At 43.4% G+C, this 144,179-nt stretch overlaps 2 protein-coding genes across 2 annotated transcripts; both read left to right on the forward strand.

Annotated features, from left to right (window-relative positions):
* Positions 1 to 20,178: 20,178 nt before the first annotated feature.
* LOC118785794 (receptor tyrosine-protein kinase erbB-4-like) lies at positions 20,179 to 52,937 on the forward strand. Its single transcript, XM_036540731.1, has 13 exons — positions 20,179 to 20,188; positions 21,080 to 21,211; positions 25,091 to 25,156; positions 28,123 to 28,241; positions 29,281 to 29,422; positions 32,033 to 32,146; positions 32,576 to 32,702; positions 34,226 to 34,299; positions 36,297 to 36,387; positions 37,409 to 37,608; positions 44,714 to 44,846; positions 52,472 to 52,565; positions 52,887 to 52,937. The coding sequence occupies exons 1-13, from the start codon at positions 20,179 to 20,181 to the stop codon at positions 52,935 to 52,937; spliced, it is 1,353 nt and encodes a 450-aa protein (XP_036396624.1).
* Positions 52,938 to 54,972: 2,035 nt separating this feature from the next.
* LOC118786056 (receptor tyrosine-protein kinase erbB-4-like) lies at positions 54,973 to 112,272 on the forward strand. Its single transcript, XM_036541085.1, has 13 exons — positions 54,973 to 56,124; positions 59,206 to 59,250; positions 65,133 to 65,265; positions 69,731 to 69,853; positions 73,398 to 73,496; positions 75,240 to 75,425; positions 102,714 to 102,869; positions 106,448 to 106,523; positions 108,157 to 108,303; positions 108,783 to 108,880; positions 109,394 to 109,564; positions 109,745 to 110,012; positions 110,599 to 112,272. The coding sequence occupies exons 1-13, from the start codon at positions 55,877 to 55,879 to the stop codon at positions 111,501 to 111,503; spliced, it is 2,655 nt and encodes an 884-aa protein (XP_036396978.1). The 5' UTR covers positions 54,973 to 55,876; the 3' UTR covers positions 111,504 to 112,272.
* Positions 112,273 to 144,179: the final 31,907 nt, after the last annotated feature.

A 144,179-nucleotide genomic window follows, 5' to 3' on the forward strand; every position in this document is an offset into this window, starting at 1 on the left:
AGGTATCAAATCATTCCAAAATGAAGGGAAATACATTTCCTTACACAAAAAGACAGCTCAGAAGGTAGGAAGCTATGTATGCATTTTGTATAAAATGCATCCATGTTGAAAGAGATGGATGGCCAAATAAATAAATCAATGAAGGTGAAAAAAAGTATTTTGGGATTTGGGAATTGGGAAATTGGACTCATGAAAAGACTCATGGGAAGCTGTTTTGCTTTGTAGCAAATAGGATATTGCAGATACTTTCAAGAGTTAGTCTGTTGAGAACTTCACGAGGCTCAGACAATTAAGTACTGGAAAAATACTGGAAAAAAAAACTAAGCAGGCTGTGGTCATATGTACTAATGACTACCCTACTGGGATACTATGAGGACAACTTGTCAGGGCTCAGGCAAGGACTCAGGCCACGGGAGCTTCGGGTTCCAAGCGTCTTTAATGGAATCGTAAGGCAGATTGCAAATCAAAAACGGGCAGGGTCGAAAACCGGAAGGCAGTCCGTGGACAGAACGAGGATCGAGAAACCGGAGCAGGCAAGGTCGGGAACCGGACAGGCAGGCAATCAGGCGAACGAGGCAAGGAGGCAGGCAAAAATGAGGTCAGGGTACGAGCAGGGTCGAAAACGAGAAACACGCAGACAGAAGCAAAAAGCAAACGGGGGGGACGAAACAGGAGGAAAACACTGTGACGAACTAGCAACAGGACAGGGAAAAGCAGGGAAGATATAGGGCAGGGCTGACGAGGGAAGCAGGTGTGCAGGCAATCAGGCGGGCGGAGACCGGGCGGGGAGCGGGGCAGGACTAAAACACAAGGAAAACAAAAGCACAACAGCTAAGGAGGCGGAGCACTGACACAACTAGGATAGATAAACGTGAAAACCTTTAACAAAAGACGTTTTACAATTTAGAGAAATTTCTGTTGACTAAAAACAAGGTGGGCTACTGATAATACGTATGGAAGGGGACGGCATTGATTGAAAAAACTATAGGCCAGTAAAACTCGGTTGCATCTCATGTCAGATGTTAACCAGGGTGAACTTAGGAATTTTTCCTTGGAAAAAGTTTCATAACATTTCATAATGGTTTTCACAGACAAATCTGGACCATGTCACAGAAACTTCATGTGCACTCATTGAATAGAATGTGGGTGTTGTAAGAAGTGGAGACTACTGTGTGGGCAAAAAGTACAGAGAAGAACAACATGACTAGTTCTGGGTATTGAACATATAAATTATCAGGAGAGACTGACGACACTTACTCTCTTCAATCTCAACCAAAGGAGGCTGGGGATATTTTGACTGAAGATGTCTTAAATGTTAAAGTTTTCAAAAGCTATTTCAAAAATATATCCATCAGCAGAACTAAAAGACTTAGGTAGGAATAATTTTTTTCACTAGGACCTACTATAGATTTTAACTTGGATATTCATGCATGAAATATCTTACCAGCACTTGCAGTGGAAAGAGAAACCCTTGGAGTGTTCAGGTCTGGCTTGACACAGTGTTAGATACTCGAGACTCTCTGCAGAATGACATGACTGGATGAGCTGAAAGGCCTGTTGTCTTTATTAGACTTGATGTTCTTATCCTGAGGGGAAAAGGGAATGTTTATATTAAAATTGAATGGCAGGGTGTCCCTCAAAGCCTAGTTGAATGATGGATGCTGGAGCTTAATTTCTCTTCACTGGAATATTTCCCACACATGTAGATACAGGGTGCAGTTGGTGTCTGCCCCAATGGGGAGTGTACCCCGAGTTAATACCCGCTCATTTTGCCTTGACCTCAGAGAAGCGTCGAGTGACATTGAATGCCCTGAAATGGAATCCCTGGAATGGGCCACTAACGAGTTGGGGAAAGGAGGCAAAATTATGATTGTGCTGCATTCCTCAGAAAAGGTTAGAGAGTAGAATATTTCAGTGGTTATCACTCAGTGAGTGGCCTTTCAATAAGGCGTCAGTCTCCATGGAAACATATCAGGAATACCCAGGAGGTGCTCGCAAGGGCTTTTCTGGGTACGTGAAAGCTGGGTGGACAGAGGAGAGAGATACTCTGATATGCATGGTAAAATGTTTTCATAAAGCCAGGAATACTGACTTGATGAAACAAAGGAAGTACCACACATAAGAACTGTATATATTTCGTAGTACTAATAATATTCTTAGTAAAATGATCATTTATTTCTACATTTATTTAATAATTTACTATTATTTTTGTTTTATTATAATGAAAAAACATCTTGCATGTCTCCATTTTGTCAGTGTTTTTTTTTAATTAAGGAAAAAAACTTAGAGGAAAATGGAAACATGCTGTGTAAGAGAAGCTGGAGTGACAGCTGACACAGCAGCGATGACACAGTTTGGGTGTAATTCCCTCACATACATCTGCGGGGCTCCTCTCCCCTATGAAGTTGCACTGACGACAGCAGCCCTCCTCAGGCACCAGGCCTTGTTGTGGGCTCGGATCCCAATGTGTTTCAATCCTTCATTTATCCTGGAGGTGCTAATGAAACACTCAAAGCGGGCTGAGCCAATTGTTCCCACCCCACACCATCCCATTTTGGAAATGCAGGCAAGGAGAAGGGACAGCAGGTATCATGGAATAACTGGCTGTCTGAAGCAAAAGCAAGAACACAGGTTGAGGTTTGCCCAGTGTCTGACAAAAGGAAATGTTTCTTTTTTTATTTGATTATCTGTGTTTTTTCCCCCCTCCAATGACTATGTAGACTGTCCAAGTGAAGGATGTGATTTTTGTTCCTTTTTTATCACTGCAGTATGGGCTGTGTGTGTGTGTGTGTGTGTGTGTGTGTACGTTTGTGTGTGTGCATGTGTCGGCACCTGTGTGTGCATGCATGCCTGCATGTATACGTGCATTATCTTCCAGTTTACTGCAGGTGTTTCCATTAGAGACAGAGGTCTGATTGAATGTGTGTGTGTGTGTGTGTGTGTGTGTGTGTATACATTATGTGTGTCTGTCCACCTGTGTGTTTGCGTGCGTGTGTGCATGCAGGCATGCATGCGTTGTCCTCACAGACAGACCCCTCAGACAGACATGTGCGTAGAGAGAAGCTGGCATGCAGCAGGTGGTAGAGCTGTTGAGCGGCAAGTATTCACATTTGGAACATGCATGAGCTCACAGCGAACATCTGGATTTGAATATGTTTGCATATATTTTGATATTTAATGTGTAGAATAACTACAGGCAATAGGACTGCTTACACCTCTTTTCCTGAATGTCACCTATATATGATTGCGAATATATATGTGTAACTGAGAATGCCTTTAAAAGCTGGATTTTGGTGGTAAATGTGTGCACTGTTTTGTGCAATTGGTGTTGAGTGAAGGTGACTGATTGGTAAACTGGTACATGATGCAGTGTGTGGTTTACTGCCCTGGCCCTATCAATTTCTGCCTGAGCCTGTGACCTCATTGTAAGCAAACACAACAGGAACTGTGTTCTGGCCCCAGAGAATTACCTCCTCCTCCTCTTGCTTCTCTAATTAGCTCAGTGGCGACTGGTGAGCTGCCTACTGGGGGATGGAGAGAACTTACCTTCAAATATCCCAAACCTTTTTCATGATTAGTAAGCATGAAAATTTAAATAAGTATCATCCATTAACATTTTTGGTTATTTTCCCCTTGTTTTCTGTTGTTGCTCTGCGTTTGATCACAACACAGTCATTTTAGCTTTTTAATGAAAGGAAAAATGTGAAGTTAAAATCAGACACAGGGCCTTTATCAGGTTAATGGAAAGGTAAATTCATCACTGATTTACAGGATTGGAAATTAGAGATGGCTTTGTGGCTTGGCTTAGTCTGTCACATGATGGGTTTACAGGTGGAATAGTGGCAATGTCATCATGACATTTAATTAAAGAGATACAAGACTGTCAACCTGCATGTGCTGCTGGTTGGCATGCTTGCTCTGTCTTCTTGGCTTGATAGACTTCCCTCACAACAGCACAATTATAAACCCTGCACCATAACATGCATTGCATCATGGGAGATAACTGTTGAAATTGGTGTTACTCATTCAATACATGTATTTGCATCACAGAGAGCTCATGAGTAACTTTCCTCTGGCACCGTTGCAATTTTTACAGACATGTTACTGCAACTTTGCAGAGCTATGTTAGCTGGATTCTAATGAATTTACCCCTGTTGAATTCTCGGCAGCTAGATAGCAGCTGCGGCTGGAGTCAAAGACAAAGCGGGTGGCGTAACGTCGCCCAGACATCAATGCAACATCCACTTTCTGAAGACTTTCAGCACAATTCTGCCGAGCTCTTCACTGTGAGAAACTGGCACAGAGTGGTCCCCATCACACCAGCCTGCCTCCCTTCAAGGTTCAATAATTAATGTTTTTATTTTTGTGCCAGAGCCGCGGAAGAACTGGAGTGGAGCTAAATGGAGGCACAGGAAGGCAGGAGAGGGGAAAAAGGACACAGAGAGCCCAGAACCGGGACTGTCCTGCAGGTGGTGAGAGTAGTACTGCAGTCATTCCCTCCAAGCCATGGAATGTGACAAGACACACCTTTGTAATGCTCACAGTCTCCTTTCTGTATAGTGGCCGGGACAGGAGAACAAGGCCTCATGACCCCCTAAACAGTTGATGCTAGTGTGTGTTATGAGCCACTCACTGATCTAGATGAACCACAGCCTCTTGCTTTGGAGAGTGAAGCTTCATGGTTGGTCCATGCAAGTGACTTACAGAGCACAGTAGCTGGAAGTCCTGGGTGTGCATCACTCATGGTTTTTAAAAGTCATAATAAATGTGTGTAAATTGTAAATTGTGCATCCCCAGTGCGGTTAAATCATTCACACCATCACAACCTGCCATGTTCTGACAGAGCCCAAGTATAGAATTACGCATCTACTGGCCGACATGATTGACAGGCCAAGCAGAAATGTTACCTTGTTCCCTCTTTTTCACAGTATTATGAATATCCCCTTTAAAGACACCAGCTCATTCTTCTCATCCGCAACACTGTTTCTGTCAGTGCTCCGCCTCCTTAGCTGTCGTGCTTTTGTTTTCCTTGTGTTTTTCCTGCCCCGCTCCCCGCCCGGTCTCCGCCCGCCTGATTGCCTGCACACCTGCTTTCCATCCCCTCGTCAGCCTTGCCCTATATGTTCCCTGCTTTTCTCTGTCCTGTTGCTAGTTCGTCACAGTGTTTTTCGCCTGTTTCGTCCCCCCCGTTTGCGTTTTGCTTCTGTCTGCCGGTTTCTCGTTTTTTGACCCTGCTCTTTCCCAGACCTCGTTTTTGCCTGCCTCCTTGTCTCGTTCGCCTGATTGCCTGCCTGTCCGGTTCCCGACCTTGCCTGCTCCCGTTTCCCGATCCTCGCTCTGTCCACGGACTACCTTCCGGTTTTCGACCCTGCCTGTTTTCTGATTAGCGATTCTGCCTCACGATTCCATTAAAGACGCTTGGAACCCGAAGCTCCCGTGGTCCGCGCCTGAGTCCCTGCCTGAGCCCTGACAGTTTCTGCAACAACCCCCCCCCCCCCCCCCCACCCGTCTTATTGCCAAAAGGCACAAACTGGCTTTGGATAAAATAAAGAAAAATACATGACTTCCTCCCTTGGTCTGTGCCCTCCTTTTTCACTTAAACAGATGCTCTCTGTTTTTAGTGAATTCTCTATTCCTTTAATCTGGGCCATTTCTCATGAAGATTCATGGCGAACGATCGCATGGGAGATGGGGATATTGAATCAGCCGTCTTTAAATGTGATTATAGTTATTGGAGAGAAGGCACGCAGGAAGAGATGCCACAGTGCCACCTCCACACACTCCCAGTGCCCGCCAGCCCAGCCCGCGCCCGTAACAGGAAATGGCATCTTGCACAGGGAAGACAGCTAAGGCATCCCCGCACCACATCCTGCAATTTTCCTGTATTTCCAAAAGACAGAGTATTTTTAATCATTATTTTTGTCTGCAATAATTTATTACTGTGTATGTATATATTAGCTGTGAACATGTTATGCTGTTCTTGTGGTGATGTTGTGTTAATATTTTAGTTTGGAGACTTTGTCTTATGTGTTTCATTGCTGTTGAAATGGTTGGACAGTTAACAATAAAGGGGAGAAGACTCAGGGAAACAGGAAGTAGAAATATGTGCCATTGAAAAGGAGCAAAGGCAAAATAGGATAGACAGGAGTATCTGATTAAATGGTTGTAATATCAATGGATACATTTAGCCCCATTCAGTCCAGTTATAGGGCCATGATAGTTAATGTAGGTATGTAGATGTGATATTGTTATTAACATGGAGCAGTGTTGGATATGGTATCTCTTCCATTATATATAAAGAGGTGAGGGAGTTTCACATTTGTCTAAATTCCACCACTGTTATAAAGGGATGCTAGGGAGGAATCCTAACTTATTTCAATTTTATTTTAAGTTTGGTTACTGTCTCTACTTAGAGAAAGTGTCAGTACGGTGGTTCCGTAGCCGGCTTTGTTTTCGCTCTCCATGTGCTCATGTTTACTGTTTTCCCCTGTGTTCCAGCCCTGCCCTGTTCTCCGCCCTGGCTCTGCCCTGTCTCCACCTAATCACCTGCCTACCTGCACACCTGCATCTCGTCCCCTCATCAGACTCTCCCGATATATACCCTGTTTGGTTGTGTGATGGTTGCTAGTTCGTCGCAGTTTTCCTGTTTTGTTACCAAGCCATTCTTTGTTCAGTTTAGCCTGCCCGTTTTCCGACCCTGCCTGTTCTTGTTTCTTCGATTTTGTATTTTGCCTATCGGATTTGTTTGCCGTGATTCCTCTGGTTTTGGACTGTGCCTGTTCTGACTTTGTTTTTGGATTTCGACTTGGATACAGTAAACTCGTTGTTTCATTGTGCCTTCCTGTCTGCGCCTGAGTCCTTACTTGAGCCCCGTGACAGAAAGCAGAAGTTTAGTAGAGTAAGCTTTGGGGTCTGTGTTGGTTTTTATTAGACATTAGCAGGATACATAGATTTGGGTATTTTTGCTATAAATATGTCTTAAACTATCTTAGTTACAATGGGGTGTTGAAGGTGAATCATTTATAACAGAAGTCTTAGTGTTGGATACACAGAATAAAGCTTTTATACAGGATATTTCGGTATTAGTTAGTGAATTTGATTTACCTTAAATTTGGGAGTTGTAAGTTATTCAAGAAATTGTCAAATGAGATTCATTGTTTTTGATCATGCACTGACTCCTGTTTGGTCTTTGATGTCTGTTATGAGTGATCCTTCCTTACGTGTTTTAAGTTGGTTTGATTGAAGTTTCCAGTTTTGTTTGCAATTGCGAAGTCATTAATGTTTTGACTATTTATTTTTGTCAGTAAGCTCATACTTGACTTGTCTTAGTTTTGAGTGATTGTTTTATTAGTCAGTAAGTTTGAGTATATTGTCTTTACTTTTAAATTATTCTTTTTTTAACTTCCTTTTATCTGAAGACTAAGAAGTTATTTCCTATGTATGACTGCTGTTGTGGTTTTCCAGGGTTAAACGTCATCTAGAGTGACTGTACAAAAAGCAATTAATGTGGGAGAAAGATTTCTGAGAAATCCTTTGTTATGTTATTCATATTGCTATTTATATTGTTATTGTTCAAAGACTGTAGAAGACTGCATTACTTATTTTCTACTCTGTGAGTGATCTGTCTGATTTGTATGCTGTATAAAAGTCACTGCTGATTATTAATTCGGACTCATTTGTGCATTACACACATGCATTTGTGTAAGAAATATACTTTTGCTGCCATACCACTCTGAAGCATGCTGCTGCTAAATGGCTAGTCTTGGATGCTGCTTGAAGTGGTGCTGTTTGGCCAGTATATTACATTATTGTCATTTGGCAGACACTCTCATTCCAAAGCAACTTAAAAAAGTATGAAAATTACAAACAAAACATCACTAACCACATTGGGACAAGCACCAGTGCCAAACATACTGCCTAGAGGTGTGTGTATGCAAGAGGAACAAAAGATGAATATCTCGTCAGTAGGGGAGCAGAGGTGTAGTCTGAAGGTGGCCAGTGTATCCACTGTTCTGACCACAACAGGAAGCTCATTCCACCACATAGGGGCCAGGCAGTGCAGGTAACAAAATTGCAAGGTTGCAAGAGGGGATCAGCCAAGCATCCTGACAAAACTGAGTGAAGTGACCTAGACCGACGTGTAGGTTATGATGATCAATCGAAGATCAAGGGGAGTCACTCCACTACTGCTCATTACACTAACACCAGGATTTTGTAATGTGTGCAAGACATCATCACCCACAGACAGTGAAGGGGGCAGTCTTCTGGCTGGCTCAAGAAAACTGAGTGCAGCCATAGGGGCTCAGCTGTGGGAGATCCTGACTTTTAAATGGGATGTTAAACCAAAGTCCTGACTCACTGCAGTCATTGAAAATAGCTTTGTACTTATCACAACGAGTAGGGGGATGTATAGACTTACTGTATCTGTCCCTCTATCTGGCCATCGAATTATAATAAATATATAAAAGTAAAAATAAAAATAAATCGCACCCATCTTAGCTAATGTGTAGTGAGTGGTCAAAGTCAAAATGATTGCCATTCATCACCTGTGTGGATGGCATTCATTGTGATGTAGATGCAATCTGTTATTATGCATTATACAGAATCTATGATAATTATTCATTCTGACTATGCCTATGTACCTCTGAAATATATTTGTATGCTTACAACATTACACGTGCAGTGTTCACCTGTCAATTTTCGCCTTTCACCTTTTAAGGTGACAGTGTAGCATGGTGGTTAAGGGTGGCAGTGTAGCATAGTGGCTAAGGAGCAGGACTCATGACTGAAAGGTTGCTGGCTCGATTCCCCACTGGGGCACCGCTACTGTACCCTTAGGCAAGGTACTTAACACTGAATTGCCTCAGTAAAATATCCAGCTGTATAAATGGATAACATTGTAAGTCGCTCTGGATAAGAGCATCTGCTAAATGCCAATAATAATGTTTAAGGCATTATAGCTCATTTAATGTCACATCATACGAAAATCTGCCTTCCTTGCTTTGACGGTCATGTTTCGTTTCATTGTGTATTTCGCCTTTGTTGGGATTTATGATGCTTTAGTGTGTTTATTGTCAGAACTCAGGCAGGGACTCAAGCGCAGACAGAGGAGATGGATGCCAAAGACAGGTTTAATAATACAAACGGGTAATCCACAAAACGAAGTCAGGGCAGGCAGAGTCAAAAACCAGGCAGACACGGCGACCAAAACCACAGGGCAAGAATGAGGAACGAAGTCAGGAAAAACAGGCAAAGTCCAAAACCAGAAAAACACAGCAAACATTCCACAAATCAGATCCAGAAATCGTAGTCAAAAAATAAACAGGCAAAGCAAAGGAACCAACAGGCAAACCAGAACAGACGGTGAGTAGCGAAACAGCAAACTGAGACGAACTGGCAAACAAGACAGAGACAAGCAGGGAGATATAGGGCTAGGCTGATGAGGTGATGGGATGCAGGTGTGCAGGTAGGCAGGTCGAGACAATCAGGTGGGCGGAGACAGGGCGGAGAGTGGGGCAGGGCTAGAACACAAGGAAAACAAAAGCACATGGACAGGGAAAAGAAAACAACCGGCTAAGACGCCGCAGTCATGACAGTTTATGCTCTTTCACTTATTACCAGTGTTGTTTGTTTCTGAGAGTTGTTTTCAGTCAAGCTTTTTGTGCACTCCAGCTTTAAGCACACTGTAGAAGGACTGCTCTTGGGACATGTTGAGATGTTTCTTGATATAATTAAAATCTTATGAAATTGACAGTTGTTCAAGTATTTGGTCATTGTTTAAAATCTATCTTTTATTAGCTATATTCTACAGCCTCTATTCTTTGATTGGCTATATTCTAAAGCCTTTATTCTTTGATTGGCTATATTCTTGAGTCAGCGTCCATGCAGAGCGCTGCTCTCCCTGGTAGGGCAAATGAAGGCCATTTAAACTGTAGCAGCTTGAAATGGACCATGGATGTCTTTGAACAAGTAATAACGGAGCAATAGTGATAACAAATGCACAGATGTTTTACAATTTTACTGCAGCCTGTTATGAAAACACATTCTGATGAATTAAAAATGAAACAAGCAATGCTTTACCCAATGTGGAAACAGATACTTCTATGGAAACAGCCATAGCTTTAACACAATATGACTGTTGTGAAGTTTTTTTTTTTTTTTTATTCTTGTCCCTTGGCTCCATTCTGTGTCCATTTTCCATGTTCTGATTGGCTTTGCCCCCAGTTTTCCAGAGACAACAGTGTTTTACTGTGTGATCTCATGATGCTGCTCCTTCAATTCAATTCAATTCAATTCATTTTTATTTGTAAAAGTACACAAGTTGTCACAAAGCAGCTTTACATTGTTCCCAGGCCTGATACCCCCTGAGAGCAAGCCTAAGGCAACAGTGGCAAGGAAAAACTCCCTATCAGGAAGAAACCTTGAGCAGAACCCGGCTCAGAGGGGGAGCCCATCTGCTTCTGGCCAGCACTGGGCAGATAGAGTTAAAGACAAGTTATACAATGTACTTTAAGATATAAGATTGATAGACAGTAGTAATTAACAGCAGAGTGATTATAAAAATGTCTCCTAGGATGTCCGGTTCTTGGAACACAGTTGGCTTTGATGGGCAGGGCAGCGAGGTAGCAGGACTGGAAATCGGGATGAGACGCTTGGGCTACAGCTCCGGACAGGAGCCCGGAGCAGGGGTAGGAAGCAAACAGAAAACAGTGATTAGTGGATGATAAGAATGGCAGGGATGTAGAACAGAGAGGCAGGAGAGGAGGGGCAGTGGAAAAGGTGCCAGTGTGCAAAAAGGAAAAAACCCCGGCAGGCTAACATTATGGCAGCATACCTAGGGGACGGGAGGCAAGGGACCAGCATAGTCATGAGGGCGACCCTAAGGCAGTCAACACCAGATCATGGCACAGAGTCCATGGATAAAGTGACAGCAATGACCACTTAGTCCACCAGAGACTCTATGATCCACGCCAGCACCAGGCCATGACCCTCATTGCTATGCCCATGCCCCTCCTTCTTATCTGGTTCTCCCTGAGGTCTCCTCCTCGTAATGCCTCATTCTTCCTACTTCACCATTGTCCTGGCTCCCTCGTTACAGGTGACAGAGGGTTCATCCTTCGTCCCTCCATGCAGCTCCCTGTAGATAATGAGCTTTGCTGGGCAATGCCACTGTCAGGGCTCAGGCAGGGACTCAAGCGCAGACAGCGGAATGGGGTGCACAAAGCGATGTTTAATAAAGCCAAGACGGGGAATCCAGAAAACGTAGTCAGAAACAGGCGAAGTCAGAAAACCAGAGAAACACGGCTAACAATACCAAAAATCGGATCCAAAAACGTAGTCAAGAAAACGGGCAAGGGTTCAGATAAACAGCAAGCAGGCAGGCAGGCAGAACAGGAACAAACGGCTTGTAGCGACACAGACGAACTGAGACGAACTCGCGATGAGACAAGAAACAAACAAGGAATATATAGGGCAAGGCAGATGACAAGATGGGGTTCAGGTGTGCAGGTAGGCGGGTGGAGCCAGTCAGATGACCAGGTGGGCGGAGACAGGGCGGAGAGCAGGGCAGGGCTGGAACACAGGGAAAAACAAAAGCACATGGACAGGGAAAACAAAAACCAAAACAAACCCGGCTAGGGAGCCGCAGTCCTGACAGTACCCCCCCCCCCCCCCCCTACGGACGCCACCAGGCGTCCTAGCAGGCAGTCCAGGATGATGCCGACGGAAGTCCGCGATGAGGGAAGGGTCGAGGATGTCACGGGCCGGGACCCAGCACCGTTCCTCTGGGCCGTAACCCTCCCAGTCCACCAGGTATTGCAGTCCGCGGCCCCGACGCCGAACTCCCAGCAGGCGACGTACCGTGTACGCCTCGGATCCATCGATCAGGCGGGGAGGCGGAGGAGCCCGCGGAGCCGGGCAAAGAGGGCTGTGGACGACAGGCTTGACCCTGGAGACGTGGAAGGTTGGGTGGATGCGGCGGAGAGAGAGCGGCAGTTTGAGCTGGACTGCGGCAGGGCTGATGATCTTGGCGATGGGGAAGGGACCGATAAAACGCGGAGCCAGCTTGCGAGACTCCACTCGGAGAGGAAGGTCTCGTGTGGAAAGCCACACCCGCTGCCCCTGGACGTAGCGGGGAGCCTTGGACCGATGCCGATCAGCTGCCCGCTTGATTCGGGCAGTGGCATGCAGAAGCGCGGTCCGGGCACGCTTCCAGGTCCGCCGACATCGGCTAACGAATGCCTCCGCTGAAGGCACGCCAACCTCTTCCTCCTGAGCCGGGAACAGGGGGGGCTGATAGCCAAGGCAGCACTGGAAAGGGGACATGCCGGTGAAAGAAGACGGCAGGGAGTTGGAGTATTCCACCCAGGACAGCAGCCGACTCCAGGAGCTGGGGTCTTGCGAGGCCAGGCAACGCAACACCGTCTCCAATTGCTGGTTAGCCCGCTCGGTCTGGCCGTTGGTCTGTGGGTGGAAGCCTGAGGACAGACTCACAGATGCCCCTAACAGTTTACAGAACGCCCTCCAAAAGTGCGAAGTGAACTGGGACCCCCGGTCTGACACCACATCACTTGGCAGCCCGTGCAGCCTGAACACATGGGTGATCATGAGCTCGGCAGTCTCTTTGGCTGTGGGCAGCTTCGGCAATGCTACGAAGTGCACGGACTTAGAGAATCGGTCAACAACCGTGAGTATGACGGTGTTACCGTCTGATGGGGGCAGACCAGTGACGAAGTCCAAGGCGATGTGGGACCAGGGTCTCTTGGGCACCGGCAGCGGACGCAGCAATCCTGCAGGAGGGTGATTGGAGGGCTTGTTCTGGGCACAGACCGAGCAGGCGGAGACAAAGCTGCGTACATCCTCCTCCATAGACGGCCACCAGAAGCGTTGCTCGATAAGGGCAGCGGTGCGTCTGACCCCTGGGTGACAGGCCAGCCTGGAGGAGTGTCCCCACTGCAGAACCTGCAAATGAACAGACTCAGGAACAAACAGGAGGTTATCAGGACATGCACTGGGACCGGCCTCACCCCGCTGGGCTGAGCGCACCAGGGACTCGATTTCCCATGTTGCCGCGGCTAGCAAGCAACGAGCAGGCAATATGGTGCTGGGTTCAGGTGGCTCCTCAGGTGAAGAGGACTGGCGAGAGAGAGCATCAGGCTTGCCGTTCTTAGAACCTGGGCGGTAGGAAAGGACGAAGTCAAACCTGGCGAAGAACAGAGACCAGCGAGCCTGACGGGGGTTAAGACGCTTAGCAGTACGGAGATACTCCAGGTTCTTATGATCCATCCACACCAGAAACGGGGTACTAGCGCCCTCCAGCCAGTGCCTCCACTCCTCCAACGCCAGCTTGACCGCCAGCAGCTCTCGATCGCCGATGTCATAGTTGCGCTCAGACGCGGAGAGCCGACGGGAAAAGAAGGCGCAGGGATGAAGCTTGTTATCCTGCGCCGACACCTGAGAGAGTACAGCCCCCACTCCCAACTCAGAGGCGTCCACCTCCACCACGAATTGTCGGGCAGGATCAGGCTGGATGAGCACAGGCGCAGTGGTGAAACGCTTCTTGAGCTCCTGGAATGCTTCAGCAACATCCGGAGTCCAGGAGAAGCGTCTGGCGGGTGAAGTCAGGGAGGTGAGAGGAGCGGCGACGGAGCTGTAATTGCGAATGAACCGCCGATAAAAATTTGCAAACCCCAGGAACTTCTGGAGCTCACGACGGGAGGTCGGCGGTGGCCACTCCTCAACTGCCTGAACCTTGCGACGGTCCATCAGGACCCCTTCCTCAGAGACGACACACCCCAAGAAAGAAACGGAGTTCCGGTGAAACTCACACTTCTCGGCCTTAACGAACAGGTGGTTCTCCAATAGTCTCTGCAGGACTTGGCGGACATGGCGTGAGTGTTCGGCAGGCGACCGGGAGAAGATTAGAATGTCGTCCAAGTAGACAAACACAAACCGCCCAAGCATGTCCCAAAGAACATCGTTAACCAGGGTCTGAAAGACAGATGGGGCATTAGTTAGACCGAAGGGCATGACCAGATATTCGTAGTGCCCCGTCGGAGTGTTGAATGCGGTCTTCCATTCATCCCCCTCTCTGATGCGGACCAGGTGGTAGGTGTTGCGGAGGTCGAGCTTCGTGAAAATCCTCGCTCCCTGCAGGGAATCGAATGCAACGGACATCAGAGGAAGGGGGTAACGGTTCTTCACCGTGATGCTGTTTAGCCCTCGGTAGTCAATGCAGGGGCGGAGCGAGCCGTCCTTCTTTCCCACGAAGAAGAAACCCGCTCCCGCTGGAGAGGACGAAGGGCGAATAATGCCGGCAGCCAGGGACTCCCGGATATACTTATTCATGGCCTCCGTCTCTGGTGGCGACAGGGAATACAGGCGGCCCCGGGGTGGAGTGGTGCTGGGCAAGAGATCGATGGTGCAGTCATAGGGTCTGTGAGGAGGCAAGGAGGTGGCGCAGGATTTGCTAAACACCCCCTTCAGATCCAGGTACTCGGGGGGCACCCCAGACAGGTCAGGGAACTCCTCTGCAGTGAAGGGAACAGAAGAAACAGGAACCGGGGCATCTTTGAGGCAGTGAGATGCGCAGAAGGAGCTCCACTCCAGCACCTTATTCTCAACCCAGTTTATCCAGGGGTTGTGCTTGCAGAGCCAGGGGTGTCCCAGAACCAGTGGTGCTTGCGGCGTATCAATGATATGGAGTACGATGTCCTCACGGTGGTTGCCGGACAGCAGTAGACTCAGCGGGGAAGTGATGTGGGTGATCCTGCCAAGGGGCCTCCCGGTGATGGCAACGGCTTCAAGGGGAGTCTGGAGCGGGACCTGAGGCAACCCGAGCTGCTGCACAAGGTCAGCATCAATGAAGTTGCCGTCTGCTCCGGAGTCGATAAGAACTGCTACCACCTGAGGTTGACCGTTCACAAGGAGAGAGGCAGACAACAGTGGGCGAGTAACCGGGGAGTCAGACAGAGGGGTTACGCTCACCTGTATCTCCCCGACTGCGGGTGAGCGCTGGCTCTTAATCAGGCAGTTGGCGACGAAGTGCCCGGGGTTGCCACAGTATAGGCAGGATCGGGTCTGGATCCGTCTCTGGCGCTCAGCTGGAGATAGGTGCGTGCGGTCGATCGAAATCGGTTCTGTTGACAGACCTTAGGCAGCAGGGACTGAGGGTGTTGCTGCTGAGGGCGCAGGGGTTCTCCGGAACTCCTCCGCTGATCTCCGGGACTCTGCTCACTCCCTTCGACGTGCGGACAGGCGGTGGTCTACACGGATGGCGAGGTCAACTAAGGCATCGAAATCAGCAGGCAGCTCCCGGGTGACCAGCTCGTCTTTGATCTCCTCAGACAATCCATGGAGGAACGTGTCGTACAGAGCTTCCTGATTCCAGCTACAGGTCGCAGCGAGGGTCCGAAAGTCTATGGCGTAATCGGAGACCGAGTCCCCTCTCTGACGGCTCTGTAACATCTCCCGAGCAGCCTCACGACCGTGTTTGGAACGGTCGAACGCCCGCCTCATCTCCTCACAGAAGGTGGCGTAGGAGGAACACACAGGTGAGCGGGCATCCCAAATTGCTGTTCCCCACTCCCTGGCACGTCCGGTCAACAGGGTGATAATGTAGGCGATCCTTGCCCGATCAGTGGGGAAGGTCGACGGCTGGAGCTCGAACACCAACGAACACTGGGACAAATTTGGAGCGGCAGGTTCCAGGCTCACCGGCATACGGCTCAGGAGGCGGCAGACGGGGCTCCCGTCCAGGCAGGAGGGCAAGAGGCTGTGGAGGAGGTGCAGGGGAATCTGCTGGGGCGTCTTGTGCGAGCTGGAGCTGCTGCAGTTGAGCGGAGAGGTTGTGCAGGCTAACCGCAAAGCTCTCCAGGGTCTTGCCAACCGACTCGAGCTGGTTCTGATGTCGGCCGAGGAGAGCTCCCTGTCGTTCCAGCACCGATCGCAGCTGGTCACTGTCCGCTGAGTCCATACTGGCGAGTTCGTACTGTCAGGGCTCAGGCAGGGACTCAAGCGCAGACAGCGGAATGGGGTGCACAAAGCGATGTTTAATAAAGCCAAGACGGGGAATCCAGAAAACGTAGTCAAAAACAGGCGAAGTCAGAAAACCAGAGAAACACGGCTAACAATACCAAAAATCGGATCCAAAAACGTAGTCAAGAAAACGGGCAAGGGTTCAGATAAACAGCAAGCAGGCAGGCAGGCAGGCAGAACAGGAACAAACGGCTTGTAGCGACACAGACGAACTGAGACGAACTCGCGATGAGACAAGAAACAAACAAGGAATATATAGGGCAAGGCAGATGACAAGATGGGGTTCAGGTGTGCAGGTAGGCGGGTGGAGCCAGTCAGATGACCAGGTGGGCGGAGACAGGGCGGAGAGCAGGGCAGGGCTGGAACACAGGGAAAAACAAAAGCACATGGACAGGGAAAACAAAAACCAAAACAAACCCGGCTAGGGAGCCGCAGTCCTGACAGCCACTGTCCCTTGGCAGCATGAATGCTCCCCGAGGCTTAAATGTCAGCAGCATGTCGTTAAAGGCACATTTGCATGTCACCATATCTTTAAAGCTGCTTTTCCACCCTTTCGTGCTCCTCCCACTGTCTCTAATATGGTCACAGCACACATCTGAATAAGGAAGCCACTGTTTTTCTCCTCCAGTGAGGACAATCTAGACAATCTAGAAGAACAAATGCAGTTGTTATTTTGGGGTTACTAATTTAATGCATGAAATCACAATTATGTTTGAGTGTAGAATTGCGATATTTTATTTCCCAGGTGATGAGACATTATAAATGTCCCTGTTCCAATGTATTTATGCATAGTGCTGTTCATTCTGACCTTGTGTGTGTGGTGTGACCAGGGAAAGTGAGCCGAATATACCATCTTGGTGCCAAGGTGCTTGGTGCAATTTTAATTAGTCATCACATTTGGAGAGAAAATCCCCTAGCAAGTTTTTTAGTCTGATTAATAGTTGTAATACAAATGTATGTCGAGTGAGATCAATTGAAAGTAATTTTCAAAACTTAAGCTATGATTCATTTTGGTATTTAAATGAGCTGTTTGTTGGTCAGAGACCTGCAGTAATGATAAAATAAATACTTTAGATTGTTCAGTTTTGTACATCATGTCAAACCTTCATCACATATTTTTCAGCATTTGTTGCCATACCAATTCGTATCCTCCAACTGCCAAATGATTCAAGCCAATGGCCCAGTCCTCTACTCCCAGGAAAAATATTAAAGTGCAGAAGTGGAGAAGGGATTAATAATAACTGATCTCTTTGGAACAAAGTGGAACTTCAGTGTAGTGACGGGGATCCTGTGGTGCTGGGGGTGGCAGCTTTGCAAGGAGCTACTCACTGCTGTTTTGGTGCTCTTAAAGATAGAAAGCTGATTGCACTGGCTGTAATTCCCTGCCATGCTATCTTAGTTTGGCCCCTTCGTCTCATCCATCTGACTGGCTTCACAGTCCTGGCATCTCATTCCTCCAGTCTATCTCTCAACAGTAGTTTCTCTTAGTTAAATAATCGCTAAATTAATGCATTTAGCCATTAGCTGAGAACACTTGCAAGATGTGTGAATCCATTGGAAACTGTCTTGTTCAGGTTCAGGCTCATGGTACCAAAACTTTTACGTATGACTTATTTATATTCAATTAGTGCATAAGTAAGTCAATAAACCCAATTCCTCAGTTGAAGAGTCAGGTGGTGGCTTAAATGTGGCTGTGAATAGCTTTGCGTAGCTTCAGTGGGGCTGTATGTGGTATTGCAGTATGCCTGTTCTGATAAAATAATGTTTAAATCGGGCAAACTCAAATATTTTGTGTGAAATATGGAAAAATCAAAGCATAAGAACATATGTGCTAATTTTATGCTGATAGTGCCCGGGGTGTTGTGTTCCTGGGCATCGCACCAGCACTGCAAACAGCCTGGCTGTCTGACATGTACGTAGCAGGCACCAGACTTGCTCATCGGCTGCATGCATGCTTTTTCCCCATCCCCCGGGGGGGGGGGCGCTTAAATCATTGCCTAAATCAGAAGTAGTGATTGATTGGGTGTCGGGTATGAGGCTCATGGGACAGCCATCTCCTGGCCTAGCTCCGATTTGATGTAGGCTGCAGGGCCTGTGACACAGGCTATGGGCTGATGAACGATGGTGATGAATTGGCTCAGGGGATAATTATGTCACAGGGCCAGCACACTCCCCCCGTGTGCAATGGAGAGGGGGCGCGGCTGGCAAGAAGAGCACAGACAACCAACAGCTGAGGCTGGGCCAAAACACCAGGAAGTTAGGTTATTGTACCCAATCAATCATCAAGAACAACAGAGGGAGTGCAGCACGATTATTCATACAGTTATAGGGAGGCCCGTTTAACCTCATTGCAAAGTATTATAGTCCTAATTGAAAAATGTTCCCCATTTCTGTTTCTTTCTCCTCCATGACTGAATATTTCAAGCTTGCTTGAGCTGGTTTGAGAGAGAGACATGGTTTCCTTGGCAACACTCTCAGAAAATTCAGGATGCACTGTTACGAGGCATCATGCTGACCAGTGCTCGAGGAGGCTGGTGATCACCAACAGATGTAACTTTCCAGGCATGAACACTGCTCCTCATGCCCGCTGTCAGAGTGGAACCTGAGTATTTAACTGGCATAAAACATGGGTCATGGTAAACTGTAACTGTAAGCCATAACAATGCCCAGCTGTCAGCTGCTAGCAGCCAACTCAGAGAGTCTATTTTTGTTTCAACACGCTCCATTGTTGATGAACTGAAACTGAATCTCCTGCTGTAAAGCAGTATAGGGACACTGTAAATGTATCTGTTTGGCACAAGTCTGAAAGACTTGACAGATACATGGCAGTGCTTGCATTCTTGGATTTGTATATTATGATATAACCATTCTGCTGTGTTGTACATCACTTGTGCTCTTGGTAACTTCTTTCCTGCACTTATGTCTCTTCATTCTCTCCCATAATCCTGTACTCAACTGAAGCATGTCGCTACCCAACACATTGGCCTTATCGGTGGTTCATTGAAATTCCTCATGTGAATCTCATCTTGCTTGGAGGGCAAGACTCCCCCAGCTCATTTAGCTAAGTGTATTAAACTTCACATTCCAAGTGTGTTGGATCTTTGTTATTGTTTGGTCTCCCACTGCCTAATTAATATTTTGGAAGGTATGGCCTTCTGGGCATTCTTAAATATGACTGCATAGAGCCTGACTGTTAATTACCACTTTAAGCTAGCTCTGGATGATAAAGTCTTGCTCTAATTACCAAATCATTCTCGGAAGTCCCCAAGAAGTTAGACTTCATTGACCGTTTGTGTATGTGTGTGTGTGTATGTGTGTGTGTGTGTGTGTGTGTGTGTGTGTGTGTGTGTGTGTGTGTGTATGTGTGTTTGCACACATGTGATTGTTTTTGGCTGAGTTCACATGTTCACATGTTCCTCAGGTTACAACAGTGTTCACATCATGAAGAGTAAAATGCAGAATAAATATGATGGCAACAGTGTGTTTAATAACAAGCTGTTACGCTTCAGTTTGTCAGAAGGCTGTCATCACACCGAAGTCTTGGATGGAGCACACAGCTGATCTGGAGTCAGTTTAATTGCATTCACTATACCAGCTTCCCCTCTCCACACACTGTACTAGAGTGTCCTTAAGTCACTTATCATGTGCACTCTGCATAAGAAGAACACCCAGCTTTGCAGGGAGGTGATGTTAAAGATATCCGCTAAGCAGGTTGCTACTCAGTGGATGGAGAAATTTATGAAATGAGTCTCTGTGTGTATATATATATATATATATATATATATATATATATATATGGCAACAGTGTGCTCAACATTCTTGTGTGAACTAGCACAGGTGTGTAGATATTAGATTAATTTATGATGACAGGCAGGTCTAGACGTTATATAGAGGCAATGACTAATACAACAACATTTCCAATCATCCATGGAGCAGCAATTTAATCAGGTTTTTGTGGGACAATTAGTTTCTTCTACTAGCCCTTTGGTTGGATTTTGTCTCCACTGGCCCCTACATTTTTAATCTGCTTCTGGACAGGGAAGGAGAGTCTTTCAGCTCAGTTACTATTTTAAAACTGCCGGCTCTTCTATTTTTCTGAGTCAGGATTAATTAAAACAAATTCCACTTGAGCTCTGTTTCACGATGAAACATGGTACTCTTATTTAGGATAAAGTTGGTTTCCACAGATCCCATGACCTCTTTTTGACTTCATGACCATGTTCCATCTTAGATGTTAATTCACCATTGTTTAGTGCCACAGTTGTTGGTTTAAATCTTGAAAATGAATGTTTTAATCTGAGAACTTTGTTGTTGCTATTATTGTTATTAATCTCTAGATTATGCCAGAAATGTTTTGCTGCCCCTATACTGCATGAACCCTACTGCATGAATAATACACACAGTCAGTCAGATCAGAGCCAGCTCTAGGGGAAAGTAATTTAGTGAACTAACAATTCATTTTTTCATATCTGGGGATTAGGACAGCGATAGTATTATGTAGGGACACTGACCAATTGCTGGGAGGGGGTGACAGGAATAGGGTGTCCATCTCTTAAAAACCACTAACCTTTTCAGAATAGTTAGAAGGGCTGGATAAATAAACACCTCAGTTATGGTAGTGTTTGGATCGATCAAGTGCTGAGGAGCTGGGTGAAAATGAAGTCCCATAGAATGGTTCAGCCCTCCATATAGTATGAAAGGAAATGTTGCTTTCAGGCTACTCCAGGTAAAGCTCTCCTTTTTAGCAGCAGAATGCTTATATACAAAGGATTGTGGGATGGTGTTCCAAACACAGAGAAGTGAAGGCATAGTAATATAAGGCACTGAAATGTAATGCAATGAAGGGTCTCGGTGTCCTTGTGAAGAACAAGAATCTACTGTTAGATGGAGATCTTTAGGAAAGTGATATTCCTCATTGAATGGTGGTCACCTTTTCACTAATTCCAGCTTGTTCAGAGTGTTGTGCCATGTGCTGTGAACAGGGTGCATTGTGGGGTATATATGGTCAGATCTGACATTTCCTTTTCTGTCTTCCTCACACCAGAGATCCTGAATGGAGGCGTCTATGTGGACCAGAATAAGTTCCTGTGCCATGCAGACACCATCCACTGGCAGGACATTGTCAAGAACTCCCACTCAGAGCTTCTGGTGGTGCCCACCAATGGTAGTACTGGATGTGAGTGCCACCCCACCATACCCACACTACCACCACCATTACAACCAATAATTGCATTGGGGAACAATTTTGTCAGTTTCCTTTTACCATTTTCCATTTGCCTTTGCCTGTCTTGATAAGTCCTTGTCTGACCTCAAGATGAGCAAGGAGTGTCCAGGCTGGTAAAACATAGGTCTTAAGCCTCTTTTTTTCTTTAAAATAACAGTAAGGCATGACAATAAGGTAGGTGTAACAAAAAAGCTATCAAAGGGAGCTATTCTCTGCCACAGAAAACAGCAGGAAGGTTGATGCTTCATTTAAAAGTATCTGAGGATGAGAGGGGAGAGAGGAGTCTTGAAGGGTGAGGGAGACAAGCGAGAGACAGATGTTTACACAGATTGTCAGATGAGGTCGGGGGAGGCAGTGCATGTGCGCATCTTCAGATAAGCTGATGATCCAGCTTAGGACAGCCAACTCCGTCGCACTCACTGGTCTTATCGGACAGCTCCCCAGCCTTAATTAGTCCAATAAATTAATTGAAATGCATGCATCTACACTAATGTGTTTACCAAAATACACTACGCAAAAACATTTAACACAGGGTATATGGGCAGCCTTCATCAGAAAATCAGAAAAGACTGGCTACCTCACTAAGCACAGGGTGGAGGGAAATCTGGCACTGTCAGTGTTGGTTAAATGAGTATGTGAGGTGGGTATAATATTTGTAAGTGCAGGTCTGCTCTCACCCCTCCCCCCCACTCCACCCCACTCCTCTGGTCCTTAAGAAAGGTTGTGAAGTAGGGGGACATGGTGTCCTGAGCCCTAGAATAGCTGTGAACAGGACAGAACAATATAGTGCATGTTCAGTAGGGGGGTAATTAACCAGGCCTCATTAGCAAGCCATGTATCCATGACACACCTGGCAGGTAGCTGTGGGGCACAGTGAGGTTGGAGCAGCCCACCTCTGGGAGACATGCTCAGAACACACACGCACACGCACACGCACACACACACAGACACACACATACACACACGCACGCGCATTCACCCACAAACACATACACACAGATATGCAAACATACACACATGTACTCATTTACACACACACACACACACAACCTTTCACAATAAAACCCAGCTGCACTTTTTCTCTAGTCCTGAGGAAGACATCCTCAAAAGGTGTGAAAGAGTGTGCAATTGCTTCTGATGTCCAGGCTCCAAACAACAGACACAAGATCAGGGGATCGGTTTTATTGGTGAAGACAGAGGCATAGATGCAGCCCTGTGATCCATTCTGGTTGAGTGTGGCTCAAAGGCTTTGATCCAAATTTCTGTCATGGATTAGAAAAAAGGCTCAATGGACTATCACTCAGCTGCTGCCATGCCTCCAACGTGTCTCATTTGAAACCCAATGAAAGAACCTCCATCTTTGGAATCTCCTGCACATGGCTGCATTTCTCTTTGAATCACTTCAGGGTAGTCCCTGTCCTTCCCTCTCACAAGCTTACCTTCATGCCTGAAATTCAAACGTGTTGCCAGGAAGCTTTTCCTCCTGACAGCAGTTCACTCAGAAGTGTTTATGTGTCTGCGCAGGAGTAATGCAAAACCATCCACCTTTGATTCGCCTGTCCCAAAGTTTCTCAAACTCAAAAACTTTCAAAAGGGCGTTAAACTTTACAACCCTGTAAAAGGCTCTTTGAGGGTCAATGAGAGTCCATGTTGGGGGTGGTTTGGCTTAATGGCATGATTATGGCCCTGTGTTATTGCTGTGTGACAATTAAAGCTTACTCAAGCTGATGGAACCGTCTGGTTCAGCGCATCTGAAACTGGTCTGCACCCCAGGCACTTGCTTTATCTGTCCTCTGCCTCTGTCATCTAACTGGACCCCACATCTTAGAGGAGAAATGTGCTATAACTACAGGCTATTCCAGTCCCATCAAATATTACCCCTCCAGTGACACCCCCCCCCCCCCCCCCCTAATAAATCACAAAGGATGCTACATTGAACCTTTATTCAGGGTCGGGTATAGCTTACAGTGATGCAGCTTTCACCTATTATGCTCAATGTTGACAAAGAGGACCTTGAAACGGCCTTACCTTATATTACTGGGCTTGTCCTTTGATCTCCGTGTTGCAAAAAAGACAAGAAAATATGAGTCGGGGCACAGGATGTTCTATTTGCCTATTGGTCACAATGTGATCCCCATGCCAAGTGTCTCTTCCTCTGTACCTCGGAAGTCTTGTCTCAAACCCTCTTGGGAGTCATTGAAAACAGAGGAGGGAAGAGATGTGTATGACAGTGCTATCAAACCCTTTTCTCATTGTGCTTCCCCTCTCAAATTTGACCCAATCAATCATGTTTTTCATCAGTTTGCTACCGTTTGCTCTCAAACTGAGAGCTTTGCAGTGGCCATTTTGCAACTGAGAGCTTTGCAGTGGCCAAGCTACAAAACATTTGACAAAAATTGGCAAAAATTGGAAATCTATTTACATGGATCAATTATAAAGCATGTTAAAACATTATATTAGCACATCAAGCTTTATACAATACATCAAGCTCATTTTAGGCAGTGAAGTAATACTACTCTACCAATAAGTGTGCAGCTTTGGAGACATTTAGCTCTGTTAGCGATATTGCGGCACAGTTTGAATTGAAGCATATGGTAATGAGAAATATGAAGAAGCTATTCATGCTAAGTCATTACAGTTTTGTCTTTAAACAGAAATATCTTAAAACTGAAGCTGAGCAGAGGATGTACAACTGTTTTTATTAGTGAGATAAATATGCATGGACCACCTCTGATGGTAGAGAGCAGGGTTGCCTCTCACTAACTGATCCCTTATGTAATGTAATATACCTATGTGTGCTGCATGAGTGGGTAAATCACCCGCTGCTTGTGATTTGCTCAAGCCTCTGTCATACATTATCTCAGTTTAGGGCTCAGTTGTGACAGGACATGATGTCAGGCCTGACACATGGCTGATAAGTAAAGCTAAGTGTGATGCGCCCACCTTCCATAGCTGGTAAAATGGACTGACAGTCAATGTAAACACAGTGACAGCACATGCCAGCAAAAACCCACTGAGACACAAGCCTGGCCTTAAAGCCAGGGGGGAAAGTAGGCTGGTACCATGAAATACACATCATTGTGGATGATGTTGCCAGTAGACATTTGATAAAGTGACTAAAGCCTGTCACATTAATGAGCACCTGTCCTAATTTCCATAGGGAAATACAGCATAATATAGAGAAGAGCAGAAGATTGTTAAACACATTGTGGCAGTGCTGTTTTGTTGTTGTTGTTTTCTTTTTTTTGATGCAGTCTGTAGAGTAGTGTGATGGCAACCAACACTTAATCTTTGCCAAGCAATTATGAGTAATACTGCGTTGATGTCAATTCTTTACACCATTGAAATGAATAAAGTATTCAATTTGTTGCATATTTTAATATAAACTGTGGATGTGAGTGAGCGGATGAGCAATTTTCAAAACTTATTTTGCATTTTTAATTGTTTGTTCTGCTGCCCCTGTTAGCAGACCCTGAGGGCAGAGTCTCTTGTTGATGATTGTGACAGAAATGGAAGGGAACTTTTAGCTGAGGGAAGGGGGTACAAGACCTGTGGAGAGTTCGATCTAGTCCTGTGAGATCTAGTTAGATCAAAAGCTAATGGTTTGGACTTCATGCCAACATGACAGGGGCTCTGTGGCATGACTGTAGCTCCTGTGCAGACAGACCAGCCAGATATCTCTCCCAATCACCTCTATTCACTCCCCAGGGAAATTTGCTTTGGCCAGGTCACAGGGGTGTTTACAGTGGCCCTATGCTGATACAATACAATACAGCTGTTTTTCATGTACAGGGTGTAGAAGGTCTGATGAGGTACCCTCTCCAATCACAGGTGGGCGCTGCCACCGGTCCTGTAATGGACGCTGCTGGGGTCCCCAGGAGGATGAATGCCAGAGCTGTGAGTATTGTGCTATGGGTATTCCCATTACTCTGCCCTGAGGCTTCACAGTGAGGCCTATACGAAAGCATCAAGCACATCCTACAATTCTCTACTGTACTGTGTCCAGAAGCTGCACCATTCCTGCAGCCCTTCTCACATTACTCTGCGCGATGAGGGGACCATAGACCTTAACACAAAAGACAACGATAAAGTTCCTAGAATGTTGCTGGTAAAATATATCAGATTATTCCATTATGTATTCCCATTATAAGCAACTACAGAAGCATCTTATCTGCATTCTATTTATTCTTTATCTCAGGTCTTTTCCCTAATTAAACTAATTTGTCCTTAGGCATTGGTTGGGTCAGGGTGGGGTGGGGTGTGCTGAGGCATGGCACACCAAGGGCATGGCCCAAAGGAAGAGGACATGGATTGGGCAGATCCCCTTAGTGATCACCAGTGATCTCACCTCCTCCTCTCCTATCAGCAGAGATGTGCACTGTTAGTGATAGGCTCCAGACTCAGCTGCCGTTTGGAAGAGGTGAATCAGGGCTCACAATCCAGAAGGGGCAGTCTCTCTGCCGCTTGCCTCTGGCTGCACAGAAGTGCACTTCAGCATTCAAAGCATAATTACAGCTGGCCCCATGGCCTCGTGGGAAAAAAGAAAAATATGATGCATTCATCTCTCAGTTTCATTACAGCCACTTTCTGTCCAACTCCTTGCCTCTGTCAGACAGTATGAAATTGGATGAACAAAATTTATTAAGGATTTATGTACAAAGCTAATGTGAGTAATCAAATACAGACTGTGTATGGCACATGTCAAGAAATATCCTCCTTACAGTCATCTCATTCATTGCCTGCTCCCTCTCTATCCCCCCACCGTCCTCTGTTCCTCTCTACTCTCCTCCTCCCCTCCCTCTGTTGTGTTAGTCTCAGGGTTCTGCTGTCAGGTCTTGTTTATATTATTTGGAATGTGATACTGTAAAGAGTGAAATCAACAGTATGGGGCATGCTGTTTTTCTATAAGTTTGACATGATTGTTGATGAAATATGGCCTTGAAATGCGTGCCTTGAAATTTGGCATATAACATTATAGATTGTCTGTGTGATTGTCTGTATATTACAGCATAGGCATTGTGTAAGTTTGTCTAGGAAGGTTGTAGAGGCATAGAACCAGCAGAACTGCGATGTATGTTGAGCAAACCAGCCATTCTACCTCCGACTCCCTCATATCAAGTGTACAATAAAACAGATTTCAATTGCAAATTAATACGCAGATTCATCAATAAATGACCAGCAGTGGCACTGTGACAGTGATAATGAGAAGTGATGGCTCTTAGCCTGGGTCAAGTTGGCCACCCCTGCGCTCCTGCATATGGAGCTGTGTTTGCATTTTCACTGATTCTTGTTCAGCATTCTAACTCAGGAAGAGAGCTGGCCTGCCAGCAACCTATGAAAAGCTGAATACCAATGAGAAATAACCAATCTCTAATATTACATGCCAGCAAAACCAGCTTTGATAAAGACGCAATCCAAAAGGCATGAGTGCCAAGCTAAATATACACGTGGGGTGGAAAATGGGCCACCAGTACAATGTTAGCATAATAAGTAGAAGGAACTAGCCGGGCAACTTGATAGAAACAGTTGTTGACTTTGTGTGTCCTGTAGTTACAGCAAGTGCTCTATAACTTTATATGGCAGCATCAGCAACCATTGGACAGCACCATATGGCTCCGAAATTGATGCCGAGGTGGTGACACAGAAAACAGTTCCCCTATGTCACTGATTCTCAGTCCTGCTCCTGGGGCCCCCCTGCTCCGCACATTTTCCATCTTTCCCTGTTCTAACTTCCTGACTGAACTCATCATGGCAATTTGATTAGCTGAGCACACCTGATTTAATCAAAAGCATGTTTGGAGCAAGGACAGATAAAAGATATGCAGGACAGGGGGGCTCCAGGAGTAGGATTGAGAAACACTGCCCTATGTCAAAACTAGTGACATGACTTAACTCCCCTGAATCTGCAGTGGCCCTCTCATTACGTGATGTGTTCACTCACATCACGTTTCCGTGAGATTTTCACGGAAAAGACTTGTGAGACTTGTGATGCGTGTACATATTGCGTGAAGCTGCCATGCTGTGTTCATTTTTTATGCTTCAGCCAATCAAAATGGTTTGTTTTCCCCAGAAAAAAGGCCATGGCGGTTCCAACCCCCTACAGAAGTCAGTGATCCCCACTCTCCATTCACTGATTGACTAACAGCCAGATGGGACCTTCCTCTCCTGCTCTGGTCTCTGCAAACAGTGTGCCGGGCTGCTCTCCCGAGCTCAGTGCGTACACTAAGATGTACCCGCCATCTGTGAGACGACCCCACGCAGCCAGCCATATGGCGGGATATTAGCATTAAGGGCAGGACCAGGGATGGGAAAATCGGAAACATAGGGCCTGCTCACATGACGGCAGTCTTAATCACGCTGTCACAGACAGGCAGGAAGCAGGAAGCGGACAGCTGCACTGAGTCACATGGTCCCGGCTGAAGAGCTTGGCTGCTGCAGAAGATTCATTCCGAATGAGCTGAAGAACTTCTAGCCTACAGCTTCTGTGACTATTTATAGAATATTAATAACATCATATGACAGATACATATAATAAAATATTACCATCTTCTGTCCTTTCCTCAGTGGTGTATTTAAAAGACATTGTAAATGGTGCAGACTTTCAAGCTCGTCAGATGAGAGGAGTGCCTGGAATGAAATGTGCAGCAGCTTTTAACACCTTGAGCCTGTGAGTAATAGAGATGGGGCCATGGTCAGTGTGTTTGTCAGTGGTGATAAATGCAGTGTGTAGGGATGACACTGACAGAGGATGTGTTGGTGAAGCCTGGCCCCTTGGAGTGTCTACAGAGGAAAATATGATAATGTCCTTTCTCTCTCTCTCTCTCTCTCTCTCTCTCTCTCTCTCTCTCTCTCTCCCCCTACAGTAACAAAGACTGTGTGTGCTGAGCAGTGTGACGGCCGCTGTTTCGGCCCCTACGTCAGTGACTGCTGCCACCGGGAGTGTGCGGGAGGGTGCTCCGGGCCCAAAGACACTGACTGCTTTGTACGTCACCCCCTATGCACCCCACACACACCCTACACACGAAGCCCCTCACTCATACTCACCCTACACACACCCTCAACAACTCTCCTCACCACCCTTTCCAGATCGCCATTGCTATGACAACAGCAATGCTACAGATAATTCATGACTGTGACTCCAAATCCAGAGCAGTGAAAATTCAGAGGCATGCATCTTTTTCATCCTGCACCTTCAATCCTGCATTGGAATGTAACAAACCTGTCCATGGCATCACAGAAATTAAAGCTATGTAATGGATAGTGTCCTCTGTGTCAGAGGAGACCATTAAAATCTCATTTTCTCTCACAATGCAGTGTTGAAAACAAACCAAGGCCCGTGGAGCTCTGTGGGCTTTTGCAGCATCCGTGATGGCTTTGTACTGGTGTGAAGTTCAGCCCTGCCCGCTTTACAGTTAGGATCTATTGATCTTCCAGTTTAATTAGAGACTGGAAGCTGTAAACAAAGAAGAAACTGTGATTTTCAGTTGTAAAGACATAATTAAAATGGTAGTGTTTTCCTTGGTTTTAGCTGATAGCAGGCAAATAATTGTACAGCGTAAAATCAGGTGATCTCCCATTCATACAGATGAGGTCTATCCAGTCTACTGTAATACAGCAGAGCATGACTGGGTCCACCAAGAGGGTACCTAGAGCTGTAAATAAAAGGAGTAGTTTACCTTACAATTAGCACTTAACATTTGAAGCTAAATTGATTTTGAAATGAATTCTAAGCGTTCTGGAAAAATCAATAATTGTGTTAAAATGAATCTTATAGAAAGTGCTTGTGAGGTATACAAAGCCCACAATAAGTCAAGAGTCAAAGATGGCTGCTTTTTACTAAATATTTATCACTTTGAGTCCAACTGAACACTTTTGGGGGTTTTTATTGTCACATACTGTAGATCAGCATTAAGTGTTTTTTTTTCAGGCTATTGTGAGCATAGTTTTGTCCAGACACCATAATGGTAGGACAGCACTCCCTTACCAAGATGGCATTGTGCCTGTTAACCCTGTACCTGCAGGCCTGCACCAACTTCAATGACAGCGGGGCATGCGTGACTCAGTGCCCTCAGCCCTTTGTCTACAACCCCACCACCTTCCAGCTGGAGCACAACCCCAAAGCCAAGTATACCTACGGAGCCTTCTGCGTCAAGAAGTGCCCACGTAAGAATGGCCAACACATGCATGAAGGCACACAGATACGCACGTACACACAGTCTTACATGCACATAGGTGCACAAACACACAGGTATACAAATGCACACGCACACACACACACCCACCCAATCACACCCGAATGCATATACACACACATAGACATGCACACATGCTGTGTTCAGGCACAAGTATGCACACACAGACCCATATCTCAGTGTAACCGATAGGAGCATTTAGAGCTTTTTATGTTGACATGATAGCCATTTCCTCCCCCTTTGCCCCGGTACAATCTGATGGCAGGCTTTGGGACCCAGCGGGATCAGGGATAGGCTAATAGGTGGCCACCTGGCGGATATAACGTCACGTCTGTATCGCACATTTTTTGAGACGCTGTCTGTTTGTCTGTGGGCACTGGATTGCTGGCGTTTGGATTTTTCTCCCGGATCATTCGTGGGGTTGTGACTAAAACGTGAAGAGATTGTTTGCTGAGTGGAGCAAACGGAAGGAACTTCCAGGCCGTTGCTCGGCGTTGTACGACGTAGAGGGGGGCACCACTGTTTTTCCCATAGCCTCGTTTTTTTTTATTTTTTCCTCCATGTTTGTCTCGCATTGGTGCACAATAGTTGTTCCTGGTGCAGGGCAGGCCTTGAGAGCTAGTATTTATGCCAACGTGGTACTGCTTGTGTAGGAAGCACAGCCGTGTGGGATTGCGGTAGCAGTGTATGGTATCGGGCCAATGCAATACTTTTATTTAATATTTATTTCTCCGGGCGGTGCAATATAGTCGGCAATAGCCAGTGGCCATATGGGCAAAGTGCAATCCTTAACTGCGGTATAAGTTATAGTTCTTCTCTGCTAACCAGCCACAGTATTATCTTTGTAGTACAATTAGATCACGTGTGTGTGTGTGTGCGTGCGTGTGTGGTGGATTTTGATATTGGTTTGTCACGTTTTTTTTTTTGTGTGACGATATCTTTTGTTTTGTGTTTGTTTCCCCTTTTTTTATTCTTTATTTTCTTTATTGATTTTCAGGACTCACTTTGCTGTGTGGTGTGCTCTGTTGGCTGGAGTGAAGAATTGATCTGTAGGTTACACTTATACTATTGTTTGAATACTACCCCTTGGGTGAATTCAAGGTTTTGCTTGCAATTTGCACAGTCCAAATCTTCTGGTTATTTAATGGTATTTGTATTGTATCCCTGTTTGTGATCCATGGTGTCTTATTTATTTAGAGTGTGTAGCCAGTGACGGACTCATGGTTCCTACTGTTGTGTAATATTCATTGTTATTTAATAACTTATTATCCGGCGTCATTGTTATTTGCACAATAAGTATGACTAGTTTTCCCTGAAGACTGAGCAGATGAAATGTTATTTATTAATTAACATTTACAGTTACTATCCTGCCTAACTTATTGGGCTTTGCCCGTTGCTGGTAGCGCGTTTTGCCCTGTGAATATTGTGCGTCATCCCTATAGCCCTTGGGCAAAATTGGGTTATTGTTTTCTTGTTTTCTTTATTTTTTTATGATTTTACTAAGCTGCCTGAAAATAAATAAGTCTCGATGAAAGTAGTTGTATTCATCTATTTATATTGGTAAAGAATTTGCTGGGGGACCGAAACCTTGAGTGTTAGGGCTCTCTCTCCCTTATAATTGAGAGTGGCATAGTCACAGTTTCCCTTAGTGCTGTAGGCCACATCAGTAAGTCTTCTCATGCCATTGGTGAATTTTTATGATTATATGGGAAAGTTGGTAGACGTTATTCTCATAAGTATTGTTTCTTTTTGCTGATATTGAAGGCTGCAACTTTGAGGCCAATAACCCATAATCAACAATCAAGATATTGTGTGAACTCAGATCTGTGTGCTTGGCCTGTCATTCTTTCAAAGATTAAAATACCACTTCCAGCATTGCTTTAAAAAGCCCACATTGCAATGCACTGCCTGCACCATGCTCCCTTATTCTCATTGGTTCAAACATCCAGAAGGAGTGGGTGTGCTGTACATATCTGAAGGAACCGCAGGGCTTTCTTTAGCTTCAATACAAGATGATGTTTATTACAAAGACCGTGACATACAGGGAAGATTAGGAAGATCGTGAAACAGACAAAAAAGGGAATTAGTTTTTATGAATATAGCTTCATGGCACATGTCAGGCTGTGCTGTAGCCACAGCCTGTAGAAAAGCATGATGCGAGTGGGCAGGAACTGGGTTTGGTTGTGGTGTGTGTGGTATTATTAAGCAAAGTGTGGTAGCAGGTGCTTTGCCCTTAGTGCTGCTGTAAAAAAACAACAACAACAAAGCACTGATTGGCTGAATGAATATTACATGACATTATGCATTCATTTAGCAGATGCTCTCATTCAGAGATGTTCAAAATGGGGGCAGTTTACACTTTCACTGTGACCTACTTAGAAAGCTTGGTATTTTGGGATTCATTCCAGCCAAGTGCCATTCTAAAGGTACCATACTGATGTCCCCTGGTGTACCTTCAGCAGTGGCGACCTTCAGGTGTGGGTCCTGAGGCCAAGGCACTAATCTTTATAGGTGTCACCCCAGACAGATGATTGTGTAATGTAATCCAGTCTATAATACGCAGACGTGTTGATGCTTTCAGACAATTTTGTGGTGGACCACAGCTCCTGTGTACGCGCCTGTCCCAGCAACAAGATGGAGGTTGAGGAAAATCGAGTGAAGATGTGCATCCCCTGCACCGACATATGTCCGAAAGGTGCTGCATAAACACCACCCATGCTCCACCTATACTCCATCCCAAATCCACCCTTGTGTGCAATGTCTGTTAAAAAGGTATTCTCAAACCCCACCCCCATCCTCATCTCTATTCTACCAAAACTCTGTCCTTACTCTGACACAGACTATCCTCCAGTATAAAATGATGCCATGATGATGTCCCTGTTTTTACTCCAGAACTGTCCTGACCCCACTCCTGCTTCACAACAACCCCATCTTCCACACCCCTCTCCATCCTCACCCTGACATTAACCCACTCACAGAGGACCATTTGTCATGAAGGTATCTCTAAGCTTCTACACCACCACAACTCCTCAGACCCCCATCAGTCCACCACAACCCCCTCCTTAATCCCACCCTGTTTGGCCACAGCCCCACCCCTGGCTCAGACTCCTGCCCTGTGTTTCAGCATGTGATGGGATAGGCACAGGCAACCTGCAGGCGGCTCAGACCGTGGACTCCAGCAACATCGACAGGTTCATCAACTGCACCAAGATCAACGGCAACCTCGTGTTCCTCATCACTGGAATCAAAGGGTGAGAGGCATGCCTCCCCATGGTTTATTAACACCTCCCCTGTTTCTCTTGCCATCTTCTGTGTAGTATACCTGTTGCATGACTAATGCCTGTCAGCAGTGTGTGAGTTTCCCAGCATTTCCTGTTCTGTCAACAGGGTAGCTACTGCACATTCAGGAACAGACTGTGAATGTGAGTCTGTGTGTGTGTGTGTGTGTGTGTGTGTGTCAGTGTATCTGTGTGATGTCTACCTCAGGACTAGACAGAAACTGCAGCTTGGCTTTGTGTGTGAGAGTGTGTGTGTGTGTGTGTGTGAGTGTGTGCGTGTGCGTGTATGCATGGGTGTGTGTTTGTTGTCCTCTCGCGGCACAAAATCACCAGAACTTTCCCCACCGTTGTCCCCCGATGGTGGAATAAACAACCACACTTCATCCATTCTGCTGAGTCCCTCACCATCTTCAGGAAACATCTGAAGACACAGCTCTTCTGCGCTTACCTGATCACCTGAAAAATTACCATCTAAAGCAATTCCTTATGTCCTAAACTTTGTTTTTGTTTTTAAAAAAATGAAAAAAATGTTAATATTTTAGGGTTTAATACACTTGTGTCTCTACCAACTAGCTTGTACCTTGTCTGGAAAACTATTGAAAGGTGGTCAAGCAGTGCTTCTAATATTGTTGACTCCTTATATGGCTTTGCTTGTGTTGTACTCTGCCTCACTTGTAAATTGCTTTGGAAAAAAGCATCAGCCAAATGAAAAAAATGTAAACGTAAGGTAAATGTATGTGTGTGTGTGTGTGTGTCTGTCTGTCTGTAGCTGTGTGTGTGTGTGTGTGTGTGTGTGTGTGTGTGTGTGTGTGTGTGTGTGTGTGTGTGTGTGTGTGTGTAATGTGTGTGTAATCAAATCAGGAGAGACACTGCCTTTATAGGAGCATGATGAGGAAAGAGTTGAGGAAATATTGTGTGTAAGGTGGTGCATGAACAGCAGGGACCTCCTCTCTTTTAGTCAGTGGAAAATGACGTTAGCCACACCTGGATGCCCTGGAGAGAGAAGTCTGGGTGTGAGACTATTAATATGACCACCCTGTAGTGTCTCTCAAGAGCTGGAGCCATCCACTGCAGTGCAAACAACCAGTCAATTCCCATTAACCAATACACAGGTCATCCAGCACCAGGGCCTGCAAGTGAAGGAGCTATTGATTTTACCCCCAACCTCCCCTGCCTGTTTCTGTTTCCCTCCCTTTCCCTCTCTCTCCTGCTGTCTCTCTGTCTTTCCATTCATCCACCTCTCCCTGTCTGCCTTTCTCTCTCACTCACACTTGGACTAAACAAATTCATATTCAATTTTAATGATGTTTTAGTAGTTGGACAAACCAAATCTCTGTGTCCAAACCAGTCATGTGTGATATGAAATGTAACTGGCCATTTACATTCAACTGCAAAGCCTAATGTTAACCCAAATTCAAATGCATGTACAAATGCATATATATGTAGGGTCAGATACTGTATATGCCGTATTGATACATAGGCTCTCTCTCCCTCAGAGATGTTTATCATGGGATCAAGGCACTAGACCCAGAGAAGCTGAACGTCTTCCGCACTGTCAGAGAGATCACAGGTGAGAGATGGTCACTTCGGTGCCTTCACGCCCCTCACAGAGAAGGGAGGGAAGAAGGGGGAGAGAAAGGACAATGGCACTGCTACATGCTGTAGATCTGGCCATGTAACCAGATGTTTACAGCTTCACATCTCAAGTTGGACTCAACCTTTGTACCCTTGAGCACAACACCTAACCTGAACCAGGTCATTACATACCCAGATAAATGTGCAGATAGCACATTCAACGCAAGCTACCACATATAAATCACATCAGGTGAGTGTGTGTGCCATAATGCCATAGTAACTATAATAGATACAAACATGGCCATGACACAGATGCATTCTCTTCACCCTTGAATCGCACTTTCAGTTGTTTATGCAATCATTTCCACACTCCAGCTCAGAGTGATCGTGGAAATGAATAATGAGTTCTGATCAAAGTCAGTCTAGGCAGTATTTACAAATGAGACTCAGGATTCAGCTTTTGTTGTTGTCGTTGTTGTTGATATATTGACTCATTTTGCCTGGTCATCAGAGGCCACAGGGATTTTGCAGTGAATTTGTCACTGTGTCTGTCTGAACCCTGTAACCCCCAGGACTGTACAGAGTGGACAGACAGACAGGCAGACACATGCCCATAAGAAACTAATATCTGACCAGGGCATTACCACATGAAGCCCAACACTGCATGTTAAATTACTGCTGTATGGCTTTGCTTTGCAGAGGGTCTGACTAGTTTCAGTAGATTTGAATTTCCATACAATCAAAGCATGAAGGTTGCATTTAATATGGTTAGCGGTACTTAATTTGGCTTGGAGTCACAGGCCAAGGTTGTTAACCCCCTGCGTGGACATAAACAGGGAAAAGAAAGGGGGGAGGTGGGGTGGAGGAAGGATGCTATGAACAACCAACACAGACCGACAGACCATAACTGACTAGTGGTAAGCACAATTTTTATATTCCTGGACAGGACCAGTTTGTCTAAATTGGGTCAAATCTTCATTTGAAATTCTTATATGTGGCCTCAGTTTTTCTTTAGTTCTTTTTTAAATTTCATGCAATTTGATATTTACTGAAACAGTGAAGGGATATGTGCTTTAGCACAAAGAATCTAATCTTTAAGTGGCTAAACAAACCCATGCACAGCCTCAGTTGGTGCCAGTTGGTGCTCAGCATTCTGGTTCAAAATGGCTGCTGCGCATTGCCCAGATGGGTGTGACACATGGGTAGTGGCTGCAATGAGTCTCTCAAGTCACAGTGTAAGATATGCGTGGGCTGTTAAATTCAAACTCGACTACTATAGCTCTAATCCCCCTAATAGATTGCATCTCCATGTCCTCTTCACAATGGAAACCAAAGCGGTGGAAGGAGTGAAGAGCCGCCTTATAAAAGTTATATTCGTGCTCATGCTTTAAAACCTGTTTATTTTTTAATCCAACCTCATGTTATGGTGCATGAAAATAAGAGCAAGCGGAAGGAAAACCACACAGCTAAGATTATTCATTCCTTTCATTTTTGTGATATTGCTCCCTCTCCAAAACATATTGCCCTGAAGCAGTGCATTTGATGAATAATAGCACTAAGTAAACACATTTTAGCAATGCAAATCATTTTGTCCTTGCAAATATGGGCTTTTTGGACTTTTCAAGGTTAAAGTCATTTTGAAAGCATCCATTTAAATTTTTATTTGTATTTTTTTTCTTGTTTTGCTGCAAGGAGGTATTTGAACTATTCCTTTATTAAGTGGCTCATTGAACTATGTGTGTCTGTGTATATATGTGTGCTTGTGTCCATGTGTGCGTGTGCGCGCGCTTGTGTTCGTGTGTGTGTATATGTGTGTGTGTTTGTCTGTTTGTCTGTATGTATGTGTGGCAGCTGCTCTGATTCCTGGGGGTATCAGTCCTGTGATCATGAGTATGACTGTGTCACCTCTATATAAAGGTGACATAGTCACCCTAACCCTACCCTTCACCCGCCCTAACCCCACCCCTCCCACTTATCTCTACCTCACCTCAGGCTTCCTGAATATCCAGTCTTGGCCCGAGAACATGACAGATCTCAGTGTGTTCTCAAATCTGGCCACCATCGGCGGAAGGTCCCTCTACAGGTAAGCCATTCACATTCACTCAATCAAGCAACCAATCAGAGATTCGAGTCAATTACAAGCAGTGAGAAATCTAAAAATTAAAAAGTCTAAGCCTAGAATATGGAGAGGAAAATATTCAAATCTGAAATTTATGAACCATGTTCAGTATAATATTAATACTCTGGCTATAGACAAGCTTTTTAATATTAGACACCTTCCCATAATTCAACAAAATGGTAAGATGGCAACCATAAATTCAGTAGGTCAATAGCAATAAATAGCCATAAGGACAGAGGTAGGTAGATGGCAGTTTAGAGATAGCAATACATGGACAGAGGGACAGATACAAACAGACAGAAATAGATATAAATAGGTAAGACATCCTGTATTGACAGGCAGAAATGATAGCTAAACATAGATAGCCTGAATGAGATAGACGGAGTGGCATGTTAATAGACAGAGACAGCGGTTGAAAGGTATCAGAGAAATGGACAGTTAACTTGGAGATACCGCAGTTGCTTGGTTCATTTGAGCTCTGTAGTTTCAGAATTTGTGAACCAGAGCATTACAGAAAGAGAGAAATGGACTGTGTACCTGACAGTGTGGCTTAGCCTTGTGCAGGAGTGTCTACCTGAGCAGGAAATGACCTGCCTTAATAGTAATTACCGCCACGTGTCCATCTTAACCACTGTTCAGTCAGGGAGAGAAAATGCACAGCTCAGCACCACAAAGAAAAACTGTGCTTGTCTTATGAATGAGTTTTTGGAAAGAGTGTCTTTGATGCACAGTAAAGCATGTATTGCTTTGAGTAGAACCTGTTTCAATAACTGTTCAGTGTTAACTGATCTTGACGGATCTAAGGGATAGGTTGTCCTTAAAAACAAATAGCCCTGTGTTTGTTTGCAGAGACATTTCTGTAACAGTGCTGAGTTTAGTTTTACAAACATACCCCCCCCCCCCCCAACCACAAACTTCTGTCTGTTGTTCTCATTTATTCCCTGCCCCTTTTGCCCCTCACTTCTCCGGTCCCTCACACCCCCAGTGGCATCTCCCTGCTGATCCTGAAGCAGCAGTGGATCACCTCACTGCAGCTGCAGTCTCTGAGTGAGATCAGTGCCGGTAACATCTACATCACAAACAACAGCCAGCTCTGCTACTACAACACCATCAACTGGACCAGCCTATTCCACACCAGCAGCCAGAAGGTCCTGATCCGAAACAACCGCGACCCCAGGGAGTGCAGTGAGTCTTCACCCCTTCCACCCCCAACCCATCACTACCCCATACACCCCTCACTTCTGTCACAACCCACCAGCACCACCCTCAACCCCCATTGTGATTACACATACACTGAAAGCCTACACTTTAGTAATGATATCCTTCAACCAAACAGGTTGCGTTGATTGCAGATTTCCATTGTCCATAAATATCACATGATTGCAGATTAACATTTCTCATAAATATGGATCACTTACTGGTTTGTGAATGAGTGTTGGGCCAGATTAGTTAAGTTCCCTGTTGGCCAGTTTTGGGTCTGTTAAATTCATTGTGGGCATTTGGTTGACCAAAATAGCTCAGTATCTTTTGGTCACTTTCCCAGTGTAGTTCAACATTTTTGTTCCATTGCTGGCCCTGTGGAGCTCAGTGGTTGTTTGTAAGTGTTGTGCCAGAGTAGCACAGTGTTTGCAGGCTGCTGTTGGGCCAGAGCAGTTCTTTTTATTCCACTGTTATGCTAGCGCAGCTCAGTGTTCGTTGGCATTGTGCCAGACTAACTCAATGCTTTTGGGTGTGTTGGGCCAGGGAAGGTCAACATTTGTTGGGTTGACATTGTGCCAGAGTAGTTCAGTGTTTCAGAACAGGTTTTGAGCCAGGAGAGCTCAGTGTCGATGTTGTGCCAGCGTAGGTCAGTGTTGTGTCTGCCATGTTCCCTGTTGGCTGGGTCTGTATTAGCCTCACCACTGTAAGCAGAGCAGCTCTGAGATATGCCTGCAGAGAGCAGCTGGAGCTCCCAGACTCCCAGCTTTGAGAACAGACAGCAGATTGACTCCACCCACCACAAGCGTGTCTCTGCACCTGACTGGGCCCAGTGGGGGAAAGAGCAGAGCAGGGCAGACTCCTGCTAAGGGCGTTTGCACTCATGTTAAGATCATTACCACCCCCTCTTTCCTCCCCACAGAGAGATCCATACAACTGTGAGAAATTTCAGGGTGCCTTTGGGTTCCCTCAGGGTTCATTTGACCAGATTCTTTTAAAGCAAGAACAACCACATCTGTTTCAGATACTTTCCAACCCTTTCGTACGTGACTTATTTTATGCTATGTAGCGTGTGTGTTACTTTACATTATGTTTTCATTATTAAGCTTCTCATAATTTTCACTGTCACATTTGCTATACTATACTGTAATGTTAAAGCACTGTTTCCTCAAAGCTAACGTTAGCTAGAATTTTTCCAATCTAGTGTTCTAATCACACTGGTTTGACCGTACGTGTGGAAGCGCTAATCACACCATTGTGACATCAATGGCAGCAACAGTTTGCTGCCTGGATTGGAAGATCTATTGTTTTACATTTCAGAGTGTTTGAGAAGGTGGCATTTGCATGTAGCAGTGAATATTATCACATCGTGTATCAGCAGCCTCACATGGTCAACAACATGTCTCTTACTCAGGAGAGACAGGAGACCAACATTTCTGATCATTCTAATGTGGTTGTGATTCTGGCTCTGGACAGTCTAAACCTGTCATGAACGACAAGTTGTACTTGGTCTCTGGGGGTCTGAAGGATTATCCCATGTAATCACCAGCTGAGGTTGTTAAAGATGATACCTCCCAGCCAATATATAACTTATTAGCAGGTTATTAGAAGGTTATGGCGGCCAGAGAGACAGCTGAACGCACCGGTGCACTTGGAGCACACCTTAATGATTCAGCACCACTAGATCGATCATTGATAGAGGGAACTCTATCACCTGTGCCTGGATTGATCTGGGCAGGTGATTCGCAGGGTGGGCAGCCAGCAGCGCACCACTTCCATTCACAGTGCATTGGGGTGTGGGATTTTCATGCTGTGCGTGTAAAAAGGAGGTTGCAAAGTTACGCCCCCAAACAAGCTCTCACAGGCAGACCTAACATCTCCCACCCTCTCATGCCCTCTATGGTCCATCATTAGGTTGTATCTAAGTGTTTGGCTTGTCTCCCCTCATTAGTGGCCTAATAATTATTTAGAACAATTACAAAATATATTAAAACTTCCTATTTATGACATATACTTTATAAACTGTCAATAAACAAATGAACTTGTATTCTGTGAGAGCACAGCATATGTATTTTTATGTATCTTGGCACAGAGTGGGTTTGCAGTCCTGGTCCCAGGGGGCAGTACACCAGTAGGTTGCATCAGTGTCAGTCTGTTAGCATTTCATCTGACTCTGTAGCCTGTAGGTTCAGTTAAGTCATGTTTGTATTCAGGTAGAGGGCTCCTATTCCTAGGGCTGCCCCCTAATAGTCGGCCAAACGTTAGTCGATGAGAAGAATCTTAGTCGACCAAGTTTTCATTGGTCGGTTAGTTGCAGAAGAAAAAAAACCCTCAAACTCCATTTGGGAGCTGCGCCTTGTCGTTAAAGTTATTAGACTATGTCGGGCAGGACATCATCCAAAATGTGGGATCATTTTGAGCATGTAAAGGACGACCCCAAGAAGGTGACATGCAAACTCTGCATGCAAAGATTCGCCTATCATTCGTCGACCTCAAACATGACTTGTCATCTGAAACATGTAGGGGAGAGCCAGTACGAAAATAACACGGGAAGAAAGTAACACGGCGATTTTCTCCAAGCCCATACAAGTCTGATATGCTTGACAGCATGCAACACTTACCAGAATCCCGAAAAATCGCGTGGATACATCATACTTTAGCGGAGTTATAGGCCTACCCGAGAAGCTGTTTTCAGTTATGGAAAGTAAATTCACTCTAGCGGTACTTTTTTTTTTTTTTGAATCACAAGTTGTGTCTATTGTTTCATGTGTCATGGTCATGATCATTTGACTGATTAATTAGTACTTTAACAGATCCTGAAGTTTGCCATGTCAGAGTTTCTCAGTCATTGTCGGGACGATTGCAACAGTTGTTTCTTTCGTCCCTCTACAGTAACAACTAGCCTATACATTTACATTTATTCATTTAGCAGACGCTTTTATCCAAAGCGACGTACAAAATTGCATATAGTAGGCAAACAGGCACAAGGGCAAGATGTGTACAGGTCATACAATGCAGATAGTGCTGAAGCTGAGCACAATTATCCTTCTTGATACACAATTATACTTATTGAAGCTGAGCACAATTGTAGCCTACTTGTTATATTAGGCTATTATACCGAAGTCGTTTTACATTTTTTACAAAATAGCACCTGGTATTGATAGAACACACACGTGAGTTGTTGATCACAATGACAATTAGTTTCTGTCTGTAACTTTATCTTTTAAAATGCCTGAAAAGTGTTACTTTCGTCCCGGCTCTCCCCTAAGTAGCCTAACGTTATTATCCCTTTCGCACGTAACTTATTTTTATGCCTTGTTGCGTTACATGGTTCGTTATGTTTTCATTAGCGTTATTAAGCTTCTCATAGTTTTCACTTAGCATTTGCTATATTTTTTAAACGTTAAAGCACTGTTTCCTCAAAGCTAAAATTACCTAGAATTTTTCCAGTCTAGTGTTCTAATCGCACCGGTTTTAGCATAGGCTACGCGCTAAACGGCTAATCACAACGGTGTGGCCGTACGCGCAAGGGGTGTTCCATTATGCTTAATAATTAATGGCCTAATAAACATTAACGAATAGCAAAGTTAAGGCTGTATGCAGCTAAACAAATATATTGTCATATGCGCTATTAGGCTTATCCAAGTGTTCGTGGGGACTAGGGAAACTAAAGCTTACTGCATGTTTAACTTCAGTTGTTTTTTTATTTATCATTTGTTTCATAAGTTATTGTGTTGGTGTTAAAAGTTCATAAGTTGTATTATGTTATACTGTGTTGAAATAAATTAAAATGTTCAGTTTCCTTGCCGGTTGTTCTGACACATTCAGAATCATTAGGCTACCTCTTTTTCCAACAGTGTTGGCCAGTAGCGGCGTTACTAGTTTAACTACATTTCTCAGTAGCGTGGTGGTAACATCGCTGTTTCCTCAAACAGCTTTTTAGTTGCGAAGCTTTTTCTTTGATCAAGTAATGCGACACAAGCTACATTTTCCCCAGCATTTCTGAAGCTCAAGCACAGCGGATCTTTCCAGAACCCTCTTTGGATCTTTCTGCTGCGGTCTGAAATAAAACAAGGACCAGTAGGCTACGTGACACCACCGCCATACAGAGACGTAACCACAGAAGCTCAGAAGCACTTCGGTATGACATCACGTACCAATCCTTGGGATGATGTCTACGACAGGGGAGTAAGAGAATACAGACGTTAGGGATGGTAAGATTCGCCGATTCGCATCGGTGCACAGGCATAAAAGTTCACGATGCGATTGCCCCGATTAAAAAAGTGTGCACCGGATACAATTTGGGATGAACCCGGTAAAATCCGATTTATTTATATATAATTATTAGTAGAGGCACTATGCCTTTATTATTTAAAAATGTGACCAATAATTTCATATTTAGATTAATTCCTCCTCTCTAAACTGTTTTACAAGCGCGCTCTGCCATCTCCACTACTATCAGTGGCTAATTCAAGTCTATCGGTCAAGTCTCGCGCGAGTTGGAGGCGTTTCCGGGCGAGTCACAGATTATCGTGGAGGAGAAAGTCTCACACGTTCCACCGAGTTACTAGAAATCAAATGTTTGGCGGATTTTTCAAGAGATATGGACAATTTGACAAGACACATGCAATTTGTAAAATATGCCGTGCCGCTATAAAGCACACAGGCAGCACGACTAACTTAAGTCAAAAAGAAACAGCATAAATGAGATGCTTACTGCGTTGCAGCACTAGAGAGACAAATAGGCTATGTGAAGTAAAAAATGGCACTTTTTTAGTTAATTTATGATTTGCTGTCTGCTTAAGAAGAATCAAAGAAATAAAATCAAACTATCTGTACCGTATTTAATTGCATAGCATCGTATCGCGTTGAATTGCATTGTGTTGAATCAAATCGTGTCGAATCGCACTGCATCGCAGTAGGGGAGAATCGTATCGTATGGCATTAGTAGTTGCATACAAGCAGTATGTATCTTTAATGTCGGATCTTGGCAATGCATCGAGATGTGTATCGCGTCGGCCTCGGTGATGGAGATGCACATCCCTAACAGACATACGAGCTTGGAAAAAAGATGGCAGAAGGAACCTGTAACGCTGAGGACGGAGAGGCCTTACCTTGACAAATACATGTGTTTAACTGAACTCGACAGTTTTTTGTTATGTGGAGCACATGTTTGTTTGTTTATTTATTTATTTTTGCCAAATTGTTTTTGGGGCAGTGAGAGTAACGATCACCGGTTATTGTTTGATAAACAATTGAACAGAACTTTTTTTTACCTGCGTATCTGTTTGACTGACAGTTATATTGATAACTGAGACAGCATTGATTTGGTATGAAGTTGGTTCAATTAAAAAAAAAAAAAATTAAAAAAGTAGCTTCTGATGTAGTAAACCTCTTTTGCCGTGTTGGTGTAGCTTAGCTTGCTACATTTCTCTGGGGGTAGCTTCAGTGTAGTGAAGCTTCATTTAATTTAATCTTCATTTAATTTAAGATATGGCATTTAAGACAGCTTGGTTTGGAAACCTCCCTGTGAAGTCAACTGAAGTCAAAACTAGCCCAACTCACACAAACTGCATTGAAGATAATAGGTGTAAGACAGCATCCATCCCTGCAGTCTATCTACGAGCAGGCTATGTTAAGGCAAGCCAACAAGATCATAACCTGACCCATCTCATGTGCTACACACTGAGTACCAGCTACTGCCATCAGGGAGGAGGTTTAAAGTACCACGCTGTCATTTCAATAGATTTAAAAACTCTTTTATCCCTACTTCAATTAAAATTTTAAATGGTGGTAGACATAATAGGGATGCAATTAATATGATATGACCAATTACCAGTTATAGCGCCTCTCTGTACTTTTTTAGCATTATAGATTTTATTTATTTATCTATTTATCATCAGTGTATGTTTTTCTCTGTCTTTTTTTTACTGTATGTTTTTGACTATATGTTCTTAAATATGTTTCTTGTTCCCTGTATGGACACAGCATGGGTGGAAGCCCAAGCCAAATTTCCCACAGTGTGGGACAATAAAGTTAATCTTGATCTTGATGTAGAGTAACTTGGTAGCTTAGCTCACTACACTTTCCATGTAGCTTGCCCAACACTGTTTTTCCATTAGCATTGTCATTAACAGGTGGCTCACTTCGTGTGTGCACTTGTAAAATTTATATTTTATAGGCTCATTGTTACAGTTTTGTATTTCTCTGTAACGTAGCACAGTGTTAACAATGTCACTTCTAACATTCTTCCTCAGCCCTGGAACTCAAACTATTTTCTGATGTCCCTATATATATATATATATATATATATATATATATATATATATATATATATATACATATATATTTTTTAATAATTAAATTAATGTCATGAACGTGCAACGACTAGTCAATAATGGCTTGAACTAACGACTAATAGTCGACTAGGAAAATCTTTGGTTGGGGGCAGCCCTACCTATTCCGCTGTAATATATCCATTCAGTTGTGATGTTTAATGCAGTGTGAATTCACATTGGCTTAATTCTGTATTCCTGCTCATTCCCTTGAAGGAAACCACACACAACACACAACCAAACACAACACACACACACAACACATTTGACAAGCATACACATACCACACATACTCCAAAACAAGCAAACCTCAATAAAATTCTGAACCCAAAACCTGACTCCTGTGTCCTGACCAACACACCACTGTGACAGCAACCTTAGCCTGAACCTAGTGCATGGGTGAAACTGCCCCATCAGTTTCAGTGGTCCTTCGAGCTGGATCATGCTTTCACTTACTTTTTTTCTTACATGTGCAGCAAATCTGTGAAAGCAGCATTTATGTCTTTTTATCATATCCAAATTGTGTGGTAACCATATTATTGTAGGATATTTTTAGATATGGCTAAGATTGGTAAATAGGGGGTAAGAGGTAATATAAGACAGTATGAACAGTCTCTGTATCTGCCTCAGTTCACTCTTTTTGAAAATCAGTTCTTTTCATACAAGTGGCGAATGATTATTTGTTACTTCAGAAGATTGTTTCTAAATATCTCCTGTTGCCCATCTGATCTGAAGATTCACCCCTGTCTTCCCCTCAGCCCTGGAGCGGATGGTGTGTGATCCTCTGTGCTCAGATGGGGGATGCTGGGGACCCGGAGCAGACCAGTGCCTGTCCTGTCGCTTCTACAGCAGGGGCCGCACTTGCGTGGAGTCCTGCAGCCTCTATGACGGGTGAGTAAATATCCTATCCCCACTACTAGGATCTCCAGTACCACAGCAGTCCCAGAAATGCACACAGGACCATGAAGGATACCCTTTTACTCTTACCATCCCAGATAATGCACGTTATAATGCCCCCCAGCAGTGTTCCCCCAGCCCCAGTAAATGTACCACCGTCAGCCTGTCCTTTATGTCATCTTAAAATAGACTGGCAGGTGCTACCCAACAGCATGTCTCATACAGAAACTCCCAGTACAATATCACAGGGAGAGCACTGAGAGTGAAAGAGCCCTGCAGAAAAGGCCACCGATAGGGAGCAAGCAGAAAACCTCTGTTTTGCAATTTAAATCTGCAGCCTCGTTCCATGAGCCAGAATGAGACTACAAAGGCTTTCCATGCCGACACAAACAAGATTCCCCTAATGCGCCTGCCATACTGGGCTACTCCACTCCCAGGGGCCGCCGTCACCCCAGCGTGGCCCCAGTATAGAGGCATGATAATGACGTGTGGAGTGTGGCTGCCCATGCTCGCTAACGGCCCCCTCAAGCTTTGAAGTACAAATGACACAAAACGACATCACTCAGTGAGCAAGAAGAGAGGGGTGGAGCCTGGAGGTGGCTGCTGTGCTACCAACGACTAGATGAATCACAGTCTTTATAGTCACTTGACAGAGTCCAGGGTATTTAAGAACTGCATTTGGGAGGTCGGATTCTCACTGTCTATCTTAAGCGGGTGCTAAATGCAGCTGATTTTTTGGAAGGTAACTGATCAATGAAGAACAAGGCAAAAACCTTTTTGTTGTTTTCCCTTTGTGTACTTCCTTTAGTGTTTATGAATTAAACAGCCACAGTGCCTTAAAAATAGAATTTGAAACAAGTTAGGTTTATAAAAACAATCAGTAAAGCAAAACAGCTATTGAATTGAAGGTACTTACTGTGCCATTACCCACGGGCAAAGCAATATTCCTCTGTTTTTTTGACATAAAAGGTGAGATGAATTTTACTTTTAATACATACTGTGTATTATTAGTACTATTATAGTATTATTATTAATACATTTATTCAATTTGCTGCCTGTGTTTTGTTGACTCAAGAAAGCTGAAACAGCTCATGGAAATAAATAGAGTGGTTAGTGTTGATCTGGTGTTCTGTAGTTTTTTCAAAACTTTGCTGGTAGATTGCTCTATTTTTACTGTCAAACGATCTTAGTGCATCATTCACAGTCTTGTTATTTTCACTGCTTTATTTATGATTACTGTTATTTTATCTTTGAAAATGCCTGTTTTGGATTATTTTAGTTGTGTGTAAGTTGACACTTATAGTTAAGCCCAAAATTATTCATACCCATGCCAAATTTTGATTTATAGTGAATTTTTATATGACCAATAGGTTTCATGTGGCTGGAAATGACATAAACAAGTGACAAAAGACGGTAAGACATTGTGTTAGAGATGTTAATGATATATTTTAGCTATTTCTATGTTTTTTTTTTTACATTTTTATGAAAAATGCCATGTTCAAAATTATTCATACCCTTTCTCAGTAATCAATGGCAAAGCCTTTATTTGCCATCACAGCAATCAAACGGTTCTTATAATTGCTCGCAAGCTTTTTGCATGTCTCCACTGGGATTTTGGACCACTCCTCTTTTGCAATGATCTTCCGTTCTTTGAGGTTGGAAGGCTTCCTTGCCATCACTCTGGTCTTAAGTTCCCTCCACAGATTCTTGATGGGATTCAGGTCTGGACTCTGGCTCGGCCACTCCAAAATGTTGATATTGTTTTCTGTTAACCATTTCTTGACCACTTTGGCAGTATGTTTCAGATCATTGTCTTGTTGGAAGGTCCAATGCTGCCCATGGCCAAGTTTTTCTGCAGACTGCCTGATGTTTTCCTCCAGAACCTTAATGTAGTCCTGTTTTCTCATGATGCCGTTTACTTTGACAAGGTTGCCTGGCACATTGGCTGAAAAACACCCCCAAAGCATTACATTCCCACCACCATGCTTGTCTGTGGGGATGGTGTTCTTGGGGTTGAATGCTTCTCCTTTCTTTCACCAATCAAAAGCCATGTCCCTGTGTCCAAACAACTCCATTTTTGTCTCATCCGACCACGGAATTGATGACCAAAGGCTTTCTTCTTTGTCCAGCTTTTGCAAAGGCTAGGTGAGCTTTTGTGTGCCTGTCTTGGAGACGTGAAGTCCTCCTTGGTTGGTGTCCATGGAGACCAGCCTTGTGCAGTGTCCGCTGGAGTGTCTGCCTTAAGATGTTGGTACCAGAATTGCTCAGATTCATCAGGATGGCATTGTGAAGGAATGGACGAGAGGGCGCCACTGAGGGCTCCTGGGTCAGGCCAAAAACTCAGAGTGCGAGTGAATAAGATGGACAAAAAGTAATTTTTATTTTTGGCTTAATGTTAAAACTAATCAATAGGAGTCCACATTCAAAGTTCAAATAACACAAAAATAGTTTTAAGTAGAAAAAGAAAGAAAAAAAAAAAGGCAAACAAAAAATAGTAATCTCTGAACGCAAATAAACTACAAAACAAAGTACAAAATCTGCTAGGTCTCTTTTGAAAAGGCAGACAACAATATTACAGCAGCAGTACTCACAGTCCAACATCCAACACTAGACTCCCTCCATGAGACTAGACAGACAGACATATCCCAGGTGACCAGCACCATTCACATAAAGGGGGGGGAACATAAAACAATCAATCAACACAAACAACAACATGACAAATCCTGATGCAGCATCATAACACCCTACAACATTTAAACAGCAGATTTTAGCAAAAGTACAATTCAACCAAATGACACATGAGGATTAAAACGGAGGCGGCTTGATCAGGGCCGTCTCTGTCACCCCTCATGGCCACAAGCAAGGTAAACTGGGCCAATCGTGGCCGGAACGAAATAAACACTACGCTGTTTCCCCACGGCACTCCTTTGCCACTGGAGAGACACTTGCCAACACCGAGGAGCAGCATTCAACACGGTATGACTATGCTACGTTGTTCCTTTTTTTTTAATGCACTCAAGTTTGCGCGCCTACTTAAGCACAATAAAGATGTTTTAAAGCATAATCACAAGCTTGTCTAGCGTTTTCATTCACCATTATAAAACGTCGATTTCGTGGGCGACAACATTAAGTCCGTCAATAGCGGCATCGCATTGACTTAAGCTTGATGGCTCTTATCGGCATCTGTCAGCGTGTGTGTGTTTGCGAGTGTCGCGGAGTTCACATAAAGGCAACTCGTGCCCAAGGAAGGCAGTGGACATGTGCGGTCTCTCCATGACCGTCACAGGCATTGGTCGTAATCTTTGGATTCTTCTTGGCCTGTTGCACTGCCATTCTTGCCAGCACCTGGGTCACTTTTGGCTTTCTACCACACCCATTGAGATTTTTCACAGTGTGAAACCCCTTGTACTTTTTGATTATGCTTTGCACTGTGGCCACTGGCACTTGAAATCACTTAGATATGGCTTTATAGCCTTTCCCCGTCTTGTGAGCAGCCACAATGTACGACTGGAGGTCCTCACTAAGCTCTTTGGTTTTAGCCATGACTTGCAATTGACTAGTAACTGACTACAGAACTACTGCATCAGCTGTTCCCAATTTATAGTTGATTAGAATGCTATAGAACATGGTAGAAATTACCAGGACCATTTGGAATGGTATAGAAGCTTCCATTTTCTCAAAAAATTGCGACAATTTCAAACTTATTGGTCATATAAAAATTCACTATAAATCAAAATTTGGCATGGGTATGAATAATTTTGGGCTTAACTGTATGTAGAAAATTGCAATTCCAGTCTTCACCTATAGTATGAACACAACTGCAACTATGAACACAGTATGGTATATTCATGGTAAGAGGACAGTTGGGAGTCTTGGTAGTGGAATCTAGTTGTGGATACTAGTGGTGATGCAAGGTTGTGAACCTGTGTCGTGGAACTTGGTTGTGGAACACTGTAGCAGAACAGAGTTCTGGAACAGAACATGGTAATGGAACCCAGTAGAGTAACATGGTTGTCAAATTGTGTAGTGGTTGTGAAGCTCAGATTTGGAGCAGTATTGCCATAGCCAGTGGATGGCCTGAGCTATGCAGCATGGACAAAATCTTCGACTGCTGCTTCTTTGTGGCCCAGTTATGTAGGGCTGAGAAGACAAAGGAGAGAGGAGAACTGATGGACTTTCAGAGGAGAGGAGGGGAGAGCTGATGGACTTTGGAAACAGACCTTGGCACCCTGCTGTCAATAGCAGGAGAGAATCAGATAAGGGACAAACGTGGTTTAATTAAAAAGTCCCTCTGTGGAACTCTACAGTATTGGTGAGTCAGATATGGTGGAGGAGAAGGCCCAGATCATGTTAACCCCTGCTAACTCGTCCTCACTCAAGTCTGAACCTCACAGTCAGCTGTAGATCGTCTAAACCAGGAGAAAGCATGCATGAGTGAGCGTGAGTGAGAAAGAACACCTGACTGGTAGAAGCAACAAGCCAAGCTGTTTCTTTAACAAAAGGAGAGCCCTATTCTTACTGGGGTATAAATAGTATTTTACTCATCAACTACTCTGGGCTGTGGAGACGTCATTTCTCGAGGATCTGCAGGGGAAAGGAATTGGAATGGTCTTACAGTGCCTTTTGAAGATAATGTGCACATTATGTAAAATACAAAATTATTTTTGTTTCCCTTTTGGCGATTGAAAAGCTGTTTACAGGACTTTAACAGCCCAAAGTAAAAGCCTTGGAATTTGTGTCGTTTCTCAACCTGGAAGTCCATAAAAATGAGTGTGTGTGTGTGTGGGTAAGTATGGCCATGTGTCTAAACTGATCCACATTTGTGTGTGTGTGTGCGTGTGTGCACGTTGCTATTATTTTACAATAAGAAACTTATAGTGAACTAGAGTCCACAGGGGACATACAGTTAAAAATAAGCAGTAGGGGATATACAGTTAAATTGCAACCATAGGGGTCATACAGTGAAATGTAGACCATAGGGTACATACAGTGAAATACAGAGTATCATCTGCCAGGATGTAAATCCTCAGGGTGGCACAAACATACTCCTGTCAAGTGTGAGCTGAAAAGTGTGCATGACATGACAGGCCAATGTCATAGAACGCCGGTCGAGGCAGAGGTGTGACTCGGTCAATATCCCTCATCCCTCTATCCTAAAGATGGTTATTGTTTTCTCAGTTGAGTAGATGGTGTGCTTTTTTGATCAGGGCTAAGTCAACCTGTCCAATGTTGATGGATGGACACATGGCTTTTCCAACAGACAAGAGGTTATGTTTTGTTGAATTGTGGGAGAAATTGCTTCTTCCTGTTACTGTCTAAATCCATTCTCATCACAGCTGCCTATTTCTTGTCAGAATTAAAAAGTCTGCTCACATTGATATGAATTGATATGAATATGTGACAGGCTCCTCTGAATTCATGTCCTGCCAGTTCTTTTCTCAGAATACTGAAGAAATATCCCAGCTCTCTGCCCAGTAAAATGTCACATTTGGCATTCCGTTACATGAGATTCAGTTACAGTGGTGTTAATACATCCACTCAGTATCCACGCATTCCCTGAATTATAGACCCTGTCTTGGCTTCGACTGACTTAATGCACCTCCTCAGGGTCACTACACGACACTATGTAATAGAGCACAGGGCACCACTGTGTCAATATTAGGCCACACAGGATTGAACCTGTTAGCTGAAGAGTAACACTACAGAGAGGGCTGGCCTAAGGTAAAAATGGGCTTTCCAAAGAACCAGTCAGGGCCCTTGGAAGAGAAGCGTTCTGGTCGGTTTATATCAGTTTGTCATTAAAGGCACCATTGCTGCAAATTTTTACAGGGGTGCCATATCACAAGACTGTGCTCTGCATCCCTTCCTGTCCCAGTTAAGGAGCTATGGTCTACATTTTTTGTGATTCTAAATAGTTTTAGTGATTAGACTATAGAGTGGAATGGAATAGAGGGCCAGAGCTTTCATTTTAAAGAGTCTGTGATCTTGGTTTTCTTCGATGTCATTGGATTAGGGCTTCATGCTTGCCCATTATTTGAGAAGATAATGTTGCCCCCTGTGGTCTGTGCTTTGTATGTGGTGCATAAACTGGAGATTATGATGCCTAAAAATTGAAATAAGGACCTGTATCAGACATTAGTACAGCATTCAGTATTTTTGATTTTTTTTTTTTTTTATTATTTTTCCTCTGTACCTGTTATATCAAAGGGCTCAATTTTCAGTCTAATTATACAAACTATTTGTGACTGAGCAGTCCCCCATCTTTGAGATCTTAAAAAGATATCTGTTTATTGGGATCCTGTCTAAAGAAGTGAAAGGGGCTCCATTTTCCCCTGTTGCACTCACTCCATCTGCTTACAATGGGCTGAATGAGTTATCTGTCTTCCAATGCAGCAAAAACAGCCAGCCGCTTCCCATTAACCAGTACATGGGTCACCCAGCACAAGGAAATGAAGACACAGATATTGATTTTAACTCTCCCTTTCTCCATTGCTTTCCCTCTGTCTTGCTCTCCCTCAGGGTTCCAATTACGGGTGGAATTGGGGGGGTCTGACCCCCCTAATTAAGACTTGGACCCCCCCAACAGCAGTGGCAGCGGGTGAGCTGGAAACAAGGGAATGCCCGACTACCACCTTTAAATCTATCATTACTTCCATCCTGTTCCCCTTTATCCTCCTTGATTAACAATAAAACACATAATTCACAGATTAATCGACACCAACGGCGTAATTAGAATAAATGATTATGCTCGCAAAACACTGCAGATTGTCTGTAGTTTGTGTGCTTGCGAAAGCTACAACGTGAGATTGTTTAATTAACAAGGATGGCATTTATCGATTTAAATTACGTTAAATGCTCATGACACATCACAGCTTTTGTGAGGTCTGTGTTCTAAACGTTATTGTTCATTGCTCTCAACCTAACCTAAAAGTTTATTCTCATTAATTTAAATAGATTTCACTACATTTAGCTCCGTTTTGTAATTTAAATTTTGTAACACAAGAAAGCTATAATGTGAAACATTTAAGAGAAAGCTTAGGGATTACTTGCCACTTAATTAATCATTCATATTGCCATCCTTCTCAATTAAACAATCTCATGTTGTAGCTTTCGCAATAGCACACAAATTTCAGACAATCTGCGGTGTTTCGCCAGCATAATCATTTACTCTATTTACACAATGGTGTCGATTATCCTGTGAATTATTTGTTTTATTGTTAATCAATGAGGATAAATGGGAACAGTTTGAAAGTACTGATAGATTTAAAGGTAGTAGTTGGGCTTTCCCTTGTTTCCAGCTCATTCGCCACCACTGCTGTTGGGGGGGAGAGGGGGTCCAAGTCTTAATTAGGGGGGTCAGACCCCCCCCCATTCCACCCATAATTCGAACCTTGCTCTCCCTCTCTCTCTCCTTTACTCACTTTCTCTTGCTTGCTGTCTGCTTGTTTTTCAGTTTAAATCATTTTTTCTTTTCATTTCTTTTCACAGTACAAACAATGTAATCACTGATAATAATACAATATACAATAATGAAAATTTTCAGTTGCCCTTCTCTTTATGATTGTTTCTGTTTTTGTTGGATTGTTTTTGATCGCTCTCTCTCTCTCTCTCTCTCACAGGGATGTGCGTGAGTTTGTTAATGTTTCCGTGTGCCTAGAGTGTGATGCACAGTGTGAGAAGGCAGAGGCGGGTGCACTTACCTGCCTTGGCCCGGTAAGTTCCCCTCAGAACCATCCTGTCTCTCTTGTCATTTTGCTGCTCTAAAAATCAGGAGGATTCAGCTTGTCTTACTCTCAACCCTCCTCTTTCCTTCGCTGAAACCCAATGCATTACAACTAATGTCAGTCTCGCTCTTCTCACTGAGTGCTCTGAAATAGCAGTCATGCCATGGTTTTATGTTCCACTTCTTTAACGCACAGCAACATATGACAGCCACACATTCATCAGGAAGTCCAGGAAATGTTGTGATGTGCATCAAGGTGTTTATGAAACACGTTGCGTTATGATTTTTTCTGTCACTGCTGGCTCTTAAAGACCAACAGTGTCTTGATGAAGATTGAAGTTCATCCGAACTGCCATTCCTGACAGAGCTTTGTTACAGGGACTGGTTAGGCATCGGGGAACATCATAGCAAACACTGTTCTTTTCAAAAGGGCAATCATCTCCATGTGTCTGATATCGGCCTCTGCCTCACATACTTTTTGTATGTCTCATTGAATGAAATCAGCATTCATTAGAAAAGACACAAAAATACTTTGCAGGGAAGCATTTATCTTAGGCACATGGAATCCAGTGTTGCAATAGCTTACCCTCTTCTGAGACATGAAAGTAAGCATGTTTGTGGGTGTGAAGGTGTGTGTGCATATGTGTGAGTGTTGCGGGGGGACTTGTGTGTGTGTGTGTGTGTGTGTCAGTGAGTGTTTATGTACAAGTGTGAGTGGGTGGGTGTGAGAATGAGTTTGTGTGTGTGTGCGTGCGTGTATGTGTGTGTGTGTGTGTGTGTGCACACGTGTGTCTCTCCCTTGCCCTGCTTAGTTACTCCTCCTTCACTCCTGTTTAAAGAATACGGGGTGAGTTGAGTTGCGATGTGCCGTCAGCCTCCTGCTTCTCCCTCAGGGTAGTCTAGTGGGAGTGCTAACAAATGAAATCTGGGCTTCACCTGCAAACAGTGAATTAAGTTACAGCTCATGTGCTGTGAAGCCAGCCCCAGCCTCCATCATCCCTTCAGCCCAAACAGGTCCTATTTTCCCCTGTTTGGAAGGGGGTGAAATTAAGATGAATAGCACTTGACACATGGAGAAGAGCTGGCCTGAGCACGGAGAGATTGCGCCCCATTGCAGGTGATCCATCAAAATGGTGACTTCTTGATCCATGCAGAAAGGAACACAGCTCCTCATTCCTCCAAGCTGCTTTGTCCAGTGATTACTTGAGACAGGCGAAGGTAAGTGCGCTGGAGGGTTCAACTTTTGGGGATAAAATGAGCACATTGTTATGAAGGAAGATTAGCCACGGCAGTGTTTGATGTTCCAGGCAGGCTGCTGACAGCTCCTTGGCCAGCTCTCAGGGAGAGCAGGCCAGGACATGGCCACAGGAGCACACCGCGGTGAAGAGCGTGCATCGTCCACACACCTAGACCGCAGTCTGTTGGATTCACTTTGAGCTGTGCCACCATTTTGGCTATTATCTGTAGCACTAAACTGTAGCCCCCACTCGACTGTGAGTCTTTTAATATTTTAAAATATTAATCATTTTAAAATAATATTTTTTGACTTGAAAGTTTCTACAGCAATAGCATAAGAGAAACAAAAATATCCCTGCTGAAAAATATTTTCTTCTCTCCTTTATATTTCTTTTTCTTCTGTCACTGCATGCACTTGCCATACAATAGAAAAACTAAGTATATAAAAATATTCTCTTTGTATTAAACATTTCCCATAGTTTTCTTTAAAATAAGAACAAGCAAAGGTATTTGTCTTAAGCGCATTCTCATTTTTTATTTTCAGCTTAGTTTTTTTTCTGTATAATGAAGACATTTACCACAGTTTCTATAGCAAAAAAATGTTATAGAAAGAAAAGAACAGGATGTGTGTAATAACTTCCTTTTTGTGAGAACACTGAAGAAAATCCATTTTGTCTTGTGTATGTTTGTTTACTTAACAATGAATAATCGCAGTATTGGAAAATGAGTATTTCTGCACATACCACATGGCTGAGGAGAGATGCATTTTCGGAACACAGGCATAAAGACACCCAGATCCATGTTCAGGGAGCACTATGTCCCACACCTACCGATCTGGGAAGATTGGGCTCAGAGGTCTTTTCCTGGATAGATGTGCTGCAGTGGCTAACAGGATAGGACTAGAGTGCACTCATTACAGCCTGCCCATATGGTTCACACATACTGTGTCTGTCTATTTGCCCACTAATTGATTGACTGCCTTTGCCACAGGTCCAACCACTAAATGACACAAGAAAATATTCCTGAAAGAATTGCCAAATTGTTTTAACTTGTACATCTGGTGCATGTTCGAGTCAGTGTGTGCCACCTAGATACACATTTCCCTTCAAAAGCTGGCCTGTGATTATCAGGTCCCCTTACCAAAGGTTATTTCTGCTCATCTCATCTAATCAGGAGTGCGTCCATGCTCGGGATGAGGCTGAGCTGAAACTGGCCTCTGCTCAGCAGGGGTGGGGGACAACGACACGTCACTCTGTCTGTCCAACCCCACTGGCGTTTGACGGAACCTCTCCCCTGAGGTTAGGCTAGACTCAGATGCATGGTGTAAGATGGAGCCTCTCAATCAATGAGCTCCAGGGTGGGGATGTGGAAGCTGGCACATTCCTGCTTGCAGGCTCTGACGCTCGGGTAAATAACCTTTACGGCAGTCCCATGGAAGAGGTCCACTGGAGAGCCCTACGGGAACACCCCATGATACCTTCACAAGCCCGGCAGCAGCTTTTCTTACAGGAGACAGCCATTAGTGGGGTCTGGGGGCAGCATGTTCATACAGTCTAAATGGTTATTGTGTGAGGTGCAGTGGATATGGGAGGGGATGAAATGCATGCCCATTCAAGTCTAGGGAGCAACTGGCTGTCCATAATAAGATCAAACATCACATGACTGTTATAGTAGATGTACACTGCTGCTTTGAACTCCATTTGCCTTGAGATTGTGGATGTTCAGGTGAAGACACTCGCACATGCACACAACACCCACTTACACAAATATATGCACACTCACTTAAACAGAAGCATGTTGTCACATAGCAACACATATGTGTACACATATTAACACACACACTCTTTTCAAATTTCATTCATCCTATCCATTTAGTAGGCCATTTAAAACACTTGTGCACAAACTTTGCCTACCACACTGTGTTTCTCCTACTGAATTCTGTCAAAAACATAGAGAGAACCATGAAGATTCCCCTTCTCCAGCTCCCCACATTACCCATGAATCCCCTCCATGCTGATGGTTATGGTTATTGTTTGCACTATGAGAAACAAGTTGGTTATGCTAAATGTTTACCTCTCTGATCCCCAGCTCGATACCACTCACTTCAGTTCTTATCTCTTCCCACCCCCGCCCCTTTCTTTCCCCTGCTGTGAATCAGGGCCCTGATCACTGTGTAAAGTGTTTACACTTCAAAGATGGGCCTAACTGCGTGGAAAAATGTCCTGATGGCCTGCAGGGGGCGCACAGCTTCATCTTCAAGTATGCAGAGGCCAACAAGGAATGCCACCCCTGCCACTCCAACTGCACCCAGGGGTGAGTATATGTGTGTGTGTGTGTGTGTGTGTCTGAGATTGTACTGTGTGTATATTGAGAGTAGAGAAGGATATTGTAATGACCATGTGTCTTTTGTGACTATTAGCAAAAATATGTTAGTCTGAGGTATGTATTGTGATGGACATTTGTACTGTTATGTACAATTCCCTTTATAGCAATGAATGTCTCCTGGCCATATGCAGTGGCTTTTTAGGTTCACTTTTTGTTAAAAGGGGCCATTGAAACTAAGGGGGCTGTTGCAGTGGTGTGTCGGTCAGAAAACAGGGGTCAGATTTCCGGTTCAGAGCTTCATTGAGGGATTGCAGGTACAGTATGTGTGGTTGGCAGGGTGTGTTTGAGTGTATGTGTGCGAGAGAGCTCCCCTTACAGAGAGTTTGTCTGTATGTGTACGTGTGAAAGAGAGAGCCTGCCCCACAGAGAGAGAGAGAGAGAGAGAGAGAGAGAGAGAGTGTGTGTGTGTGTGTATGAGCCCACCTTACAGAGAGTGTTTGTTTATATGTGTATGTGTGAAAGAGAGAGCCTGCCCCACAGAGAGTTTGTGTGTATGTGTGTGTGTGTGTGTGTGTGTGTGTGTGTGTGTGTGTGAGAGAGAGAGAGAGAGAGAGAGAGAGAGAGCCCACCTTACAGAGAGTGTTTGTTTGTATGTGTGTGCATGTGTATGTGTTTTGTTGGCATAGTTGCACACAACATCACAACATCACAACAATCTGTCCCCAAGAGTCTGGCGTCCCCAGTTCTTCACCCCACAGGAATTGGTGCAGTACTGAGGTGGGGGAGGTAACCACAACTTTTATATTGTCCAAAATAGTTGGCCCTGTTGGGGTTCAAATTGGTGGCCAAAGGATACAGACAGGTCAGAGGGCAAATTTTGACCTGGGGGCTGTCTTTGGGGGTGTGCCTCTGCCTCTGGTTACCTGTGGGGGTTCTGTTGATAAGGGGAGCAGCAGGACTAGCTTGGACAGATTTCAACGGTTTTAAACAAAGGGTCTGTGAGGTGGGGGTGATGTGCACAAAGGAATCTGGCCCTTTTCTACAGCCATCAAGCCAAGAATGTTATAAAGAAAACCTCTGTACATCCCGACTGAATAAAGTGAAGCTTATACTTTTTGCTTTTTCCTGTTCAGTGCTTCATTCCTGCTCCATCTCTCTACCTGACCCAGGTTAGGCTGTAAAGCCCAATTATCCCCCTTTGCAAGTGCAAACTTGTTCTCTACAGTCTTTCTCCACGCTGGGTAAAAGCCACCAATCCAAATCCTGCATTGAGGTGCATGTGATGTGGAACCCTGCTGATAAGAGAGACAGTCCTCTTGGAGTCCACTGTGGAGTGGACTCCAAGTCAAGAGTCAAGGGGGAGATTTTGAGAGAAATCCTTCTTAACTCTCCTCTGCCAGCATCAAAGAGCTTACAGTGCCTCTCTGCTCTGTGACACACCCCTCAGGCCTGTTCGTCTCCACGGTGACAATCATTACCACATCATGCTCTCTGACAATACAAGTCTACTCTGACACGTCCTATTTTTGTGTCCAGAAAGTCTGGTCGGGGGTGAGGCTTTGCTGTGTGTGTTTGTGTGTGTGTCTGTGCGGGGGGGGGGGTGTGTGCTGATATCTGTGCATAGCTCTGTTTGGGCACCAGGCCACACCCTTGTCAGCTCACTCCCTAACCTGCAAACAGGCCATAAAATACATTGCATGCATCATGCGAAAAGCAGATGCCACCCTGGACAGGGCACAGGGTGATGGAGGAAGGAAAGAAAGCAGGTGGAGGTGTAATAGATTCACTCTCCCTAGTTTTTAAGCCCTAAATTTCTACCCAGATTTTTCTTCCATGTGCACAACTGGTCTATCCAGGCCTGATTGCAGCCAGTCAGATATGGTAACAAAGACAGACAGCAAGCCTGTGGTCTGGATGGTATCAGGGGTCAAAGGTTAGTGTGTGCCCTGCAGCTTGGAAGGAAATGAAGCAGGCTATGGAACAATTTGGCTGTTTACTCTTGGCCTGGATGCTGCACTGTGACATAGCTAGAGGTTTAGTGAGGTATGCACTACCTGCTGCTACATCTACACCCATCTCAGATATGGCTTGAACCAGGTAGATCACTCATTTTCCCCTGTGTTACCAAGTCTGGCCAAAAATGGGCCGTGCAAAAGTAGTCCTGTTTTTTGTGGCATTGTGGAATGAAAAATCAGGAAGTGTCAAGAGGTGGAGTGTGGGGCAGCTGACCCATGACACTGCTGGAAGTATAGGGTAGTGTGTTTGAATAAATTCCAAACCAAGATAAAAGGCCCTGAGCTGGCCCTGAGGCCAGTTAGAGGACATAGGCAGCCAGAGAAAGGGGTCAGTGTGAGACAGTTGACACAGTTCGCACTGATTTCAGTGTTGGGTGCACAGTGGAGGGGTGCATGGTCCATGGCTTGATCTCTCATGCACTGCCTCTTACCCAACATCTCTCACATCCCCTGGGGTTTGCAGCTCCCTGAAGGAGTGCAGATCCCGTGGGAATTGATCCACCTCAGTTGTTTCTAAAAACACCTTGGAGGAAATCTCACTGGCTGCTGATCGCACATTGAGGTGTTTTTAAAACTGAGCTTCATTCTGGGGGGTCATATGTACTTGTTATCAATAACAGTCCTCATTTTGATTAATTGACATTGATAGTTTGTGATGCTGTCACTGTGTGGAAAGTTTGTGGTTAATGCCCAATTGGTTATTTTTTGGTTGTGGTGAAAACAGGTTGATCAGGCAGAATATCATAATGAGCAGCAGTATGGTGTAGTGGTAAAGGACAGGGCCCGTAACCCAAAGGGTGTGTGTTCCATTCCCTGCTGGGGCTCTGCTGTTGTATCCTTAAGCAAGGTGTGTATTCCGCAATGGCCTCAGTTTATATTCAGCTAATTATAATACACAAATATCCTGGATATTTACCTTATCTCTGGATAAGAGCATCTTCCGGTCACTTAAATATAAAAGTACATAATGAATAGGATATTTGTCTTATTTCTGGATAAAAGAGTCTGCGAGGCAAATAAATGTAAATGAAAAGCTTTCTCTTCTTGCTCTTAGGTGCACTGGACCCAGACTCCAGGATTGTATGGGAATGATGGACAGGTAATCTTCAGACTCATCACTTGTTCTCTTTCAAATGCAACAAATGCCTATTCTGTCAGGTGTGGCCAGTCCCCGCCATTTCACTGAGATGAATTCACCTCATGCTGCACTCTCTGTAGAACATTCTACTAACTCTCATGAGTCACATCCAGCAATGATGACTAATTGGTCAAGACAGGGTGTCTGTAAGGGATTTGAGCTTGACAGGGGGTCTAAGAGGTCACCACTGAGGAGATGAGGAGTTAACTACATCCCTTTCTCATTCTACCATGCTGTCTAGATCAAGCTTTCCGTATCCTTTCCCATCTCCTGCACTGTCAGACATCTCTCTCTCTCTCTCTCTCTCTCTGTCTGTTTCCTCCTCTGCTCCCTCCTTCATGTTCTCCATTATGTATTCATTACAGATTCTGTTTTGTACCCTCCACATTTGACGTCACTCAGTCGTCTGGCACTGCTGCTTTGTTACTCAATGGGGATCGATGGTGGGAAATTCCACTCTAACAGCAGGGTCCTGGTCGTGGACAGAATGCCATCAGTGGAACATCAGAATGCCATTGGGGAGTTTGTCCCTACTTTGTGTGAAGCCAAGCTATGGGTGCTTGTGTGGGGGTGTTTGAGTGCCAGAGGTTCAACCCCTACGATGGCTTAGTTTAGTTATGTTTGGTAATCTGATTGTGTGTGCCCTATGATGGCTTTATATGGCTATGTTTAGTTCACTGTTGAAGTGCCCACTATGCTGGCTTGCTGTGTTTGGTACACTGTTGAAGTGCCCACAACAATGGCTTAGTGTTGCTGTGTTAGAGTAATTGTGTGCCTCCTATGATAGCTTATTGTGGCTCTGGTTGAAACACTGATGAGGTGCCCACTATGATGGCTTTCTATGGTTGTGTTGGAGCTTGCTTTTCCCATGAAGCAGAGAACCCGTTTAGAAGAAATGGATTTTACAATCTAAGAAACCGTGGCTCTGGGAGACATTTGGTCTCAGGGCAGGAAAAAGCAACACACAGCACCACTGTGTGAAATGACTTCACCGGTAAATGAACTTAATATTAATGGAATGAGGGGGTCCAGCAGAGCATATAAGAGCAAAGCACATTCAGACGGCCAGCAGCAAACCTAATCTAAACAGACATGTACAGTGTGAGAATAGCTAAATCATTGAATCGTAGGAAGATGATGTCCAGTCATTCATAGACTTGTACAATGGCCCCTTCAGTGGGTCTTGGCTGCGATTCAGTGTTTTCCAGTGTTTTCTTGACTCACATCTCAGTGGAATTAGGGAAAAAAATTTCCAGCTTTTCCCATTTAGTTCTGGGCTTTCTATTTTTTTTTCATTCAGCTTCCTGGGAAAAACAGCAAGGTGGTTAGGTCCCATGGGAGGATTTTTCAAGGACCGAGCAGGGTAGAAATCACAACTGCTTGTGTTTATTATATTAATATAGGTGATGAGAGAGAATCAAGAATCATTATCAACATAATTATTATTGGATGCAAATAATGCCCACCATGTTGTTTTGTATTGATGATAGATGTTAAGGAACACTTGCCATTGAATACAGGAAGAACAATGTTAGCTGATGTATGGAGTGAGATTGCAAGTGTGAAATGCAATAATTGCATTTCTGTCAGCAGAGATCCCTGGAAATTTCAAAGCATTGTTCATCTTCCTCTGGTGGTGAAGCGCACTTCGGTGCTGTTAGTAAATTAGTAATTACTCTCATGAGAGCCTCATGCAGAATGTTAGGTGTGTGTGTGTGTGTGTGTGTGTGTGTGTGTGTGCATGTGTGTGTGTGTGTGTGAATGATCAGCAGGATCATTCTGAATGACAGTGTTTATGGATGGGGAGATACCTGAGCGGGTATAAAGATATGATGCAATATGTGAAGATATGATGATAAGTCCTTTCGCAGAAAAGCTTATTTTTATTATTATTTTTCTCTTAAAAATAAAGCTCTTGTGTCATTGCCATTATCTTTTTGTTAGGGTGTTGTAAATCCTGTTCAGATAAGACTCAGCTTGTAACATTGTCTCCATGAACCCAGCCTGCAACATGCCACCCTGTGTAATGCCTCATTTGATGGCTCACCAAAAACAGATCCTGCTCTTTAAAATTTTTACAGCTTGTCTGATGTAGTGTGTTGAACCAGTAAGTTGCACTGAATAAAGAGTGTTTGCCAAGAAAATTACCTTTATAGAATACCAATGTTTGACCTCAGTGCAGAATATTTGACCCCTTATCTCAATCCTCTTTGGCCAAAGGCAGTTGTTTCAGACAGGAATATGCATGTTGCTAAAAGTAAATTGCACCTGTGAAATATGCATCTGCTCTTACCTGAGCCTGTTGTAAGAAAGGTGGGTGTAACTGTGCTAGCCAACATTCAGATTCATCTCTACTCATTCACTCCATACCAACTGGTAAAACAGCTTATGGTGTGCAATGCAGGGAATAGCATTATACCTAAGCATAAATGCATGTGACAGCATAAGCATGTAACATCATAAGATATGTAATGCATGCCACAGGGTAACAAGTAGGAATTTGACTGTTGTAATTGCATCAGGCAGAGTGCACATGACAGCGCTCTGAAAGTTTTATGGTTCACCCTCTCTGTAAATTGACTCTGTATGGGGTGGGCTTGATGAGGAGAGGATAATAATGACAGCCCTGCTTTGTGAGTAGTGGGCATGATCAGAAGATAACAGCATAGCACACTGTACTGTGTTTAAGAGGGTGCAGGATCAATAGGTTGATCAGGAAGTGTCATCCCCTCTTGCCTCTAAATGAGCTCTGTGAGAAACAGAAGAGATCAGGAGATCATGTAATCAGCTGGTCTCAGAACAGAGGCTTTTGTGGCCTGAACAGTGGATCGATACTTTATTAGCCTGAGAGATGCTGATCTGGGAGCAGGCTTATCTTCAGCAGTTCTTTATCACAGATATGCAAAGAGGAGGTTGCATTATTTGTAACATCATTATCATCACCTACAGCAGCCACTTCATTGTGTGTAGTTTGTCCAGTGATTTATCCACCAGTTCTAATCCAGCAGCCTGAGCCTTAAAGGGCCAGTGTTGCTTTTGTCACATTGCATTTTAAAGGCCTGTTTGTGCTGTTAGGTCATCAATTTGTATCATTTACATTGTATTATTTACAAAGGTAAATGGGAATACAGATAGAGACTATGACAATGAACTGACAAATAAATAGTGGCAATAATTAATAAATTGTAAGGCAAACAGGCAAATGTAAAAAGGTTAAAATGGTCAAAATGAGTTAAACCAGCAACCCTTTTACCTCTGTCTTTGCTATCGCTTTCTCTCACAATCCATGTTTCCTTTATGTGTCCTTTATGGTAGGTATATAGCCTATCAATTAGATAATTGAACTGTTATCTAGTGTCTGATCAGACACTCTTGCACATTAACACTCCCAAGCACACAAACTGCCAGAAGGTGAAACTGATGTGAAAAAGCTTAAAAAGCTTTAAAAAGTAAATGTAAGGTTTGTAATCACTGGTAAGCCCAGGGCCCTGAACACACATACAGATATTCAAACACCAAATGAAAACATTCAGGAAAATTTGTCATCTTCACATATCGTCATATATCCTGCCCCTCTTCTGGTGTATAGTGATGTTAGGTTCTACTTTGTGGAACGGGCAATCTGACGAATGAGATAAGACTGGTCTTGCACTGATGAGGTTTATTCCCCAGAGGCCAAAGTTATGCATGCAAACAGTGCCTGAACTAAGACTGCCTAGGCTCAGATGAGCACTCACAGAAATACCTAGGTGTGATTAGGCCACATCTCAACAGTTGTTGATTGGGTTTAGACAGAGGCAGTGGATTACAGGCATTGATGTCACAACCTTTTGTTCTAGGACAGTTCCCGTAGACAAATGTTAGGATCTACATTGTATTTATCTAATTATCCACAGGAACTGTCCCAGGGCAAAGTGTCAATACCATACGAAGGCAGATGACACCTAATTGTCAACAGGAACTGGCAAAGGTTCACTACCATATCGGGACAGATAACAATAAACTGTCTACGGGAACTGTCCTAGAACAAAGGGTCATCAAAGGGTCATTTCTGTGACTGGTCATCTGAACCTGCACTGTTTGTGTGCATAACTTGGGCTTCTGGTCTCATCTCATCCATTAGACATAGATTCCCCAAGATGATGATAGTAGCATGCACTCCTTCAGCCATGTTGTGGCTTTGTGGACAGCCAATGTTCCCCGAGAGCCTTAAGTCCACACCAGGCACCTCCTCCCCAGACACCAGGGACCTCTGCTCACCACCTTCCCCAGCTGCCATTACTGCAGTTCTATGGGGTTCCTGAGCTGGAGCCTCCAACCAGGCCAAGGGTTGCTCCCCCCTCTGGATCTCCCATGGGAGCGTGCCCCACAGCCATTAGACTGCCACCTCACAGAGTCACAGCAGCAACATTCATGGTTTTTCCACAGTAGAAAGAAGAGAGAATGTATGTGTGTGTGCGTGTGTGTGTGTGTGCATGTGTATGTGCACACACATATGCACAGGCAGGTGGGCGCAGGTGTGTGCATGAGAGAGTGCCTCTGTTTTGTAGAATTACCCATGAGATTCTCAACCTCCTGACCATATACCGCTTTTAAAATTAAAATTAAAGCTTTTTATAGAATCTCATCTCATCTTATGCATTTCCAGAAAAATGTGTTGAGCGTGATCACATTTAATGAGACTGCCTGCTTATATGATGCTTATTTGGCTGATATCATTTCTCCTGATTTAAACTGCTGCACTCGAGTGAAGTATCTTGGCAGTGGCTATATTGGCCTCCTCATTAAGAGGGAAAGAGCGCAGATCTCACTGAGTAAAAGACGCAACGTGCTGAGAATTTCCCCATAGTGGTCTTATTATGTAAAGGAGAAACTGAACAGCATGCTAACAGAGAGCATCAACCAAGCGTCCTAAATACTCCACAGCTCTTTATTCACATGTACCTATGTAACCATCAAAGCCCCTCAAGAAGTGAAGCAAAGGCATAAAGTACATAATCTAATAAAGCAGATAAGAGCCAAGAGCTGGAGAGACAAATGCTTTATTTTGATATTTTGACAGGGTGTTTTTTTTCCTGTGTTTTGGGAGAAGTGTTTGGAAGTCTGTCTGTTTCAAATTTTCGATTTTAAACACTTCATTTCATGACAGTAAAGGTTTTCTTTTATTAAGTAGCAATAGAAATGATTGCATGTAAGAAATCAATGCATAAATATTTACACAAAGTAAATGAGTATTAATTATTCAATTAATTCAATTACATATTTTCTATGTGCAACCACTGTGCCAGTGTTTTACAGGTGTCCTCTACTGTCTCTATGCTTATAGTTACTTCTTGTGTGGCTGATTTTGTGCTGCACACTTCCCGGAACTTTTCCAAATCAGGTTAAGTAGGGAATTTAGGGAAAAAACATATTTTTGGGAGAAGAGATCTGTCTCTACTTCTGCTGGCTGACACTGATTACAGCCTGTCCCCTCTGGGCTGCCATGTCTGCCAGTGATGGTCAGGCGCACTCTGTCTTTTCACTGTGTTCAGGTACATTCTATTTTTAGGAGCCAATTTGCTTTTGGGCATACCAAATTTTTTTTGCATAAATGTCCCAGTAAGTGATGTACTTATGTTTATGTTATAATTAGTTTGAGTCACATAGTATTTGTTGCTGTTGTGCTGTCCTTTAAGTTCTGTTAGCTCTTCTCAGCTGAGTTCTTGGCATTACAGGGCTTTGTATTGATAGAAGTGGGAATCCCATTTGTTTTTTTAAGATAAATCCATTTTTTTGTTATATCAATTAAAAGTGCCTAATTTTCTCTCTGTCATGCCCCTCCCGTCCTCCTCTCTCTGCAGGACTCCCCTAATTGCAGCTGGAGTGATAGGTGCACTGTTTGTGGTGGTTATCGTGGCACTCAGCGTGGCTGTGTCTGTCCGACGCAAGAGCATAAAAAAAAAGAGGGCCCTCCGTCGCTTCCTGGAGACCGAGGTGAGCCACTTCCTGTCTCACTGCCTGCAGTCCATCTCTTTGAGTCTCACTTCCTGTCTTCCAGCCTGCAGTCTGTCTCTTTGAGTCTCACCTCTGTCTCACAGCCTCTGTCCTGTCTCAGTCTGAATCTCCCATGTCTCACAACCTCTAACTTGTCTCTGAGTCTTTTCTGTCTCTTGGCCCACTCCTCTCTCTCTTTCTCTCTTACACACTCTTGTTCTCTCAGTCCCAGCTGTGTCACTGCTTGCAGCCTGCCTCTCTCTGTCTCTCCTGTGTTCCATGACCTGCGGCCTGCCTTTCTGAGTAACACATGAGTCTTCTACCCTGTGGCCTTTCTCTCTCTGTCTCATCTGTGTCACAGAACTGAGAGCTTCCAGGGAGCAGTTAATAGGACTCGCATAACTCTCTTTATGTAGTAAGGCAAAAGACAAAAGGGAAATGATATGAGCTGTCTTTAATAAAGTTGGCGATGTAATGCCTGAACCTTTTTGAGTACTATTTATTTGACCTCCTGAGGTGAACATCAGGTCTTTCTTTCAGTTTTATACTTGAGTGTTAAATAGAGTAGTTGGAATCTGTCAGATTTGTTTGCCTTTATTGAAAAGTGAAGTTTTATTGAAGAGCATACAATTGCCCTCTGTCCTTTTCTGCCATGGTGCCTCTCCTAACACCCAAAGATATACAATCAAAAGACAAGTTTATTGCAGAATTCAGGTTCATTTGTTCCCAAATGGAGGGAAGGATTGATTAAAATGGCGCTAATGAGATCACAAAACAGCACAGAGTTCAATACCGAACAAATAAAGAGCAGCCATTTTCTCTGGTCCTTTGGTCCTTTTGAGAGATGTAAATGAGTTCAAAGCCACCAGTGCATGAATCACCCATTTAAACTCTGAAATAAATCCGTGTTGCTCTCCTGTTGGAAGGTCACTTTGTACTCCTCAAAGCCAAGTTAGGCCTAACGTAAGCTACACTCCAGTCGTAAAATTCACTCCCATAAATAATGGTCAGACAAGAGACATGATGAATGTATTGTCTGTATTGTGGGGTTGTGGAAGATGCCTGCGTGCCTATGAGTGTCATTTCTCAGGGCTGATTCACTAAACCTCAAGTCTTCTGTTACTGTCTGGTTTACCCTTATAGAGTGTTTGGAATGGAAGGCTCTGGACCTGCAGCCGGTTGCATCAGCAGAGCGTAAGTTCAATCTTTACCTAGTTCGAATGTAAATCGGCACTACATAAGAGTTTACGAACAACTAAAAGTTATATCGTTGCACCAAATCACATACGTTCAACGTAGACTTAAGTTATATTTTAAAACTTACACCTAACACTACATAGATGCGACGGCCACCGTGAAAAAAAAAAAAAACGTTATTAAATTTCACTTCAACAGGCACTTATGCTCCCTGTATTTGGCTAGTAAAATAACAATTTCATCATGAGTGAAATTCTTTTTTCTTGGTCTGCGTTCACCCAACATGGCCAAGCCTGAAATATATAACACCATGGTCCATTATACAATGAATGAAAAGCGAAGCATACGCTAATGCTAACTAACAGAGTTGACAGGCTAGCATAACACGTTTTTGTTATTGCCAATTTGAACAATGTTGCACTACAGATTACGGCAATAAGTCAGCTAAAGGTGAACCTTGATAACCTTTCTGTTACTGTTGTTATAATATTAACTTACCTCTTATTGTTTCTTCATTCTTAACTTCAGTTGGCTCTTTTGTTGGTTGTTCAGCGAAAGTTATTCCGTTAATTGAGTTAAAATTTGCTGCTAGACAACCTTCAGCACCTCGAGAAAAAGCGCACTCCACAAACCGTAGTGAATGAGCAAATGCACATTGGTTCAAAATAAATACACACAAGAAATGAATATGTTAAGTACTTTATTGTAAAATACACTGCCATCCTTGGAAGACACACATCTAATGGGGTACATTCATGTAGGGCAGCCGGGCAGCTATCAACAGGCTTGTATGAAAGGTTGAAAGAGGAAAAATTGTCTATGATAATTATTACAAACTTGATACTTTGACTCGGAATGTTGGAACAATTGAATCAGCACAATGACACATGCAGGCTATTGTGCACAGCAAATGTCGAAAATGTTTATATTGTATGGTACCGTTGATTGGCTTGAAACGATGGAAACGTCATTAAATGCGACAATATTTTGATTAAGGATTGCTTTACGCACTACTAGTTGCTTCTTAAGTGATCGTGGTGCAACCGAAATTCAGTGCAGCACTAGTTTGAAACTACCTACTCCAAACGTGAGGTTAAGATGGACTTTACACCCGAACTTACGATTGACCTTACACTCTGCTGGTGCAACCGGCTGCTGAATTCTGGCCTCAAACTGCAGTCAACCATGTGAATCTGTACTCTCAATGTCAGAATACATGCAGGATTTAATATGCTTGCACATATATGCAGTGCAAATACTCAGATACTCTCTGTACACATGTACACACACACACACACACACACACACAATGTTATTCATCAATTTCAATGAAACTCTGCGTGACTGAACACAAGGTGAGTGATAAAATGAGCCTTTAAACCTCAGTAATGGTGAATACCTTGTGACAGCACCATGTCCTTCCTGTTCACTTTAGCATGTCTCCACCATATGTCCTCCCCCAGCACTTGCACTTGATTCTGTAGCTAGTCAGTGTGTAGTGCTCTGGAAGGCTGATGGTGCAACCTGTTTTGTGCCTGTACTCATGCAGTAGCATATCTGTGTGGCACATGCACCAACATAGCAGCAGCACAGCAGAAGCTCTATCAACAGTGAGGGGAAGGAGGTTTCAGCACCACAGGTTAGAGTGGGCCTGTGGACAGCTCCCTCTCTGGGCAGTAGCAGCATGAGATATTCAGCGCCAGTTGACTGCAGAGCTCCCTGAGGCTGAGTCTGGATAGGATGGACACCCCCTCCAGTTAGACCAGAGGCCCTACAATCAAGGCTGTAGAGGAGGCTAAACGCATGTAAACAGCATTTACAACCTCCTACAATACTGAAATAGCATTTACACACCTCTAAATAGAATTTACACAACTTTAAAATTTGCTAGAGTTAGAGTTTCCTATTGTTTTACCAGCGCAAGCCATAGTATTCATAGTATTCAGCGCATTCAAAATTGCGCTGCATTATCAGCATTTATGGTATCTGTGACCAATCACATCGTCTCTTGCGGCTTGCAACAGAGCCATAGAATGGGGCTTGCTAGCCAGCTAGCTATCTATCTAAGGTTGACTAGCGTTATGTGTCTGGATTCCTGTCATTGACAAATGGATATACGGCAATTTTCTACACGTGAAAAAAGCAAGCCTCCTCCTGCCGATGCCAGCAAAAGATCTCGACCACAAGGTGAGCACAAAAAAAAAAAAAAGACAAGTAAATTTAGAATCACTCAGATTTGTTACAAACTTTAAAATGCTATTTTTACACAGCTAGTAGGCTAGGTGATGTGATTTATGCTTTTTATAATCAACTTTTAATACTATTTTTTCTTTCATTGAAATGCATTGAGGAATGTTCAGTTCTTAGAGTGGTGGCAGTTATTTAAAAAACAATACTCACACAATTTGTAAACTGCTGCTGCTCCTACAGTTTTTTATACTATATAGACATATGTTACATCAAAATGTTCAGCTTCTTCTACTGTCACTCACATTTAAATATCTACGCGATGTGATTTATAGTCTTTAAGCTTTAGCAATTTGTTTGAGAGTCATGCTCCTCATACGCATACATTGTGGAATGTTCAGAATTCCACTCTAGATGCAGTTTGTAATTTCACATTTTGTACTACTGGTTGCTCTGGGTTGTTTTCAGGTTATTATGGGATGTCCTTTGACTGCTTCATAGTTTCACACTCTCTTTATGGTGATTAATATACTTCATAGATGTTATATTTTTCTTTCTTTCATAGTTTCATACTTTCTTTATGGTGATTAACACACTTCATAGACTTCAACTATGTTTATTCCTTCCATAGTCTCATTTATCAATGTATTCCAGCTTCACCTTTTAAATATACACTACCTTTTAAATATACACTAGTTATTTCATATACACTATGAAATAACTCAAATGGAAGTATGCAATAGTATAAATAAATGAAAGTATTAAATAAATGAAAACCTTATTATTAAGTGGTTTTTTTGGAAATAAATTCATATACAGGCATCAATTCCACAATTTATATTTGTCTGAGAAACAAATTTCAAGCATTTAAGATTAAGTCTTTAGATCAAAATGTCGCATGTTTCCCATTACCTTAATCAGGTGTGTCCAAACATTTGACTGGTACTGCGTATATCTCTGTCACCTTCACCTTTTCTTTCTCTCCTTGAAAATGGCAGGCTCTCCTCTTAGGTGGAGAATTCATTGCTTGGTTCAGACGTGGTTCAGCTGATGGTTGATTAATTGATTTATTGATTGACAGCTGGTGGAACCCCTGACCCCAAGTGGCACGGCTCCAAACCAGGCCCAGTTGCGCATCCTGAAGGAGACAGATCTGAAGAGGGTGAAGATCCTGGGCTCAGGGGCGTTTGGCATCGTCTATAAGGTGCAGTTTTTGCTATCACATCAGCATTGCCACAGAATCCTCTTGCTCTTGCTCAATTTCTCTAGCCTGGACAAGTTCCTGCTGTGTTTGTGGAGTGGTCTCTGTGCTATTACATTCAATAGGATAAAAATAAAAATTGGGGCTATTTACCTAGCTATTAAATAAGGTAGGTCTGATCTGCTCCTAAAGTTGAATCTTCTGTTGCCATTAGGGAACAGAGAGGCAATTTTCCACTTTTTTCCTCTGTCGAAGTGTTATCCAACGAGTTAGCTCGTTGGCAAACACAGCTAATTTGGCTCTAGCCGATGAGAGGTTTTTTTGTGGTTTCTCGCCCTCTCAGGAGCAAATCTTTAAATATTTAAGCAGCACACTTTAGCTAGCTAGTCGGATAGTTTAGCTAGCTAGCCGGTTTGCTTGTTTAATTTTTTTTATTCTTCAGTGTCAGATTGTGTGGCATTTCTTGTGCTTGATTTCTGCCTTTGACTGTTCTGAGCCACCTCGGTGCTTTTAGCACCTTTTTTAGCTGGTAATTCTGTCTCAGCAGTAAATCTTTATTTAGGGAAAGCGTTTCAGTTAGGGGAAAAAATGTGGCCAAAACTATGCAAGACTTGCTGGATGATCGGATTTCGGTGACCTGTACAAGCGGGACGGGTTGCACCTGAACCAGAGGGGTACAGCTGTACTGGGCCAGCGTATGCTTAGGGTAGCAGAGGGTTATTTAAACTAGGGTCTTGGGGGGCAGGGAGGTTATACAGTGAGATGGGTAGGGATAGACAGACTGCTGGAATAGAACACACCATGGCTAAATATTTTATTAGTAGTGAGGAAACGATGCTTGTAAATCAGTCAGAGCAGCACTGTAATACAGGTGGTTCTGAGCAGCTGGGGGTGGGGGTGAAGGACAAGAAATGCACACGTGGTACCTTGAAATTCCTCCAATTATATGCTAGAAGCAAAGAAAATACAATTTTGGAACTAGAAACTGTTATGAGTAATAGTAATTATGATGTTGGGATTACAGAGACGTGGCTTGGTGCAGGGCATGGGGATGAGTACAACATAGAGGGATACAAGCTGCTAAGAAAAGATAGAATCAATAGAAGAGGAGGAGGCGTATCTCTCTATGTAAAAGATAATCTTAATATTCAGGAAATACCAGGAATGGAGCCCCTTGGTGTTAGTGAAGACATATGGATTAAAATATTCACATTAAACTAGCATGTCAGGAGGGTGAGACAACAGTAATGGGGGACTTCAATTACCCTTCAATTAATTGGGAAGCTGTGTCAGGTCAAGGTAAATGTGAGGAAGAGTTTTTGGGTGTTGTAAATGATTGTTTTTTGATACAGTCTGTTACTCAACCCATGAGAGAGAACACAATCCTAGATATGGTTCTGTGTAATAATCCTGATAGAATCGGCAGTATTGAGGTAAGGGAACCACTCGGTACAAGTGACCATAGTTCAATTACATTTGAAGTTTTTTGGCAAGTTAAGTCTGCATTCTCCAATGCTAGAGTATTCAACTTTAGACAAGCTGACTTTATTAAGATGCATGATTATACAAGGAATATAAACTGGGTACCTCTTCTAGATGGTAAAACTGTGAAAGAAATGTGGTGCATATTTAAAACGATTATTCTGGATGTACAGCATAAATTGTGAGAAAAGGGAAGCTGAAAAAGAAAAAAACATCCACAGTGGATGAATAAGTCACTACAGGACAGTTTTAAACAAAAGAAATTTAGAAAATACAAGTTGGAGAGCTCAGAGAGTAATAAGATTGAATACAGTAATATGCGAGCTCAATTTAAGAAAAAAATAAGGGAAGCTAAAAGGTGTTTTGAAAGACAGATTGCACTAGATGCAAAGAACAACTCTAAACACTTTTTTCAATACTATAGTCATAAAAGGATAGTTAAGGATGAGGTAAGAGATATAAAAAATAAGGATGGAGTGATGGTTTATGATAACAAAGCTATTGCTGATACCGTAAATAGTTACTTTGTGGAGAGTTTCACTAGTGAAGTGTTTTCGCATATGCCTTCAGGTGCAGTCAGTTCTCAGAGACTTATGGAGGAAATTGATTTAAATGATGCAGAAGTACTAGATAAACTTCAAAAACTTAAAACAAATAAGGCAGCAGGCCCTGATGGAATATATCCAAGAGTTCTCAAAGAACTAGCAGAGGTGGTTTACAAGCCTCTGACAGTTATTTTTAAGCAATCCCTTAAAACTGGAGAAATGCCAGATGACTGGAAACATGGCAGTGTAGTACCTATCTACAAGAAAGGAGACCGGACTGATCCAGGAATGGTGACTTAAATGATAGCCAACACGGTTTTCGCAGAGGGAGGTCGTGCTTAACAAACCTCCTGGACTTCTCTGAGGAAGCTACAGCATGTCTGGACTCAAACCAAGCTTATGATATTATCTATTTGGACATTCAAAAGGCATTTGACAAAGTTCCGCATGAGAGGCTCATAATGAAAATGAAATCTGCAGGAATTACAGGAGCTATCACTGAGTGGGTTCGAAGTTGGTTGTCAAATAGAGAGCAGACTGTAACTCTGGGAGGATTTGTATCAGAGCAGGGTCCTGTACGAAGTGGAGTCCCACAGGGATCGGTGTTGGGGCCTTTGCTATTTCTTATATGCATAAATGATCTTGATGCAGAGGTTAGTACTAAAATAGTAAAATTTGCAGATGATACAAAACTAGGGGGTCTAGCCAACAGTATAGAATCAACTAAGAAAAGGACTCAACAAGGTTAACTATAATAGATTTTTTAGGATGAGTTCAGTCTGTAAAACAAGAGGACATGAATGGAAGCTAATTAAGAGTAAGTTCTGCACTGATATAAGAAAATATTATTTTTCTCAAAGAGTTATCAATACATGAAATAGGTTGCCAGGTCATATAGTTTAGGCAGAGACCCTTGCTGTGTTCAAGTCTAGACTTGATGCAGTTTTGTATACTCTTTAATTAAGAAATGGTGAGCTTAGTTGGGCTGAATGGCCTTCGTCATAATATGTTCTTAAATCAGGGTGCCCATGCTCTGTCTCCCCAGCTGCTGCACAATGTTCTCACAATGTTGTCATCAATGTGTGATGTCACAACACTGCTGTCACACTGCAGTCATTTGCATTGAGACCTCTGACTTTCACATTTATGAAGAGACAATACACAAGATAGCCACTCCCATGATTCTGTGTGTGCGTGTATGTGTGTGTGTGTGTGTGTGTGTGTACATATGTGGCTGTAGGGAGGGCAGTTGGTGGGTGGGTGTGTTGGTGGGTTGGTGATTAGATATAGATGGTGAGGGAGTGTGTGGGCGTTTGTGTTTTTGTGTGTATGGAGTTGATGTGTGTGTGTTTGTGTGAGTGACTGTGTATGTGTTTGTATGTATGTCTATGAGAATGTGTGTGTGTGTACATGAATGGGTTAATTAAGTGTGCGCGTGTGTGTGCTTGTGTGTGTGCGTGTGTGTGTGTGTGTGGGTGTTGTATAAGGCGCAACTGAAACACTCTTCATGCCTCTCTCAGGGAATCTGGGTGCCAGAGGGTGAGACCGTGAAGATTCCAGTGGCCATTAAGATTCTGAACGAGACCACGGGCCCCAAGGCCAGTGTGGAGTTCATGGACGTGAGTGACAACCTTACAGTACACGTGGGTGTAGTTAACACAACCTTTTGCTGCACTGCAGGAGTGCCATGACCTTACACTACACTGTAGGTGGAATTAACTAGGGCTGCCCCCTAATAGTCGACCAAATGTTAGTCGATGAGAAGTCTTAGTTGACCAAGTTTTCATTGGTCGGTTAGTTGCAGGAAAAAAAAAACCCCTCAAACTCCATTCGGGAGCTGCGCCTTGTCATTACAAAGTTATTAGACTATGTCGGGCAGGAAATAATCCAAAATGTGGGATCATTTCAAGCCATGTAGAGGATGACCCCAAGAAGGTGACATGCAAACTCTGCATGCAAAGATTCGCCTATCATTCGACGACCTCAAACATGATTTATCATCTGAAACATGTAGGGGAGAGCCGGGATGAAAGTAACAAGGCAATTTTCTCCAAGCACATACAAGTCTGATATGCCTGACTGTATCAGCATGTACAGCATGCAACACTTACCAGAACTTACTTGTTTTATAAGTTATTGTGTTGGTGTTACAAGTTCATAAGTTGTATTATGTTATACTGTGTTGAAATAAATTAACAAAATGTTCAGTCTCCTTGCTGGTTGTTCTGACACATTCAGAATCATTAACTGTTTTTCTGTTAGCATTGTTCTGTTAATAGCATATTAACAGGCGGCTCGCTGCCTTCGTGTGTGCGCTTGTAAAATTTATATTTTAAAGGCTCATTATTACAGTTTTGTATTTCTCTGTAATGTAGCACAGTGTTAACAATGTTACTTATAACATTCTTCCTTAGCCCTGGAACTCAAACCATTTTCTAATGCCCCAAAAAATATATATTTAAATAATTAAATTAATGTCATAAATGTCATACACGTGCGACGACTAGTCAACTAGGAAAATCTTGGGGGCAGCCCTAAAATTAATGCAATCATATATTGTACTGCAGGGGTGTCATAACTCTACACATACATATGCATATGTATGTGTGTTGGGTGTTTGGAGGTGTGTGTTTGGTTGGTGTCCTATGTGGTGTCCCAGGCAGGTGACAGCCTCAGGCAGACCCAGAGGCAGCTGACTGACCTCAGCCTGGCTGGAGTGTGGAGCCAATCTGACACTTAATGAGAACTCCCACCCCAGGGGGTCACACTACTGTGTCCCTGCCAAAAACAAGCCAGCCGCAGGGGCTGATGGGATATTGGCCTGTCATACAGGGGCTGATGGGATATTGGCCTGTCATACATGGGCCCCTGCTGCAGCAAAAGTAGAATGGAAAAGGAATATCTTAATTTACCTCTGGAAGGTGACAAACATGTACACACCCCATCCCAACTGGAGACTTTATAATGTACTTCACCCATGGGCACATGTAGTGTAAACTTTGTATTTTGAATGAATAAGATGTTCCTCTCACTATTATCAATGATGAGTGTGAGCGAGAACCTCACAGTCACACACAATCTGTCACACATGGTCTGGTACACATACTTTACACTTTAGGAGATGCACACACAAGCATGCAGTAATGTGTGTAAAGATTACATGATGCAGAATGTGTGTGATCAAAGTGGGCATTTTTACACCCCAGCTTGCATGTAACATTCTTTGTGCACCACCAAAATGGTGCAGCGGTGGTGTGAGTGGTGGTTTGATGCTACAGAAATGCTGTGGGTTGCACATTGGTTGATAGGTCTGCTCAGAATGTATGATTCTGTACCTGAGTCTCTCTCTGTCTGACCTCCAGGAGGCGCTGATTATGGCCAGCATGGAGCATCCCCACCTGGTGAGGTTGCTGGGGGTGTGTCTGAGCCCCACCCTCCAGCTGGTGTCCCAGCTCATGCCCCATGGCTGCCTGCTAGATTACGTCCACGAGCACAAGGACCACATTGGGTCCCAGCTGTTGCTTAACTGGTGTGTGCAGATCGCCAAGGTGAGAAATAGGCCCTGCCCCCCAAAACACAGTCATGTAACTTAGGCTAGAGGGTGGGGCAAGGTAACTATCAGGGGCTGTCTGTATATCTCTTCTTGGTAAGAAAGGGCATGGGGGGCAGTGGTTTTATGTTTGTATGTGTGTGTGTAAGTAAGTATATATGTGTAATCATCTGGCAGCAACTCAATGCATAAAATCACGAAGACATAGTCAAGAGGTTCAGTTGCTGTTCAGACAAAACATGAATGGGTAGGCAATCTGATTTAAGTGAATGTTGGCCGTGGGATGATCGTTGGTGCCAGACGGGGTGGTTTGAGTATCTCAGAAACAGCTGATCTCCTGGGATTTTCACACAAAACAGAGTCTAGAGAATATAGAGAAATGGTGCGAAAAACAAAAAACATCTAGCGAGCGGCAGTTCTATGGGCGAAAATGCCTTGTTCATGACAAAGGTCAGATGAAAATGGTCAGACTGGTCCAAGCTGACAGGAAGGCGACAGTAACGTTAATAATACTGTAATAATACTGTAACCTATGTAAGTGGCTTTGGATAAAAGCGTCTGCTAAATGAATAAATGTAAATGTAAATGTAATAACCACATGTTACAACACAGCTATGCAGAAAAGCATTTCTGAACATACAACACGTCAAACATTGAGGTGGATGGGCTACAGCAGCAGAAGACCCCTCTGGGTACCACTCCTGTCAGGGAGTGGTACCCGGAAACTTTGACTACAGTGGGCACAGACTCAACAAAACTGGACGGCAGACGATTGGAAAAACATCGCCTGGTCTGATGAATCTCGATTTCTGCTGTGACATGCAGATGGTAGGGTCAGAATTTGGCGTAACCAACATGAATCCATCGATCCATCCTGCCTTGTGTCAGTGGTCCCAGATGGAGGTGGTGGTGTAATGGTGTGGGGAACATTTTCTTGGCACATATTAGGCACCTTAATACCAATTGAGCATTGTTTAAATAATTTTGAATTTACATCAAATTTAATTACAGTTACAATCTGTATACAGCTCTGCGTCCATCTCCACACCCATTACTCTTGTTTGAATTACTCATGATCTTGTCATTGCATAGATATGGAACACATATCACAAGAAAGAGTGGAACCGGAGCTTCGTAATGATGCTAGTCACATATTTGTACATAAGTAAGTAATCACGTTATGAAGACAGATATAGCGTCTGCAAAGTAATATCTTTGCTAATTTCTTCCCCCATTTTCATACTCCTGCTTTCTCGGTTGAGTAAGTCACGAATGTACCTGCATATCAAAATAAACAGCAGAACTTTCCCTTTTCGATGATACTAGCTGTTTCTCTGTGTGACAAAGCGTTATCGAGTAATCCGGTTTTGAAATCACAGCAAATTTCTTGGGCTGACATTACATCCCACTTTGTACGAAAAATAAACACAAAATAATGTATTTGCTTTTCATTGCAATGAGTCAAAAGCCATCTCCCAGCGCCCTCCTGTTTTGTTGTGTCTCCCAGGAAACTCCCGTAATTTCCATGGCAAACTTTATTATGAATAATCGTCATACACGGATCCATAAGTTTTGTATGTTTGTCTGACGTTACCCAAGTTGCCAGTCTATGAAACTCAATCTACACACACAATCCACACACTACATACAATTATTTATTTACTATCCAACCCCCCCCCCCCCCCCCCACCCACCCACCCCCACTACTACTAAAGTTGTCAGAACAGGTTCCTTGCAGTGTCTATGGTAAAATTAAGTATTTGGTCAGAAGAGACGTGATGAGGCTGCATTAGTTTGATAGCTAGCTAGACAGCTATTAGTAATATGACAGTTGAGGAAAGTGCATGAAAGCCAAATTAGCTAGCAAGCTATCTAGCTTTCTACATTTTTTTTTTTTATTGTAGCTAGCTAAGCTAGCTATGTGTTTGTTTGCAAGGTAATATTTGTATTTGTCAGCGGAAAGTGATAGTGGCTAGCTAGTTACATTTATTGTTTTGTTTGTATTGTAGCTAGCTAGCTAGATTTGTCTTTGTAAGGAGGTATTTGTACTTTTCAGCTGAATGTGCAAGTAGCTAGCTAGCTAATTTGGCTTTCACGGACTTTACTATCAAACCAATATCGCTTCATCATGTCTCTTCTGGACAAATAGTTAATTTTAACATTCGTACTGCAAACCAAGATATTGACTTCTAATTTTAAGTACTGTCTGCTACAGATCTAGGCCACATAAACCCAGCCCACTTGTGGCGTGGACAGATCTGGGCCACATGTGGCATGCCATCACATAAACGGTGCCATCATTGCCAGACTTGGCCCACATCCGGGTAACATACCACTTGCCATGCCAGCAATAGGCCAACAGTGCCGGCTTGATGCCGGATCCGGGCCAGAACCTTCTGCTATGTGGGTAGTTACGTAACGCCGTTACATGTATTCCGTTACTCCCCAAGCCTGGTCATCTCAAACTGGTTCCAGGAACATGACAATGAGTTCAGTGTACTCCAACAGCCTCCACAGTTACCAGATCTCAAGCCAATAGAACACATTTGGGATGTGGTGGAACGGGACATTCGTGAATGTGTAGCCAACAAATCTGCAGCAACTGCATGATGCTGTCATGTCAGCATGGAGCAGAATCTCTAAGGAATGTTTCCAGCATCTTGTTGAATCCATGCCATGAAGAATTCAGGCTATTCTGGGGGCATATGCACACATACTGAAACTGAGGGGGCAGTTTCACCCGTACTAGGTTCAGGCTTGTTTGCTATCACAGTGGGGTGTCGGTCAGGACACAGGAGTCAGGTTCCGGGTTCAGGTGTTTATTGGGGATTTTGAACGGATGGATACAAGGGTTTGCGGTGTATGGGTGTGTGGTTCCCTGCAAAGAGTAAGCAGGGAGAATGATCGGTACATTGTATCAGTAATCAGTACCAGGATAACAGGTATGGTACATACAGGCTTAACTGCAGGAATGGCTGCGACAACATTTATACATTAAGGACACACTATCTTAATTAACATGCACACCCCTCCCTCTCTACAGGCAATTATATTACAACCAGTTGAAGTTAGGCATACTACTTACTTTGGCACAGACGCACACAACAACAGCACAATGTTTTGTCCCCAAAGGCTTGGTCTCTCCAGTTCTTCACCTCCCAGATATTGTTCCGGTACTGAGGTGGGGGAGGTCACTGCCACCTTTATCTTGTCCCGTATCCCCGGCCCTATTGAGGCCCTGATTGGTGGCCAAAGGATACGGGCAGGTCCGAGGGCAAATGGTGACCTGGGGGCCGTCCTTGGGGGTGCGCCTGTGACTCGAGTTACCGGTGGGGGTCCTGCTGATAAGGGGAGCAGCAGGACCGGTTTGGCCAGGTTTCAACTGAGTCGTAAACAAGTGCCTGTGAGAGGTGGGGGTGGTGCGCAAACAAAGACAACGACAAAGACAGAAACATACACATGTGGCCCTTTTCTACACATACCATTTCTAATCCTTTGTTTTTTCCCTGCACCTACAACATATCCGATAAGTAATGTGTCAATGCATAATGTGGAATTTACTGTGCTTTTGTCTTTGCCTCGCCTCTTAGCAAACAGTTACTCAGCATCGCCTCCACACCTTCATTGACTTGGTACAGGCTCTCTCGCTAACCATTTAAACACTGCAAACACTTTGATTAATTGTCTTAATTAAGGAGATCACTCGGAGAAATGAAGGACTTCAGCGTGGCAGACTGCTAATCTGAAAAGATGTGAGACTTTACCAGAGGCAGGTTCCAGGAACATTGCCTGACTGATGTAATGGAATAATGTATTACTCCTTTGAATTAAATATGAAGGTGATTCTTGGAGTAACAGCCACTCCCATTGTGCTTGTACTTTGTAACACAGGGTGAAGAAATACATGAAAGCTCTCTGTTTTGATTGGGGAATCACAGTGTGACAGACAGCTCCATCAAAAGCTCATGGGCAGCAGGCAGATAAAAGGGAACAGGTTGGGGAGGGTTATGCATAGCCAAGGGCCCACACCCCAGTGACTGATGGAGCCAGTGTGTCTAACTGGCAGGAAATGCAGCCAGGTACTTACTGCAAGGAACAGATTTATTTCTAATGTATGCCAGGATGAAAACATCACTCAAACAAGCCAATAATGTTCCTTAAAAGTAGCTGTTCATATTTAACACCTGCAAGTCATAGATTGGATAGAGAGTGTCGACTGGACACAGCAACACATCAGACGTGCACGCACACACACACTAACACACACACACACACACAGCTACATAATATATGCACACTAATTGAAGTTTTTGTGTTTATGACTCATTGTTAATAAATGACACGTCACAGTAATACATTATTTATAAACTCCTTATTTTGCATAAGTGGCAAATAAGGACCTGACAGACAAACTTTTGCATAACTGTTGCTGTAACTGTCACCTGGCATTGACTCTGCTAACACCTAACGTTCTTGTAATGTTTCTGTAACACCTACTGCAATGTTGCAACTGAATCATAGCAAAGTAGTTCAGAAAGAACATTGTGGGGTTAGTTGAGTGCTCAGTGGTCATATCAGCCAGTGTGTGGACAAAACCTCTTCTGGTGCACTTACCCCCAGACTTCATTTCATGCACAAGCACCTCCCTGGCCCTGCCCCAGCTTTTTCTCCTCCATTCAGGTGAATTTTCTGAAGGGCTGTGGAAAATTTGGGACAAAGCTACCCCTGTCAGATTCCCCCCAGGTCAGTGTGAGGAAGTGGAGCAGAGAGGGAGAGCCGTCACGGCAGGTTCACATTTGTGTAATTGTCCTTTTCCCTCCTGGCCTGTCAATGCCATGTTTTTGCGGTGGGTGAGGTACATGTGGTGTAGCACCAGGAAGGTGAGGGATACTATTTTGAGAGAAGTCTAGGTTTTGTGAGCACATGTGTGTGTGTGTGTCTGTGTCCAGGCTCACGCGTGTGTATGGCAGTATAGCACCTGACTTGTCTGCTCTCAATTGATTGGCTGATTGAGGGACGCAGGCACCGCTGCTCCATTGCTGAGGGAATAAGGGCATTATTCTTATAGCAGCCATTAATCAAGCACTCTCAAGCCTGGCGAGAAAGGCAGAGTCTGTCTGTGGCCTGTCTCAGTAGCAGGTCCCTCTCACCCATCACTGTAGCACCCCTGCAAGCCCCTCCCATCCATCACCATGGCACCATTCTGGCCTGGCTTTACCACCGGAAATAGCAGGGGCAACGAGAGATTGCTCCTCTGCTACTTTAAATGTGGCTGTCTCCCTCTATCACAGACTGAAAGGGAAGAGAGAAATGTCAGACAGGACAAGGAACTGTAAAGACCTCCCAGGGGGGGACCTGGATAAGCACACAGCCCATATTGCTAAAACCCAGATCCATAATAATAACAAGAGTTCTTAGAGTGTTGCAGGTGACCATGCTGAGCTGATGAACAAGATTCAAGATTCAAGATATACTTTATTGTCCCACACTATAGGAAATTTGGCTCAGGCTTCCACCCATGCTGCATTCATAGAGAAAAGCATTGCACATACATAAAGACAGAGTAAGACAGCTACGGGGAACAACAAACATATCTAAGAATATAATAATCAACAGACAGTAAAAAAGACAGGAAAAAACATACACTGATGTTAAATAAAACCTATAATGCCAAAAAAGTACAGAGAGGTGCTACAACTGGAAATTTGTCATATCGATTCCATCCCTATTACATCTACCGCCATTTCAAATTTTTATTGAAGTAGGGATAAAAGAGTTTTTAAATTTATTCAAATGACAACATTTCATATTTGTGTTGAAAAAATGGAAGCCAGAGATGATGATTGATTGAGTGCAGGTAGAGACCTTAATGATTGACAGTCCATGCAGAGATCATCTAAAATCCACCCTATGATGTGACAGGAATTTACCAGAGGTTTGTTTAATTATCCTCCTCTCCTGAGCACAGCAGGCTTAACTGAGCCTGTGGCTCTACTGGTTCATCCCTCTCTCTGACAGTCCATTACAGAATCGGATCATTAATGGAGTAATTCCTGTTGGGACTTGCTTTAATGAGCACATTAATTAATTAATTATACACGCAGGCAGTTCGGGAATTCTCATTTTCTTTGGGAATGGTACAAGCAGGGTGCGAAATACGGGGGGTCTCTGGGGGTCCAAGAATACAGAACACATATCACAAGAAAGAGCGGAAGCTTTTGTAATGATGCTAGTCATATATTTGTGAATACTGAAGTAATCACGTTATGAAGACAGGTCAAACTTCTGCAAAGTGATATCTTTACTAATTTCTTCCCCCATTTTCATACTCCTGCTTCTCGGTTGAGTAAGTCATGATGTACTGCATATGTACTGCATATCAAAATAAACAGCAGAACTTTTCGACGATACTAGTTGTTTCTCTGTGTGACAAAGCGTTATCGAGTAATCCGGTTTTGAAGTCACAGCAAATTTCTGCATTGTCTCCAACATAGGGCTGACATTACATCCCACTTTGTATGAAAAATAAACACACAATAATGTATTTGCTTTTCATTGCAATGATTCAAAAGTTGTAGTCAAAAGACGTGCGCAGGTTTCCCGGGAAACTCCTGTAATTTGCATGGCAAACTTTATTATGAATAGTCGTCATACACGGATCCATAAGTTTTGTATGTTTGTCTGACGTTACCCAAGTTGCCAGAGCGTCTATGAAACACAATCTACACACACAATCTGTACAATACATACACTACATACTATCATCAACCCCCCCCCTCCCCGGAAAAAACCTCCCGTATTTTGAAATCTAAATGTTGGCAGGTATGGGTAGAGGGGACCCCCCGATTGCCACCTGGTATTTCGCACACTGGGTACAAGCACAGTGGGCACAGACTGATCTGGGTATGGCAAAGCAGGCACAGTGTGGCCTGAGTACAGACTGCCTTAGGTGTAGTGTAGCAAGCACAGACTGACTTAGTTGCAGAGCAGAGAAGCAAGTACACACTGATATGGGTACAGTGCAGCAGGTACAGACTGACCTGGGTACAGCACAGTGGGTACAGACTGGTCTGGTTATATATTGCAGCAGGTACAGACTGACCTGGGCACAGTTTAGCACATCTGGTGTGTCCACAACATGGTGTGTTGATACTGTACAAGTGGAGTTGATAAACAATGCAAATTGGAGGATCTCTCTGCCTGTCTCAGGAATGGCCATGTATGATTCTGTTTAGAAGTACCCTGTAGAGCCATAGTGTTTGTGTTTTTCTCCATCATCCAGAGGTGAGAAAAACAACTGACCCTGCTTCTTTGGCCTTATCCTCAGAGCACAGCACTGAAACCAGCTGAATCCACCGTAATTTTCCATCCCAGCAATACAGTGACTGGTTGTCATCAATGGTGTCTCAATGCTGCATTCAGTGACAATGCTCCTGCTCCCCCTCCCCTTATTAAATAAGCAATCAGCAGCACTAATAATTGCTTGGTCAGTAAAATGAAAAAGACTTTTATTTACCCCCCCCCCCCCCCCCCACACACACACACACACACACTTTTTACTAATAACTTTCCCTATTCCCTTTGCGTTTAATTTGTGCTTGCCTCACAAAGACAATATACAGTAATGGATATCTCATCTGGAGAAGGTTAGTGCCATGACTGGGCCATTTCCCTGTACAAACCAGCGCTTCTAGCTGAGCAGACACACTCTCTCTCTGCCTCATTAGGCCACCCCAGGGTCCTGCACACCTCCTTCTCTTTTCCCGCTCACTCTCTGGTCTCTCTGTTTTTTCCCCTTCTCTCTCTATCTTTATCTCTCTCTCTCTCTCTGTATTATATATATTTCTCTGTACTCTCATCTTCCTCTTTCCCTCGTTCCCTTCCTGTCCCTTTCTGCCTGTATATCCTTACTTCTCTTTCTTCCTTACCTTTGACTGTCCTCTCTTTCTTTCCTACCTCTCTGTCTTTGCTCCTCTGCTCCTCTGAATTATAATTAGGGCTAGGTTGCATCTGAACAGCTCTCTGTCACTTCTCCAAACCACAGATGTTCTATTACGGCCAGATATTCCACTCTATGAAAGGTACCATTTGGTAATGGGAGGTTGCTTTGCTGTTTCTGTTCCTACGCTATGGACTATGGAGGTTTTGTGTCTGACCACACCCCTTGAAGAATCCTCTCAACAAGCAAGCAAGTCAGACCACCCATAGCTTCAGCAATAGCAGAGAGAATTTTCATTGTCTGGCCCATATAATTTCTGGCCCACTTTTCTGTAAAGTCAGAACTAACCAACCCAGTTGTCAGATTACAAAAAAGCCCCTCTTTACAGGGCTTCAAAAGCAAGCCTTTTAAAGCAGAATTGCCTTTTAAATCGAACTGAGTGTTTCTTCACAGGATATGAAAATGAATCCTTTTTAACTCAGGATGGGCTCCCAGCATGGATTTGTGACTAGGCCTTCAAAGCAAGTGCACTGAAAGTTCTGGCTGCCATCAAGAGGAGGCCAGGAATAAGCTATTAAAATGGCCTCTGTTCATAATGGCTGTGACTGTTTTGCTCACATCGTGTTTGTATTTATTTGTATTCGTAGCATGTGTGAAGTAGCTTAGCGCTCCTGATTTAAGGTCATGGCTCCTCAGAGCGAGCACTGAGAGGGTCGCCCACATCATGCTCTTGTTCATCAAGCCGGTTAGCTCAACCTCATTTGGTGGAGATTACTTCCTGGATGCTCGGAGGTTATAGATTAGTCACTGGGATTGCTTGGCAGCACCATCAGGCAGGTCAGAATTGCAGACCATACTTTTAAAAGACATGATGCTTTGAAATGTTAACAGTTACAATTCATGGTATTATTTTACATGTTTACATTGTATTATACCTACACACAATTCACTAAGCGAAAACAAATTGATTTCAGGTATTTAACCTGTTGCACAGCAGAAGGGCATTACAAAGTTGCATAGAGCCCTGTAATTTTAAGCCTTTGATTTCATTCAGTGAAGCTGTGGGCAGGGGTTTACTGCACTGAAGGATGCCATTTGCAAGCCTGCAGACAGCGCAGGTAGCAGCAGTGTTGGTGGTTGTGGGTGGGTTGGTAGGTATTAGGGAGATAAGCACAGACCTTTTCCATTTATTAGCAGAGATCATCCCTGTAATCCACAATGTAAAGCATTACATTATTATTGTCACTTTATTACATTTTGAGCCAGATTCCAGGACTGAGGATTTCAACCGGGTAGACTCGCTGCAGGGGTTGAGTCGAGGGCTCGTCTGTGCGGCAGACCAGCCCTGGCTCCCCGACGACAGAACCACCAGCGAAACTATCCACGGAACTGCAAGATTGGAACCTCATTTCATGAGCTACAGTAGGCTGTTAACCCTGGGCATAGGACTTTGCATAGCTAAACACAGGTGAATGTTGTACATCCTTGTGTTTCAAATCATTACGAGTAATGTAACTAGCCATGTTTCGTTGTTCCTAACTGATTTGTCACACACTATTCACCGTGCAGCGTTAGTTAAGATACCACACAGACGTAGGGTCTTTGCATGCATATTGTTTTACTAACCCCGCTATCTCTATTTAATCTGCACAGAATAAACCCGTGATTATCGATCATCCGAACATATCCTGTACCAGACAGACGTTATGTTCGTTCACACATGCACATAGGCAACTCAAACTCGCCGCCACACGCATGTTCCTTTGTTTTCTTTGAACACATGTGTTCAGCAAGCACGCGCAGCCCACGTGCATGTGCAGCACATGCGCCACTCAGAACAAAGGAACACATACATGCTCATACACTCGCACAAGACATTCACACAAATCTACACATCAGTGTAAATACGTACACATGCTCCATTTACTGTACATACATGTGCCTTCCGACTCTGATTTTATATTTCAATAAATGCCTTATTTTTCCAAGGTTGTGTGTTGTAATGTTACACGTGGAATGAATATCGCCAACCTCTGCTTATCAGAATTCTAAAGACCTTCACCTTTTTGTTAAATCATCAGTGTTATTTGTTTAGTTAGCTAAATATATAATATTGTGATTTGATTAAGATTAACTATTGGTGTGGTAATTTCGATTATGATTATTAATTTAATTATTAATTGAAGTTCCAAATTAATAGTTTAGTATATTTTATGAGACTGATATACGAAACGAATTTGAGACTGATATTCTATTTACGCCATTGTATGGCGCCTCCATGTGCTTAATTTAATTATCCCAAACATAATTGGTACCTCATGTAAGGATATTCCTTACACATAAGCGGTACCCCTCTCAAATCATAGGCATTGTCCCTACATAATTGGCATTGCCCGTGTGAGTAAGACTAACTTCCCCCTTCAAGTGGCTCCCCTGGGGCTGGAAGCTGTAACCTGTAGGTCACCACTTCGGGACCGTAGCTGCCGCACCGCAGGGCTGTGAAGGGAGCAGCAGGTATAAATAGGCCCAGCGAAGCCTACAGGCCAACAGGTGTTTACAGGCAGACTGGAGAATGGATAACGTCTGTGCCAACACTTGCCTGGGGACAGTGGTGACTAATGACAGCCGGCGTATCCCACTGGTATGTCTGACATTCACAGAGGCAGGATGCAGCCTGGCCCTGCACACAGCCTTACACACACACACACACACACACACACACACCCATGTCCACACAAGCACATTGTCACACCCACTCAGCCAGACCAGCCACACCCATTTCAGCCTGGCTCAACCACTCAAGCACACCTGTAACCCATTCATCAATCAAGCCCTGGCTACTTAAGGACTAAGGTTCAGTTGCCTCTTTGTGAAGTATTGTTCCTGCAACACTACTGAGCCTGCTCTCTGTTGTTCTCCTGTGAGTTTCCAGTGTTTTGACCCCTTTGCCTGTTCTTTGGACCTTGCTAGTGTTTTTGGATTTGGATTTGGATTTTCGTATTGCTGCTTCCCGGTGCAGACCTGTGTTGTCCCAGACCACGACTTTGGATTCTGTTGTTAAAGACCATTCACTGCACTTGGATCCCAGTCTGTTTCATTACACACATATACACATGCATTCAGTCATACACACACCTAGTGTACGTGCACGCGCTGTAGACACACATAGATGCACAGACACGCACATACTCAGGCACATGGGTAAAGAGAACTGTCATGTCTAAAGAGTTTTCTGTGAACAGTAATTATAGCATGTGGGAACGAGGAGTCATAGGCTTACAGATCCACAAATTATGCAGTTAAAATTCTGCATCCACAGTTACAGTGCTGCTGCAGCTGCATGGAGAGCAGGATAGGTCCTCTATAGGCACACAGTCGATATATGCCAGAGGTTAACACCTGACCCCAGACCCCAGTGACAGGGGCTGTATTTTCATGTCTCACTCATAGCCTATCAAGTGATAGGCTGAGATGTGAGATCAGTCGATTGTTGTGTGAGAATCAAACACTACTTAAAGGTGACCAACAGACACATAGCAGACTACTTGTGTGGACATGTTCACATATACCTGTGAATGGATGGATTTATCATTAGAGAGATGAAATTGAAATATTATTGAGATATTGAATGCACAGCTCTGGGCAGACATGCTCTGGCTTAAAAATAGTGGTGCAGATGACTCGAACATGACTCCTGAGGGATAGGCTTTCAGTCTGCATTGGATAAAGAATGAGGATATGCCATTAATGCATTCTGCAACACAGAAGACCGCAGTCCCTGGAGAACAAAACATGGCCAACAGAAGGATTCAGGGGGTGGTCATACCACGGACGACGAGGGCTTTGTTTATTTATCAAACGACAGCGATCAACATCGCTAGATCAACATCAGAGTTAGCATTGTACATCTCCAGCACCATTCATTTAGGTTATATTGAATCACTCTGTCATTCTTGTGTGAGGATACCCTGCAGCTCATACAGGAATTAAAAGGGAAGGTAGTGGCTTAACAGGGCAGTGCAGCTGCAAATGGAAGCGATAACAAAGCAATCCCATGGAACAGTTAATACAACAACAGGGGGAACCAGTCACAACATCAAAAACAAATATGTTTTTATTTTTAACATAATTGTGAACCCAAAGGCCTTTTTTGCAAGGCCTTTGGGTTCACAATTGCAAGGGCCACAGAGAGGATTTTAGGACAAGGACAAGAACATGAGTTTCACACACTGTACCCTAAACGTTGATCTCAATTGCAATTACATTTCCATTAGTCCATTCTTTGATGCAGTGGATTATTGAGATTGACTGTTACCTGCTTATAAAGGGAGGAATGATTTTGACATAAAATGTGGCACACTTATAAAGAGCAGATGGATCGCTGGCTTCAAAATGTGTTTATTCAGAGCTGCATTTGAGATGAGGGTGCCAAGCAGCAGCTGATGTGACAGCAGCATTACATCAACAGTGTCATATCAGTGACAGATTTCATCTTCCGAAGCTTAAGTTAGGAGTTAATTTTACAGGGGAGAGAAGACAGAGCTGCAGCACTGGGTCATCCTTTGGACCTGTACAGCTCTCATCCCTGTGTAGCCTTCCTTGCAGATCTACATGTCTTTATTTTTTTAATGTTTTTTTTTTCTCTCTCATTATCTAGGCATAGCCCATAAGCTGCTTGTCTGGCAGATAAAGGCTCACTGATCTCTGTGTCTGAACACCTTTTAGTCAGTGTGTTCTGTTAGGGATCCCGGTGCTCCTCAGAGCTCTGTGACTAAACTGGCAATGGTTTCCTGGAGTATCATCACACCACTGTGTGACTGCTTCCACTGTTTCACTGTCAGCCATGCCTTTATGGTACATTTAGGTTGTGCAGTCCAGATTCTTTAGTTAATTACGCCAAAATCCATCACTGAGGGAATGAATGTAACATTTGTATCTGCTGTTATCATTGGTATAAAGGAGATGACCACAGCTGTGGCTGAATTGGGTAGACTGTGTGTGTGTGTGAGTGAGGATGAGTGTGTGTGTATGTGTGTGCATGTTTATGTGTATGTGTTTATACAGACATTTCTGTGTGCTAACGGGTGCACATATTTCAGGCATACCTGATTGCTCAGTTCTACCTACTGTGAGTCCTTACACGTTGAAGTGCTTGCCTAAATTTGTGGCTATAGGAGAGTGCAAGTCCGCAGCACACAGACAGTAACCTATAGCCTCTGTCCTTGTCTGCCATGAGCTGACTCCTCCAGTCAACACAGACTGTGGCCTTGTGCTAGGATGAGGCTCTTTGCAGCACTGAGGAGAGCATTTCGGTAGGCTGCAGCAAGGCCACTCTGTGGAGGAGACACATGTGGTCTGTCTGGAGAGTGTATCAGAAGTGATCTTTTCCTTTTTAATATCACCCCCAAACCACAGGAATTATTGACATTTACTCATGGAAATTTTTTTCACCTGGTAACATTTAAGTGCCTGGGCCATGACATTTTCGAGGATTCAGCAGGGAGTGGGCACAGAAGTGTGCCCCACCCTCGGATCCCAACCTGCTTGCCGAGAACTGCAGAGCCACCAGCCGAATGTCAGGCCACCGCAATACCATCTCTGATGAGGAAAGCCTCAACAGCTCCAGCCCACACACCCACTTCTCCTAATAGAAACACTGAGTGATTCATAGGCTGTTGTGAAGAAACACTCCCTGATTCATGCACTCCAAAAATGAAATGCAGCATGATGGGTGATCATCAATTGGCGTTTGGCGTGGGATACTGGTCTTTGTTGTTTTTTTTTGTAGTTATATTGTCTGTGTTCAGTAAGATGCACCATGATCTTCAGTTCATTGCTGTAACAGCTTTGTTACATATTAAAAGAGACACTGTAGTCTTAGTCCATATCTTTCATATTATGCAATGTGCAATAAACACAGCCATACTCGAGACACAGCCATACTTGCTCTTCTTACGGACAAGGACTCACTCACAGCCTACCAACAATCTGTTGCTCACTTCTCCCAGTGGTGCACAGACAAATACCTCCTCCTCAACATCACAAAAACAAAGGAACTCATATCTGATACCCTCAAGAACACCGCCCAACATGACCCCATATACATCAACAGCCAACCAGTGGAGATAGTGGACAGCTTCAGATACCTTGGTGTCACTCTGGACAATAAACTGAACTTCAACCACAGAGATCCATAAACGTCAGCAGAGACTCCATGTTGTCCATACACTCAGGTCCCTCTCAGTCAAATCCCACCTGTTACTCCGTCTGTATCGCAGCATCATTGAGTCCATCCTTCTGTACTGTGCCACCTGCTACTTCACCATGCTCGCCATCAACAATAGGAATAAGCTCATAAAAATCACTCACACATGTTTCAAAATAATCGGCCTTCCCACTCCCAACTTATCAGCCCCCATAGCACAGGACCCCTGCCATCCTTTAAATACATGCTTCTCACTCCCCCCCCTCTGGAATCAGATACAAACAGAACTTATAAAACTTATAAAAAGACAAAATTTGGAAAAAGTTTCATCCCATCTGCCATAACTTCTTTGAATAACCTGTGCAGAAGATAGCAGTGTTGCTGTAGTTGCTGTACTGTCTCTGTGTTAACTGTTAGGGTTGTTATGCTGAATGTTTTGGTTTGTTATGTTGAATGTTTCTTATGTTGAATGTTTCTTGTTGTGGTAAAGACTGTGAAAACAAATTTCCCCACGGAACAATAAAGAATGAATCTGAATCTGAATCTAAAATGCAGACACTGGCTTCCAGTAATGTACAGATTGTGACTATAACATACTGCACACACAGACATGCATACATACACAAACATACAAATGCCCACAAACACCCATAGCACACATACTGTGGTTTCCAAAAGTATTCGCACCTATGTTAGCAACAGTAACAAAAATATAATATATTAAAGGAATTCAAGTGTATAACCAGTTTGTTTTCTTCAAATAAAATGTAAAAGTATCTGAGCTAATAGCAAGTCTCCACAGAACAAAAGCACTGTTCTTACAATTGATTGTATGTGCTTTTGCCATACTGGCACTGTACACACATCAACTTGTAGATTAGTGCTGTCTGAGGTTTGGATGAAATCACCTTCAGCCAATAATCTGTCTTTGCTTTCCTCACTTTCACGTGGTTAGGTATCGGTGTCACATCTGGTGCTGAACGGATGTTACTCAGATGTGTCCCCTCTGTCTGTCGCTTAGCCGGTCATCCCTGTCACCTGTTACCTGCCCACCAGAGCCAGCAGCATGCTTGCATTTTCATTCATCTTTCTGTGCTGTTCTACCCAGAGTCCCAGGTCCTCTCTCTTCTGCATAACAGAGCTATAGTGCTCCCTTTGTGTATGTGTGTGTGTGTGTGTGTGTGTGTGTGTGTGTGTGTGTGTGTGTTTGTTTGTATGTGTGTTTGTGTTGCGGGGAGTGGGGTGGGGAAGAGTCATAGTAGATGTCAGGTTGGGCCGTAGAACAGGATGGCAGTGACATGTCTGGGAGGAGCTGGGAAAGGGGGGCTCAATATCGGCACACCAACTCCAGGCTTCTGCCATTAGCATTTTAATGAACATGGAGGGTGAAGATGGCCAGTAGGTGAAGTACACCATCCTTGTCACACCCTTGTCAATTGAGAAAGTTTGCAGAAGAACAGTGGAGATGGAGACATGGCTGCTGGGAAATATCCCCCCCACATACCTTATTATCACATACATACACACACACACATGCAGAGGACTGAAATATGTGGGCAGGTTGGCTCCTCGTGTTCCCACAGTGTAATTGCTCCATACTTCATGTTAAGTGAGCCTGCTGGCCTTCGAGGTGTCTGACACTCCGCATTAGAGTACAGCTTTGTGTGTAATAGAGCTCAAATGAGGCTGTAATTGATTCGCACCTACAGCAAGGACGCTGAAGTGTGCGCAACAGAAGCGTATGGGTGCTTGACCCGGCTGGCACAGGGGTGTGAAATGAGCTGCTGTTTCAGCAAGAGATGATTACTCCCGAGAGAGTCGGCACACAAGCGCTGCTTCTGCATCGGGACTGCGGGAAGGCATTTACTTCTCAAATGTTAGATGATTGCCGTGGTGGGAAAAGGGAAAATAATTGTGCTGGTGACGATCATTTTACACACACACAGAATGTGTTTGTACAAACACACATGGAAAACCTCTTTCCAATTCATTCTCTTAAAGGACACTGAAGGGTTGTCCTTTGAATAAAGTAGTTCACTTTACAATTATTTAACTTGCATAACTTAATGGAGCATGAAATGAATTTTAAGTTTTCTGGAGGGAAAAGTATATAATCATTTAAAAATAAACCTCAGGGCAAGTTTTTTTCTTCTTTTTTTTTGCACACCAAACACACATCAGCTCAGTGCATCTAACCAAAAGCTTTCCCTGGATTTTATTTAATCTCATTCCCACCATGATTAGGAGGCCTTTATTTTGTGTCTCTCCTCCCAGGGCCCTCTTCTAATGGCAACATGACAGTGCAGACAGAAATAACAGCACACATTCCATGCTTCCTACTGCTGTGTTTGATGAACGAGGTTCTTGGATGGTGCAATGGAAATTTTATCAACATTGATCTATACCATTAGCTCCCATTTGGGGTATATGGGGTCTATCCCCCCCACCCCCAACAAGGGATCGGAGGATGTCACAGACACAGTGGATTTTGCACGTACCTCCAGGAGATGATGGGATCATTCTTGCGAAAGGAGACTTCATTTCATATTTTAGTCATTCATTGGTCTATTTTTCCCTGGTATTTTGCTTAATGTTTTGGAAGTACTGTATACAGTACATACAGTACAGTACATTTTAATTTTCCAATAAAATAACATGTACATGTCATAACCAAAGCCCTTTTGCATGCAATTGCTGTATGCTGCAGCTGTAATTATTCCACATTTAAATGGTGTCATCATGGCTATGATTATGATAATTATGCTTTTATATTATCATTAAACATTCTACGAACTGAAGAGTGTTCAGTTCTAACATCCCACATTCTGTCATCTATTTCATGATTACTGTTCTCCCCAAAGTGCATTTTCATGTGGAATCCTGGAATGGCTGCCAAGCCAGCTCCAGTTATTCTCAGATTTGCCTCCAGGCCTGACTAACTGAGCAGCAAAGTAACTATTTGAACAGGAATCCCAGGGTTATTGTTTGGCTGGTGGTAGTAAGCACACACCGGGTAAGCTATTAAAGGGCATAAGGTTTCTTGCGTGGCTATGTGTGTGTGAGAGTGTGTCAGAGAAATGGCTGACTCTAGTGACAGCAGCAGACATGCATTCCCTGTTAGAGAAGCTGCAGCTTCTGTGAGGAGGGCTAAGCACACACCCTGCTGAGGGGCTCACAGCTCTGCAGCAGGGCTCTGTGTACATTTTGTCTGTTGAAGAGAGAGAGGCCTGCTAGCATGGTTATGTTCCAGTAACCCCCTCCACACTCTTTGCACTGTGTCTGCAGACACTGTGTAAATCATTCCACAGTGGCATCAGCCAAGCTGGGTTCGTATGAGCGTGGAGCTGTCTGTCTGAGTTTCTATATATATATATATATATATATATATATATATGTGTGTGTGTGTGTGTGTGTGTGTGTGTGTGTGTGCGTGTGTGTCCTCCCTCCTGTTTGTAGTACCAGCATGCTTCCCTGAGGCAGTAGAAGTGAAGGGGACTTGGATCAGTCAGTCAATTGCCTGTCACAGCAAAGAGGATAAGAGAAAGAGACAGAGAAAGCAACAGAGAGATGGGACGGAGCTGGGAAAAAGAGAGGGAGGGAGGGAAAGAGACAGACAGAAAGATACATACATGCATATATATATATACATATATATATATATACATGTATGTATCTTTCTGTCTGTCTCTTTCTTTCCCTCTCTCTCTATATATGCATGTATGTATCTTTCTGTCTTTCTCTTTATATATATATATATATATATATATATATATATATATATATATATATATACTACTCACAAAAACTTAGGGATATTTGTCTTTCGGGTGAAATTTATGGAAAATGTACAAAGTTCACGCTACAGTGATATTATATCATGAAAGTAGGGCATTTAAGTAGAAGCATGCAATGGTGATTTCCTCATCTCAAACCATTTATTGAAGCCCACAACAGTGGTGGGTATACCACAACAAAAAATGTCAATGTCTCAATAACTTGTCATGTGCCCTTGAGTATCAATTACAGCTTGACAACGACGTCTCATGCTGTTCACAAGTCGACTTATTATCTGCTGAGGCATGGCATCCCATTCTTCTTGAAGGGCGGTCCTCAGGTCATTGAGGTTCTGGGGTACAGAGTTACGAGCCTCTACACGACAACTCAGCTGATCCCATAGGTTTTCTATGGGATTCAGGTCTGGAGAAAGTGCAGGCCACTCCATTTGAGGTATCCCAGTCTCCAGCAGCCGTTCCCTAATGATGCGACCTCGATGAGCTGGAGCATTGTCGTCCATGAAGATGAAATTAGGCCTGTGTTGTTCATGCAGGGTCACAATGACTGGATTAATGATGTTATTCAGGTAGTATGGGCTTGTCACTGTACCATTCACAAAGTGTAGGGCAGTTCTGTATTGACTAGACACACTGTAACACCACCACCACCAAAGGCTCGTCTGGTGACAACAGTGGCTGATTCATAGCGCTCTCCTTGACGTCTCCAACATTGTTGGTGGCCATCATTTCTGCTCAACGTGAATCGACTTTCATCAGAGAACAGCACTGAGGCCCACTGGTCCCTCGTCCAGTGTAAATGCTCCCTGGCCCATGCAAGACGATGACGCCTGTGCCTGGTGGTGTGGTCAGGTACCCTTGCAGGTCGTCTAGCACGCAGACCACGCTGATGTAAACGGTTTTGAATGGTCTGATGTGACACTTGGGTGCCTCTCACCTCCCTTAAATGTGCCTGGAGTTGAGTGGCATTCATCATCCAGTTCCGCAGGGCACTGTTCACAATGAAGCGGTCATCAGTGTGGGATGTGGCCAAAGGACGTCCACTTCTATGCCTTCCTGTGACTCTTCCAGTCTCTCTGAATCTCTGTTGCAACCTGCTGATGACACTCTGTGACACTCTAAGCTTAGTGGCCACTTCCCTCTGAGAACATCCTGTTTGAAGCCTCGCAATGGCGCGGTACTGTTGATCAATTGTTAGGTGTCGTCTTTGTCTCATGATGTCAAAATGTGAACAGCATGATGTAGAGGACTGTTTAAATACCAATTCTAATTGAACCAGGAAATTTATTGGTCGATTCATGGATCAAACACCTGTTGTGAATTTTGCCGTTCAGCTCCTTGTTAGAGAACAGCAAGTTGTGCAAAAAGTACTGAAACATTGAACAGTTGGACATGTGCATTCAAAAGTTTAGAGAAGGTCAAATTAAATTCACCTGTAAAGGTTATAGAGCATTTTAGGTTCATCCTGAAATTTCACCCGAAAGCCAAATATCCCTAACTTTTTGTGAGTAGTGTATATATATTCTCTGTCTGCATTCTGTTTGTCTCTCCTGCTCTATCTCAGCTCTATTCAGTTCAAATTTGCTTTATTGCCATGAAATACATTGTGCAAATGTTAGCAAAGCATATAACGTTTACATATACATAAGATTGTATTCATACATATACATACATCTCTCACTCTCTCACACACAATTAGGGTTGCCACCTGTCCCGGTTTTGCCGGGATTGTCCTTTTTTTGAGCGACTGTCCCAGAAAATTAATAAATGAGTAAAAACGGGTAAAACACAGTGACGATTGGCCATGTCTACACTTTTATTTGATTGGTAGCGGAAATATGAAAGCTTACCTTATTGCCTAGCAACTGCCCGGGCTGTCGGTCTGCCATGTGCATCCACATCCACAACCCCACCGTGAGTTCAGTTGCTAGCTAGAGGCAACGTTATTATTTTTTTTTAACTTTAAATGGGGAGGGGGGACGGACGAGGAGGACGACAAAACAAAATCAGATGAGCCTCCAGTGTCAAAGAAAAAATGATTTACAACGTACAACAACAGACTGGTCGAAAAGAGAAAACTTTTCTGAATGGATAAGGCCCACCCAAGGAGACCCATTCTCCGCCACCTGTGTTTTGTGTCCAGCCAAAATTTCAGTTAAATATGAAGGAAAAACAGCACTGGAAATCATGCAATAACAAGAAAGCACCAGAGTTTTGTATTAAGCAAACGCAAAAAAATCTAGTCATTTTAACTTTTATTACAAAAAAAGGTTCACCAGAGGAAGACAGGAAAGCAATAGCAGAGCTTAGCAGTGTATACCACAGAGTGCTTCACGGCCACAGCTACTTATCTACGGATTGTGGCAATAAAGTAAGTGCGAAAAAGAGGTGAGGAATGTCAGTGTTAGGTTGCCCAAATTCATTAAGTTAAATAGTTGTTTATAATCTATTATAATGCATCTAATCATGTTTTCATTTCTAAAGGGAGTATACCTTTGGACATATGATTACATTTTATAGTAGATTATAATTAGTCAGTATATGTTTACATGTTAAAGTAAAAAATCTATTTAATGTAGAAAGGGACAGCAGCAGACAAAGGAGTCCAGAGTGAGTGCAACTGCATCAGAGAGTGCGTGTCCCAGTTTTTCACAAATCAAAGGTGGCAACCCTACACACAATATACACCTATTAGTCAGTGCATTATCAATCTCCCCTTTCTATGACCTTTTTGGAGAAGTTATTAAAGTATTACAACATCACAACATCATTAGGAGAACTTTGCTCTTCGTCCTACCTCTGGATTATAGGATTTTGTGTGGTGATGTAGGGAGGGATGTAAGGAAAGGGGTTGGGGCGTAAGGAAAACAAAAAGAAAACCATGAGGCAATACTGACTGTCCAAAGGAAACACACAAGTATTCTCTTGGGGGTATCTGTTTGTATCATGAGATGGGGTCAGGAGGTCAGAAGGAACTCCTGAGAGATGGAAGGTTAGGCACATAGGAACTGACAGGCATTTGCCATTTGAGTACATGGTCGACTTCACGATGGTGCAAAATGTTAACCGTTTGACAGTTCAGTCCTCCATGGCCTCCGCCACTGCCACGGAGAGCCTCCCCACCTTGTCGCTCTAGAGAAAGCTGCCAACAAGCCACCCCAGGAGCCCGCAGAGCAGCAGATTTCCATTGGTTCACTGTCATCATCTGCCAATGCAAGGGGGAGAGAGAGCAGGCTGCATAGTGCAGTGTTGCTGTAAACCACAGCAGTAATTAGCTCCATGTCATAGAAAATGCACTCCAGTAACAGGATAACAATGGATTGCATTTGTGTTGTGTGTTTCATGGAGCTTGAAGCATTTTACAGTCAAGACAAGGGGAGCACGAGCCTTCTTTTTAATATGTCATCTTGAAGATGTGTCTCCTATAGTAGACTTTTCCCATTGCTGCACTGGAGGATTATTTTGAATTTATTTATTTTCACACGGTCAACAGGGACGTCCACCCCCTACATGAACACCACCTCTACTTCCAACAGCAACCTAGTTTCTCCCAGGGGTAACCAAGCTCAGTACCAATGAACTTTGTCCATCAGGCAGTTCAAAGTCACACGGTGCTATGGTGGCTGTATGTGGCTGTCATGCAAAGAAAACAGAACAGAACAAAGCTGATGAATTTTCTGTTGACAATTCCTACGTAATGTAAAATTAGATTGCACCATTTATTTTGAACAGAGAAGGACAGACTGCATTCATTTTGTACAAAATATTACTCTGAGCTGTGCTGTGCAAAGTTTAAGATAAGGCTAGCCAAACATGGAATACCGCAGGGTTCAATTTCATGGTGTACATTATTTGTCTGGGTATCCAAATAGCATATACCATACATTTGAATCCTGTGGCATTCCACATGTAATGTTGAGTTATGCATATAATTCACTTTGCTGGACTTTTTTGTATGTTAATGGATTGGGATCTCATTGTCAGAAATTCAACAAAACCTCTATAGAACTACTTACTGTATTTTCTGAATAGGAATATGAATTATGAAACAAGAATTCAATGATGAGTCATGTCATATCCTTTTGCTTGCAGGTTCCACTGCAGCCACGTAAAGCCTTTTGCAAATGTTGAAGTGCCTCATGTAAAGATTATGTCCTTCTAAGAGATGTTTTCTGTTGCGTGCTTTCTGTGTTTCTATAGTTTTGCACTGTTGTTCTTTACTCAGTCCACGTGCACTGCAACAAAGGTAACTATATGTCAGTTACCTGAAAACAGCCATTTGGACCCGACTGAGTCATGTTTTTATCCATTTTTATAATTTTTATTGTTTATCCAATTCTCACCCCTCTATATTCCTATATTGCTTTCTTTCTCTCTTTTTCCTCCGTCCCCTGGTCTTTTACTCTGTTTCATCATCTTCATCTCTTCCCATTGCTAATCTCTCTCCCTTACCCAGATCCCTCTACATTTACCTTTATGTTTACCTTTCATCATTTAGCAGACACCCCTGTAAAGACCAATTCAAAGAGTGAGAGCAAAGTGTATCTAATAAAATGACATGTACATGACATGTACATGCAGTATACTGCAGACTGTATGTAGAAGCCCCCAGTGCTGTAGTGTTGTGATAAATTGTGCATACATCTCCTTCTATCTCCAATTCTGTTTCTTACCTTCTCCTCCTCTTTCTGTTGCACTCTTTCCTGGTCTCTAGCTGTCTATCCTTCTCTTCCCATCTTTCTTTCTCTCTCCCCCTCTATCTTCATTTCTCACTGTCTCACTGTTTCACACTCCTCTGTACTGTCTGACCACCTGCCTTTAGCTATAGTTCCTATCAGTAGTCTCCTGCTGTCTGCCACCACAAAGCTTTAAGGCCTTCCTGTGCGCTGTTGAATTAGGTCTTCATCATCCTGTGCAGGTCTACCAGCCTCGGTGGGCAGTTTTTATAAGGTGTCAGAATAAGAGCAGAGCTGTCACGGGGTGGGTGCCAGTTATACTTCTCTCCAAACTGAAGTTCACAGGTGATGGTCAGTGTTGTACCTCCACACAATCATGAAGCTTGCACAGTGTTTGGGGTGGTGGATCCATGGATTGGTCCTAGAGGCTGCTGAATGGATTCCACAACCAGTTAGGGTGGAAATTTTAAAAAATCTTTACGTACGTGACTTATTCTATGTTAAGAATCATGCATGCTACATTACATGGTTCATTATCTTTTCATTAGCGTTATTAAGCTCCTCACATTTTTCACCGCCACATTTGCTATACTCTAAATCACTGTTACCTCAAAGCTAAGAGGATATTTTCAATCTAGTGTTCTAATCACACCGGTTTGACTGTACGCGCGAAAGGGTTAAAATCTTACTGTTTCAGTTCAGATTGCTTTAACTTGGCATTTCAGATATCCAGGATGCCACTGCTGTAAACTAATGCTAACATTTAAAATGTCTGCAATTTTCAGCTTTGTGATAGGCATGGCAAATGTTTTTGCTTGGCCACTTGCATGCCCATTTGCCATGGGCATGGTTTTATCCACTTTGCAGTAAATCAGATGGAGGTCACATTCAGTCCTGCCTGCCACCACCACCTTTCTCTTACCAAGGTGACTGACAAGGTAGGCACAGGCATGGACAGGTCGCCCCATTTCAGCAGGTCATATATATTTCATAGTAGGAATGGTCTCTCTGGAATGACCCAAGGACATGCGCAGGACAGAAAATGCATGGAATCAGTGTTCGGAATACAGAGCATGATATGGCTAGGCACTGCATTCCTCTCCATAAGAAAAAAGGCACTTACCCTCATGCAGTTCCTTGCACATACTGGATGTTTGACTTTTCTTGCATGTGCTGTTGGAGATAATCATGTTTCTGACAGTAGGGACAACTTAATAGGCCTGTTTGGGATAAGTAAATAAATATATACTGTATATGTAGTCAAATATATTCATGTACATATATTTTTCAATTGCATTGTTGTGTGGAAGCATAATTTCATTGTAAGTCCGCAAGGACTGGTCAGCAGTGGTCTTAGAGTACCAGGGACAGCTGGGAGTCAAGGGAACAGTCTAATGTTGGAGGATGAGAGGGATTGTGGTCCCTATAAATATTGGCATCCTATTGTAGTGGTCTTGAGGCAAAAGAGCCACCCTGGCCCCAAAGGGTTATGGGTTCAACTCCCAAAGACCTTGCAGATGGTGCCCACTATTTCTCAAGCGCTTGACATAAGATAGAGATTTGAGTTTGTTGGGCAGTGTGATGAATTACTACCTTTATCTGTCACTCACCTTGGGAATTGGGACATGCCCTACCCCTTTGAGTCACCTGGCATGGCGATCATGTGATCATTTGTATTGTTTGCTTATATAGACGCTCTTCTTGTTTCAATGGTGGCTGGTCTCTGGCACTGCTGTCAGCCTCGATCCCTGGGCTGAAGCTCACCACACACCTTCATTCCATCACTATGGATGTGATTGCCTTGTTAGCACAGAATCAACAGTCTGCACAGCCTATCCGCAGCATTGACTGATTATTTTTCTTCAGCAGCCAAGGAGGATAATTGTTGTGGGGCGTGGGCATCTCATAGCTCGTTATTAGCATCTCTATTGATTGGCTGCTCTGGCTCCAGCACTGTATTTAAAATAGACTTTAAGCAGTGTGGGCTGGTCCCTTATCTTCTCCCTGTGTCATTTTAATGGCAGAGGGCCATGGAAAGGCAGAGCTGCAGTGGAAGTATTCAGTATATCCTGGAATAAAGGGGAAGCTGGTAGTGCAAGGGAGCAGAACAGAGGGAATGGATTCCCCCTCTGGAGGTGTCTCACATTTACAGGGACCTGCAGGTCAATTTGAAAAGCCATTCTAGAAAATTTTATTAAATCTGTAAAAATGAAAAACTGGTTTATTCCCCTTCAAACTGCGAAAGACCCCCATGCGCGGTGCAGACTGAAGCAGCTACTCTGCCACGATTTTGTTTTTTTTTCGACGTCCAAACTTAGCATGCTCTGGGGAAGAATAAGAAAAAAAATGAGGGTATTACCAGTTATTACAAGAGAGGCGTGAATGTCCATCATGTTCACTAAAGGAGGGCTGTAAGGCGGCGATACCCACGTGCTGAGTGCGGGTGTGTAAAGAGCAGCAAGCAATGATGGACGAGCAAGGAGGCCACTGACTGCCAGAGATTTATCCCAGTTCCCGCCCAATGCTGTCAGACAAAATGCATTTAACGCAATCTGCTTGACTCAGCTTTTGTCTGCGTGCCTTGATATATACACATAAATTACCAGGGGCGGAAAGGGGAGGCCACATCTGAGCATTTTCAGAGAGAGTTACGGTTTCCATTCTCCATCCACTGGTGAAAAGGAATGCTTCCCCATCCAAAGAGACGGGTTCTGTCTGACATGGCACAATGCTGCTTCCTTTCTGTCTCCTTCCCCTCTGCAATTGTGCTGGCTAGAATGGATGCCTCCATCATCTGTTACGCTGCACAGCTCAAGAGAAATGGCCTGAAAAGCACCTCTGGTGGTCGTACAACAAAATCAGAGGGCGTATTTCAAGTGTGCAGTGCTTTACTCTGTGTCCAACAAAGTAGTTTTCATAGGGTACTGCAGGTTTTAAACAAACTGAATCTGAATTTGAGAGACATCTACCAATGGTTGGCTATGATAGCTTTTAATGTTTCCCTCCTTGCCCTGTGGATGCACTTGGGATGCTATGTGTGTCAAGGAGGAATGGTGTCCAGCCTCCATCACAGACTCACTGCTGCTCATGATAAACAGCATTGCACTGGCCAGAAATCCAGTATATCAAGGGTTTAACATCCTGAAATTTAAAAACATTATTGCGTGAGTGACAGGAAAGTACAAGTACTTAGATTCCATGGAAACATGTCAGATTGCTTGTTCACGAAATGCACACAGCTCACCTACAACCAAGCACACATGAAAACACCCACACACACACACACACGTAGAAAGAACAGTAAACACTGACTTACGCAAGGAGTGATGTTAATCTTTCACAGTGATTCCACTCTAGATATCCAGAGTTTTGTTCCCCAGAAGTGTGAGACTCTGCATTTATAATCCATAATACCAATAGGGAAATAATTATTCCAGTGCCATACATATGGATTGAGACATGTGTGGCTGCAAATGCTACAACTCCATATGCAGCCACATGGTCACCCTTTGCCCCCTCTCCACCAATCTATATTCCCAGTCAACAGAAAAGCCTGGTCCAGCAGATTAACTGAGGGGCTGTCATGTCTCTGAGAGAGAGATTGGCAAACCCTAAATGGCTGTCTAAAAAGTTTTGTGTACCTCAGGGGTGATTTTTTTCCCAATAAGTTATCTCATTTTCCCTGTTTTTACAGTTTGCCCTGAACATGATTGATTATGGTTGGGTATGCCCGGGTGCACCACCCTGGCCCAGAGTGAAATATTCACTTTTTCCTGAGTCCTTGGTTTTTTAGTAATTTCTTCCTAAATTACTCAGATTCAAACTACATTGTGCTGGGGTTTGGGGGTGACCTTTTCTTTCATTGAAATAAAATGAGAGAGAACATGTCATTCAACACAAAGCATGCTGCCATGCAGCACAACGTTCAGACTCAATTAAATCAATCGCACATGTCGTCTGCTCCTTCCAGAAATCGATACCTGCAGTGGCATCCCTGAAAGGCGCCCACAATACAAGTCCCGCTTTGGTGCGGATCTTCAAAAGCCCCACACCATATCACTCTGACAAACCCATGTTGATTCAAGCACGATTGAATCCGTTTTGAATGGCTTGATGGAAGAGCTTTTGGAACTCGCGCCTTGGCCATCATGGATATCATTTATAGTATGCTTTGAGGTTGCCTCAAAGTTCATTTGAACTTGACATCACCTCAGTGGTGATTGAAATCCATCAATCCAGAATGCTTTTCATAAATGTTATTAAATCGTGTCTCTTTATTGGTTTTAGAGTAGTAGTTCTTCTGGTCTCTTGGTATGAAGGCCATTCTTTTCATGGTATATTTGGAAAAATTCCAAGAAAAAGGTACAGCATCATAAAATTGCAATATTGAAATAAGATTAACTTAGGCAAGGACTGTAAACTCAAACTAGTTTCTAATGTACAGTGAGTCATTTTTTCTATTATAGGTAGACACAACAGTACATTACTGACCAGTTGTGCTACCATAAAAGTTGTACTGTGGTATGACAGTTCATCCCTTTCCCTCTGTAATCTCCTCCACTTGGAAGAATTCTTTCTTTCAATGTCACTGCTTTGCTAATAATATGTCATAATGTCAGTTAATGGCAGTGAAGGTGGTTGCCTGAGTGGTAGACATCTCTCATGTTATTGGCAGGGCATGATGTATCTGGAGGAGAGGAGGCTTGTGCACAGGGACCTGGCCGCTCGCAATGTGCTGGTCAAGTCACCCAACCACATCAAGATCACCGACTTTGGGCTGGCCCGTCTACTTGATGCTGACAAGAAGGAGTACAATGCAGATGGGGGCAAGGTGAGTGGCCCATAGGTAGAGATGGGAGGGTGGGTAGGAGCTGATTGGGGTGGTTAGGAAAAACCTTCCATGGGTTAAAATGACTTCATCACCTTGAATCAGTGCCTGAAAGTGCATTCGCTTTCTCTCACCTCTTTCCTAATTTTTTCCTTTCCTTCCTCTCCACTCCAACCCTCCACCCAGTCTTGAATGTGCTGTGCAGAGAGTGAAGACTGCGTCCTTTTAGTAATACATCTGCGTTTACATGTTGCCAATTGGCAGCACAATTTAAAAAGATTAAGAAAATAATGTAAAGAAAAAAATAACATCTGGACCTTCTTTCTTCTCCCTCCCCCATCTCACCAGGGTGGTTAACATCTTGGAGGTGTTAATATTTGGGGGGGATCTCCCCCCAAAACCACACCCACTGGAAGGGGAACTATGCCAGCCGTGTACATGGTTTTAAAATGTTTAACTTGTTTTTTAAATAGAACAATTTTGATCAATTAATTGTTCATCATCTAAATCAGTCTGGCTGATCACATAATTGTTATAGCCCAAATCTTGTTTCTTCCAGGGAAATTGGTCGCTTTGAAGTGCCTTTCATATTCTACTTCAAATTTTTGTTTCCCAGCAATTAGATGATTAATCCACTCTTTGCACTGATTATGTGGGATCTCTGTTTGAAAACATCTGAGTCACAAACACCACCTAAAGAAAGAGGAAAGAGAGTGTGGAGCAGTGCTGGCTTTGAAAGGAGAGGCTAGGATGGTCAGAATTTGTGGGCTGAGTCACAGGTCACCATGGCAACACACACAAGAAGTGAGGGTGATAATGTGACTGATACCCAGCCCTCTCTAGAAATGTGGTGTTGACGCTCCAGAGCCGGCCCCAGCGGAAAACAAATCAGGGGGAAATTGAAATGCAGTGGGGGGTGGTGACTTAACCCAAAAAATTACGCACGCTGCGCACAGCTATACGTGCATTATTACACCACACACACACACACTCACAGATCAACAAACCTCAGGAAACATGTACCATCCACACACCATTGCATGACAGCGACTCTGAGCTTGATTTCAACAGAGCCAACAACGTTTACCGATTTAAAACAAGTGAGCGCTTAAAGCAACAACCACCAGGTCAAGTCACCCATACAACGCTCTAGAGATGTCTCTGCTAATAAACACATGCAACTGGAAATTGAGAATCAATTTCTACTGAAGAACAGAATCTAACACAGGCAGTGCAACATAGTAGGCACATATTGTCTTGTAGGCTGACTATTATAAAGCTAACAAAACTATTAGTGACATAAACAATAGGCTAACACATTAGGCCTACCCAACAAATATAAGTATCCCTCAACCAGCCTAGCACTCCAAAACATGAAAAGAATATTGAATCCTACCTTATTTCAGTACAGTTGAAGCCAGGGGGCATTTGTAGCTATTGAAAAAATCAGGGGCAAAGTCAAGTTTGCCTGGGGCTTGTCTTTTTTTTTTTGAAGGGAGATTGGCATCGGTAGGTTGGGGAGGTTATATCTATACCTTTATAATAAATAAATATTATCACACCTTCGGACACTGCAAGTCAAGGTCCACTCTGTTACACAGTCTATTGTTTTGCTATAAACACCTCCTTTTTCAGGGCGAAAATATTCGGGGCTAGGCTTAAAATATTCAGGACTATAGCCCCGAATAATCGGACCTAACGACACCACTGGTTGAAGCCAAGGTCCCCTGGCTGAAAGTAGCAGGCTGAGCAGGCTGGTCTCCCAAAGTCGTTTTTTCTGGCTTGCCTGTGTTGTCTTGAGCAGCTAGTTGGTCAGTGCTGGTTGATACGCTAGTCCCAGGGTCTTCATTGTGTTTTTTTTAATCCATTTTTGGATGTCCATTTTGTTTGTTAAAAGCTAGATAAACTAAGCTAGCTATCTTCTTGAAATTTACGTGGGAAAGTTGCCAACTTGGAGTCCACACACAACACAACACAACAAGCTTACACTGCGTTAGTTAGCTCGCACTCACCCAGACAACCAAACAAGTGGATTTGTGTGAATTTGAAAATGCAGGCTAGAACGTGACTTTGGTTTTAGCTAATTATGGTGGGCTAAATTATGCATTAGTATTTTAAAATGAAAATAAATTTTTAAAAAATTCAAATTAGGCCTAAATCTTCACTGAGAGGGCAGGGTAGTCCATCTGAGGGGGCAACGCCCCCTTATGCCCCCCTGTGGTGCCGGGCCTGTGACGTTTACAGTTTTCATCTATCGTTGGCCTGTGATTCTGGAGTTTGTGTGCAAGTTTGCCTGCTATTTGGTGATGGAGGAGGAGCCACAGCTTTGCTGGGGGAGTAATCAGACATGCTGAGGGTGGAGTCACATTAGTCCTGGGGGAGAAGTCACTATGGTGTCTGAATTGGAACACTGGGTAGTGTTATGGTGCGTTTCCACCAAGTAGTACAGTAAAGTTCGGTACAGTACGGTACGCAATTATTTGTGTTTCCATCATCAAACGTTGCAAACCGTACCAAAATAAGTGTACCGTACCGTACTGGTTTTTGGTACCCCTCTGTTGGGGTACCAAGCATGGTGGTTTGTAAAGGATGGAGCTACACCCACTGCCGTCCGTTGATTGGTCGACAGAGAGTCGTCACTTGCGACAACATGAATACTGTGCGACAACACACAGTTCGCAATTAATCTGGAAACTTTAACGCATTAATGTTTTAACGCAAATTAATCATAATATCAAGGTTGACCACAACTCCCTTCCATAATTCCAGCGCGAATATTTACCTGGCTTAATTACTGAAAGGCGTGGCAAACGCAGATGTGCTGAACGGCAAATTTTGTTTTAACCCTTTCGCGTGTAGCGTCACACTGGTGTGATTAGCTGTTTAGCACATATGCTAAAACTGGTGCAATTAGAACACTAGATTGGAATTCTAGTTAATTTTGGCTTTGAGGAAACAGCGATTTAACTCTAAAAATATAGCAAATGCTAACTGGAATCTATAAGAAACTTAATAACGCAAATGAAAACATAACGAATGCGTAACATGCACGCTACATACCATAACAAATAAGTTACATGCGAAAGGGTTAAAACGAAATTTGCCATTCAGCACATCTGCATTTGCCACGCCTTTTCAGTAGTTAATGTGATTAATCGCGAACAAGCGTTTTGACAGCCCTAATACAAACACAAAAGTTCAACCGTCTCTGCTGTGTTGCGTTCTTTATGATGTCACGCTACTTACCTAGCTGACGCGGCAATCGCCATCCAGCATACGCCCTGCCTATTAAGTAGGGTACGGTTGGCAGTGGAGACACAAGCCGTACCAGGGTTTACCGTACCAAACCGTTACGTAACGAACCGAACTGTACTGTACTGCTTGGTGGAAACGCACCATTACTCTAATCTTTTGTGTTTCTCCCTCTCACTTCATTGGTTTAGAATTCTCCCTGTCCCTGTCTGACTCCCAGTCTTTCTCTCTCTGAGAATTGTACTATTACTGTGAAAAAGTATAGGCCTACTAATAAGCCATGTCTTCCCCTTCTCTCTGCCTCTGCCCCTCTCACTTCCCCACTGTAGATGCCCATTAAATGGATGGCCTTGGAGTGCATCCACTACAGGAAGTTCACCCACCAGAGTGATGTATGGAGCTATGGTGAGCTAGGACTGTGGAACCCAGAGCTGCTGGTATTAGCAGGAGAAAAAAATAGAGTGTATGAGATTATAATGACAAGAGCAGGTCTTTCAGGCTCATCATCCCGGCTGTAGTGTCTATTTCCATTTGGAGTCCAGGTCAGCTATCCTGTGCATTAAGATGTGGGGACTCTGTGGGGAAAACAAATACTTACTAGTGGTAGTGTGAAATTGACCTGATGATTTCCCACATATACCCCTTTGACCTGGTGACAGAACTCAACTCAAAATAGCTTCTGCACCTCACTTTATTGATCCAGTTAACAAATATAAAAATCTCAATTAAATCTGGACACAGCTCATTTTATGTGGTCTGACAAAGACATTGTATAAGGTTAATATAACCTACTTTGTTTCATACTCATTACTGCTCCATAACCTTCTAAACCATTATGCTGACAGTAGTTCAGTTGCCATTAGAGGTGTACAGACACGTCATTATCGGTATCTGTATCTGTATCTTTTCAACCAACAAAATTATCTGTCTCTATATCTGTATTCGGATAGTAGACCGGAAGTCACGTTAAATTGGACAAATGTATTTTTCGTTGTTTTTCCAATATTGACTGGAGTTTTTAAATGGAGGAACATAACACATACAGCTAAAAACAACAGGTTCTAAGCTTCATTTTGATGCGGGGGTAACCCAGCTGCCACACCAGGCTTTTGTCTAGCTAGCTCCCGCACCTGAATCGGTGGGGATGACTACAGAATATAGCGATCACTTTTCAATAATGTGTAGTAAATGAAACGAATAGTTAGTGAAATCAAAGTCCTATGTTGCAAACAGAATGGGCGTTTTTATCTTGTGGCCATCCACAATGATATGAATCGATCTGAAGAAACATCATGGCTGACGCATAGGCATATGTCAATCATGGCTTTTTTTTTTCGAATAATAACAAGCAACTTCGGACAGAAGAAATATCTGTTTCCATCGCATTATTTGTGCTTTCCTGAATAACGTATCCGAATTCGGGTACATCCCGAGTTGCCATGCTGTAAATATGTGTGTAAAAATTGACTTCCGTGGTTTAGCATGTAGTACAGGAAAAATTTCCAGAAAAGACATTCTTGGAGGTCCTGCTCTTAATTTCAGATGATAAATTAACAAATTTGCCCATCAAATCAACCAGATCAGATCTTCCCAATCATCCTGCTCTCTGAAAGGTGGAATTAACTAGTTCACTTAATGTGAGATGAAAAAATTTTAGGTTTACTCGCCTTTAGAATAGAGACCCAGGCTAAGCTAAACTACAACTCATTTGTAACCTGTGCAAGAAAAAAGCATACAAACATGTAATAAAAAACTGCTTTGGCAATGAGTCAGGGAATTAGAAAAGAATAATTGATTTATCAGGCAAGAGCAATAGTGAAAGCCAAATAGCAGCAATCAAATAGCAGAAATAATGTGATGTTATACAGAGGAATGATTCTTTACCCTTTGAGTTAGCAGTGACTCTTGTTTTGTAAAGAGATGTAACACCAGCACTCCAGTAAGGACGATGAGAGCAGTGACTCATCCAATGTCTGTACAGTTTGTTCTGTTATGGTGTAGTGTGTTGATTGAGGAACATCTGTTCCTCCCACTGCAGGGGTCACTGTCTGGGAGCTGATGACTTTCGGAGGGAAGCCCTACGATGGGATCCCTACCCGTGAGATCCCAGACCTGCTGGAGAAGGGAGAACGTTTGCCCCAGCCCCCCATCTGCACCATTGATGTCTACATGGTCATGGTCAAATGTACGGCTCCAGACACACACACACACACACACACACACACGCGCACACACACTTGAACACATGCTCACAGACACAAGCAGCCCTTTCATCTAAAAGCAGGTGAGAGTAAAGCATGCAATTATCAAAGCAGTGGCTTCTGACTGCACTGCCACCTGTCCACTCCTGCCTGCACCTGCAATGTGTGCTGTGGTTACATCATAGCCCCATGCAGGAGGGATGAGGGAGCCTGATTGCTTTACTGGAAAGAAAGAGTCATGCTAGGACATTTGTACTGTGTTTTCATCGGTGTGTGCCTGCATGCGTGCATACGTGTTTGTGTATGTATGCGTGTATGTGTGTGCCTGGTCACAAATTTGTGAGTAGCTGCCTGTTTCTGTGACTGACTCCTCTTCCTGTGGGAGTGGCTGTTCGTCCTTTGTGACAGACTGCTCTTCCTGTGACAATGACCACTCTGCCTCTGTCCACATGGTGTCCCACAGGCTGGATGATTGATGCAGACAGCAGGCCCAGGTTTAAGGAGCTGGGGGCGGAGTTCTGCAGGATGGCCCGTGATCCGCAGCGATACCTAGTTATCCAGGTGAGTGCATGTCTGCCTGCCACATACTCCCCATGACCTCACTCCGCGGTAGCTGGTGTTATAATGCACAAGATTTTGGGCCTCAGGGTTGTGGGTTCAAATCCTTTCCTCTATTGCATGCTTGAAAAAGGTGCTTTACCTGCTGAAAAGCAAATGATATGATCTAATGTTTGAAACAGATTGTGAGTCATTCTGTGTAAGATGGGACAAAATATTTGCCTGGTAAAAAAAGAAGCCAAAACACTTAATTTCCAGGCTCCAACAGCATTTTACATACAGCCAAACTATGTATACAGTTGGATATGTACTGAATTTTAAGGTTAAGTGTCTCACTCAAATGGTGTCCCACCTGGGCAACTACAATCTTACAATTATGAGACAAATCTCCAAATCACCACACACCACACTGCCTGGTGCTGATAGAGTTCTCTATGAGTTATAGTGTGTGTAGTTTTATGATACTGAATGTAACTGAGTATATCTGCTTTGTCTGCCTGTTTGTCTGTCTGTCAGGGTGATGACCGTATGAAGCTGCCCAGCCCAAATGAAAGCAAGTTCTTCCAGAGCCTTCTGGATGAGGAGGAGCTGGAGGACCTGCTGGATGCAGAGGAGTACCTGGTCCCACATGCTTTCAACATCCCCTCACCGTCCTATACACCCCAGCCCCAGGGCAAGCCCAGCAGGGTAGGCTTCTTCCACACACATGCACGCACACGCACATACACGGGTGCACACACACACACACACATACACACACAACCTATGCTACTGCACGTCTTGATTTTCTGATAAGTTAAAGTCCGCTGTCCTCTCCACCTCCCTCCCTCCCCCACCCCACCCAACTCCACTCCAACCCACTCCCAGTTGATGAACAGCAGTTTTGACACAGAGAAGTCACCCCACCTCCACACAGCAGCAGCAGTGACTCCTTCATGCACTTCCCACGAGCCAGCAGCCACCCAGAGCACCTCCCCAGAGGACACACATAACGGCACCCTGCTCAAGGCAGTGCCGCAGCTTGGGGAGGAGAGAGGAATCCAGCGATACAGTGCTGACCCCACCGAGCATGGCACCCACGGGGATGCCAGCGAGGACAACTACATGACCCCAACAAAGGACAAGACCTCCTCAGGTACGCTGTGTGCAGTGAAAACACCTGTCTTGGCCTAGCCATTTCACCTTTCCAGCTCCCCAATAGAAAGGACTGCCTGCCATCATTAGGATGCGTAGTATCTTATTAACTCTCTTGGCATCCATAAGGAGGACCCTCTGTCTCTCGACTTGCTTCTTGACAAAATCCATGAGCTGACTTAATCCCTCATTGTCCTAATGTCTCCTGATTGTTTTCATCCTCTCAGATTGCTTTCATTGGGTTGTTTTTAATATGAACCATTAACTTCCAACCATGAACTCTGTCTAAAATTAATTGTATCTCTTGTTTAGCCAGTTTAATATGTTCTTAATTTTTCAATGCTAAATTTTGTTTGATGTCCCAGTGGGCTTATTTCGTGTATTCAAATCTCCCTGGATGAGGGTGTCTACTACAACAATTTTCAAAGTCATGTTTCCATATAGTGTATCAATACGTGCATGAAATTGCACAAAAGAAGTTGGTAGTAATTATGATGCTTGATACCATACTTGGTATGTTTATTTCCTAATACTTTTTACCATTCATTGCCATGTATTAGATGTTCCCCATTCTTTCCTATCTTCAGCAGATTATCTCAGTCCTGTGGAGGAGAACCCCTTTGTCTCCCGCTGCAGAAACAGGGAGGCACATGCACTGGACAACCCCGGGTACCATGGTGCACCTAACGGGCATCCCAAGGTAGAGGATGATTACATAAACCAGCCCCTCTACCTCAACACCTTCCACAGCACTAGCGAGAAAGGGCAGGAGAGACAGAAGAAAACCACAGTCCCTGCCCCCCACACCACAGCCACCACCATCACTACTGTCTCTCACACCCCCCTTCCCGCCCACACTGACCACAGCCATCACCCTCCCCAGACAAACCACACTCCTCTATCTGCCCAGGCAAGCCAGGCCCCTGTCTTTACCCAGGCAAGCCACACCCCTCTCCCTACCCAGGCAAGCCAGGCCCCTGTCTTTACCCAGGCAAGCCATGTCCCTCTCCCTGCCCAGGCAAGCCAGGTGCCTGTCCTTACCCAGATAAGCTACACCCCTCTCCCTGTCCAGACAAGCCACGCCCTTCAACCTACCCTGGGAAGCCACAACACTCACCTAGCCCAAGCAAACCACGCCCACCACCCCAGTTACCCCAGCCAAAGCATGCACCTCACCTATCCATTACACACGCTCCACCCTGCCCACCTTGGGCATGCCCTCAACCCCAGCCACACTGGCACCATCCTGGCGGATAAGAAGTCCAAGCAGACCTTTGACAATCCTGAGTACTGGCAGCACAGCCTCCTGCACAGCGCTGGCGTGCATGGGCCTGAATACACACAGGAGTGCAGCACCAAGCTGTCCCACAAGCAGAACGGCCGTGTCCTCCCCACCGTGCCTGAGAACCCGGAGTACTTGTCCCAGCTCTCCCTGAAACCCGGTCCACTGCTACCACCCCCTCCCTACCGGCAGCGGAACACTGTGGTGTAGCGTGTTCATGTGTGTGTGTGCACGCATCTGTGTGTGCATGTGCATGTGTGTGTGTGTGTAGGGGTGAGGGGGGATCACCATCAGGAGAGCTGCCCTGGTCTTCTCAACCTGGTCCAGTTCCCATACCAGCATTATGACACCAATCATTTTCTCTGCCTCTTCCTCCTCCAAGCTGCAACAAGCCACATTCTCCCAACATCTTTATTAGGATGGGGAGACTGGCGGACTTGCGTCTTCAAATACGCACCCCAATGACTCCAGTCCCCCAAGAAATAAAGTGTCAGTCAAGCCTCGCCTTCTTTCTGATCCACCAAGCCCCCACTCCCAATCATCATATCAACCTCATCCTCTTGAAGCCACTCAAGTAAGGCCATTCTACTGCATTGCCAGGTAGAACTGGATTCACTCTCCATCCTTTACTGGTAGGGGTCTGTGAATAGTGTGAAGAGTTCCAAGCAGTATGGAGGAAAACAATATGGCATAACCTTGTGAGAACTCTCATTCTATATTCAATATCCATTGTCTATAAGTCTGACTCTGTGTCAACGCTTACTGCGGAATCTTATGTACAGGATGGTACAAGGTACAGGGTGACAATTCCAAGGTAGCGAGTGCTGTTGAGTATATTTTTGACCTTACATGTCAATCTATAGAGCAAGTTTTTTTTTTCTTTTTTTACCCATAATCCATAGTAAGCAGACTTGCACTGGTACCTGGCACAGTTCTCTATGCCACTCTATAGAACAGTCTTTCACATTCAGTTTCTTAGAATTGTATTTTTAAAATATTTTTAGTTATAAACATATCACTTAGCTGGTTTTTCACAAATTCAAAATAGCTGACACAAGTTGTAGTTTTATGTTGTTCATTTGGCGGTTTTATATTATATTGTAAACATACTGTCAACACCATGCAGATACAACTGTTGCATGCTTTTTAATGTGGAGCTCATGTCGGTCATGATGTGTGGATTTTATACTTGTTAAAGAATGCTCATTTGCTCATGGTATGAAGATAGCATCAGTGACAAAGGCAACACTAGGACCATTTGAAATGTGACTTTGAAAATAAGCTGTGCTCACTTTGAACATTGTGGACACACGGTCACAAAGCAAAGGGATGTAACAAATTTGGAAGTTGTAGAGCATGAAAATGAACACAGCATCTGCTTTGACAGAGACAGACTCCACTGCCAACTGAAGGGCAACTCAACAGTCACTGGTGGTGAGAGAACTGGGAGTAGGGCACTGAAGGAGACGAGGGGCAGTAACACAGCACCCTTCCTGAAAATGGGATTTGGCCAACTGCACACTTCTAAGCCTGTGGTTCATCCAATCACATGCTTTCCCTAACAGTGAGATGTATCCTTGTGAAGATCTTACCTTTGCAGAATTCTGATTTGTAATATGCAATGTGAGAGAACCATGTTGTCACATTTCCATGATAGAGTACAACCCAGACCAAGCTTGACTCTGCCTCAAGTCTCCACCACCTTCTCCCTGCTTCCCACTGAAGCACAACCGAGCAACAAAACTGTGCCAATATTTTCTGAGGGGTTTGTTCAGTACATTTTTATGAGGAAATGTACAGCCACAATAATTGACTTTGTTGACCTTTTTTATATGTACGTGACAGTAATTTTCAATGACTTGAAGCAGATGGAATCCATGTCTATTGACAGCCAGCACCATGTGTCTGTGAGAACACTGCCAGATGCTACATTTGCTGCTAACGGGATGACAGTCTTGGATAAAACAAACAAAAACCCACTTTGAATTCCAAACTTCTCATGTTGTTTTATGGCACATATAATTTTGGTGCATTTTAATGATGTCATCTGGATTTCCACCAGATGGACAGTTTGTTTTGTTTATCACACTGTGGGCCATTTTGATTTGTTTTTCATTTTGCTTTTATTGCATCACTGTGCTTGTGAAGAAGCATTATATCCCCACTCTGTTGTTTGGGCTGCACAGAAAATTCTCTTTGTAATTCATTTGTTTGAATGTGTTGAAGGTTTACCCCAAAGGGTACACTTTAATCACACAGGAATGAGAAATGATATCACAGCTCTTTCAAGATTGCAGATTTTTTCAGGGACAAAATCAACGTACAGTGTGCTATCAGCGCTGCACTGGGAAGAGAGACACCTGGGAACCTCAAGAGTCACAGTGATCTGAGAAGCGCCCAGACTTTTACTGGATGATGTGTTTTAGGCAGCTGTGAAAAACACTTTCCCACCAGCTGGATTCCATCTGAGATGCAGAGCTGAAAGACGTGAGACTCAGCTGGACATTTCTTTGAAAATGATATGTTTCACTAAATTTGTTGTCTCTTTAATGGGGGAGAGGGTCTTTACTGAAGGCCTCACAGCAGTGCACAAAGCCCCACACTGTATGACTCACTGCTTTTGCTGTCAACATGACCAGATAAAGAGTGTTCTCAGGATTATAAAAAGTTCTTTCTCACCCAGCAGAGGTAAAAATTTAACCTGCAATCAAGGTAGTTTTAACAACAAAAAAGGATGAGATGGTTAAGTTCAGGTGTCTTCTTGTGTTGAATTTCAGTTGTGGCTTTTAATTTCTTTTAATTCAGCCTTTTGGCATAAGGCTGTAGCACCTTTCCTGTGGCACCTGTTGCAGCCTTCCAAATCAGGCTCCTTTTCTATAAGTAAGGTGAGTTACATGTACATGACAAGGGAGATGTAGCCACCCAGATGTCATAACACCTGTGTAGTTCAGTTCCAGCCATGCTCTTCAACTCCTATTGATATGGCTGATTCTGAAGCAGTTTAATGCCTAAAGTTGTCCAATGCCTCCTCCCCTCAAGTTTCTACCCACACAAAGAATCCTAACCTAATCCCCCCTTGTCCAAATAAATGCAAAAGTCAACACCTCATTCTACATGCAGTAGGCATGTTGGGGGTGGCTTTCGTAAAGGCGTTTCAGAGCCGTGTGTGGCACATGCTGCCACTGAGGTGGATCAGTGGATCCATCGGTGGATTTAAAACCGATGAGCAGCTATTTGAGGAACACCTTCACCAAGAGCCATTAGTTTACTGTTGCTACAGATAAATCAGGAGGTTTGCATGACTGGAAGGCCATTTGGCCTCCTAGAAAAAAAGGCTAATCCTTTCAGATCTTCCTCAAGATTTTAGTGTGCATGTTAGGGTCTTTACTGTTGACACAGAATTCCCCCTCCAGTCAGCCAGCCATCACCCCACTATCTATTTACAGCTATTCTCATCAGCTAAGCTGGAGGAGCTTTGATAATCACATATTTTTATTAAAGACAGACTCCAGTGATGATCATACTTTTTAAAAATTTGATTCGCTATTTTAGAAAGCTTGGGTATTTCCAGGGGGATACAATGCATAGTCATTATACCTTCACTTTGAGATGTAAGTGTATTAATATTGCATTAAATGCAGATTTCAGAGAACAACTGAAATGGGATTTTCAGAAATACTGACATCACTATTATGGGAGCAGCTGACATTTTTCCCCAAGATGAAGAGAAAACCCCCAATTTCAACAGCGTAAGTGGGCAAGTGGGCAATTTAAAAATATTTGAATCCCTTGGTAATTTAATGTCAGTATGCTGAAAAAAACCTGTGTGCCCACCTTAACTAATGCCTATTGAAATGTTTGAGTGGCACATTAATTTCCAGTGTTATAGTCCTCACAAATAACATTTAAACAGTAAGACCTTTTGAGTTTTTTAGCCTATTATATAACATTTTGGTAAGAAGCGGTTATTTACCCAGTATTTTTGTTATTATTTTTGGGCAGGAATTCACATCTGTTTTTGGATGAAAATTATTGGGTTGTTTTTTACTGTAGTGCTGTAAAAACTCACGTAAGACTATTTTATTTATTTACCAGGCTGATGCTGCAACTTAGTTCTGCCCTCTCCACATCTTCGGATTACATTTTTAAAATGTATTTATTGTTTAATTAAACTAAATAAAGATAAACATGCACTGAATTGTTCATATGTTGGAAACATTGTCTCTTGCATAATAACTGCAGGAAATATTTTAATAAGTGAAGCATTTACATCTTTAATATATTTTATTGTGACACACTGGAAAAATTGGAGGAAGTGTTTTTTTACTACACTGGCATATGGAAGGGTTGTTCCTCAAGATTTACTACTGTACGTTAGCCAATAAAATGTGAATAGTATTTTTATAGAACGATAAAGATTTGGCCAAGTGTGTTCGTAAAGAAATAGAATATGTTGCAGATGGATTTCTATTATTTCTTTGTTCTTTTTTCTCTGACCGTGATGTTGGTTTATGTTAAACATTATTGCTTGTTACGTGATTGTAAAGATGTAATTCATATGGTGAATTTTTCTCTCTTTTTTAAGACTTTATGAATCAGCCCTCCCACTGAGACATTTTCGTTGTGACGTTGTACTTGGTACAACTTGGTGATGTTTGTGTTTTTAACCCTTTCACTTGCTTGTTGTCAAGTGCACCTTTCCCAAGTTTATGTTCCATACTTTCATCTATACATCTTTTGTTCAAAAAAAGCTATGATGTCCCATTGCTATGTGAACTTCTGCTTTTTCAAGCTCTGCCCCAAACATACTTCTTCTCTTTCCTCTATCTGAATTACTCCAGTGATTCTGTTCCTTTGTGTTTGCTTTGTTTACACTCTTTGCGATTGGTTTACTACACTGTCCACTCACTTCCGATCAACTGGAGTTTCACCTGAGATTCGCACGCATTGAATCATGGGTAAGGATGATGTGTGGGCATGGGATGTGCAGACATTCACATCCCATACCCACACATCATAGAAAGCATAGAGTGACGCCAATGGCAAGTCACTCTGTGCTTTCTATGAGCCTTCTAAATGGTGCTGCTCTTTGCTTGTGTGTGATGTCATCACCGTGAGATGCGCTGTTCAGAAGCACAGGGATTCAACAGCATGGCTCTTTGTAGTCGTCCAATCCCCACATGGAGAGATGGGCAGATGAGTCTCCTTAATTGGACAGTCCATATTCATGGGGCAAATTGTGGTCCCTGGCTTTGGTGTCAGCAGCACAGGCCACCACTCTCATTTCCACCAATGGTTTTATCACCTCAAGGCAACAGCATTTAAATACTGCTTGGCATTTTTGTTACATGAAACTGTCAAAAGTATATTTTTAATTTAATATAAATAAAGATCGATTAAAATGTTTAAGAAATGGTCTCAGTGGGTGATTGCTTGTATTTTTTGAGCCTTTGTGTGTGCGTGTGTGCAATCATGTGTATGTGCTTTGTCATAGCAGTGATGAAGGTGAGTCTTCAACAGCATTCCACGTCAGAACTAGAGCTGGGCCAACCCTGGCCCACAGGCTGAATAATCCCCACCCCTGTTCCAACTGGACCCTATGGACATTGACACCCCAACTAATCTTCCCCTGATGTGGTAAGTGGATGTCCAACAACATGAAAGCAATGCATATGGATTTCATGTTCCTTATGATACAGCATACAGCATACATTAAGGTGCAGTAGAATATGAGTTCCATAACATATTTGTGCATGTAAAATATGCAGAATTGGATGCCTCATTTATATATGAAATTTTGGAAGCGCATTTTACAATACTGTTGACAATAAATTGTAATAAAATGTAAACTTGTGGTGTCTCCCCTTCATATGAGATCTCTTCCTCTGAAAACTTAGTTACAGAGTTTCAAGCACTGTTTATAAAGATATTTGGCTTGTGACTTTCAAACTTCTCAGCAAAGCATTCACAGACACACCTGCAAACATATTGAAATGGCAGCAAAACCCACTCCATCATGTTCACTGCTGGTCTGTTGGCAGGATGGAAATGTTGGAAAACAGACAGCGATAATGAAAAGTTGACCTGTTCCTCGGCTCCTCTCTTTACTTGTATATTGGCCTCGTGTCTCATTTAGTGTTGCCACAGTCTGTAAATCCCTATCGCACTGATGCATACGGTGTGTTTATGATTGAACAGACCCTGCAGAACCCTCTAAGCTGCAGCAGACTCCCAAACAGAGCTTTTATTACAGGGCGCATATTAGATTTCCTGACAGCCAAGAGAACAGGCAGGAATGTATTAGCCAAGTGGCAGATCTTGCATCTCTCCGCACTCTCCCCCATCAATATTCAGGGTTAGCGGTAACCTGTTTCCAGTGTAATCTATGTGACTGAACCGCATTGCCAAAATATGATTTAAAATGTATCAAAGAGGATGTCATCAAATGAGGCTGTAATCATTTCATACAGGATATCTCCCTCTTTCCCGCTTTGATTTGCATTATCTGTTTCAACTGTCACATTGACATCACAATGGAATGCCTTTCTTGGCATGAAAATAGATTACAGCTGGAATACAATTCCAGACATTATCATAACTCCATCAGGGAGCAGACATGTGTCTGTCAACAAATTTGAGCACAATGCTAGCAACCAAATGGAGAAGACACAGGTCTGTGTCGGGGTCTGCAGCTTGATAAGTCAATGGCTGGTAGACATGATGGAAGCTTATACATGAAAAGGTGCAATTTTCAGAATTCCAATGGTGACTTTGACACTATTTGGCAATGCCAGATAATGGGAACTGGAATAATGTTTTGTAGGTAACAATAACAGAAATGTTCAATAATAACTTATGTACATCATCAAAAATACAGGTTTACAAAATATACAAGTTTGAATAAAGGGGCTGAGGTGGTAAGGTTGCCAGTTTGATAAGACTCCAGTCAGATTGATGCAGTTTTATGTTTTTATGATGACTTGGGTGTTTGTTTTTCATGCTGACAACCCTGGCCAAGAGTAGTCAATGCTGGAAACACTGACAATGTTTTCATTGTGTAATTCAGGTAGTAAGGCTTTATTGAGTATTCACATCTACACTGTATTCTAAAGTTACTGTAAGTTAAGTATTCTAAATCTACTTAAGCAAAGAAAAAATGTTTTTGTGAAATACACCTCTATTGGTCATTTAATCTGGCATGGTGCCATTAGTTTGCGCTCAGCTTCCTTGTCAGAATTCTGAGCCTTTCACTGCATGCATAAATAATGTGGATGCATACCCGCATACCCCTTGAAGCTGTCCATATTAATAAGAAAGCTGTGCCTTTTCAACCTTATGAAACAGCCCTGTTGGCTCTCAATAATATTCTTTACACTTACTGTTTTTTACATGGACCATTAAAACAAAGAGGACAAAAAAGTGCATTTAAAATGCTAACAGTTCACTTAACAGTCATCAACTTGCTCTACAAGCCAACACAGGTAATGTGTTATGATTCTATTTTAAATGAAAGCAAAGCTGCTGAATAAGGTATATGTCATGCGTTATTTTCGGTGAACTGTATGCAAAAGCCATTAAAAAGGGGTAGAATGAGGGAGTGTGGGGGGTAGTGCGGCGGGGTGGGGGTGGGGGTGCATCATGGCTGAACGTGACGGCGTTCCCTTTTAATGAAGTTTTACTTCTGGAAGAGGGGAGTCATACTGTTACACCTATCAGAAGACCACAATTACCTGTCTCATCTCATCTGCCGCACAATGGCTCCGTGGCACCTCATTGTTGAGCATCAATGGCTGCATAATTGCAGTTTGTCACATTTCGCAGCACGCTACCTCCCAGCAGCCCTGGATCTGCACTCGCCACCATCACAGATGCAGGAGCTGCGGTTGCAGGCACTCTCGTCGCTGTGGGTTGCCAACAGGCATTGGCCGAATTATCTAATGATATTCTCTCTACAAAGGGAGCTTTTCACCACTTGTCAAACTCAAACCAGAACAATAGAGAGAGTGTGTGTGAAAAGCGTACAGCCTAGAGTGAATCAATTTGTTGTGGCTGCTCAATTTGAGCACAATATTCTGATACAGCTTGCCACTTTGGTGGCTGATCCAGTTGTGTACTGGATGAGAAATATGAGGCTGTGCGTATGCCTTTTCAAATGAAAAACCGGAGTTCAAAGGTTAGTATTCTATGGATTGTTTTTAGTGGGAGAAGGAGTTATAGGAACTAGAGAACCAGGATGTTTAACTGAGACAGTCTCCCACTGTGTTTACCTGGGACCACTGACAGAATCAGGATGTTTATGTCAGGATCGGAGATCGGGACACAAACATGGACCACAGGGTATACGGATCCAATCGTTTAATCGGAATCGGTAGGCAGTTCGTGGTACAGGGACAGGCAGGGTTCGAAAACACGGGGAAGCAGTCCGGGGGCAGATCCAGAATCGGTAGTCGGGGCGGGCAGAATCAGGAACCAGGCAGGTGAATGGCGTCAAACAGATCCGAATCGGCAGGCAGAAAACGAAGTCAGGAATCAGGCAGGAACGGCGACAGCAAACAAATCACGGGAACTAATGCGGGGACGAGACAGGAAAAATCACTGAAACAAACTAGCAACAAGACAGAGACATGCAGGGAAGATATAGGGCTGGGGTAACGAGGCAATGGGATGCAGGTGAGCAGGCAGGCAGGTGCAGGTAATGAGGAGATCAGGTGGGCGTAGACCAGGCAGGGAGCGGGGCGGGGCTGGAACACAAGGGAAACAAAAACACAGGTACGGGGAAAAACAAAAACACCGTGGCTTAAGGGGGCAGAGCCCTGACAGTTTAACTGAGACAGTCTCCCACTGTGTTTACCTGGGACCACTGAATACCAAAGATCTGTCTAATTCACAGTGGCTTTTCACAGCCCCTGTGAGAGTCTTTTCAGAACATTCACTGCAGTTACAGGGCAATAAAAGGGAGAAGAAAGCTTGATGCTAACAGACTTGAGTGAACTGTGGATGTTGTGTAGGTGCTGTAATTAGAGAGGTGATTGGACATTAGTAATACGCCTTGATTTAATAGTAATAGCCTGTGGGTTGGCAAGCCTCGTTAAAATCAAGATTGAAAAACTGTCAGGGCTCCCGCCCCCTAGCTGTTGTGTTTTTGTTTTTCCCTGTCCATGTGCCTTTGTTTTCCTTCTGTTCTAGCCCTGCCCCGCTCTCCGCCCTGTCTCCGCCCACCTGATTGTCTCCACCCGCCTGCCTGCACACCTGCTTCCCATCACCTAATCAGCCCAGCCCTATATCTACCCTGCTTGTCTCTGTGTTGTTTGCCAGATTGTTTCAGTGTTTTCTGCCTGTCTCGTTTCCCGCCTGTTTTCCTGTTTGGATTTTGCTGGTTTTTGCCTTGCCTGTTCCTTGACTACGTTTTTGCCTGCCCTCCTGTCCTGATTGCCTGATCTGCCTGCCTTCAAGGTTTGACCCTGCCTGTTTCTGTTTTTGATCCTTGTTTTTCCCCTTGGACTGCCTACCTGGTATTTTGACCCTGCCTGTTTTTGGACTGCCGGCTTGTTTGACGATTCTGCTAATAAACGCCTGGAATTGGAGCACTTGTGGTCCGCGTCTGAGTCTGTGCCTGAGTCCTGACAAAAACATTCCAGAACCATTCTGCCCTATGCCTCACCTTTGTGTCAGTGCTATGTTAGGAGCTGGATTGTTAGCCCATTATCTTTCACTCACCATCTGGGATAGTTACAGGCAGCCATTTAAACTATGACGTCAGGAAATTCACTGTGCTATCTCCAGGAAAATAAGAACAAAATGAGAATGAGAAAAAAGAATCTGTGAAACAGGTGCATTCACATTCAATTGAAAAGACAGGACTTGCAGACACATCAGTAAATTATCATCCAGTCATAAATGATAAAAATTGATTTGAAGATTGTCTCCTTAACAAGTTCTTAATGCATGTATAGGAATCATTCTTATGACAAATATTTTTTTATAAAAAGCATTCGCCTATAAATTGCATTTCAAGGCAGAAACAGTAGGTGAAAAAAATCTTCCTCACCAGTGTTTCTAATTGATTCTGATGCCTTTGCGGTTTTACATACAATGCTTACATACAATGCTGCTCCATTGAGATTCCTTGTGAATAGGTTCATTCCTTATATATCTCTGAAAAGTATTGCTGTTGTAAAACTGCTTTATCACGCATAATAAACTACATTGTCCTTATTCAGGTATACTGCATGTAAAGTCTCATTTTCTTTGAGCCTGTAAGAGAAGGTTCCGAAGGAGGCAGAGTTTGGAGATGGCCTCATACTGACACACAATGCTTTGTTAACTTCAACCAGAAGAATGCACCTCGCTTTTGTCATGGAAATCCATGGTTCTAAGTGCCTCACATTAACTTACCTTGATTCTGTTCGAACTCTACTGACAACCCCACGTTAATAATACAGGAATACCCAGGGCAAATTGCTGCCCTCCAAATGCACGCCGGCAGTTTAAATGGGTGATTAAGGTGAAGCAATTACTCTAATTTTGCATTTGCAGCTTATCAGTCACCTGTGAAGTCAGTTTGAGCTTCCAGTGGCATTTTCAATGACAATTTGCAATCACTTCTAAAGGATGGAATGGGAAAATGGGGGGGGGGGGGGTTGCCCAAGCATGGCTGAGAAGAAAGAAGAGTCCCAAAGCCACTAGAGTGAAAATTGATGATTGATAAATAAATGCAATTTTGATCCACCACAGAATGTCTTCATGATCTGAGAATATGGTGGTCTCTGTGACTTAATAAGACCTAGATTAGACACGTCAGGGATTTTGCTGGTAATTCACTCCAATGGCATGACCAAGGTCAGCAAGGTCCGGTTTGGAAAGCCATGCAGAAGAAGCTGCGGAGAGCACCAAAGACAGCCTGCACATTCCCCACTGTGGATCTCTCAAGGGACAGCGATATCTACTTTGCTCCAGCACGGCCACAGCTACCCCTTCTCCAGCTGTAAACTTCAAAGTGACTTCTTAAAAGTCTGACATAATTTCTTTTTCTTTTTCTGTGTTTCTCTGTTTTCATTTTTTTTCCCCATCAGAACTGGAAAAAGTAACCATGCAGCTTAACTATGCATCAAGTGCCTGTGTAATTTGTTTGCCACTCTATTACTACAGCCACAGTGTAATTTTTTTTCACAGACAAGTGAATAGATGAATTGAATAGGCTGGACTTCCCCATTATGACAAAAAGCAAGCTTTTCAATTTGCATTGCAATAAAGGCTTGGTTGTTCAGCCCCATGAGTAGGTCATTCCCAGGCTCAGTTAAGCCAGTCACCTCGCCACCTCCTGCACCTCAGATCTTGTGGTATGCAGGACAGGGAGAGCTGGCAACTTTCATTCCCTCAAAGTCTCTTCATTAAAAAGATATCCACCCTTCCAGTGGCGCTCTGCTGTTTATTAAAGACAGCGAAGTCTGAAGAGAATCTGTCAGAAGGGCTCAGCACGTCTTTGTTTTAAACATGGAAGTCATGACTGGTGCCTCCCCTCCGTGGTATCTCTGTTAATCTTCGAGCCTCAGCAGAAGCCCTTTTCCATCCACGTCAAGTCAGACATCAAGAGCTGTGCTTCTCTCTGAACTTAATCACATTAATAATATCCACTGCACATTGCTGTGAAGCTTAATCACATGAATAATATCCCCTGTGTTAAATATTTGGGTTCTACCCTTCAATTAAGGGGGGAAATGTTCCTAGATTCTCAAATAATGGGTTTTTGGCAGCAGCTCTTAAGACTTCATTACCTGCATTCTAAAGACAGCAAGCTCTGCCAAGAGAGGAAGTAGGGAGAGAGAGCGAGATAGAGCGAGAGAGAGGAGACAGGGATCACACATAGAATGGGAAATGCAGTAGAGAAAAGATGAACTGTGAAACTCTGCTGAACCTCCTAATAGTAATTAAGGAGTTATGTGACCACATGAGAGAGGAGCATCTGTCACCTTCCTGGGGACATTGATTGTTTATTGATTTTCACTGACTCTGCAGCATTGTGTACTGACTTATATCTCAACCCCAGAGAGGAGCATTAAAAGACCCCCCCCCCCCCCCCACTCCTCACCGCCATCAATCCCCCCCAGCACAGATTAATTCCAATGACTGGCACATTCCCCTCCCACCAGCCCAGCAGTGATGAATTACCTTAGAACAATCAAGTATAATCAACCATGACTTTGTTGAATTAATTTCAGAACATATTGTCATTACAAGTCATAGTCCTCTATCCAGCAGGACTAGAAGCTGCACAAATGACAGCATGCTTCATTTCTGAAATTCATTGTATTACATTTGCTTTGCTGATGCTCTTATTGAGGGTGACTGACATAGCTCACATTTGTTGCTTTGAGGGAATAAGGGAAATGGAGTTGCTTTGGTTTACAAGTCCTGCTCCTTATCACCACAGCACTGTTGTGAGATTGCAGTCATCTCCTCTTTCACTGCCTCTGGCAGTGCATGCTGAGTAGTGTAGGCACTTGAGTGTTGCAGAGAGTGCAATTCTGACCAGATTTTTCTTAAGCCGTTTTCACATATGAACACCGGACAAGGTCCGGAGAATCAGGTCCACAACTTGGCTGGAATTTCCCTTTCACACATGTAGCACGCAATAGCAGATTGTCCATGACAGATGTGTTCTCACCTACTGGAAATACTCCGGTTTGGTTTAGGTGAGGGGCAGAGCCTAGGTAGAGCATGCAGGAGGCAGGACATGACTTTCATCTCTTTAATGATCATTGGACTCAAAATAGCATGTATTTGGAGGTATCCACAATGTCAATGAAACAGTGGAAAGCAATTCACAGGCACAAAGAAAAGAGTAGGAGGCAGACGTTTGTGTTCTTCCGGTTTCGCGCCAGTTGCATGATAGTAAGATAGAAACGTCATCAACACGCCCACTCACTCGCAGTGAATTCTCCGGAACATGACCTGCTGTATTCACACATGGGCTCACTCCGACATGAGACGGACTTTGTACTAGGGAGCTGGCAGAACGAAGTCCATCATATGTCCGGTCTGACTGATTCAGACATTTGCGTTCTTACACAGAGCTCCTCCAGGTAAACGCCAAATACGTTCCAGCTTTCAATGCATGGCTGAAAGGGGCTTTAATAAGACCTAAATGTGTATGATTGCAGCGGTGAGTAAAGAGAGATCTACTTCACTTGAAGCTGTGATCACCCCCCTGGTGGGCATGGTCTTGTAGGTGTGGGTTGAGGGTCGTGTGTGTGTCTGTGTGTGTGTGTGTGTGTGTGTGAGAGAGAGAGAGAGAGAGAGAGAGAGAGAAAGAGAGGGGGGAGCAAAAGAAGTACAATGCACAATGTCATTAAGGTGGCACAGAATGACACAGAAAAGCAACTAACCCACACAGAAATGACAGAACATGCAAGTGTGTAATTATGCAATATGGGTCTCCTGAGGTTACTTTATGATTATTGCCTAGATAAGTGTAATATAGTTGTGAAGAATGGTGCTGCTATTTCAGTGGTACTCTCCATGGTCCTGCAATCCAGGTACCCAGTCATTATCATAATGCGGAATGCATATATGCTCTGGATAACTGCCATTGAAATACAGGTACTAGTAACTCACACACACACACACAGACCCAAAAACACCCATCCCAGGCTGACTCCAGTACATATTCACAATATTTATAAACCCTGACAACACATAAACCCATTCACATACAGACTCTTTCACACTCTTTTACAAACTCCCACATGCACACACCCATGCAGGGAATGAATGAGCCTTTTCACTCCTCTTTTCTAATCACTAAAGGGTTAAGTGAGAGTTTGGAAAACAACAGAGCTATTTTGATATTGTTTATCCTGGCCAGGCTAATTAAAGTGTCACAACTCATTATACAAGCTGTACTCTCACCTTGTCAGAGGATAAATGGGAATATCAATCATGCTTCCCCTCTTCCCACCTACACAACCCTCACTGATTTAAGACTGTGACTTTGTTACCAAAAATATCCCAGAGGGATGGATTCTCTCCCATTTCAAGGCACCTCATGCTCTTCCATCCAGCTGGTCCTGTGGCCAGCTTTCAAACCGTGACCTCTGCCACTTTGCCTTCAGCATTGCATGCTGGTCACGGGTGGCTTTTGGGTTTTGAATCTGCAGTGATCTATCTTTCTCTGTCACACATACACACACACACACACACACCTGCCCCCCCATCTGTAACGGCAGACTCTCATGTAGAAGGCAGTGCATTACCAGACAAATGAGAAAGATTTCTGTCATGATGGTTCAATTATGGCTCTGAAGAGCTAATGAGCACAATGAATGGAAGGTTTGATTTTTTAAAAAATACAAACACGCAGAGATGGTGGCAAGGGAGTGAGAGCAGCTAAACCACAGAATCTCTAGGAAGGCAGGGGGTATCTGGCACAAACATGGGCAGGACAGTAACAGGATTTGAGCGTCTGGTAAACTCTTCTTGTAGATCAGTGACATTAGGTAAAGTGTTACATGGCTCAAGTTCCAGTCACACTGAGAGCTACAACAATGACAGTAGCTATAAACTCCAACTCCATAACAATCTTTTATTAGATATTAGCTGTGTTTGAGATAAAATACTTTGCACCCATCAATCAGTTCTTTTCAAGTCTGTCTTTTTAATGACATAAGCATTTTTGTTCATGGAAATGATTCACTACACAGTGGAAAGGTATGTAAAAATTAAAGTGAATCCTCACTTTCGTTTTAATAATGTTAAGTAATTTAACAGATGATGTTACTGCATAACACTGTAGCGCAAAGGACAAGAAAGTAACCTGATTCATAAGCATTTTATTTTATTAAGCCTTGTGTAATGACAACTTTGTTTGGGTACTTAATAAGGAAAATGTTGCAAGAAATATTTCCCACTTCGTTCAGTCTTGCTGTAAGTGTCTGCCAATGAGAGACATAAATTACATAAGTGCAGTCTGGTTCTGCAAGCTTCACAGTGTCAAATCTCATGCCCTTATCAAGAGAAGCCAAGGAAGAGAGGCCAATGCCAAACTTAAGTATGGTATACTGTATTATGATATATTAATCTGAATGAATTTGACATTTGATGTCAGTGGTAGATATGACCTGTAATTCAGATGCAATGATAGCTGAGCTATCAAATGAGTACTGAGCTAGCACATGACCAGAAATCACCTATTGAATATGATACTTAAGGGCATGCATCAGATCTCCAAAGGGACTCACTGAATAAGGTGTTTAAGGGCATATGGCAAAACTGTAGCAGCACTAACTGAATACAGTTTTTAAGAGCACAAAGCAAAACTCTAAGCCACACTTATTGAATAATGTGTTTAAAGGCAAATAGGGAAAGTGCTAACATTGTTGGAGCAGTTGTGCCCAAGCAGGGAGGACAGGTACTGTGTGGGTGACCTGAGAGCATCATCCCTTTGACTAGCCCCCTGCTGTACTGTGCCACACTCCACTCCTTTTTTTAAATTGTCACAAATACCTGTACCGTGCTGTAATACAAGGAGACAATACAACAATGAAACACAAAAATGATTTTAAAAAATTAAAAATAACCAAAGGAAACAACTGTACAGGAATGTGTAAGATTTACAACATATGAAAATATATTATATAACGGTTTCTTATTGGTGAATTTAATTTCATGAATACAAAATTATTATTAGATGAACAATATATTGAACATTTAGGATCAGAGTAATGAAATAGACTATCACAATCGCAGACAGTTAAGATGTTTTTGAGAAGCCTTTCTTTTTACTCAATTTTTACAGTCAATTCATAAATCTGTCCAGACAATTGTAGTGTAAACAAATTTTCAGAACAAATGTTGAAAGTTAACAGTTAAAAGGACCCCTATCCTGTACATTTCAATGCCAAATAGTTGCAGAGGTAATTAATCAATAATTTTGAGACTTTCTTTACTATGTTTGTGAGAATATATTTATTGGGGAGTGACCACACACAAGGTGATATTGAACTTAGACCTCCAACAGAAAGTAGGAAGGTGCTCTTTTCTTATGTAGAAATTCTTTTATGAGTTTATTATTAAAGGCCTTATCCAATATGGAAACACCATTGACAGACAGGCTCCCAAGGCCGGCCAGAGACAAACATAGAGAGGCCGTGTATAAAGCGTAACTCATCCCCTTTGACTCTGTCTCCAAGTTGAACTGTGTGATAGAGCTAGATTCTTTTACTGTCAGAATATCAACATTGCTAATGGAGATGATGTTATTACTATGGCACATAATGTCAGTGCTTTGAGTCATGGATAGAGGTGTTGATCCTAACAGAAAGGAGAGACCCAGTACCACAAAAAGGGTCCACATTCTATTCTGTGCTTGCATCTACATCTACACAAGTAGGCACACTTGTGAATTGCTTACAATGTTTTGAATCAAAGTGTTTGTTAGAAGCTTAGATACCTGAAATGATCTTCAATTCAAACTCAAGTCATTATTCAATTACTCCATAAAAGATTTGCATGTAACCCAATTTGCATTTGCCCTCGTAAATGATTGGTGTGATTTAAAATGCACTTTTCCAAACAAAGAAGAAAACAGACACAAGAAGTTGCCATCTGAATGAAAAGCGATCTCACCTTAAGGCGGGAAACCTTGGCACTTTGTCTCCACCACCTTAGCGTACCATCGGCAGCAAAGTTCACGCTAAGAGGTACAGTGAAACATGTGCACTTCTGACTCAACAATAAAACTGATAAAGATTTAACGAAAGAAAAAAACAAAGATGAAAGCTTAGGTCTTCCCAGGTCTTTGAACCAGGTAGAGATGTGCTGCTTAAACTAAGAGCTACATTCTGAAGCAAGAATGAGTGCAAATTACTTTCTCAACAGGAGGGCACTCTAATTCATTGTACAAAAACCACAAGAAATCCATACATGTGGCTCTTACTGCTCACATGCGAATTTCTCTCACTGTACAGCAGTGTTTCTCAATCCTACTCCTGCAGCCCCACTGTCCCGCATATCTTCCATCTATCCTTGCTCCAAACGCATCCGATTAGTGTGATTAACATGCTCTTGATTAAATCAGGTGTGTTCAGGTAATCAAAGTGCCACTGATAAGTTCAGTCAGGAGCAGGGAAAGATGGAAAACGTGCAGGACAGTGGACCTCCAGGAGCAGGTTTGAGAAACACTGCTGTACAGTTACAAGCAAAATGATATTGTATTGACAATTCAATGTGTTTCATTGGCACTGTAAGAACCTGGACACTCAAAGGTTATGGGTAACAAAAAAAGCTACACCAATCTGTTCAGATAAACTGTCACAGTCCAGATCACTAACAACTTGAGCTGTGTCTTTTCACACGTTCCCATATCTCCACAAAGGACAGAGTCGGTCATGCATGCCTATATGCCTACAGACGTCCATAGTAGTGCTGTTTTCTACCAGAAACAGCAACCAGTTGTGTCCACTTGTCCCAGTCAGCCTGGAAACAAAACTAATTCAAACTGAAGCTGAACCATGGAAATTGCCTTAGTTCCTGTGAGGGCATGACACTCAGAGTAGCACTCTATCCATTATTATCAAATATTGTATCTAACACTCATATGATATTAGAATAAAAGGATGGCAACCCAACCACCAAGGAACAAGTGAGGAAGGAGTTAACAAATAAAAAGAGCATTTCTCTGCAATCTACATTTCAGAGAGAAATAGGCTGCCTGGGTGTGTGTGCCTATGATGACAATCCCAAAAGATGGTGAAGTTTTGTTCAAAATCTCCTGGGCAGGCTTAATTAATGGTTGAAAGGATTAACAGCATGTGAATAATTGCTCCAATCGTTGGACCAAACACTGTGCAGAGGAAAGGGTGCTCTTTCAACCAGGGGAATTTTTCACACCGGTTTTCCGTTGTTGTAGATCCATTTCTTTTTTTCTGGCTTTGCTCCAAGTCTTTTCATAGCACCTCTGTGGTTGAGTGATGCACCCCGCCACGTCTGTGTCCTCTACCTGCAAATCACCAGCCGCTCCTCGCCTACAGTGTAATCTCCAGCACAGGCATTTTGTATTTTTAATTGCAGGGTCGGGCAGGAGCAGCCTAAGTGATCCACCTTGACTTGGCTCATTTGCTGCTGCAGAGGGGGGAAGAGCTGAAGAACCTTCACTCTCAAAAGGGTCTATTGCCTGTTTGAGGAAGCAATATACTAAATGGTAAACTACAACATCCCAAAATAGTGTATGTTTCAGGAAACATCATGTTAATATGTACATCATATTGCAAAATATATTGATTGTAGCCTTCGTCATTTCCAGTCAATGCACATACTGTCAAATGTTTGATTCTGTATACAGTTTCAGCAATGGATGTACCAGATGATTTACATAATAGCTGATTTGATTTGTAAAATGTGCAGAAGTTTTATACTTTAGTTCACACCTTTAAATCCTACAGAGCATGCCCATCACAGCTGAGGACTGTTGGTAGTTAAAATTCATGTTTTTTTTTTTTTTTTAAATGGGTTAATTGCAGTGTACGTGAAGTTCTCCCATCATTTAAAGTTGTTCCTACTCATCACTGGCTAAATTAGAGATTATTACCTACAGAGCTGGGCCATTTCCACAGCTCTGGGGCAACATAATGGATTTGAATGCACAAGTGTCAAAATTACCTTTCCTACTGTGTGTGGAAAGAGTTAGCCACTGCTGCTACCCATATATTTCTAAGCACATGTAAAGAAATGTAATGTGAACTGAGCAATCATCTGATTTGCAGAAGGTATCAGAACTTCAAACAGTAGTTAATACTGATCAATATTTTGTTAGTTTTCCACTTTTAGAATATAGTAATCTCACAGAAAAGCCTACAGAGGTAAAATAGGGTGAACCAACCATTCAGGAGAAAGGGGGGATTTGACTCAAAAAATATTTTTTATAGCTGGATGTTGCTTTTTTCTGCCTCACTAGCACACAAACCTCCCCACCCCCTTTCAAAATAGATACCTTAGTTCATTACTCACGCCCCTGACACCAAACTCTTGCTTGGCTGCCTTTGCCTTTCCCTCACACCTCAGCATTCTGAACCAACAAAAACGGAGAAATTCCAAAACCCTGCTCCCATTCCCCAGGGTTCCGAATTAACTGTGGCAATAAGCCTTTAGAAACCTGAAAAAAGGCTGGTCTGGGTCCACTTCATGTCTGGTATTCCATTCCTTTCTGTTCTGTTCGTATCCCTCAGTGAATGTGTACCCGTTTTAATTCTAACAGAGCATATGCAGATGTGGAGTGCTTATGCATTTCCTCCATATCCCCCCACATATTCCTCACCGAGTAGGTAGATTCCTTTTTGTCTTTCTTTTTTGTGTGGGCAAAAAGCCATTAAGTCTAATCTTAATGGAATGAGACTGAGCACAATGGCGCTGTCGGGAAGGTTATTGGGGATTTGAAAGGTAGAGGGTGGGACGCCAGCGACCCTCTGGATGCAATCTCTCCCTTGAATGGGCACCAGTACCCCTGGGACAGAAATAAATACTGTCCCAGGCATGATAGGCCTATTAACATGCCAATCTTTCATCTACACTCTCCCAGCTTCCTCTAATTAATTAACCCCCCCCCAACCCCAATGAGATGCTCATAGGAAAGGTACAGAAATAATGAATAATGGTTTATGTGTGCCTTTGGAAGCAGAGCACGGTGGTAGAGGTGGGAGCTGGGATGGAATTGTGAGTTGGTTTTGATTGGTTGGTGCAGACTGTGCAGTCCTCTCATGATATAGCTGCCCTGGGGACTGTTTACCACAGTCTCTGAACTGATCTCCATTCCCTCAGCTATAGCCAGCACTTCACTACCACAGTACCCACTAATAAATCTAACCCTGCCTGAACCTCTGGGTAGAAACACAACACTAATTAGCAGAAGAATCATGTTTAGATTAATTCATTAGTTCACCCATTGACAGTCTTGCTCTGTGAGTAGGCGCATATTGGTGAGAGGTAAGATGAGATGGATAGCAATGTTAAAGACTACTGAGTGTGTGGTGCTCTGTGACAGCTGTCTGCTTTGGGCAACATCACATCTGCCCAGCTTGCATGTCTTATTTAGACAGATTTGATGGGTCACTGCACAACTTGATGATCATGTAGGCAAAAATGGTTAAATAGCATGTGAGTGTAGGTTTATCTACTTATGTTATGGTTTAGTATCCTGGACTTTTATTAAGTACTTTTTGACAATGTGGAGTCATTCCTTTCCCATGTCAGAGATTTTGGTCTGGTCTGATGGCAAAAACAAACTTCACTTATGGGTGAACTGTGGGCTTACCAAAGTCAGGTCTGTGTTGTGGACTGGGCGGCTTACAGTACAGAAAGACCTCATAAAGTGTGTTTTATCACCCATGTTACAAATTCTATAAAATGCCATTAAACTCCACCAGGTTGGGACAGTCTGTGTAAAATATAAGCCATATGAAATGTCCAGAGAATAGGTACCTCTCATTCAGAGGAATCACAAACAACAGAGTACGACCCATATGACACGGGTTAGGACCGAACATGATTTCGGGTCCAGATGAGAACAAAACATGAATATGGTTGCAGGTGAGGACAAAATCCTCTCATGCCTGTCTAAGATTGTTTCCTTAGACAAATGTGTCAATGTGCTACTGAAGCAGTTTTGATACTACTCACTTGTCAACAAACTGTGAAGCAATGGATCATGGGAAATTGAGGTGGAGAATGTGGGAAGGTTGTGACCCCAGAGATAGGAGAAGTAAGAAGGTGCCAATTTGGATGTTGCTCCATTAATGACTACAGACTCTATTATTACATGTTCTATCCCCCAAAGCCCCCTCTCTCTGTTCCACTCAAGACAAAGAGAAGAAATGGTGGCTTTGTGTCTTTGTGACCCATGGCCTTTCGTGATGCCCCTTGTTCGATGTTCTATCACCTCAAAGAAAGCATGTTATCTCTGTGCCAAACCTGCATGTTCTGAATTTCCAAGAAAAAGACTTTTTTTCATATTAGATAAACAATTTCAAGACAAATGGACTCACTGCTTCTGACAGCTCAGTGGGAAACATCTCTGGTGTTCCCTTTTTTGAAAGAAGTGTAATTTCATTTCACGTGTAAATATCTGTTTGGTGTCAGGAACAGTGGAGTACAAAAGCCAGGCTGACAGCTTTGACAGGCAATTATAGTTTGCAGGTTTGCAGGTTATGAACACTGTGCTGTTAAGAGAAGAAGGGTGGGTGGAAAAATGACCAAAAGTATGTGAGCTGGGTAACATATACTGGCTTTCCTGAGTAATTGTGAATGCATGACAGTCAGTGAATGCATGTGTCTGTGTGTGTATGTGTGTGTGTGAGTGTCTGTGTGTGTGTGTGTCTGTCTGTCTGTCTGTCTGAACATGCTTATGCATGTTCATTTGTTTGAGCAAGCATTCTTGTCTGTATGTGTGTGCATGTGTTTGTCTATGTACGTGTGTGCCTGTGCGACAAGACGGTCATCTCTGGATGTTACCCATATTGGCAGGAGGGTCATGTGTCCATGTTTGACCTGGGCCACTGCTTGCATGCTTCTTTTTTTTGACAATATATTGTGCAATAATGTACAATAAGAATGTAAGGTGAGAACAGGATGGCACGCAAAACCAGAGACCACTGATCAAATACACATCCTCTGGCCATCCTGACAGCCAGGCCTGGCAACGTATGGACTGCAGCAAGCAAAAGGAAACATTCTCAGGCCAAAAACGGCAGCCACCCGGCTGAGGAATATATCCCCGCTCCTCCACACAAAGGAACCCCATGATAGGATGAGTCACCACTGATGGGGAGACTCTGAGGGCATGGGATCTTTATGACCCCAAATCCTTCAGGGACCCTCCCTTTTGACCAGTGGTGAAATCCCAATCCTCAGTTATTAACTACCATTTCTGTATATTCTGTTCAGTTCAAGGTATACATGGCTTGTTTGGTCTCATTTTGATCCATACAGTGCGAGTAGCGAAGGGGTGATAGCTCTACAACAGTAGGGGGTCTCCAGACCATTGTTCTGGGAATTGGCTCAGAAAACTAAAAGGATGCACACCATTGCACATACCCCAGATAACGGGACACGAATAAACACCAGCACTAATCAATCACCAGGTGATGACAAAACATATCGGGGCCCTTTCCATGACCCCATCTCACATGCTGATCAACACTTTGATGTTCGGGTATATAGAGGGAAAGATCTTGCACCCGAGGAGCACCGTCAGCATGGACTCCTGGGCACCAAGTGTATAGCCACGTGACTCCGTATAGGTATGTGTATTTATCATCATTTGTACTATACCATACTACCTGCTGTAATCTTGAAATTTCAACTGATTGGGATAATGTTGGTTAATAAAAGTATTAGTCCTAACCTCTGTGATTTCTCATTTGACCATTTTTAACAATGCACGTAGCAGAATTTGAGGTTTTTCCGTAATTCTTGCCTACCACTCGAAACCCATTGATACTTACGCTCGGTCAGTCTTAAGTATTGCACTATTCTGACGAGTCTGCAGTCCCTAGATGGGCCCCCTAATATATATTCTATGATTTAGAATATGAAACAGCAGCGAGTTATATTAAATGTGCTGGTACGGTATCCTACATCGTGGACTATGTAGCCTGATCACCTACAAGCCAAAGCAAACTGAGAATTCCTGGGTTGCTAAGTAGAATTGGGAATTGGGGAACTGAAACATAGGTTAGCATAAAATGGCGTCAGATTTTAGTTAGATAGGCAGAGTTTAACACCATTACTTCGAAAGACACAACACAAACATCTGCCTTCAACAGCCACCACTTCCCTCATTGGTTGTGACTGGCTGTCCTGCAAGAACATTCAAGAAAATCCCTGCAGCATGATGGCAGAGACACCAGGCTCGACATAATTCAGATAGGGTTCCCAGATTTTATAGAATTAGTCTGTTTTTGAATGTAATATACATGTAAGGTACTCTAATAGCACTAAATCAAACAGCACTCTCTGCCAGCCTTTAACAGTTGGTACTTTTTCATTAATCCATTGCAATAAAATGTTCTTCTTCGCAGCATAACTAAGAATACAGTACAATCTCTTATTGTTTTTTGATGTTACATATCTGCTTGGGAGGCCCAGGATGAGGGACACTGGGTCTATCTCCAGTTTCAAACCCAATATTTTTTCTATTTCAGATAGCACATTGGACCAGTACCTTTGCAGCTTACGGCATGACCAAAGACAATGAGTTAGAATAACAACTTCTGTCTTACATTTAAGGCACATGGGTGAAAGAGTAGGGTTGAAATGATGTCTGCGGTTGTGGGATATGTGCATTCTATGTATGATCCTAAACTTTATTGCTTTTGCAGACTGGTGATTTGCAGACAAATTGACTTAGCATGTCTCCAGATATCTTCCCACTCCTCATCATCGATTATGACAGATAGCTCCATCTCCCATGTGCCCCTAAGCCCCTGTAAAGTAACAGGGGGTGCAAAACGCATAGCCTCATAGAATAGACTGGCAGACATCTTTCCAACTGTTTGAAATAACAATTTCTCAACAGGAGATCTTTCAGGGTTGTCAATTATCATTGTGCTGTGCAATATATAATGCCTTATCTGCAAATAACGAAAGAAGTCCTGACTGGGGATACCATATTTCTCAATCATTTGTTCAAATGTCATTACCATATTATAAGAAAATAAGTCCTTCAGTCTATTAATGCCACTATTACCCCATTGTCTAAAACCAGCATCAAACAACCCAGGCTGGAAATCAGGATTGTTCACAGTAGGGATGAAAACAGATGTCAGTTTTGACCTTCCCTCGAGTCGACACACTAACCGCCAGACCTTAAGAGTATTAAGTGTAACAGAAAAAAAGATAAATGCCACCTGGAAAACACAAGAAGGGAGGCAGAAAACGCAAAGAGAGTGTATAGTTCCTGGCTTAAAGTACAGTCTTCTGAGGATTCTGAGGCTAGCAATCCCCATGCTAGCACATCCACTGATTCATCGTCTGATTATCATCATGGTGACAGTACTGAGCTCTCCGACAAAGCAACAGAGGCCCAAACAGTGCACGAGTGTCCAGAGAGTGTGAGCATGACTTCTTTGACCCATTGGCCAGATTTAATGCCTGACAGCCTTAGAATGGATATTGTCCAAAGCAAACCACTGCAGGTAATTGATTTTGCATTTCCTAAAACAGATGGCCATTGTTTCACACCAGCCAATTACAGTAGGAAAGTGGGTGCTCAAAGTGTCCCCCAACCATGGCTAGTCTATTCAAAGTCGACCGATGCTGTCTTCTGTTTTTGTTGTAAATTGTTTGGAACTGACAAAGGAGTCTTTACCAGGGGCTTTTGAAACTGGACCAAACAAACACAAACATTACCAATCCCATATTGAGAATTTTTCAAAGTGGAAGACACTAGAATTCGCCCTGTGCACTGGCAGATCCATTGATAGCAGTCTGCAGGCTGAACTTGAGAGCAAAAGACAACATTGGCATGATGTATTTCGTAGAATTCTGGATTGTGTGATATTTCCTGCATCTCAAAACCTAGCATTTCGAGGAACTGTTGACCAATTACACAAAGACAATAATGGGAATTTTCTGAAGCTTTTTTAACTGTTAGCCAAATATGACGTGGTGTTAACTCAACATCTAAATCATTCAGGCAATGTTCACTACCTGGGCAAAGACAGTCAAAATGAGTTCATCGGACTCCTAGCTGAGGCAGTGTTACAAAAAATCATCCAGAACGTTCACACAGCTCAATATCACAGCATAATAATAGACTGCACACCACATGTTTCACACAAAGAGCAGCTCTCGCTTGTTTTAAGATATGTGACAACAGAGCAAAGCACTTGCAGAGAGGGGCGCTCATAGAGGAGTGCAGGCCAGAGTGAAGCAGATGAACAAACAAGCCCTCTTTGTGCCCTGTTGCCCTCACAACTGGAATCTGGCATCTGCAGCCGAGTCTTCAAGTGAGGCCAAGAATTTTTTTTTGGAGTACTAAATCGGCTGTGCAAAATTTTTGCGAGATCAACAAAGTGCTGAGGGATTCTCCAATGTCATCTACGCATCACTCTGAAATCTCTATCAGAGACGAGGTGGAGTGCTTGCGCTGATGCAACAAAAACAGTGTTTGAGCAGTTACCTGAACTTCAAGATGCACTCCTTGAAGTTAGCGAGGATAATATGTGTGATGCTAACACCATGTCTGAAGTCACAAGCCCTGTGAAAATAATTGAGACATTTGACTTTTTGGCAATCCTGCTCATTTGGAGCACTGTACAGTCAACCATGCCTATGTTACCCTACAATCACCAAAACTGAGGATCAGTAATGCACTTTGTGTTGTCACATCTGTGAAAGAACAGCTGTCATTATATCAACTAAACGGTTTCGAGGATGCTATTGAGAAAGGAAAGGAACTAGCACGAAAAATTGACATTTCCCCCACCTTCACAGAACATCGTACCCAACGCAGTACTGCTTGCTGGACACTGTATTAAGTGAGACAGAAGAGCGCTTTTCATTTTTGGGTGAGTGCAATCGTCTTTTTGGTGTGTCGGTGAACATTAAAAATAAAAAAATGTTGATAACCTGACCGAAGCCTGTTGTGAGCTTGCTGAGTTTTTGGGGGGGAATCATAGCGGGGATCTGGCCATTGAATTTACCTTTCTGTCACATCTGCTCCCAACTGATGTAAACACCCCATCTGAAGTGCTGCAATATTTAGTTGACAGAGACATGAAAACTGCTTTTCCAAACACGGCCATTGCATGCAAAGTGTTTCTGACAATTCCATCTACCGTCGCAAGTGCAGGGCACTCTTTTAGCAAATTAAAATTGATAGAAACATACTTGAGATCCACAATGTCTAGGGAAAGACTGTTTGCACTGGCTTTATTGTCCATTGAAAACCGCACAGCAAGACAAGTGGAGGATGTAATTGCAAACTTTGCGGCGGCCAAGACATGACGAGTCAAGTTTTAAGGTAGGCCCATGGTTTTCAATATTTGAGTGCATTACTGCCTCCGTGTGTATACGGGTATGAGGTCCACGGGGGGGGCTTTGCGTAATCTTGCACCCGCGGGAGCCCTTTGCGTAATCTTGCACCCGACCGAAGGGTCGCGCCGGCGCTGCTCTTGCCTATACTGTTAAGAGAAAGATCCAACACCACACTGGCATGGTCCGAAATAAGAATACTGCCTATTAAACAAGATAAAACTGAATGTAAAGAGTGCCCCGGCAAAAAAGTAATCAATTATAGTGTGACACATATGAGGTGCAGAAAAGTGTATTCTTTGTCTAAGGAATGAATTGTCGTCCATACATCAACAAACCCCAAATCTTCACATACAGAATTGAATGATTTAGCTTCTGGAGAGAGAGGCATAGCTTTGTGGGGGAGTCTGTCAATAAGGATGTTCAGCATACATTTAAAATCTCCACCCACTTGTCTGAGTGGATCTCTGAGAAATCTAAAAACACCTTAGTTATGAAATCTGGGCAGAAGGGTAATAAAGATTCAGTATGAAGATAACTGTACCTTGTAAGACACCCCTGACAATAACATATCGGCCATTTTTGTCTTTGACACATTCTATCATCAAAAAAGGAAGATTCCTTCTCACAAGAGTAGCCACTCCTCTACTTCTTGAGGTGTATGAGGAGAAGAACACTTGTTCAAACCCCCCCCCCCCCCCCCCCCCCTTCCCCCCGGGTTGTAATTTCAGATGCTCTGCACCATCCAGATGTGTTTCTTGCAGAAATGCAATATCAATATGTTATTTTTTCAGAAAGGTAAGTAGTTTTCTTCTCTTAATAGGACTATGAACACCTTTTATATTTCACATACACAAACATAGCTTATTACTTGCCATACCATCTAACTCAACCCTCTATGCAGATACATAACTTACTGAAAACATAAATCCTAAATCGCATGACACAATATATACAGTCACTGAGCTGAAAAAAATAACAAGTGTGAACAAGAACTATTATACAAAAAAAAAAAAGCCTAGAAGCAAAAATGTTAAGGGGATTGTCCCCGTCACTTAACCTGCAGGGGACTTCACACCTCTTCCACACTGAGGCTATAAGCCTTGGAGATCTCTCCACACAAAATCTCATTCCAAAAACAGACAAGGCAGTAAAAAATTAATGAGGCTGCCCTCTGCTCTTCCCTGGCGCTCAAACATAGAATTAACAAAAACTCCAGCTTGCTGACGGTGGCTATAACTCACCGCATGGACAATATATATATTATATATATGTAAATAAATGTAAATGTAAATGTATATATCACAATCAGAACGTAAACAGGAGTACTCACACAACATGTGTATTAATCAAATCAGCAAATGCCCAATCAAATCCTTGACATGTCACTCAGAAGCAGTGCCTCCACGTTTCTGTTCCAGCAAACGGACAAGCGAAGTGGCTTCTTTCAGAGTGTTGAATCTCCTCTGCTTTCCATCCACCGTCACCTTTAAAGTTGTCGGGTATAGTCGTGCATAGTCCCTTTTGATTTTCCTCAGCCATGTCTTTATGTCATCAAAAGCCTTGCACCTCCGGACCACCTCAGCCAAATAGTCATTAAAGAAGGAGATCCCGGGCCCTTCGTGTGCAGGATCATCCTGGTTAGACCGGCAGGATCCGAGCTGACGGGCTGTCTCCATTACACGCTGCTTGTCTGTGAAGTTATGGAACTTCATTATCAATGGTCTGGGATGATGATTGGGGTCGGGTTTTGATGCTACGGACCGGTGAGCCTGGTCAAGCTTTAGGCACCCTGCCTTTGTATTCATTTGGAGGTAATCAGGGATCCACTTTTCAAAAATTTTCACTGCATCAGAACCTTCTGAGCCCTCAGGTAATCCAACTACACATATGTTGCATCTGTGACCTTGGTTGTCAAGATCATTGATGTGCTCTAGCATGTCGTGCACTTGTTTCTCAAGAAATGCTATCCTAGCATCCAAGGATGTAGCCACAGCCTCCACAACAGCAATTCATTTCTCCGCTTCTCCCAATCAGAGGGCGACCGCTTGCAATTGTGAGGTGTGTTCCTTAATGGCTTCCAGAACAGTGGAACAGTGGATGTTGATGACTTTAGTGTAGGGATGTAACGATACCAAAAAGTCAAGGTACGATAATACCACAATAAAAAGTCCACGATACGATATTTATCGAGATATTAAAAAACAAAAAAAAAAGATGACTTGAAAAAATGTCCTTTATTAAATAAATTAAATTTAATTAAATTGTTCTTCCTTTTAACTTAAAGTGCTTCTGCTTTCCTTCTTTAATAAAATAAAATAAAAGTAGCCAGCCATGACCTAAGCATGTGAAAAAATTGGCATGAATTGTCATTCGAAATGAATGATTGAACTCTGTATGTAAAATTCAGTGGCAGCTCCTGCCAAATCTCTCGGGGGTTGGGGTTGGGGTTGGGGTTGAAAAACTTTTGTTTCCGGCTGTCCTACTGGAAAGTCCAGAAACTTGCACTGGCCCATGTTCTCTATCTGCTACCCCTCCCCTGTGGGACCATCCCCGTTTTTAATTTAAGGCCAAGTTTAGGTCAGGGTTAATTTAGCCATAGATTATAAGATTAGGGCTAGAGTCTGCCTTAGGGTTAGAATTAGGGTTAGGGTTGGGGTTAGAGTTAGGGTTAGGGTTCAAATTAGTCACAACACGTATGCCCTCCAGCGCTTGCCAAGCAGAAATTCTCTCGCGCGTGGTGGCTGCTTTGTGCGCGAGAATGTTTTCTGCGCTCGCAAGTATGTTTTATACGCTCACGATTTTTGACATAAATCTGACACCATACAGGACAAACTGTCTAGAACAGTCACAGCTAGTGTAACACTGTGGTAGAATGTGATAGAAAAATTCCCTCCCCTTCCCCCTTTGGTGGCGCGTCGCCCAACCGCCCTAAGTAACAAACTGCCCCTGGTCCAATTGCAAAACAAAAACAATGCAATTTTTGATAAGGAGAGATAATAGAACACAGCTATACTAGCGAAATAACCATATAATATCCTGGTAGATTTGTCACAGTCTCACGACAGTATTGAGACTTTTTTTTTATTGCGATATCGCGAAATTTGATATATCACTACATCCCTACTTAAGTGAGGTCCTGTCCAGAGCTTGAACAATATTTGGCTCCATGGAACTGGAGTTAGCATCCATGCTGGATGCCTCAGGCGTAGCATTTAGCTCTCCCTCATCCTCAGCGTTGACGGGGATTTTCTTTGACGAATTTTTTGTGTTTCTGGGTATGTTTACATTTACATTTATTCATTTAGCAGACGCTTTTATCCAAAGCGACTTACATAGGTTACAGTTCTTTAGAGAGAGAGAGAGAGAGAGAGAGAGAGAGCAAGAGAGAGAGAGAGGAGAGAGAAGACAGAGAATTTGTTTGCATGTATGTTAATCATGAATAAAAGCTACAGGTAGGAAGGGACAGAGCCTGCGTTTTGTACATGCACATTCGTATCTGTATGTGTGAATGTGTGCAGATGTGTGTGTACTCAGGAGGTGAATGATGAAGGGCCCTCATCGCTGACATGAAAAGGGTATTAGTAGTGCGTGTAGGGCAAAAAAAGAGCAGTTATAGCAGCATATGTCACGTGAGATGGTCCTGTCATTGTACACCCATAAATAAAACCTCTTTGTGATTCACCATAATTCACAGCCTCTTTGTGGTTCACAGAAGCCTATGCAGCCTCTCTCTGACTCTCTGATCAATCCTTTAGATGTATGTTCTTGCTTATGCTCTTGGTCTCTGCTGAAGTTATGGTTCCACTATCTTTGAGTGTCTTTCTGTGAGACAGCTTGTAGAAAAGGGGCACATGTCTTTGTTTGCGCACCAGCCCTACCGCTCACAGGCATTTTGTTTACAACACAGTTGAAACCTGCCCAAACCAGTCCTGCTGCTCCCCTTATCAGCAGGACTCCCGCAGGTAACCCGAGGAACAGGCACACCCCCCAAGGACGGCCCCCAGGTCACCATTTGCCCTCTGACCTATCCGTATCCTTTGGCCACCAATAAGAACCTCAACATGGCCAAGGATACTGGACAATATAAAGTAGTGATGATCTCCCCCACCTCAGTACTGCACCTTTGTCACGCCGCCACATTGGAAAGCAACAGGGGGTAAAGTTACTTCCGGCCAACAATGGCTATCTTCAGCGAAGATGTGTGTATCTCACTGATGTTCACCAGATCTTTGGAAAATCTGCCAAAATTCCAGCTCTCATAAGTTGCTGAAACGGTGGATATATATTGCAAAACAAAACGATCCAAACTGGAGCGTTGATATAATCTGTTCCATGAACAGTTTATCTTTAATTATGAAGGTAATGTCAGCTAAGCTACAGAGAGATGGCTAACATTAGATCAAGCCACCTAGCAGCTTGTAAACGCACTTCAAGAAAGCTGTTGTTAAAAAGGCCGGCTGTTCCTTTAAGATTGTGGGAGCTGAGAAGCCAATCACTGGCCAGCAGAAGGCGTGCCTCCAGAGTCTTGCGTAAGAATTGGAAAAAACAAGTTCGCGAACAGCACGGCGAGCCGCTAGTTCATTAAGAGTTAAGTTAAAGAGTTTAAATAACGCAGTGTAGTAATCATTAGTCTAGTTACATTGGGATTTGTGCGTTGATGTAAACCGTAAGTTGTTCTCTTTGTTGTCCTTTGCATAGTTCTATAAGTAAGCAGTGAGAGATCGCAGCATGTATGCTAGCATGTTTACGATTTGCAGCGATCATTGTAAGACGGCATAAATATCGCGATGTAAAGATAATAGATCGCTTTTCTGTTAGCGAGTCGTATGTTAAGATAATTAAGCATACGTGTACTCTGTATATAATACTAAGATGCGCAAAGTTTATGCCATTTCGTCTTTACATTGGCGCATGCGCACTAAGGCTCATGCGCCTTTTACGTACACCAGTAACCAGATAACCTCTACTTATGTGCATGCTATCTCTTAAGACAGTATAGGGTCATGTTATTCTGAGTTCAGCGAGGATGTGTATTTAATGTGTACAGATTCATATGTATGCTTAAGTTGATTTGTATTTGGTTTTACTAAGTTTGTTGTATTCTGTTTACTTTGTTTATAGAAACCACAAATCTCAATACCTCGACTCTCAATGCTACCAGTGTCACTACCTCAAGCCTTGATCAGCAAGCATAAATAAAGGAACCCTTTATTGTAACAAGGCCTTGTGATTGGAATCCCTCTTCTACAGCACCGGACTTCTAACTAGACTCTCCATAGTGATTTGAACGGTCCCATCAGCATTACTATTCTTCAGCTGTGTAATGAAATTATCCAGTTGTTCATTGTCATTACATATGTCATGTCAGTTTAATATTCATTCATGTTTGTTACATACATGTTCTTTTTGGTATAGTGTCCGACGTAGTAGACGGTAGTGTCGTAATACGAGGACGGTACTACAGGTCACTTAAAAAGAATGAGGACTGAGGAGCCACACAAATTGGATGTGTAGTGAAGATAACACTGAATCTGTTGGGGCAAAAGGAGCAAGAGCGCTGAATAAATAATTGTTTGCATCGGTCTGTTGCAGGAGATGCTTTGGCTAGCAACGCTAGCAACATCAGCGTTTTCTCGACCACAGCAAGGTTTGACTCAACGAACATCAAACCCCAGTCTTTCAGTCGATCTGTCAAAACGGACTTCCTGGCTGTTTAGACCACTAGTTGTTGTAAACAGGTCGTCGCTGCAAAAGTGCATGCTACAAACAACTGTGTCATCACAGATGTTAAACAGCGAGCCTTCCTCTGTCTTCATGGCTTGAATCCATACTCTCTTGCCAGTGGTGTACTGGCCACCGGGCATACCGGGATGAATCCCGGTGGGCCACTGGACCGTCAAAAAATCCATAAAGTTTTTACTGGCCCTCTCTGTGTCGCCGATCATCTGATGAAATGGTTCAGTTGGGAGGACTGAGAAATGAACGTTTATTTCCGTAACAAGATACCATAATTTCATGAATGCTTTCACTGTTAAGTCATGTTGCACAGCAGTTTTCAACGACACACGTTCGTATGTAATCATTTGACACTGACAAAGTCACGTCACGATTAGTTCAAACAGAGGTTAGTTGCGTAAGCTTACCAACGAGTCCATCTAACCCAAGTAAAATATTGCATTGCCACCGCTGTTTTTTAATTAACGCTAAATAAAACGAGACACGTTTTAAATGTTAGCTGTGTGCCGTTATCAAGGCAAGCTAGCTAGCTGGCTACCTAGTGGGTTAAAGGGAACTTCAGCACCGCTGATATACCTAGCTAGCTGCATTAAACGTGATGATATAAAACTTGCTACGTGACGTGTATTCAGAAGTCCATGCCATGCACATTAACTAATTAAGAGGTAGTCTTAGTTGTAGACAGAATCGTAGCCGCCCCCCCTCCCCGGGTCCTAACGGATTTCTTCCCCAGTACACCCCTGCCTCTTGCGGTCCTCGTCACAGGGAAATGCATGACAGCTTAATTAGGGCTGTTTTGTTTGCTGTTTGTACGCAAAGGTACACAACACCACCACTTGCTTCTCGACTGTACCATAGTCGATTCGCTAGTAATAGGGAAGGTGGCTAACCGGAAGTAAAGATACCCCCTGTTGGCCCAGACCGGAAAGTCGCCATCTTTACGTGGCGTAAAGGTAACGTGCCTGAGCAATGTTGCGTTCCATTTGAATTGGGAAGTTGGAATTTCCGAGTTCCCAGTCAGAAATTTCAATTGGAACGCCCCCTGAAATCGGATTTCCAACGCGGAAAGTTGGAGGAACATTACAAAAGTTGCCACAACAGGTTGCTTGCAGTGTCTGTGGTAAA

This window comes from Megalops cyprinoides, chromosome 11, assembly GCF_013368585.1.
Source record: "Megalops cyprinoides isolate fMegCyp1 chromosome 11, fMegCyp1.pri, whole genome shotgun sequence".
NCBI lineage: Eukaryota > Metazoa > Chordata > Actinopteri > Elopiformes > Megalopidae > Megalops > Megalops cyprinoides.

Bases quoted from the DNA above. Each gene is read 5' to 3' on its own strand.
- LOC118785794 (XM_036540731.1), top strand. The intron at 29,423-32,032 runs GTAAGAATGGCC...TGATGCTTTCAG, and splicing joins CTGCGTCAAGAAGTGCCCAC to ACAATTTTGTGGTGGACCAC. The intron at 37,609-44,713 runs GTGAGTCTTCAC...TCTTCCCCTCAG, and splicing joins CCGCGACCCCAGGGAGTGCA to CCCTGGAGCGGATGGTGTGT.
- LOC118786056 (XM_036541085.1), top strand. From the start codon at position 55,877: ATGTTTACCTCTCTGATCCCCAGCTCGATACCACTCACTTCAGTTCTT. The intron at 65,266-69,730 runs GTGAGCCACTTC...ATTGATTGACAG, and splicing joins GTCGCTTCCTGGAGACCGAG to CTGGTGGAACCCCTGACCCC. The intron at 75,426-102,713 runs GTGAGAAATAGG...TGTTATTGGCAG, and splicing joins GGTGTGTGCAGATCGCCAAG to GGCATGATGTATCTGGAGGA.